The sequence below is a fragment of the Artibeus jamaicensis genome, unplaced genomic scaffold (assembly GCF_021234435.1).
Source record: "Artibeus jamaicensis isolate MK-2021 breed Jamaican fruit bat unplaced genomic scaffold, CSHL_Jam_final contig_1696, whole genome shotgun sequence".
NCBI classification, from domain to species: domain Eukaryota; kingdom Metazoa; phylum Chordata; class Mammalia; order Chiroptera; family Phyllostomidae; genus Artibeus; species Artibeus jamaicensis.
This window is the reverse complement of record NW_026521330.1, coordinates 59521-195936: the sequence shown is the minus strand read 5'-3', so window position 1 is coordinate 195936 and position 136416 is coordinate 59521. Positions and strand designations below refer to the sequence as shown.

The window sequence follows — 136416 nt, the reverse complement described above, 5'->3', positions numbered from 1 at the left end:
GCTCATTTGGTTGGGCATCGTCCCTCAAAGTGAAAGGTCACGGGTTCGATTCCCAGTCAGGGCATATGTCTGGATGGTGGGTTTGGTCCCTGGTCGGGGCACATGCAAGAGGCCACCAAATGAATTTCTCTTTCACATCGCTGTTTCTCTTTCACATTGATGTTTTTCTCCCTCTCTTTCTCCCCCTCTTCCCCTCTTTTTGAAGATAAAAGAAATAATGTCAAAGGCAAGCTCTGGCCATAAAGTGATTGAGGTACGAGGAGGGAAGGCCTTGTGACTGCCGGTCTCTGGCTCCGGTGAGTCTGAGCCCACCTGACAATACTCCTGAGAATCAGAGCCCACACGACCTCAGTGACTAAACCCCGAAGTCCAAGCGGCTTCCAGGGATATGGCCCAGGGGGCTGCTGCCAAGGCTGCCCAAGGCAGCCTTCAGACAAAAGAGAAACATGCGCTGCCACATCAGAGGACCCAAGCTCATCCTCCTGTCGCTGAAACCCTTAGCCCAGAACCTCATTTACAGCGCAGCAAAACAAATGCCAAGCAGACTCAATCATTGATTAATTAAGATCAACAAGATGAGCAAATAGTAAAATCACCTAGTTGGGAGTATAGGAAGTCAGCTGTGTTTACGGGCTTTTTTAATTGATCGATTTCAGAGAGAGGAAGGGAGAGATGGGTGGTGGGGTGGGCGGCTGTTGTTCCACTTACCAAAGCTCCATTGGTTGCTTCTTGTATGTGTCCTGACCGAGGATTGAAGGGCAACCTTGGCATGTGGGGATGACATGCTAACCAACTGAGCTACCCCGCCAGGGCCTCTTTATGTTTTATATTCCTATCTTTGACTAAGATTTGTTCAACTTTATATTTGATTTATCTTAATAAAATTATCAACAATTAATAAAAATTAATGATCTGCAAATGCTGCAAGAGATTGCTTTCATCTCTCTGTGAACTAACCATATTGCTAAATTCAGGCAGACTCTGCCCTGTGGGGTCTGTGTGTTGTGGCTGCAACAGACAAGTTCACATGGACTACAGAAGTCCTGTGGAGAAAAGGGGACAGCATGGCCACTCTCTAAGTGAGAGAGAGGGCCCCAGCCCCTGCCTGGACAGGCTTTATTGCTTTCCTGGGCATGTTACATTGAGGATGGTCCTCATTTACTATGTACAGATTCACCATAGGTGATTACCTTTTACAGAAAACAAAGGAAAAATGCTGCTAATTACTTCAAAGAGAAGGATATTGCAGATCAAGGGGAAGGTGGTTGGTCCAGTTACACTCCATACTTGGGAGGTTTAGCACAGATTTGAGGAAGTTACTTTAAAGGTATGCAGTAAACATTTCCTGCCTCAATTCAGGGTGAGAGAGTTTTAGCAAGAGCAAGCCTCAAAGCAGCCTAGGTACAATGCAGGCCTGATTCCCCCTGAGAAAACCGATTCCTGGGCTCAGCTCTGTCAGTTTTCAGAATCAGGAGCTGGGCTACATTTGCCATGCCACACAGAATGGATCCCTGTGCTAAATGATTACAATGCCTTTGCCTTCGCAGTTCATCCATGAGTTACGAATTAATTCCTGTATCTCTATTCTATTTTCTAAAAGCACTGACACGATTTCAGCTTTTAGCACTGATTCTATTAAGTGGCACCCGATGGCCAAAGTTTAGTTTTGATTTTTGCTTTCCAAGCCTACATAATTGAAGACAGGACTGGTCAGTCCCAATCTCAGGAAGTCACTTCAAAAAAACCCAACTCTCGGGAGTGAGGAAGATGGCGTTGGAGTAGGGAGGAGTGGATTCTAGCTCCCGCACTCGTGGATGAAAATCCTGGCAGATCTATAGAAAAGCAGCACACTAATACATCAGTTATCCAGCATTTGTGAAATCAAAAGAACAGAGACTGTGTTGGACGCTGAAACACCAGAAAGCAGCAGGATAAAAGGAGTAGGTGGAAATGGAGAACATCAAGATACCTGAAGGAGTCTGCACCACTGAAATTCACAGGCATGATACCACAGAGGTTCACAGCATAAACCCAGGGAGTCAGAACAGATCAATTTTAGAAGCTGAGGCCAACAAGAAGAGTCTCACAAACAATGGAAAGACAAAGAAACAATCCCCAAATAAAAGAAAAAGCAGAGGCTTCAGAAAGAATGTTAGATGAAGTAGAGGCTAATCAACTAACAGATAGTGAATTCAAAGCACTGGTAGTCACGAAGTTCAAAGAGCTCACAATGAGCTACCGAAAACTACAGGGGAGCTATAATGATCTCAGCGTAAACTATATCAACATGAAAAAGGAAATACAAACTATCAGCAAGGGACAAGAGGAAATGAAGAATACAAGTTCTGAATTGAAGAACACAGTAGATAGCTTCAAAAGTAGGATAGATGAGGCAAAGGATAGGATTAGCAAGCTGGAGGACAAAGTAGAAAGCATCTCACAGAAAGAGCAGGAAAATGAAAAGAAACTTAGAAAGAATGAAGAGGGATTAAGAGAAATACAAGACAATATGAAACGTAATAATACCCGAATAATAGGGATACCAGAAGGAGAAGAAGAAGAACAAGGGATAGAAAACATATTTGAAAGAGTAATGAGAGAAAATTTTCCTAATTTGATGAGAGAAAAGGTCACACAAATCCAGGAATCACAGAGAGTTCCAATCAAGAGGAACCCAAGGAGGCCCACTTCAAGAGACATCATCATTAAAATGGCAAAATTCCAAGACAAAGAGAGAATCTTAAAGGCAGCAAGGGAGAAAAAAGAAGGAACATACAAGGGAGCCCCAATAAGGTTAGCTACTGACTTCTCAATGGAAACACTCCAAGCAAGAAGAGATTGGCAAGAAATATTCCAAGTAATGAGAACCAGAGGCCTACAACCAAGGCTACTTTACCCAGCAAGGCTCTCAATCAAGGTAGAAGGCCAAATAAAGAGCTTCCAAGACAAAAGAAGTCTAAAAGATTATGCCTCCACCAAACCAGCCCTACAAGAAATACTAAAAGGACTGCTTTAAGGGAAGGAAGGATAAGAGGGAGACAGAGAGGAACACAGGTACAAAAATGGCAATGAATAAGTACCTATCAATAATAACCTTAAATGTAAATAGATTAAATGCTCCAATCAAAAGACACAGAATAGCTGAATGGATAAGAAAACATGACCCATGGGAGGGAGGGGGGAGACCGGGCGGGGGGGTGGGGTGGGATGGGAGAAATAAATACAAAAAAAATGTACTTGAAAAGTAACTAAATAAAATTTAATATTAAAAAAAAAAAGAAAACATGACCCACACATATGCTGCCTACAAGAGACCCACCTCAGCACAAAAGATCACCGTAGACTAAAAGTCAAAGTCTGGAAACAAATTTTCCAAGCAAAGGGACAAGAAAAAAAAGGCTGGGGGTAGCAATTCTCATATCAGACAAAATACACTTCAAAAAAAAGGCCATAAAGAGAGACCCAGAAGGTCACTTCATAATACTCAAGGGAAGAATCCACCAAGAAGACATTAACATCATAAATATATATGCATCTAACAAAGGAGCACCCAAATATATCAAGAAAATCTTAGAGGACTTCAACAAAGATATTAACAGCAACACAATTATAGTAGGGGATTTTAACACCCCACTATCAAAAATTGACAGATCTTCCAAACAAAATATCAACAAAGATATTGCACCATTAAACTACACCCTAGATGAAATGGACTTAACTGATATATATAGAGCCCTTCATCCCAAAGAAGCTAAATACGCATTCTTTTCAAATGCACATGGAACATTTTCAAAGATAGACCATGTGATAGGACACAAAACGAGCCTCAACAAATTCAAGAAAATTGAAACCATACCAAGCATTTTCTCTGACCACAAGGGACTGAAATTGGAAACCAACCCCAATGGAAAAAACCCAAAAACCCAAAATCATGGAGACTGAATGGTATGCTATTAAACAACGAATGGGTCAAGAATGAAATTAGGGAAGATATCAGAAAGTTCCTGGAAACAAATGAAAATTATCTCACAACAAACCAAAACTTATGGGACACAGCAAAAGCAGTCCTGAGAGGGAAGTTTATAGCAATACAGGCCTACCTAAAGAAGATAGAAACATTTCAAACAAACAAACTTATTCTATGCCTGCAAGAACTCGAGGAACAACAACAAAGACAGCCCAGAGCAAGTAGAAGGAAGGAAATAACCAAGATCAGAGCAGAATTAAATGACATCGAAACTAAAAGCATGATTCGAAGGATCAATGAATCCAGGAGTTGGTTCTTTGAAAAGATAAACAAAATAGACAAGCCTTTAAGTAGGCTCATCAAGAAAAGAAGAGAGAGGACACAAATAAACACAATCAGAAATGAAAGAGGAGAGATTACAACTGATACCACAGAAATAGAAGGGATAGTAAGAAATTACTACGAAGAACTGTATACCAAGAAATTTGAGAACCTAGGGGAAATGGACACATTTCTAGAAAAATATAATCTTCCAAAACTCAATGAAGAAGCAGAAAACCTGAACAAACCAATAATAGCAAAAGAAATTGAAGCAGTAATCAAAAAACTTCCACCACACAAAAGCCCTGGACCAGATGGTTTCACAGGAGAATTCTACAAAGCATTTAAGGAAGAGCTAACCCCTATTCACAGACTATTCCAAAAAATCCAAAAGGATGGAAAACTCCCAAACTCCTTTTATGAAGCCAGCATCATCCTAATTCCAAAACCAGATAAAGACACTACAAAGAAAGAAAACTTCAGGCCGATATCACTGATGAACATAGATGCTAAAATCCTCAACAAAATATTGGCAAATCGCATCCAACAATATATCAATAAGATCATACACCATGACCAAGTGGGATTCATCCCAGGGATGCAAGGATGGTTCAATATTCACAAATCAGTAAATGTAATACATCACATAAATAAAAGCAAAGATAAAAACCACAGGATCATATCAATAGATGTGGAAAAAGCTTTTGATAAGGTACAACAGCCATTTATGATAAAAACACTCAGCAAAGTGGGAATAGAGGGAGCATTCCTCAATATAATAAAAGCCATATGTGAAAGATCTACAGCCAACATCATACTCAACAGGCAAAAACTAAAAGCTTTTCCACTAAGATCAGGAACAAGACAAGGGTGTCCACTTTTACCACTTCTATTCAATATAGTTTTGGAAGTTTTGGCCACAGCGATCAGGCAAGAAAAGGAAACAAAAGGCATCCAAATCGGAAAAGAGAAAACAAAATTGTCAGTCTGCAGATGACATGATAGTGTACATGGAAAATCCTATAGACTCTACCTAAAAACTGCTCGAACTAATTAATGAATTTGGCAAAACAACAGGATATAAAGTCAATATCCAGAAATCAAAGGCATTTTTGTATACTAACAATGAATCGGCAGAAGCAGAAACCAAGAAAAAAATCCCATTCGATATAGCAAAAAGAAAAATAAAATATCTGGGAATAAACCTAACCAAAGAGGTAAAAGACCTGTATGCAGAAAACTACACAGCCCTGAAGAAAGAAATCAGGGAAGACACAAATAAATGGAAACATATACCTTGTTCATGGCTTGGAAGAATTAACATCATCAAAATGTCCATACTACCCAAAGCAATATACAGATTCAATGCAATACCTATTAAAGTACCAATGGCATATTTCACAGACATAGAACAAACACTACAAAAATTTATATGGAACCATAAACGAGCCCGAATAGCAGCTGTACTTTTGAGAAAAAAGAACAAAGTAGGAGGGTCACAATACCTGATATCAAACTGTATTACAAGGCCACTCTAATCAAAACAGCCTGGTACTGGCATAAAAACAGGCACATAGACCAATGGAACAGAACAGAGAGCCCAGAAATCAACCCAACTCTCTACAGTCAATTAATATTTGACAAAGGGGGCAGTAACATAAAATGGAGTAAAGATAGCCTCTTCAACAAATGGTGTTGGGAGAACTGGACAGCTACATGCAAAAAAATGAAACTTCAGTACAAACTTACACCATACACCAAAATAAATTCAAAGTAGATAAAAGACTTAAATATAAGCCGTGACACTATTAAAGTTCTAGAGGAAAACATCGGCAAGAAAATCTCAGATATTTCATGCAGCAACATTTTTACTGATATGTCCCCTAGAGCAAGGAATATAAAGGAAAGAATAAACAAATGGGATCTCATCAAAATAAAAAGCTTCTGTGTGGCTAAAGAAAACAGTATTAAATTAAAAAGACAACCAACTGTATGGGAAAATATATTTGCCAATGATACCTCAGACAAAGGTTTAATCTCCAAAATATATAAAGAACTTACACGGCTCCACTCTAAAAAGACATCTAACCCTATTGAAAAATGGGAAAAGGACTTGAACAGACACTTCCCCAAGGAGGACATACAGAATATTCAGAGACACATGAAGAGATGCTCAATATCAGAGCTATCAGAGAGATGCAAATTAAAACCACAGTGAGATACCACTTTACACCAGTCAGGATGGCCATCATAAACAAAGCAACAAACAACAAATGTTGGAGAGGTTGTGGAGAAAAGGTGTCCTTAGTTCACTGTTGGTGGGATTGTAGACTGGTACAGCCATTATGGAAAACAGTATGGATTTTTCTCAGAAAAATAAAAATCGACCTGCCTTTTGACCCAGCAATTCCACTGCTAGGATTATATCGTAAGAATCCTGAAACATCATTTCAAAGGACCTATGCACCACAGTGTTCATAGCAGCACAATTTACAATAGCCAAGAGTTGGAAGCGACCTAGGTACCCGACAGTAAATGAATGGATCAAAAAATTGTGGTACATATACACAATGGAATTCTCTGCAGCAGAGAGAAAGAAGGAGCTACTACCCTTTGCAACAACATGCATGGAACTGGAAAGCATTATGCTGAGTGAAATAGGCCAGGCATTGAAGGACAAATACCATATGATCTCACCTTTGACAGGAAGCTAAAGAATAAAACAAACAAGCAAACAGAATAAAAACAAAGACACTGAAATAGACAACAAGTGGGCAGCGACCAGAGGGGAGAGGGAAGGGAATTTAAGGGGAAAAAGGGGGAGGGATTTTGAGGAACAAGTATGAAAGATACAGGGATGAGGACTGGGGGGGGGGGAATGGGAGGGAGGGGGGAGACCGGGCGGGGGGGGGGGGGGGATGGGAGAAATAGATTAAAAAAATGTACTTGAAAAGTAACTTAATAAAATTTAATTTAAAAAAATTGTGGTACATATACACAATGGAATTCTATGCAACAGAGAGAAAGAAGGAGCTACTACCCTTTGCAACAACATGGATGGAACTGGAAAGCATTATCCTGAGTGAAATAGGCCAGGTATTGAAGGACAAATACCATATGATCTCACCTTTAACAGGAAGCTAAATAATAAAATGAACAAGCAAGCAGAATAAAAACAAAGACACTGAAATAGAGAACAAGGGGACAGTGACCAGAGGGGAGAGGGAAGGAAATTTAAGGGGGAAGGGGGGAGGGATTTGGGGGAACAAATGAGAAGGACACAGGTAGGACGGCTGAGGGGTGGGGGAGGGGGCAGGAGGAGCGCGGGACAGGGGCATGGGCATGGATGGAAGAAATAGATAAAAAACTGTACTTGAAAAATAACTAACTAAATTTAAAAAATGTGAAAAAAAACCCAACTCTCCAGCCTGAGGCCCTGTCCTCTTTACTCTCCGGTGGCCGGACGCAGACCTGACCACCCTCTCCACCACTGGCTCCTGCATCTGTTCGGTGTATCTGTTCCGGTTTTTCTCCTGTTTTGTTACCCACCAAACACCTTTCAAACACAGAACTCACTCACAATTTGTACACTTTGTCCGTTGCCACGGCTCAGGTGGCCAGCCGTCCAGGACTGAAAATCCTGCAGTTCAGAAAACCCCCGGTCCTGGGCAAACTGGAATAGTCAGTCACCTGAGTGCCACCAAAATGATTAAAACTATATTCGGATCGCAAGCGTTAGCATTACCTTTCAACCACGTCCGTGATACTGACTCCGGGTCCATTCCTTGATGAGCAGACATACTTACACTTGGACTTCACACACAGGCACACCTGCACCTGCTTAAAATCCTCCCGCGGCGTCCACTTACCCACGCACCTGCAGCTGCTCAGGCAAGGCCCTCCACACGGCCCCACGGGCCTGCGTTTTCCAACAGATCTTGAACCTTTACTGTATTCATTTTACTGAATATAGCCACTTAAAGAGCCCAGTGGCTTGGTTCTCTTTGAAATGTTAATGACGGAAAACGTTCAGCACACAGAAGAGTGGGAAATCAGTACACAGATCCCCTGTGCATCACAGCCTCCGCTACAATCAGCACCTTGCCAAGGCTGTCTGTTAAAGGCTCTGAGGAGAGTTCAAATACAGGGTGGGGCAGACACTGGTTTAGAGTTGCTCACCTAGAAAATAATACAATAATGAACAAATAACGGTACAAGAATAAACTCTGTGTTTCGCGTACTCACAACTGTAAACCTGCTTCTGCCCCACCCCATATTTCCAGCAGTTTTAGCCTAAAATATATCGTGGGTTCAAACTCAGGAGCTCACAGCGACTCTGTGACTTCCTCCTAAATGCCGCGGCCAATCTCGGGGTGGGATGGGACCCCCTTCAAATCCTCGCATGTGTGTCTCGTCTGCAAGCTGCAGCTCTTCCCGCTCTGCGCATTGCAACAATGTTTAAGCAGGTCCTGCTGGATTTAGCAAAGTCTCCTCTGAAAATGGTGCGGCTTGTTTTCCTGACCCATCTGTCTCATTTGACCATTTTTCACGTGCCTTGCAAAATAGACCCCGCCACTGTGTGGTTTCCCCTCCTCCTGCGGCGGTTGATCCGTTTTACCTCACTCTCCAACAAGCCTTTATTGTAAGAAGTCCTGTAATAGTCATAGACTACCTGCTTCTGTTCTAATCTGAAACATCACGAAGAAAAAAGCCTTACGATCTATCTTATCCCCCCCCCCCCACCAAAACGAGTTTTAATTACTTTCCGAAGCTCTGTTCCAGCCCGGGGTGTGTGGGGAAGAGTCGCCCCCCATCCCTGCTCTCTGGCTGGCGTTACCGACTCCCGCGCACCACCCGCTCTTGCTCTCGCGCCAAACAGCAAAGAGGTTCGAGGGCCACAGAGCCTGGATTTCAACACAGCATTAGCTCTGTGACTCTTGAGCAAGTTGCTCGACTCCTCTAGGCTTCAATGCCCTTGCCTTTAAAAGAGGGGCGACAAACATCTGGTGGGGTTATTGTTGTAATGCGCAAAATCCTTAGAGCAGTGCCTAACAAATCGCAAGCACCCTGTTTGTTACCTTTTGGGACTTTGGAGTGAAGTTCAAACGGTGTTGTTTGAATATACGGCCACTAGATGGCAGCCTCCTCATTTCTGCCGCACGAACCTTTTCCCGCAGAGGTATTTGAGACTCAGTATTCAACACACCATTCATTTGATTGTGTTAACTGACATTTCTCCCCAGTTTCACCTCTTGGTTTACGCCCCATATTTTCCTTTGGAATTCCAGGAACACAGCTATTGATCCACGTATGTAGCCACCTCTAAAACTCTAGGCTGAAGCTATTCTTAATCCGGAGCTGCTAATCTTATCTAGTAATTACAAGCATTAAAACCCAAGCACCTTTGGTTATGGAAGGGGTCAACGGCCCACAACCAAAGTTGTGCCAACGGCCTGATCTTTGCTCTCGTTTCTCTCCTCTGGCTCAAAAGAAGACCAGATGGCTTCAGATGTGGCCTCCCTTGTCACGTCACGTGTTTCCCTGCCCACGGCCCGAAGAGAGGACCATAAATCTGTTGAACAACAAACAGTTCAGGGTTATCAATATTGACTGAGACACTGCTGTGCCAGGTGGTAAGACTATAAAGGTAAACAAGAATCATATAGATGCAAAAAAAAGTATTTATTAGCAAATCTACTAGATCTTTCTAGAAATAAAATATTAATGTTTTAAGACACTCAACAACTTACTCTAAAACTTATACAGGAGAATAAAGGTCCTTAAATGATTCATCTCAGCCATATATTATGGCATACTACTAAGTTGTAGTCAGACTAATAGAACAGGAGAATAACCATGAAAAAAAATTCACCGGAAGTTCAGATATGCTAAGAAGTGAACCATATGTAAGTGGACAAAGGATAGATTGTTTATGGATTTGGGGAGTGAGGCTCACTGGAGAAAAATGAAGTTGGGTGCCTTTCTCTTGCATACAAAGGGAGATCGTCCTCATACCATGGCCAATCTAAATGGATAAAAGGCCTAAATGGGGAAGGTAAAATTATGAAGTTCACAGAAGAAAATATGAAATAATTTTGTGACTAAGGGGTAGAGAATGGCTTATTACACAAGATCCCAAAACTCAAAAACTGATTGGCGCTCCATTCCATGAAAGGCGCAGATGACAGTCAGAGAGACATTTACAACATGTACACGCGACCAGAGACCAGGAGCCAGACGGTACACGAAAAACCGGTGTGAGCGTGTGCGCACACACCGGAGAAAACGCAAACGGCCAACAAACAGGACAGGGCTCATCCCCGTTCTAACCAGGAATACACAAATTAAAACCACAAGAACATACCATCTTCACATTCCTCAGAATAGCCAAAAACCACCGCGTGTTGGTGAGGCTCTGAAGAGAGGAAAACCGCGGTACTCCTGGCGGGGTTGGGAAATCATTCCCTCCTCCTGGCGCGCAGTCCGCCAGCACTGGGCGAAATGGGATATTTACATGTGTTGTGACCCGGAAGATCCACCCTGGGCACGTCCCCACCAAACCCTAGCTCAGCTTCATGCAGGGACGTGGAGAAAGCAGGGCCCTGCCGCACTGTCTGCAGAGGCAGCGAGTGGGAGGCCCCGCAAACAGGGCCCGTGGGTCGGGAAAGTGTGACGCATGCGGGGCAGCAGGAATATCGCGCTGCATTCGGAATCGGTGAACTAGAAGCACAGACGGCACTTACGTGTACGAAAACACACACAGCACAGCCCTGCACATTTCAGGAGGAGATATTCATGTCCGTGGTAATTATTAACCACAACAGCACACGTGTCTGAGAGCCATGCCACAGAGTGGTAAAGCCTGGACCCGTCTCTGAATCTCTCTGTTTAATCAGCTTCTTCATCGGAAAAATGGGAAATGGTAGTGATAACTATTCCCTGGGGCTGTTGTGAAGATTAGCTGAGTTAATACAAAGTGCTTACACAACGCTTGGCCGTAAGTACTCACTAAATAGTGTTATTATTATTATTGTCCATAATAATGAGTGGGAAGTTCAGGAAAAATAAAATTAAAAAACAACAGTGGGGCTCTGCTCAGGTGGCTCAGCGGGTTGGAGAGTCCTCCCGTACACCGAAAGGTTGCGGGTTGATCCCCAATCTGGGTGCATATGGGAGGCAACCGATCGATGTCTCTCTCAAATCGATGTTTCCCTCTCTCTCTCCCTTCCTCTCTCTCAAAAAAATCAGTAAACATATCCTCAAGTGAGGATTAAAAAAAAGAACAAGGGTGGGGACTTGTACGTTTAACAGTGAGCTAGGAATTGAAGGGACTGATTAACTCAACCCTCTCTGTCCCTGAGGTTAAAACACACACACACACACACTTCCTCCCTGCAGTTTACACTAGAGTGGGAGGTATGAAAAAGTTCACTGTGCTGTGACAAAGGCCGTGACAAGAGAACGCACAGGTGACACTACAGAGGGACACTTAGCTTAGCCTGCAGCTTTGTGAAAGGACTCTGGGGGGTAGGAGTCTGTGGGGACAGGATGACTTAGGGCTTACGATTCGGGACCAGAGTTTGGGTCACAGTTGTGCCTCTTCCTAGTGGGTAAGATTTCTGGCATCGTATCTCAGAGCAGTGATGTGTAGAAAACACTCCCAAAGGACAAATGGCTAGAACTCCAAGACCGCAGCAGAATTTCCCTCTAACTTTGCCTATAATTAGGCCTGTCTCAGGCTAGTTCATGTCTCTTTAGAGACAATCACCAAAATTGCCCATTGATATTTACCTCAACCTAAGGCCTCAAAACGCCTCTCCACCCTGGTTTGTTCCAGGGGTGGCCGACCTGTGGTCCACAGGCCAAGTGCAGCCCAGGATGGCTACGAATTCGGCCCAACACAAGATCGTAAATTTACTTAAAACGTGTGAGTTTTTTTTTTCTGATTGCACGTTGCAATATATTTAACATGTGGCCCAAGACAGCCCCTCCTCTCTCAGTGTGGCCCAGAGATGCCAAAAGGTTGGACGCCCTGGCAGAGCATGTTGGAGAGCAGGCAGGCTTGTTCTTTCACAATCCTCTGGAAGGTCAAGGTGCAGAGGGTGGTGGTTGCATCAGACCTTGGAAGGAGAAGGCACTGAGGACCGTGCTGGCCCTTAGAACCGGAGGAAGTAGTTGCCAGTCAGAGAAAAGGGTTTTCTAAGCAGCTGGCTGCAGATGCCTGCAAGTCAGCCCACACGCCATCACTGGCAGGCACACTGTGCGCCACCAGCCGCTGCATGAAAAGGGACTCACCGGGCACGCGTGTTGGATCAGTAGCTAGAATGTTGTTTTGTCCTGGGAAGGTGGCAGCTGGTCCAAGAAAAGGGACTTGGTCACAGGAGAGTTTACAAATCCCGAGGGCACTCACGAGGTTTGTTCATTTTTTCCCACAGAAGGAACATGAAAAATAACAAGGCCGGAGTGGGCTGAACTTTGCTTAGGGAACGACCTTGGACGTGAAGAAGGACAGGGACAAAACAGAAGTCCTCTCAGCCCAGTTCCCACGGGCAGAGCAGAATAACATGGTCTCCAGCAGCTTGAAACCAAAACCCAGTAGACAAGGTTCGTCCTTTGAAGCTGAGCAGAAAGTGGCTGCCAAAGTTCGCTGCTGAGACCCCAGAGGCCAGCTGCAGACTGCACAGGTTCAGTTCCCCCTTCCACCACTTACAGGCTTTATGTACCACCTTGCACAGGCTCCTGAATCTCTCTGTGCCTGGTTTTCCCCATCAATGAAATCAGGACAGTGATGATCATAGTTCCCACCCGAACAGCCACTTGAGAAAGGGTTTGTCAGGCCCTTAAGAAAGTGAGTGAAGCACAGCCCTGGCTGGTGTGGCCCAGTGGATTGAGCGCTGGCCTGTAAACTAAAAGGTCACGGGTTCGATTCCCAGTCAGGGCACTGCCTGGGCTGTGGGCCAGATCCCCAGTTGGGGGCATGTGAAAGGCAATCCCATGTTTATCTCTCTCTCTCTCTCTCTTTCCCCCTGCCTTCCCCTCTCTCTAAAAGCAAATAAAATCTTTGGGGGGGGGGGAGTGAAGCACAAACTTACCATTAGGCCCAAGTATCCACCCCCCAAAAAGGAAAACATACATCCACATCGAAATGTATATGCAAGTATTCACAGCAGCATCGTTTTCATAATGGCCAAGAACTGGAAATGATCCAAACACCCATCAGCTGGATAGTGCAGCAACTTCAACCCGTTTCATGTCATGGCACACAAAAACTAATTACCAAAACTGTGCAGCATATATATATATAAATCTGACAAAAATAGGTATAATTTTGATCCATTCACACTGAACAGCTATTGTTGAGTTGGCTGTAATCATTTTTTTATTTGACAACCTAAAGAAAAGGAGGTCAGTGCCCCCGACTAACTAGGCGGGTATCGTGCGCTGACCGGTGTGGCTCGGCTGGTTGGGCACCGTCCTGCAAAGTGCAAAGGCACCAGTTCAATTCCTGGTCAGAGCACATGCGTGGGTTGCAGGTTGTCCCCTGGTTGGGTCACGTAGAAGCGGCAACCGGTCGATGTTTCTCTCCCTCTGTTTCTCCCTCCCTTCCCCTCCCTCTAAAAAAATGAATAAATAATTTTTAGAAATAGTCAGGGACGGCACGCTTGAAAAACTCTTGTGGCACGCTGGTTGAAAATCGCTGGGTTGGTGGATAAACCAAGCGTGGTGCACGCGTGCAGCGGACCCTGCCCCGCGATACAAAGCAAGAACCTGCGGATGCTGCTCCACGCGTGAGCCCCGAAGACACCGCGCTACGTGACAGAAACCAGATGCTGTGTATACATATGTGCGCATCACATTTTGAAGTTTCCTGAAAAGGCAAATCCGTGGAGACAGAAAGCAAGTTGGTGGTTTCCGGTGACTAAGGTGGGAATAGAATTGGTTGCAAACTGGGGTCAGGGAACTTTCTGAGCTGATGGCAATATTCAAAGGCAGGATCGTGTCAATGACTGCACAGCTCTACAAATTCAGTAAAAATTGCTGCATGGTACATACAATAGGAACATTTTATGATACATAAATTAAGCCTAATGCATAAAGCTGCTAAAGAAAACAGTACTTTATCTTGAAGGGTTGTCATGAGGATTAAATGAGGGTTTTTTAAAAAGATTTTATTTATTTTTAGAGAGGGGAAGGGAAGGAGAAAGAGAGGGAGAGAAACATCAGTGTGTGGTTGATTCTCACGCGCCTCCTACTGGGGACCTGGCCTGCAGCCCAGGCCTGTGCCCTGACTCGGAATGGAAAGAACGACCCTTTGGTTCTCAGGCGGATGCTCAATCCACTGAGCCACATCAGCCAGGGCTAAATGAGTTAAAACATTTAGAACAGCATCTCACAGGTACTCGTCTCTAAGCGCTCTGTGTATGGACTAAATAATGAAGATACATGTTTGTGGCTATGTGACTGAACACACGATTAAATCACTAACAGTTCTCGTGCGTTTTTCTACACCACAGGAAGCGCTCAAGCCATGGAGTGACCGCTCTTCCATAAAGTGCATTTTAAAGTTTCGTCCTACACTTGAGATCGTTCAAGCGGAGGCGTTAAGAGGTGTCACGTGATCTAGCCGCAAACCACCACGTCTGGAACCTTACCTCCTGCCCTGCCCACTGCCAAACCCTTCAGCAGAAGTGAACTTCTCTCGGTTTCTCAGACTCGAGACTCGGGACAGCAGCACTTGCACACGTCGCTGGCTCTCGCTGGGGGGGGCGGTTGGCGGGCGGGAGAGGGGGCGGGGATCCATTTCCTCTCCCTCCCGTTGTTCAAATGCCCACCTAACTCTTACTGACTCGTTCAGTCTTCACTTAGGGCCACTTTTGATAGAAAGTTTTCCCTGATTCTTTCTCATTTCCCCAGCATCCCCCCTAACACACACACTACACACTACACACTACACACTTTACATTGAGTTTGCCAACCAATTTGACCCCCACATAGGGATGAACCGAGTCCTGGTACCCTGGGCACTCAGAATCCACAGGGACGGGCAGGGCACTGAATAAACCCTGGTGCAGTGACTCTGGGGGGGGGGGTTCTGACCCCTCAGGAGACACCTGTCAGTCCCACCACCACACAAAGTGCCCCCTCCCACTCCCAGCGGGAAAAACCACTCATCTGCTGTCTGTCCTGTCTGGAAATTCAACTCGAATCACAGGATACGGAGTCCCTGGCGTCTTTTTTCCTCTACTTGGTGTATTTTATGGTCACAGTAGGCATGGAGGGTGCTGCTGGTGTCTAGTGGGCAGAGGCCAGGGATGCCCCTAAACGTCCGCCCACGCACAGGACGGCCCCCCAGAACCGGGAATGACCCAGGCCGGTGTCAACAGTGCTGAGGTGGAGAAATCCTGCCTAGGAAATGAAAGCATGAATTAGTGAGTAAATGAATCACTTTTGAAGCTGAATTTAAGGATTGTCCTCCCTGTCCTTCCAAATTCCAAAAGGAAAAAAACCTCAAAATATGTCAATGCCCCCATTCCTTTCCACAATTTGAAATTTGTTTCTCTAATGCTATCATTTCAGGATGGGAGAAATGTCAGGATTATTATATCAGGGGCACCATGGCGTCTGCACAGATGCCCTTTCAAACATGACCCCCGCCCCAGACAGCCGGCCGCTGACAGACACCTTAACCAAGGTCAGCCCTCTGCCCAGGGCAGCCCGCACCCTGCGACTGGCACATGAGGGGGTGTCCCAACTTGGGGTGGCTCTGCAGGGCCATCCCAGCTCCAGAGTTCCCTGCGGGGCTGGCTGAGGCCTGGGTGCAGAGGGCACCGCAGCCCAGCGTCTGCTTCAGCCCCACCCATGCTCTCTCCTCCCCTGGCCGCTCCTTGTCCCTTCCTCCCCTTCCCCCAGGCGCCCGTCCCAAACCAACCCTGATGAAGGGCCTCCTCTCCAACCTCCAGGTGTCTGCCTCCCAACCGTGACGTCAGGAAACACGGGCTCAGGCTTCTAACATTTATTCTGGGGTGTGAAGATTTTTATTATATAAAAAATATCACCTAATAGTGATGGAAAGATTGGTGCAAAGGAACCTCTAGTGACAGAGAAGAGACCCCTGGTCGTCAGGGCATGGATGGAGGGCAGGGAGGGTGGGACAGATTGCCAGGGGACAGACAGCGGGAAACTTTGGGGGTGACGGGTAAGTTCACAACCTTCCCGGTGTGACGGTTTCACAGGTGTCTGCCTATGTGAGAACTCACTAAAGTGCACACTTTAATTATGTGCAGTTAATTGCATGTCATGATACCTCCACACAGCTACTTGATTTTTTTAAGAAAAGGAACAAAAACAACGATCAAAGCCTGAAAGGGAGTCTGAAAAACTAACAAAAAAAATTGTGTCTAAATCCCTAATACAGCTACTTGCATTTTTCCTTTTCTTTTGTCCACATTTTACCAGGGTAGAGGGACAGGACATGTGAGCTGTTCCAGCTGCAGTGTTGTCTCACCGGTACGTTGTGATGAACTGTGAGATGCTCCCACTAAATTTATGAATCCCATTTACCCTGGTTGGCCAAGGCTGGCCCCTTTTAACATAGCACAGCATATCCAAGATTGCGTCCGTGATACTGTCAACCCCTCCCCCACGTTTTGGTCCGGTGTCTTAACTGTGGGAGCTGGCACACAGGATCTCCCACGAACCTTGGTAAATCCCTAAGAAAATGTCAGGTGTTTAGAACCAGTGATGTAAATGCTCGGTTATATCTTGACAAATATTATATCTTAAAACTGCATCGCATGTGTTCCTACATGGCCACTCATCAGGGACATTTTCCTTAAAGCTAAGTGAAATAAATCGTGGAAATAAATCACATAAATAAGCCTCCTTGCACTCCTCTCCCCGTTCTGCCAGAACAAGTTCCTAAGCACAACCTCCTCCCTGTCTCAGTTTTCCTTCCCGCCTTCCTCCCTCCCTCCTTCCTGCCTGCCTGTCTGTCTGGACAGAGAAGATAGGCCCACATAGGTCAAGAGGTCACAAAGTGTTAAACATTATGCACAACAGAACTCTCATTACTCTTTCAGAAGGGGCTTCCATCAGAGAGACCCCTTGCTACAAATCACTACAAACCTTTTGCATTCCTCACCCTGCTGGATGATTGCATTCTTCTCTCCTGCTCTGCCCCCAGTCACGTAGCTTCCCTCCTCAAAAGCAACCAATTTTAAGCAACTTTCAGTCTTGCCATTCAGCATATCAACCAGCACACAGGTCACGTGTATACCCACACACTTAGAGAGCATTTCAATCCCTAAAAAAGGATAGCAAAAATATGAACTGTTGTGCACCTTGTTTTTCACTTAATATTCAATGTATAGGATATCATTCAATATTAATATATAGTGAGCTTCCAGATTCTTTTTAAAGTTGAACAAACAGGACGGGCTGTTCCCCATGGTCGCTGCAATTATCCTTGCCGCAAGGTCTGAGACCCTCCCCCGCTCACTCACAGATTACGAGCTCGTGGTCCAACATGTTCCAGGTGTCGCGCTAAGCTCTGAGAAATACAAATATAAGCATAAATATAAACATAAACAAATATATACAGGTTCTGACACAAGTAACGCCCCCTTTTTTAATTATAAAATCTTTTATTACAAAACCGTAAGCATGTAATTCTGTGGCATAACGTCACACTCAAGCTCACCAGATGACATTTTAGGTGAAATGCTCGAATTAAAACTATAAATTATTACACCCATATTATTACCCTACCGATTGCACTCAAGCAGGCGTTACTTCTGCCTGATCCTGTGGGGGTGTGTGCCTATACCTATATCCATATCCATTTATATCCATCACTTCTTCCGCTGCCCCAGTGCAAAGAAGTTCATGCAGCTACCAGTCTGAGTCCCTTCATTCCTCCCAAGGCTGAAGGAGGTAGGGGATATCAAGAAGCATCCCCATTTTCACTACGAGCAGGAAACGGAGGTTCAGAGAGGTCGAGTGGCTTTCGCAGGGCGCACAGCTCCGGGACAGGGGCTGAGAGCATCTGAAACCACTCCCCTTTCCCCAGACTCCACCCCAGGGGCGGGCGGCGACCTGGAGGTGCGCACGTCACCCAGCCAGCGCGCCCATCTAAGGACACCACACCCACGCGGGCACCGGCCCCGGACCAGCCTCTGGGCTCTAGGAGGCGGGTCCCCTCTGGGAGGCTGCGCAGTGAAGGCGGGAGGCGGTCCTCGGCCCGGCCCGGAACGGGGACCGTGTCTCCGCGCTCGGGAGGAAAGCAAACGAGCGAACGTGCGCCGCCTGGCTTCTGGCGTTCCCGCGGCTTCTCTGCGCGGCAGTATGGGGCCGGGGCCGCGGACCGTGGAGCTCTTCTACGACGTGCTGTCCCCTTATTCCTGGCTGGGGTTCGAGGTGACGCCGAGGCCGGGACGACGAGGGCAGAGGGAAGGGCGAACGCAAGAGGCAGGGCCCACGGTCTCGTGCAGTTCCTGGCGTTGTCGAAAGGGCCTTTAGGACAGGCAGGTAGAGAGCCAGGGCTGAAGGTCACTTCGTGTTTGTAAGATGGAAACAGTCGCCGGCTCCAGGCCGAACTCTTAGATCCTAACACAGCGGTTTTCCACCAATGGTTTGGAAAGGTGGCAACTCTGAAGAATCAAGGAGAAAGCCGCTGGGCACGGCCACCTCTTAGCCCTTTCATGTCAGTTGGTGGGGGCGGCCGGGGGGGAGGAGTGCAGAACAGGATGGCAACTGTCCACAGGAGCGACGATGGAGTTCTAGGAGTGAGCGAGTCTAGCCATTTCAAGCCAAGCAATTCCGGGGGTCCGCCCAACCCCTCCTTTGCGCTTCGAGCCGCTGTCTAATCAGTTATCCTGAACCGCCCTTCCCTGTCCCTCTGCCACGCGCGCGCCTTCCCTCTGCACACTGGCTGCGATCCCTGCCTCCGCTCCTGCAGATCCTGTGCCGATACAAGAACATCTGGAACATCCACCTGCAGTTGCGCCCGAGCCTCATTGCAGGGATCATGAAAGACAGTGGTATGAAGGCAACAGCGCCCGGGGCGGGGACTGGACGAAGTGCAGATTTCAAAGGCCCAGGAGGCCTGCCCTCCAGTGGGTCTTCATGTGGGCACCAGCAGCTGGTAATTGGCCCTCTACCCCAAACCCGGGAGGGGCCCCCCAAGCCTGAGATCCTTAGGTCGCTTCTCAGAAGCAAGTACAACTTTCCACTTGCAGGAAACAAGCCGCCAGCTCTGCTTCCCCGCAAGGCCCAATACCTGACAACTGACATTAAGCTCCTGAGTGAACATATGCAGGTTCCTCTGCAGTTCCCCAAGGATTTCTTCTCTGTGATCCTTGAAAAAGGTGAAGAGCGTGGGGTACAGATGGGACAGCAAAGGGAAGGCGGCGGTCTGGGAGACTGTGGGGCCAAGGAGGAGGGGCGGGGCTGCCAAGTGCAATGAAACAAACCCTGCGAAAACTCGGCGTCCGAGTGGAGCAAACAGAAGGTTGGGGCAGGAGGGTGTGGGGGGAGGACACAAGAGGAGAAGGAGCAGGACAAGTCAGGAGACACTTGGGTGGGAGGCTGAAGGCACCTGAGCTCTGGGGGATGTCACAAGCAGGAAAGGGCAGGCAGGTCATCCAACGGGAAGCAAGCTAGGGGAGCCCTACCTGGCAGTGCCTGTGTCCCACAGGAAGTCTGTCGGCCATGCGCTTCCTCACCGCTGTCGACATGGAGCACCCGGAGATGCTGGAGAGAGTGTCCAGGGAACTGTGGATGCGTGTCTGGTCACGGGTGAGGGCAAGGCTCTGGGAGCCCTCCTGGGAGACCCTGGGTGACATGGTGGCCCTCCCCCAGGCCTGCTTCCAGACCGCTGTTCCTGCCCTTCCCTCTTGTCCACTGACCTACTGTCCATCCCGCTCCTCACCTGGCCACCCCCTTCCTGGCTGAGTGTTCTCTTCTTCCCAGGACGAAGACATCACGGATCCTCAGAGCATCCTGGCAGTGAGTGTCCCGGCCCTGCGTGCGCCCAGCCCACCCCCTCCTCTGCAGGGAATCTGACAGTAGTGGGCATTTGGGGGCGGAGAGGGCTTAGTCTCACTTCCAGACGGAAGAGGTCATTGTTACTTGGGCAGAAAGCGTATCTGTGTGGGAGAGTCCAGATTACTGAAAAGCTGGAACTGAGAGGACTCACAAGTATATCTCACAGTTGAAAGAGGAAGGGCAAAATTCTCCATTTGAATTTATTTGATGGAGGAAGTCAGTGGGAGAGAGAGGACTAACGTTAGCGACCCTTCCTCCATCAGGAGGGCTGAAGTATTAGCAAACAGCCCAACAGAAATCCCACCAGGGAATTCCATGGGAATCAGAGCCCAGCCTTATTAAAAAAAAAAAAATCCCACAAGATATTCAGGGAATCCGAGAAGTGGGAAGGCAAGAGCCCCAGACTTAGCATCAAGGGCTCAGACTTTCACTTTGGCTCTGCTCCTGACAAGCTCTGTAAGGGTGGCCCAGCCGGGTACCACCTGGACTTGTCTCCTCATAGGTTCCAGAAGAGGTCAGGAGCCATCCGTAGGGCGCCCTCTGGTGTTAGATTTATGCAACTGTAAGTCTTTGCCACCTGCTTTTTCCATCAAACTCAAGATTTGAGGAGGAAACTAGCCCTCTTGGCAAGGATAGTCCTCCGCTTGTGGGAAGGTAAAGGCCTTGCCAGGAAAACTTGGGGACAGAAAGCAGAAAGACCCGCGTTTTCTCCTGAGATCCCCTCTCCCGCTAATAGAGCCATGGTCTCGTTCCCTGTCACGTCCCCTCAGGCCGCAGAGAAGGCCGGCATGTCAACACAGCAAGGCCAGGGGCTTCTGGAGAAGACCTCGACACCACAGGTGAAGAACAAGCTCAGGGAGACCACCGAGGCCGCCTGCAAGTACGGGGTGAGCCACGCTTGATGAGTGTCCCCAGCCCCGGTGCGGAGCAGCGTCTGAGGGTCTCTGCTGGGTCCCCACGCTCCTGTCCAAAAGCCGCTCCCCACATGAGCCCTCCCTAGCTCTCCCGACGACCTTCCTCTCCCTCCCTGCCCCTGAGCCCAGGGAAAGGAAAAGGGGGAGAGAGATGGTGATAGAGGACAGGGCATCTGAGGGTCGGAAGACTCCTTAGAGCCGTGGCGTCTCTTATCCAACAGCCCTGGCCCATTTGCTTCTGGGACCTCAGACAAGTGTTGGCTCATAACCTTCAACCCCAGCCTAGTAAACTAAACACCCTCCTCCCTGCACTTGCTCTGCTTTCTCTAGGCCTTTGGGCTGCCTGTCACTGTGACCCACTTGGGTGGCCAAACCCACATGCTCTTTGGCTCTGACCGGATGGAGTTGCTGGCGCACCTGCTGGGTAAGTGACAGGCTCACACTGAGCCGCCCTTGACCCCAGTCCCACTGATATTATATCACTGACCAGAAGGACAGGTTCAGAGCAAAAAACGTTCCTGGCATTTCCAACAGGGAAGCCTTATACAGACACTGGAGCTTGAGGTCAGGTGGGGAGGGGTCACCTTCCCCAACACAGGAGGGAAGGAAGCTTCTGTACCTGGCAGCCCAGCACAGCTCTTCTGAGGGAGCCCCTGGGGGCTTGTGCCGTCCACCTCTGATGTGCGTGGTTTTCTCCATCCAGGGGAGAAGTGGATGGGCCCTGTGCCCCCAGCCGTGAATGCCAAACTTTAAGGATGCCCAGAGGAAGCAAAGCCTTGCACTCACCCCTGCTCCACCGAGGGGTGCCGGGATGGGGACCCCTCTGTGGCCCTGGCTGGGGTGCATCGTCTGCGTGACTCTCACAGCTGCTCCTCAGTGCCTTGCAAGAGCCCCAGACTCTGCCTCCCCCGGAATAAACCAAATGCCCCTGATGCAGCAGCTCTGGGTCTGGGTCTTCTGTGGCGTTTGTGTGTTCTTGTCCCCGTGGTCACGTGCTGTCTACTCCAGCTGTGGCAGAGGAGCAGCTCTGGCTGGGTCCCCAGCTCCCAGCCCACCTCGGGGGGCCCCTCTTTTTCTTCTACAGAAACTCCCCAGGGCTCTCTGCCGGGGACACCAGACTAAGGCGGATGGATTTTGCAGTTATGCAGTTGGGCACTTAGTGTCTTCCAACCAGCCACGGTGTCCGAGATGGGGCCGAAACCTAGGCCTGGTGGGCCCCGAAGGCTGGAGGGACCCAGAGTGTGGCTGAGACTGCGCCCAGATATTTGAACCGGGTCCAGCTGCGCTGACCAGTAGAACCAGAGCAAGGCCGCGCAGGGAGACCGCCTGGCATGGCCTTGGCCTGGGGAAGTGGCTCATCTCCTCAGTTCCCTCCTCTCACCCAAGTGCAGGTCCTGAGAAGGACCCAGGCCTCTCCCTGCCTATGAGAGCCTGCCGCTCTCCCACAAACCTGTAGCTTTGCTGCTCCCCCAGTGATTTGTCCAAAGCCCCTGCTCTGTCTGTGCCCTCGGTGCAACCATCAGAATGCCTTGTTTCAACAGTATTTGGACTTCTCTGCAGACACCCTCTGTTCAAAAGCCGAAGCCACCCGTGGGCGCCTGGTGGGAAGCAGGTTCGGAGCCCACGACAGCGTGGCTCCATCATCTTCCCTCTTGGCCGCTTCCCCGCCTCATGTTCTCTCTCCCTCCTCTCTCCCCCTTTTCCATTATTCCAGCATGTTCCAGGATTCCGGGTCATCCTTGACAGGCTTATCTGAAGTGATGCCAGAGGTACATCTGCAAATAAGCCTTCCCTCCTTCGAGCAGATTTCATGAGATGCTTGCCTCAGACTTATTTGTGACGTCCGATAACTTAAAAATAACAGTAGGAGGGGACTTGAATAGATCATTGTATATCTAACATGTAATGTTTCATAGCGATCAAAAACTGTATGTCTGAGGGATTACAAAGAACATTGGAAATCTTAGGATATGATATTGACTGGGAAAAACAATGAAACTATGTATTCCATAGCATGATGGCAGCCCTGGCTGGTATGGTGCAGTGGATTGAGCCCGGGCCTGAGAACTAAATGGTTGCAGGTTCAATGCCCAGTCAGGGCACATGCCTGGGTTTCAGGCCAGGTCCCCTGTGGGGGCGGGGAGGGGGGTGGCACTCGAGAGGCAACCACACATTGCCATTTCTCTCCCTGTCTTTCTCCCTCCCTTCTTCTCTCTCTAAAAAGAAATAAAATCTTTAAAAAAATAGTACTATCTCAGTTAAGTCTTTTTTTTTAATTTAAGTTATTTTATTGTTGTTCGGTTGCATTTGTCCGTATTTTCTCCCCACCTCCTCCAAACCCACCTCCCTCCCTTGCTTCCACCCTCCCCCTTGGTTCAATTATGTCTTGATACATTAAAATATATTACATTCCAGAGGACGTTAACATACTAACCCTAGAATGAAATATGTCAAAGTGTTCCCATTTTATTTGTCTACCTTTTTAAATGATCATTTATTGTGGTAAACAAATGTACATTTAAAGGAGTGAAAAACCAGAATTTGTAGATTCACCTTTGGGTACAGTTGTGCGTTCTTCCCGTTGTTTTCTAAACCTCTCCGTTGCTTAACTTAACCCTGAATCTTATCACAGGCGAATGTGGGGTAACCTCTTGTCCCAGCTGCACTCTCCCCAGATCTGCCCAGTCACCTGTGCCCCTGACCCCAGAGCAGAGCTCCGTGTTCTCTGGAGGAAGGAGACCATTTAGACTTATCCTTACATTCATATCTAGATAATGATTTCTGGAAATGTCAGCCAAATGGAGTCCAACATGAGTGTTTTGGTCAGAGTTTTCCCAAGACACAGGTTAAGTAGGATACGTATCCATATGCAGAGAAATCAGAAGAGACCGTGGTGCAAGGGGCTGAGGACTCCCACGGTCCCCCATCTGCAGTTCCCATGGAGTCCACAGCCCAACACCCAGGAGCACTGACGTCCGAGGGCGGGAGGGATGGATGTCTCAGCTCAAGCCGAGAGCACACTCACCCGTCGTCTGCCTTTGTGTTCTGCCCAGGCCCTCAGGGGACGGGGTGACGCCCACCCACGTGGGTCAGGACCATCTGTGCTGTCTGTGCATTCGAACACTAACCTCTTCCGGGAGCACCCTCCCAGCCACCCAGACACCATGTTTTATCAGCTGCCCGGGCATTGCTGGGCCCATCAGGTGGACCCATAAAATTAACCAACGAGGGGAGAGAGGGGAAAGCCCCCAAAAGAAGCTGTATTTCTTTAAGTAAAGGAGTATTCTGTTCTTCTAATGCAAAGAGAGGTTTATACTTAGGCTTCCTTCCTTCCTCTCCTCCCCTTCTGACAGAAAACTATAATATCATACAAAATCTGTGATTGTGTCCATACCCAGCATTCAACAGTGACCACTTTCTTGCATTGCGATTTCAATTCCAAGCTTACAAGAGCACAACTTCTTAGGTAAAATTCCTAGACGTGACATTTTTCTACAGAGCCAAAGTGCAAGTCGTGGTTGACAACAACCAGAAGCTGTGCAGTGCCTGTGGTTAGCGAAACAAAACAAAGCCACGTGTCGAGTGAAAACACGTTTCCGCTCCGATTCCTAGTCTTCTGTGTGTGTGCGTATCCTCCCAGAAATGTCCAAATTCTTCAACGTGCAAATGTCAGATGTAACAAGAGAGACGCTACACCCCCTTCATCGGTCTCCCCAGGGTAACATCCTGCGTAGCTACAGGACAGTGACACAGCCAGGAAACCAACTCGGAAGGGACCGTCAGCCTTCCTCAGATTTTATACCCGGTGCCACATGGACTACTTGTGTGTCTGCATTTTAGTTCCTCATAATCTTATCACCTGAACACCACGTGACCACAACCACAGCCCAGATGCAGAGCATTCCCAGCACCAGAGCTTCTCGTGCTGCTCTCTCATAGCCACGGCCACCTCCCTCCCTCCCCGCCTCCCTCACCCCTGGCAAGCGCTAAATTCTCCGTAGAATTTTGTCTTCCAAGGGTGCTGTAGAAGTGGGATCCGATCGGCTTGCTTACATTCAGCACAATGCCCTCCAGGTCCATCCAAGGTGTGGCCTAGGTTGTACTTTGTTCCCATTTATTGCTGAGTGTCTTTCCCGGTATGAAAATGCCAGTCTGTTTCATTTGCTGCATGAAAAGCCACATGTGGGTTGTTTCCAGTTTGGGGCTATTAACAAACAAAGCTGCTATGAACATTCACGTCCAGGGTTTTGTGTGCACGGAAGTTTTCGCTTCTCTGGGGTAAGAGCCCACGTGTACAATTGCTGGGTCACGTGGTGAGCGCATGTCTCGCTTTGTAAGAAACCGCCCTGCTTTCCCAGAGCGGCTGTGCCATGTTACTCCCCACCAGCACTGCCCGAGTGACCCGGGTTCTCCGCATCCTCACCAGCATTTGGTGTTATTACTATTCTTTCATTTTTGCCTTTCTGATAGGTTTGCTCTGATATCTCATTGTGATTTTAATTTGCACTTCCCTAAGGACTAATGACATTGAACATCTTTTCATGTGGTTATTTGCCATCTGTGTGTCCTCTTCAGTGAAATGTCTATTAATGTCTTTTGCTGATTTTCTAACTGGGTTGTTTCGATAAATGTCCATATTGGTTTTAATAATAAGTTTAAAAAATAGATATATACAAACTGTAAGAACACATTTTGGGGACGACTGGGGGAAAATAACATGGGCTTGGGTATTAAGTGATAGTAAGGAATTAATGTGAATTTCATTAAGTGTGATAATGGCAGGGAAGCTGTACACAAAAAACATTCTCATTCGTTGGAACTACATTTTGAAATATTTAGGGCACAGGACACCTTTTAAAAGATGGGAGACCCTTGGCTGGTGTAGCTCAGTGGACTGAGCACTGGCCTGTGAACCAAAGGGTGGCTGGTTCCATTCACAGGCAGGGCACATGCCTGGGTTGTGGGCCAGGTCCCCAGTAGGGGGCGTGTGGGAGGCAACCACACATTAATGTTTCTCTTCCCCTCTTCCTCCCTTCCCCTCTATCTAAAATTTTTTTAAGTAAAAAAAAAAGATGGGAGACGTGGAAGGAAGAGACAAAACAAGAATGGCAAAATGTTAGTGATTGTCGGTGTGGGGTGCCCAGAGAGTTCGTTTTACTATCCTTTCCTCTTTTATGTGCCTCAGCATATTTCCAGAATAAAAGTGTTTTAAAAGGTGATGTGATAAAATGTGATTCTGCAGCAGTACCTATTTCCACTCTGTCCCCAAGTGCCATGCACACAAGGTCAGCTTCAAGGACCTGGAACCCACGCGCCCACGTGAGGCTTCACAACCAGTCTAAGGCCCTGCTGCCGCTGTGCTGAAATCCTTCGTGCCTGGGAACAAGGGACCCCGTGTTTTCATGCTGGACCCCACAAATTACGTAGCTGCAGCTGATGCTGTGGGCACGTAACACATGCTGAGTAAGTGCTTATCACGTGAACAGAAGAGGAAAAGGTGAGAGGAGGGGAAAGGGACAGAGACAGCAGAACAGCAGATGACCAGGGAAGGAGAGACAGACAAAGTGCCAAGTAGAAGGGCCGAGTGGGTGTTCCAGGGCAGGGTGCTGCCGGGGAGGCAGGGCGGTTCAGAGAAGAGGAGGAGTCCAAGTAGGCGAGTTTGGGGCCATTGTCCATCACTCCCCTTCTCGGGGGAGTCGCCTCTGCAAGTCCCGGTACAAGCACAGGTGGAAACAGAAAGAGGTGGCCACTTAGACTCCAGGGTAAAAGGACTGGAGGCCGGGGGCCCCGCTGCACCACTGCTCCTTGCCTGTCCTGTGCCCTTAACCCAAGCCTACACTGTCCCTTCAGTGTCCTTACAGAGGGGCTGGGGAAGGATAAAACCCTCGGCTTGGAGCAGACACTCTTCCGCCAAGCCAAGTTCAAGGGTGTGGCTGGCTCAAGCCGATGTCAGATTAGAAAAGACTGGGAGAGGCAGGGGGCAAGGGTAGAAGTGGCAACTGAGGGGAGGATCAAGGGATCAGAAGATCATGACTCATTAAATCAATAAGCATTCACTAATTGCCAATAAATGGCAGAACAAGTATTCATTGCCTTCCCCCTGCCCAGTACCGAGAGGACGTGCAGGAATGCACACACTGCCCGCTCCTTGCCCAGGATGCCTTCATGACCCCACCCTTCTCAGCGCACAGTCTCTCCTGGGACCCCCAGCACCCCTTTGCCCCTTTGCTCACAGCACTGGACCCTGCGTACCTTGTCTTACAGTTAGTTCTACACATGTGTTTACTTCTCCCGGACAGTAAGCTCCTCGGGAGTGAGATTCCCATGGGATCTACTGTATACACCTCAGAGATCCTCCAAGTATCCACACACAGCCAGTGTGCAATAAAACAGTATCGGTCCGCGGGTAAGCTCAGGCTGAACGACGGTCAGCCAAGGCTGCTTCTGCAGAGGACAGTCAGCCCACTCCCCGCCCAGCTTTTGTATTCGGGAATTCAGACAACACACCCTGAGGCAAGGTGTGGAATGTCTCCTTCCTGCAGACTGGATTTGTCACACACGTGCCAGGTCAGGAATTCCAGATCAAGTGTTTCAACCTCCACCTGCAGGTCATGCAACATACGGTGGGAATCCACAGCACCCCCAGAAACTGCCAATCGTTATCAGAATAAAAAGTACAAGAAGACGTCCAGGTGGGCGAAAGACGTAACGGAGATGCTTGGATTAGAAAAAGCTCGTAGTCCCCAAGTTCACAAGATCATTCTTTGGGCGACTGCACAGTGGAAAGTGGTTAAGCCTTTGGTAAGAATCAGGCCCTGGAGGCTGCCACAAGCACTTCCCACGGAGGGGGACACACCCGGTCTGTCTCCGGAGCACTGGGGACTCAGTGGTCAGTGCTGTGGCACCTGAGCCCCTCGCACCAAGAAGCAATTAAGTCCCAGGGCCAGAGCAGTTTCGGGTGAAAAGGTGCAATGGTTTTTATGTGAAGACAGTGAGGAAGTGTTCTCATTTCTCGCTCCCGCTCCAACCAATGGAGCCACACCGGCCAGGGCATCAACACCCTTTTGGAAGAAGTCGCCTGCACATTGGGCTTCCAGAGCCATTCAGCGAAAAGTACTGCCTTTGACAATCAGTCTTAATGAGCTCACGAAAGATAAGCCTGGGCATACAGAGCCTGAGATCTTAATTTCCTATTCTTGCCTTGTGGCTCTAGAATCTTATTTCATTTTCCAACATTTCCTTCTGTGGCCTTTACTTTCTGAAGATCGGCCTTTTTGTAAGACTCCAAACCATGGGAAAAATCACATCTGTCCACTTCTCCAGGGAAGGCCAGAATAACGATCTGACAACATCACAGGCATGCTGTTGAATGTATCACTATGAAGGCAGCCTAAAGGGTGTTCAGAGTGGGCTTACAACGTGGTGAAGAGCCAGGGTTTCTGGACTAGGATGGCAGGTTCAAATCTTGACCCAACCCTCCATTTTTCTCAAGTTTCTGACCTCCCCCATAAAATGGATGCAATAACAGTGACTCTGATTCCATTATACAGCTATTGTTCCTTAATTTGTGCCAGTATAATGTCCAACACTGTGAGCAGGGCACACAGAATACTGCACACATGTTGGCTACAAGTGTAAAGCAGGTTCACGTTCAGAAACAGGAAAGCGGAGAAACAAAGTCTCAGAGACGCCAGCGCGGGCAGACCTCCGTTCCCTCGAGGGCAGTCTGTTGATTTTCTCCGCCTCTCCCCTCCCCCTGTCTGCCTGCTTCCCGTCACCACCCTCCCCACAAAGGAGGTAGGCAAGTAGACATCGGCCTGGCCATTGAATTAGGTGGTGCATTCATATTTTGCTAAGGACACTAAACAGGTAAAGAGAAGAGAGAAGGAAGAACTTGGGGGAGCAATTTGGCCACAAGTATTCAGGGCAATCAACACATTTCCCATTGCTCGTCTCAACAATGACGTTTCTTAGCATTCAGCAGGAGGAAATAATAAAAAAAAAAAAAAAGGAGGAAAAACTACATGTTACAAGATGGATTAAAAAGATGGTTCAGTGGAAAGGAACCTCCCAGGGTGACCTGATCACAAATTCGTAACTGGGCAGGTCACAGGGGGTAGTCCTGAGCCAGGCCTGTAACTGCTCCAGGGAAGGAGTTGAAGCTCTGGGTGCATCCAGGTTAAATGCGCCTTTGAAACACCGGAAGTAATGCCCCTGGGAGACGTCACCACCCTCGAAAGAGCACAGAAACTTAAGTATCCTGTACCCCAATTCCTGCCAGCTTTGCTTTCTCCCACCCGCACGGAATCTTCCTTATGTCCCCTCCTTAACTTCCAAAGGCGCAAAAGAAAATGCAAGACTCTCATTCTCCCGAGAATTTTAGTTCTTGCTTCTAGGCAATTGTCAATTTTGGCTCAAATAAACTACAAAAACTTTCTACAGGTTTAGACGTTCTTACGTCTACACTTGTTATACACACCAACGACTGTGGGCCGATTTCCTTCTATCAGTATATTAACTGCAGGTTGAAGTTCTTCTGATCCCAGCTGCATGTTTCCCATGTGAGCTGAATAGTCAGGAAACTGGTGGAAATGAAATAACCAGCTGTCCTCCCATGCTCCACTCCTACTTCCTACACAGACACACCTTGTTTACACAACCTCAGGCTTCCCGTGTGCCTCCTGCCTGGCCTCTCAGTCAGTCGGGGGCACAGTTGCATCCTCATCATCCTCAACACCCGCATCCCATCTCTAAACACGCAGGCGTACCTCTCTAGAAACACTTCTTCTCCCTCCTCCCCCTCTTCCTCCTTCTGCCTCTCTCTCTCTCACACACACACATTGTCTGCTGCAACAGCACGGGCTATGCCCCCCAACTGTCCTTGGGATCCGATTTGTGCCCCGTTATCTGCTAACCACCCCCCCTTGTCCAGTGGTAACTCCCTGAAGGCAGAGCGTCCAGCCTTGTCTATCTTTCTCTGAGTGCCAAGGTCAAAGTGTCCCTCTAGCCACTTTGCGCCTGCCGGCACCCGCCTCACGGATTTACTGCCTGACTCACAAGCAAAAAGAGTGGGTCCCGGACCTCTAGTGTGTGTGGTGGGACCAGGCAGCCCAGCAGCCTTCCAATAAAGTCATTCAACTATGTTTAGTGAGCACCCGCCTTGTGTCAGGACAGGCGTCACTTGCAGGGATTCAGAGATGATGGGAATTAATCGCTCTCCAGGAGAAACGCACCTTACCGTAGTGGTAAGGCGTGAAAACAGAAAATTACCATGTAAACAGGGAAGGGCCAGGGCAGGGGTAGGAAGGAATTCTGTGGTTACAAAGTGGAGACAGCCTCCCTGGAAGGCATCCTCTCGGAGGTGGCTTTTGAAGAATCAACCGGAGGTGGCTTTTGAAGAATCAACCGTTAACCGTGCCCAGAGGCAAACCCACGAACTCCTCTTACAGGCCTGTGGAAAACCAGGAGTTCACAGCTACTGCAGCGGTGGAAGCAGAACACGCCATTCCAGGCCCACAACAGTGCTTAGTCTGCAAAGCACCGTGTGATCACAGAGACTGAACAGACCGTGAACTCTGCCCCCCGCCCCACCCCCGGGGCTCAATGTGTATTCTCTAAATATGAGGCGAGGTGCTCTTAGTATAATGCGCACCAAGAAGAGGGGTAAGGACAGGCGAATTTAACTCTGGTTAAATTCACAAAGATCCCTGAGGTGGGGAGGAGGAGAACACTCCTTAAGGTGCTGTGTGGGGGGCGGTAGGGAATGGAGTGAGAAGAAATTAAAGTGGGGCTGTAGGAGGTCAGCCCTTCGGAGAAAAAGGGTAAGTGAAGCCTGGGCAGGAACTGAAGGACTGGGGCCAAAGAGAGGGCGGGGCCAGTGCGCTCCGCCTCCTCCCCCGCCTCCCACTTCCCCCACAACTACTTTCTTTGGCGTCTGGTCCAGACAGGTGAGGTAGGAACGCCTAAGGCTGCTGAGAGGTCTCGGGAGGGTCCTGGGATTGGGTGTCAGGAGCGGGTCTGGCCCCTTTTGTAGGGTCTGTGAGTCCCTGCCGTGCAGAGAGCAGGGGACGCCTGAGGGCTGGCTCTGGGACACTGCCGCCTCTGCCTTGCTGCCCTGTTCCAAAGGAAAGGAGCCTTCTGCCCACCAACCTCCCAGCCCCTGCGGTAATAACTCCAGGCCAGAAACTCGAAATCTGAGTCAGAGTCCGCAGAGGGTGGAGGACCCTTGCGGACGCCGGGTGTAGAGTGCCGGGAGTTATCAGGCTTCTGTGCGTGGCCCTAGACCTTCGTCTGTAAGATTCTCTCTTACGTAGCTGTGGCCCTGGGGCTATGTTGTGTCTACCTGCATTTTTTTTCCCTCCAACCGGAGCATAGACTGACTGGAGGAGTTGGGAAGGTGGGGTCAGACTTGGGGTAAGTGGTGCTCCCTCCCCCTACTCGCCCCAACAGGGTCTTACTGAGGGCCCCTCACTGGGAAGCTAGAGGGCTGGGGGAGAGGTCCAGTGCAAGCAATAACAGAGAAAGGGCAGGGTCTGCCCCATCACCTGGATTCCAGAGATGCCACTGAACCCCAAGGTCCCAGGGGCCCACCCAGGCCTGGATCCTGGGGGTGGAATGGCAGAACTGGAAGGGAGAAGCCAGGGAATAAGAAAGAAGGAAGGCAGGCAGAGCCATGACACAGTAAACTGGCATGATGGCCCGGAGTCAGCACTCTTGGACAGGTTTCCTGCTTTATTCCACACACACAATGCCTTGGGACAACAGCATGATCCTATAGAGAGTTGCAGAACTGGGGTGTTCACTGCTGCTCACTTATTTTGGCCATTTATTTGATTTGAGATGGAAGAACCTGAACACCCCCCCCCCCAAAGGTGTCTAATACGGTTACTTTGGTATCTGAGCCGGCCAGGATGCCAAATGCTCGTTTAGACACAACAGCTGTGTATCTTTTTGCAGGAGCCTGGGGAGGGGCCATGGTGCCAAGCCAGTCATGGGGGAGACTGGAGAAGCCACTACTCTACCTGTGCTGCGCCGCCTTCCTCCTGGGGCTGGCTTTGCTGGGCATATGGCCAGACATTGTCCCTGTTGCTTCTTTCTTTCTGACCTCGGGTGGCTTCTTCCTGTTTGCCTGCCTCCTGGCCTGCTTTCTGGAATGGGCAATCCAGTCTGGGCAGCCGGAGAGCCCAGGGTCCTCAGGCAGTGCTCGGTGAGTCAAGGGTGGGGGCAAACGGAAGGAATGCACTACCCACTCTCCATGTGCCTCTAGTCTCTCAGGTATAAAGGCTCTGCTTTCTACCTCTGTCACTGGTATCAGTGACGGGAGGTGTCTTTTCTCAGTAGAAAATAGAAAGGGGAAAGGGGCTCCTTTCAGGCAGCCACCAATGACCTTATTTCTCCTCCCCCAGAGACAATGAAGCCTTCCAAGTGCCAACCTATGGAGAAGCTATGGTGTTGGAGTCACAGGGCCACCTCCAAGAGTTGGATCAGCCGCCTCCCTACAGCAGCATCATAATTCCCCCAGGACTTGTAGAGGGACAGCCTTGCCATCCACAGGGGCCCAGGAGAGCCCAGGCGGAAAGACGAGTGGGCTCAGAGGGGTCTATGGCCCCAGGAAACCCTGGAAGAGCTCCGGTCAGCCTCCGGCTTCGGGGACCACGAGCCATGTCCGTGGCTCCTGATCTGCAGGGTGTGGTCACCCTCCCCAAACTGGAGCCTCTTACTCCACCCCCTGACTATGACGTCAGTTTTGGTCACCCTGATGATGACAATGTTTTCTATGAAGATGACTGGACACCCCCCTAACAGACTTCCCCAGGATATATCATTTCTCTGCCAGACCCACTGGTTCATTTGAGCACATTTCCCAGTGCCTTCAGAAACATCATGAACGGAGACTTTAACCCAGCAGGGAGTCAGGCTAAGGTAAGCCCTTCCCAGTTGAGATGTAGGTGGTACAATTTGAATTTTCAGGCAACATTCAGAAACCTCACCCATATTCCCTATTTCCAGAGTTAGACTGAGGGTGAAAGGAGGCGGTGACCCAGAGAACCTGGGGAATGAAGAAAGGAATCAGCATCTGAGTGACAATTATGTTGCTTCTGTTTCTGGTGCTTTGCTTCTATTAGATCACTTGTGCCTCCCAGCCTCGTGAGGTATTATTATCATTTGAAAAATGGGGATTCCAAGGATCTGAAAAATTTTATTTGCACAGGGGCACAGTGCTAGTAAATAGCATAGAAATAACTTAAACTCTGCTGTTCATATCCCAAAGCCTATTACGTTTCTGCTCAAAACAAGGTAGCCAGGCCATCCGCACACCTCTCTTCTGCCTTGGACAACTGCTGGTGAGGGGTGGGAGACTTCGTGTAGTCAGAATGGGGGGCCGCCGCGTGTCTGCAGACTGGGTGGGCTGAGTGTGCCCAGCCCACGGAGCAAAGCTCCGATGGCCCCTGCTCCACTTGTAAAGCAGTTCTGGCCCAGGGGCTAAGAGAGTAGTGCCCAATGAAGGGTCCCCATCCTGTGGGGAAGCAGTGGAGTAAAACTGCCACACGGTTAGGGTCGGTCTTCCTGTTTTGAGAATGGTGGATAGGTAGGTCAGCAGGGATAAAGCCTGAGCTTCTTGGCAGGGGTGGCGGAGCACCTAAGGATACTGTCACCCGATGTGACGACCGGAATCACTTGCCCTGCTGTAATCGCTTCAGTCTCAGCCCTTTACGCTGACCGCTAGGGTTTAACCCCAGCCCCCGGCCTGCTTCCTCAGATCCCAGCAAAAGACCAGATTGTCTGGAATCCCGTTCTGCGGCTGTGCTGTAGCTTTTAACCAGTGGGAGGGGCTCAGTCACGGCCGACCCACCCCCCTCTGGGGTGCGCTCGCCACTCAGGGCTTCACTCACAGCTCGGGTATCCGTCGGGCGACTCCTAGTGCTCCACGCCTCCTTACCCAAGCCCCAACATTTCAATAAAGTAAAAAGTCGGCCACTCGCGTCTCCGAAAAGTTTTTGCAATAGGCCAGGAAGGCGGAATGGGAGGTCGGGGGCGGGAGCCAAGATTTCCGCGGGAACCCACGACCAATCGCGAGCCCCCGTGCGTGGGGGGCGGCTCCTCGCTTTGTCCCCGCCCCTTCCCTTTCCACCCAGCCCGCTTTCCATTGGACCGCGCGTCCACGACGAGGTTCTGCGCCTGCGCACGCACAGGCTGCGCGCAGGGAGAGGGGCGTAGCGTAGGGGTGATGCCGGGAGAAGTAGGGCGCAGGCGCGTTGTCCGCTGCCAGTCGTAGGAGGGATGCTGAGGCCGCGAAGGCTTTCGGTTTGTTGGGGTTGTGGGCGGTGCACTCCCAGCCCGGGAAAAGCGAGAAATGGCGACCCCAATCGCGAATTCCCGGCCAGCCCTGCCCCTAAAGGGGCTAATGACCGCTGACAGGAGATGCAGGTGAGTCAGGGAAGATCCCAGGGCTCCTCACTGGGGCCCAGGGAAGGGGATCCCGTGTCCCAAGCGTATGGCCTTGGTGCCTTTCCCACCTTGGAAAGGTGGGAAAGCAGCCTGTCCGCACTGCCTGCCAAGGATGGAAGCCGGGCTGCTCCTCCAGGGGCGCACGTCTCGGCCTTTCCCCTCCATGCTCCAACCTCGATTCGTCCATCCTTAGGAGGGCTTTGAACAGGGGGAGCGCTTTCCATTCCTACTAAATCTCGGCTTCTGTTCAAGATTCTCCATCTTTAAGTCTTTAAAAGGCTTTTTCTTTCCCCTGCTTCCCTTCTGAAGAACTGTACTCTGTCCCTTTAACCGATGAGACCTGCAGATCCCGGCATCCTACCTAATGTGCATTTGGGTTGGATTGACTATATCATGAGCTGTATTGCTTTGGGTGTAATGACCAGATTTTCAAAGCAATCAGCACAAACTTTGGCTTTTGAGTACCTCGAAAGGACAAGGAGGTTTCGGAGGCTCCCAGTGTGTCTCCTCCGCCTGTACCCCAATTATATCCTTTAGTGGCGTGCATCACCCAGAACATTTTAAATGCCTTCTGGCCCAGACCCAGAAGATTTAGGACTTCAGAACTGGAACCTGCAGGAGCACACAGAATCAGTACTGAAGGACTCCTTTTGTGTCCTTTTCCGCACTCCTTCCTCCCCGTGCCGATGTGTTCTAAAGTTCTACGTGGTGGTGGTGGTGGTTACTTTTGGAAAGTCCACCTTTGAGTTTCCCCACGTGATATGGAATGCAGAGAGGTGTGGGGAGAACAGATGATGCTTCAAATTAAACCCGTGGAGTTTGGGGTTAAAAATTCAAGTCTGGAACTTGAAAGAGTTAAGGACCAGGAGTCTGGATGAGACAGACTGAGGACAGGTTCTTTCAGGGGGTTTCTTAGTAACCGTCAACATTTAAGGACAGGTCAGAGGTCCTCTGGAGGAAACAGGAACCCCGTGGGCAGAGAGGGGATGTGGAAACAGTGGTGTAATGGGCCCCAAGGGAGGGGAATGTTGTATTTTGTTGTTCGTTTTAGGTGTTTGTTCATCAAAGGTTAACAGCAACAGGCACACACTAAAATGAGTATGGCAGAGCCTTTTATGAATGGCATTAACACCCAAACTTCCTCCCAAGAAGAGGGCTGTTGAAACAAACTGTGAACAAGCGGTCTTTTACAATCACATGGAAAATACAATAGAGCTAAAAGAAAGCACTGGTTTCTCCTAAAACTAGATTACAGCTGTGCTTACTGTACATAACACAATTTAAAACAGATTGCAGATGTGGAATATGGTAAATTTAAAATTCATCCTTAGATTTTTATCCTGGAAAATTTCTGTTCACAAAGGCCCAGCGTAAGGGTAAGGTTTCACCGAGGAGTGGGACCAGAACATCGTACTTTTTCCATTCGAAACAAGTCTGGTCACTTAGCTTTGGGCGAAGTTTAAGGCAGCTGGGGAAGCCTGTTAGCGGCTGCCTACAGGGAGGAGAAAGTTTTAAGGAGGAAATGCTGCAGATAAGCCGAGGGAAACCTGGGGAAACCTGCTCCGTCATTGGTCTGTGTCCTGAGGAAATAGCAAGAGGGCCCCTGCAGTCAATGTTGTTATCTTGTGGTTGATACCTAATTATACTTATTCTTATCAGCGTTCACATTGGCCATTGTTACTGCTTTGATGTCTTTAAAGTGATTCTTAAATGAAGTTTTTGATCCAGAGGTGTCCAATCTTTTAGTGTCTTGGGGGCCACACATTAAATATAATCTACACATATAATCACACACACACACACACACACACACACACAGAAAGTCTCGTAATGTTTTTAAGTAGGTTGACGATTTTGTGTTGGGCCGCCTTGGTAGCCATCCTGAGCCCCATGCAGCCTGAGGGCTGCAGGCTAGACACCCCTGCTTGACCGTGTTGTTGGCAGGTTTTTACTGAACGTTTGGGGTAATGGGAGTATTTCAAGAAACGAGAAGTTAAAATGGAATTCCAGATATCGCTGTTCCCAACCCAAACTTTCACCTGAGTTGGCTAGACATTAATCTGCTTAGGCTAACCATTCCCAACCCTGGGAGTGTTTCCCTGACCACTGCCCCTGCCTTAGAGCCCACGTGCCATCTTCCTGGGTCCCTCTCAGTTCTTCCAAGACCATGCTTTTCTCTCCTCTAACTATAAATCTCTAGCGTAGAGTTAAGCCAAGTACATGCTATAAATGTGGGATATTTCACTGATGCTATGATGCACATTTTAACATCTTCGAAATGAGGATGGATCTTTAAATAGGATTTTGAGTTGTAAACCGAAGCTATTACCATATTCCTCTCTCACTGCCATGAGGCCCATTCTGTTGTCATATGTTTGGAAACTGAATAAACAGGCTGGCGAGCTCCAGGTTTATACAAACTAGGCACATGGATGATACACATTGAAATGGGATTCTTTTTAGTTCATAAACAGAAACCGCTCTCTTTCCAAACCAACAGCAAAACTGAGGAAACCTTGAAACGAAGACATCCCTAGTAAATGCAATTACCAGAATAATTTAGCCTTTATGTGCTTTAACTCTTAAAGTGATTTCAGATTATGGTGATCATGTCCGTTGTTGGTATTTATCTACTGTGACTTTCTCTCATTCTTTCTCCTTACTCAGTTCTTAGAGGATCCCGATCACTTTTCAGCAGCCTGAATAAGTAATGTGAAGTGTTTTCTGGAATAATCTCTTGATTACAGTTGGTCTGTCGGAGGAATACTCCTTCTCAGGAATACGTGTGTGCCTGTGTATGTTTCTGTGAAGGTAGCTGTGTCCCTCCCCTAGACACACTGTCTCAGAGGATGCTTTCGGTTGAACACACTCCATAAAGAATCATGTACATCATTTTCTATGCTTAATACTTCCTTGACTTCAACCAGTTTCCATAAAATATGCCTAGGTTATTGTAGGCATATTGTACCTACAGTACAGTTGGTTGTTATAAGTCCGGTCCCTGTTGATCTTCTTCCCTCCGCCTCGTGCACACCCCCCTTCCGTGCCATCTCTTCCGTTCTCGACAGCCTTTCTCTCTGCCTCTTACCGGTAGGGCACCGGGTGTGTTCGGCATGCATCCTGACCATCAGGAAGCCCTGAAAAAGAACCGAGTGGTGCTGGCCAAGCAACTGTTGCTGAGTGAACTGTTAGAACATCTCCTGGAGAAAGACATCATCACCTTGGAAATGAGGGAGCACATTCAGGTATGGAGGTGAAAGGGGAAAGCTGCGTAAATTGATCGTAGAAGTAGGAACAGAGCTTGATGCTGTGTGCAAACCAGGCAGCGCCCGAGGAAGGAGAAGACAGTGCTCCTCTACCCCAGAGCATGTACCAGAAAAGATACGTGAATCAGGAATAGTGGGAAGGACTGCACCTGTACTGTTTTTTTATGAAAGGGATTCTTGAGCTGGGTGATGACATCCTTAGGAAGCTCATCTGGAGAAATGGAATTACAGCCAGATAAGTGAACAGGCTTTTATGTTTTATTCTTGTATTGTAGGCCCAAGTGGGCAGTTTCAGCCAGAATGTGGAGCTCCTCACCTTGCTGCCCAAGAGGGGTCCCCAGGCTTTTGAAGCCTTCTGTGTGGCCCTGAGGGAGACCAAGCAGGGTCACCTGGAGGACCTGTTGCTTTCCACCCTCTCTGGTCTTCAGCACGTACTCCCACCGGTACGGAGCCCTAGACATGTGGTGTGTTAAGAAGGGTTAGTTTGGTGGGAAAGGAATTTCTGAAACGGGAGACAAGATCTGGGTTTTATTTGGACCGGACGGTCTCCCTAAGACCTGCCTTGGGGGTCCTGATTTCTTACAGCTGAGCCGGGACTACGACTTGGGTCTGTCTTTGCCGGTGTCTGAGTCCTGTCCCCCCCACAAGCAGCTCCGCCTGTCTGCAGGTGAGAATGGATGGGATAGAACAGGTCCCACAAACTGACTGCCCTTAACTGGCGTCTGGCTGCCCTAGTGTGTGATACCTGTTTCCATTCACCTTGGGAACAGTTTCCTGGCGGAATTTGTTCGGGACTGGCAGAGCAGTTTGGGGGGGGGGGGGTTAGGCAGATTTCCCTTCCATCACAGATGGTGTTTTCATGGCGGTTGGCCCTGGAGCAACTGGTAGAGGTAGGAAGTTCCTGTGTACGGTTGGCCTGTCTCCTCTATAAAGCTGAGCTGTTACGAAAATGAGAATAGACTACATTATGGGCCACTAGCCTGCTGATTGAGTTACTGCGTGATTAGAACAAGGCTTTTAGCACATCTCATGCAGTCATTCAGTGAGTTGAGCACCCACTGTATGCAGGCTGAGTCAACAGGTCTCTGCCCTCCGTGGATCTTACAAATTTGGGGACTGAGCAAGACCAGTAATGATTAAAACCCCAGTTCGAAGGGTGCCTGAAGTTACCAAGTACTAGGGTTGGTGTGTAGTTTGTGTGCTAGTTTTTGGCTTCCTATGCCACAGACGCCGTGGAACTCTCCCTAGACAACGGGGATGGCCCGCCCTGCCTTCAGGTGAAGCCTTGCTCTCCTGAGTTTTATCAAGCACACTCCCAGCTGGTGAGTCTGGCAAGATGGCCACAGGAAAAGAGTTGCGGAATGAGACGCCCTTCTTGGGCGTCTGGACTTGGTCTGCATGTACCTTCTCTCCCTGCTTTATTTATTGGTCAGAAAGGCTTTGCTGATGGGCTGTCTTCCATGGGCCTGTTTCTGTCCTGACCTGGGGGAGTTCAGAAGAGTATGATGTCTTCGTTTTCTCAAAATGTCTCATGAGGGGGCGGGCGGGCTGGGGTTTGTGTCCTTAAGGTCATAGTCTTAATTGGCCTCCCCTCCCTCCCCAGGCCTACAAGCTGAGGTCTCGGCCACGTGGCCTGGCCCTGGTCCTGAGCAACGTGCACTTCACCGGAGAGAAAGACCTGGAATTCCGCTCCGGAGGGGACGTGGACCACAGCACCCTGGTCGCCCTCTTCAAGCTCTTGGGCTACCAGGTCCACGTTCTACTGGACCAGACCGCGCAGGTACCCGACGTGACCCTCGGGGCCAGAAACGCCCACTGCTGCTCCTCCGCCCGCTGGGCTGGTGACCTAGTTACTTCCTCTGCTCACTTTTTTGCTCACTCTTTTCTGCCTCCCCCCTTGCAGCCTAGTAAAAGAAAAAGAATTAGCGTTAGCCAGCCGCCTTGCTGTTGACTTCTCGGGGTAGCTGTGCTGTCCCCAAGTAGAAGTCCTCGGCTGGGTTCTCCGTTTTCCATGTCCGGCAGATTAATTCCCAGTCCCTCAGGAAGTGGGGGGACAGCGAGAGTCACCCAGCCGACTCCGAAAGACCCTTCTAAGCCAGGGGTGCACAGTCTAGTTATTGGCGTAAAGGTGACTTGGGCAGCTGAAATTCTTAGAAATGAAAGCTGGCTGGAATTGCCCTTATAAATACCGTGTTGTGGCAGTTTAATGCATTGGCCTGTGGAAAAGTTCCTTTCTATCAGTTGTGTGGCCACGAGGCAGATCTTAGGGTGGTTGCTTCTGGACTAGATTCCTGCCCATCATAAGCATTTTCGTTATGGGTTTTTCTTCATTAACCTCCATTATCCAGCGGCACATTGGGCTTTATTACTCTTGGCTGTTGCTGTTTTGACATTGACGATAGCCTCTTGGTGGATTAATACTGAGTCTTCACTTTGATTCCAGAATAACAGTACTTTCCTGCACTTGCCTTTGGGAGTGTCCGTGGTAAGGTTAATGTTTCTGGGAGCTCTGATCTGTCCAGGTCAGGGACCTCCGTTTTGCCTTCAGCGTTGTCTGCGGTCCCGTTCCTGGTTTTCCAGCTGTCTCGCTTCTCTGGGAAAAGTTAGGTATTTGCTCCACTCCCGGCGATGAGGCCGCTTCCATCAGGAGACACTCAGGTGTTCTCCTTCCCCGCAGCAGCCCATGCAGCGCAGCGAGGGCCTCAGAGCCACGGCTGGGACTGCTGCTTCAGACCGGTCTGCCGGGCGTGGAGGGAGCGAGGCTGGGGCATCGGCCCCGATGCCGGCACAGGGGATCCTGTTGAAAGTCAGTGAACGACACAGATGTTTCCCACGCTCCCTCGCAGGTTTTGCTCTGCAGGTTTTGCTCCCGTCATTCCTTTCACTAGGAACTGATGTTCTGGTTTTCCAAATTGTGTCTTGTCATTAGGGACCTCACATGCGTGGCAGTGTGAAATGCAGCCCTAAACAGCCCTGAGTCACCACGCAGCTGTAGGCTGTTGTTTTCAGAGACAGTCACTAGAATTGAGGGACCCATGAGCCCACTCTACAAGCACCGTTCCTGCTGGTGCCAACCCTGACGCAGACTCCGGGACCCCAGGGGTTCTCCTTCTCCGGTCACATCGTTCCGTAACTGCAGTTGCAGCAGCATCTGATTTGGGGTGCCTCAGGGTGGGGCAGACTGTGTCGGGAACCAGGGATGTCAAATGTGGGCCTTGGGTTCTAGGGAACTTCGGTTAGATGAGGAACTCTCGACATCAGCAGAAAGCAAAGCACGTCCCAGGTGAGATTAGAGACGGAGTCTTCTACAGAAGATAAGAGAAAGAAACAGTCCCCAGGGTAGATAGGGCCTGAAGGCTAAATGGAGACCTGAATTGGCCTGGAAGGGCAGCTACGAAAGAGGGGCGTGGTGCAGGGAGCCAGGGCAGGGAGGACCCCTGGTGGACCGGTGGGTAAGTCAAATAGATGCCTAGGGCAGAGGAGTGCCGAAGATGAGATTGGAGTTGAGGGGGGCAGATGCAGGGGGCCTTGAAAGTCTTCCCCAAGGAATTGGACGTCCTTGTTTTGGCATTAGAACATCATTAGCGATTCTTGAATGGAAAGTGATGCATTATTCACGCGACGGTTCAGGAAGACTAATAAGACTGCATCGCGGTGAATGGAGTAGAGGCTGGTGGCAGGACATCCATCTCGGAGTGGGAATCGTCGTGCCGGTACGAGAGGGTGAGGGAGAGGGTGAGGGCTGGACGACGCAGTGAGCTGAAGGGAGGGTGTGAGGAGCAAAATGCCGTGGTTGTGCTTCCAGTGCCTGGTGGTTGAATAACCACATATAGAGGGGGTGGAGAAGCTAAGGAGGAATCGAAGGCCTCAGAGGAGGTCAAGACCAAAGCTGTGAATTTGGCAGTTGTGCAGGAAAAATATTCAGTGAGAGAGTATGAGATCTTTGAGAAAGAGATTAGAGGAACGAGAGCAAAAGGCTCAGGACCGAGCCGTGGGAGCCGGCCCTGCAGGCAGCCTGACCACCAGCTCCGGAGACTCAGAGCCACGAGGGGGACACCGCGGAGCCCGTTTGTGGTGGGGGCGGGACTCTCGGGCCCCTCTGAAGTCCCGTGGTCACAGAGGGGTGGTGATGTGGGCCACTGGGCCCCCGCACAGCATTCATTCTGGAAGGGCCTCTCAGGAAACTCCACTCTTGTTTTATAATTACTTGATGAGCAAAGAAACAACCAAAAAATTAAGAGCCTTTCTTTTTTTCTTTGGACTCCAGAGAAAATTCCATTTACAGTTGCAGACGGTGTGTCCTTGTAGAGAACCCTGCCCATCCCTGACGGGCGCTCACTGGCGTCCTCGCTGCTCCTGCTGGTTCTCAGTTTTTCTCTGTCCTCGGTCTGTTCTCACTGCGTCTCCTCCGTGAGGCTGCTAGTTCTAGAATTACAGATCATCATATGTGAGGAAATGGGACGCATTTTAAGTGACAGGTATTCTTACCCCGTGGCATTGGTTTTTAACTTGCATTTGGGTCACAGGCTGCTTTGACGACATAGGGGCAAGCTGTGGGTCCTTCCAGGAAAGGCTGCCCACAGAACCATGCACAGAATGTCAGAGGGCTCAGGGGCTATTCCCTTCTGCTGCCCCCACCCGCAGCCAGACCACAGGCACGGGAAGACTGCTGTTTAGATAAGGGCTGTGATTTGACCGGAAATAAAGCTACAGATCCTACCTGAAGCTGTGCTGCCTTTGGAAAAAATCCCCCCAGGTGATTCATTCCCGTTTGTTGAGTGGTTTAGTCCTGTCGATTCGGGTACAAAGTGTGCGTTCATTCTTTGGGCTTTTCTGTCCTCCGCCTGCTGACCTGATCGTCTCACTGGAGTTCTGAGGCCTCGTGAGTGGGGCCACACGTAGATTTGTGTTCCCTTCCACGAGCAAACGTAACCAGCACACGTCAAATTCTGTTGCGGTCGACTCGAGAGGAGCCTTCCTACGTACGGATTCCCTCGAGGTTACGTGTTCTAGAAATAAATTAATTTTGAATGTCTTTTACTACCTTCAGATTTCCAACATTATGGGTGGCTTCCGTGTGTCCAGAAAACATACGTACTGTGTCGGCGAAGCCCATTTCTCCGTTTCCTGTTATGTTGAAGAGGTTCAAGTCTTGTGTAATGAAGCCTCAGTCGTGTGCAGGCGATTCAGTTGGCCCTTGAACAACACGGGGTTCAACTGCGCAGGTCCACTTACAGGCAGATTTATTTAATTTTTTTTTCAGTAAATACATAGTCAGCCCATTGTATCTCTGGGCTTCACATCCCTGGATTCAGCCAACCTCAGATCAAAAACTATTTTTGGTTCACTGTTGGGGATCTGAGGATGTGGAATGCTAACTTATGCCTTGGTCTGCACCATTGTATCTAAGGGACTTGAGTATCTGCAGATTTTGGTATCCTTGGGGGGTCCTGGAACCAATCCCCTACGGACACCCAAGGACAACTGGTTAAGTTCTGGGGGAATCAAAAATATGTGTGGATTTGTGACTGGGGTGTTGGTGCCCCAATTCCAATAGTGTTCGAGGGTCAACTGCATTGCAGACAAACCGATTGGTAGTTCTTGGACTTTGCGTATTGATTTCGGAATCGCTGAAGTCTTGTTAAACGCAATTGCCGAGGCCCAAGACTTTGCATTTCTTACGAGTGCCCAGGTGATGCCCGTTCTGCTGTGTTGGGGACCACGCCGTGAGAACCACCACAGTGCATTCCAGAAGGGCGTGCTTTTTTGTCGAGGGCTGTGTGGTGTAACTCTTCTGCCCGGGTAGCATGTTTGTCTTCACTGTGGTTCATTCAAGTTCATAATTGTGGTTCGTTCAAGTTCGTAATAAAGTGGCTTCTCTGAGCTACGAGAGACAGCCGAGACAAAAGTTCAGCAGTTAATGTCAGATTATTATAACATAGCTTCCCATGGATGGGCGAAATGCTTAAGTTCGGGAGGTACGCCTATGGCGGCTCAGGGCTAGATAAGCAAGATTCTTAATTTGGACTGCAAGGTTGACCAGTAATAGGTTTCTTTCGTGAAAAAAATGGTAATCGTGTTACCATTCATTAGACCTGCACATAACATTAGTGCAGATCATTGCAGTGTGTGCCAGACACAGCTATAAGTCCTTTCTTTTCTCACAAAATGGGTAGTAGAGCCTTGAGGGGCTTCATAACTTGTACCAGCTTTGAACCCAGGGATCAGACCTCAGTCTGCCTGAACCTGTAGCCACTGCACGTAGTCCTGGCCCTGACAGAATCTTCTAGAACAGCGTGCTCCTCCCTGAACAGGTGTTTTCTGTAGACACGATCACTGTCTCTGCGCACGTCAGCTCTGTCATCATGGTCCTATTAGTCCTTTGTCACTGAGCAGTGTGTTTTCTCACAGCCCCATAGGGGACCCTCATTCACAGCTCAGTAGGTGGTCCCCCCCCCCCGCCGTTTGTGTGCAAGGGCATTGGCTCTGAAGAAAGGCCTGGTTGGTGATTGGGAAATGGACAGAGTTAGCTGGCTCTTGGTTGTCTTCATTGACTTGCTCTGATCCAGGAGTCAGCATATCTCAGTCAGTGAATTTTGTGCCGTTGCATGCAGAATTCTGTGTCTCGGGTTGTGCTTTCTTTAGCCTCTCAGAGGGTCTCTGACTTCCCTTACCGTGGACCGCAGAAAAGTGGTGCTGACTACAGCGAACAACACTAAAAGGTATCTTTCTTCCAGGAAATGCAAGAGAAACTCCAGAATTTTGCCCAGATGCCTGCTCACCGTGTCACCGACTCCTGCATAGTGGCCCTCCTCTCTCATGGCGTGGAGGGCGGCGTCTACGGTGTGGACGGCAAGGTGCTTCAGGTGTGTGCAGTTTGCAGACCGACGATGTTCTTAAGGCCGGCCCTTGTCGCACAGTGCTGGCTGCTGCGGGGGGCAAGGACTCAGGAGGCCCTACTGACTGCTTAACCTCCCTTCTCCCCTGCTTCCGCCTGGCAGCTGCAAGAGGTGTTTCGGCTCTTTGACAACGCCAGTTGCCCGAGCCTCCAGAACAAGCCGAAGATGTTCTTCATCCAGGCCTGCCGCGGAGGTGAGTGCCTGGAGGGCCGGCCCGGGGAGGGGGCTCCTGGGCAGCCCCCCCAGCTCTCACTTTCCTGTTTGCTCCTCTCAGGTGCTATTGGACCCCTTGGGCACCTCCTTCTGTTCACTGCTGCCACCGCCTCTCTTGCTCTGTAAGTGTCCCCGATGCATGGGGTGTGCTGGGACCTGGCAGTCCCTGGCTCTCAGGCCGCCAGCTCTCCGTGCACCGCCACGCCCTGTCCTCAAGACTCTTGTGGACGTCTTTGCCTCCTGTTCTGAGGACTCTGACTCTTTTCCGTGCTTATCAATAACCCTGATGTGCTTTTTTGGTTACTCCTTCCGGTTAGGGACTTTCTGTCTGTCCTTCCTGTCCCTCTCGCTTTACCCCCTTCCTCTTTTCCTTCCTCCCTCTTTGGTCTCTTTTTACTTTCTCTTCTCTTTTCACCTGCCTTGCCATCCTTTCCTCCCTGCTTCTCTTCATCATCCACGTGCCGTGCACGTCAGCGGGGGCCCCGTTCCTCAGCTGCTGCCTCCCTCTACTCTCGCCCGCAGCCTTCTGCCCCAGGACTCCGTGACGGGGCTCAGCAGACACGTGGGTGCGCCTCTCACCGGGAGGGAGCCCGTAAGAATGAAAGTTCTCACTGCAGTCAGATTCTGCCTCTGCCACTAGCCAGTCAGGTCGCATTAGAGAAGTCACTTGATGTCCCTCTGTCTTTGTTTCCTTCATACAAAATGTAGAGAGTCATCAGGCCTACTTCATTGGGTTGTTTCGACGACTGAGTGAAGTACTACAGTACTACGTAGGAAGGGCTTGCTTAGCGCAGTCGCTGGCTCTTAGTAAATCCATGAGAAATGCCGGCTACGATGGTTGTAACGTGACCAGCGCCTTCAGGGGCTTGTGGTTGGAGCAGAGGTCACTCTGTCCAAATACTCAAATAATTTTTTAATCTGTTGCCTGTTCAACACTTGTAAATGGTTAATACTGCTTCTATTCTCCTACTATCACCAAAGAAGGTAACTGATTAAGGTCCTGCACCGTAACTAGAGCCACTCCAGGTACTATCACAAAGCGAACGACATCGTGGTCGCTCCCAGGCGCCTGCTAGTGACTCGGAAGATAGAGCAGACACACACGAAGTTCCTGTAGGCTCGTTCAGAGGCCTCAGGTCAGCAAGGGTGGAATTGGTGAGCTACAGACCATACACAGGAAGACGCAAGCCGTGAGGAATGGGCCACTTTAAGTCAGCTCAGCTTGAAGAGATTTTCCTGGGCAGGTTGAGGCTTAATTTGGACCCATAGGCGTGGCTAGCAGGAGGAGCCTTTCGAGAGTAAAGGGGGAAATACAATATAGGGCAAGCATGGTGAGGTTAAGAGAACGGCCCAACCCCCCGAAATGGGGTGTCGAGTCAGAAGCAAGCCCGGATCTCATTTAAAAACCAAGCATCTGTGTGATATATCATGTGCGTTTTTCAGACTGTAAGACGCACCCCCCACCCCCGCCCGGAGGAATAATGGTTGTTAATGCTGCTGCTGAGTTCTGTTTACATGGACATTGATGCAGTATTACGTTGTTTATCTTACTAAATATTTCACCACATTTTTTCTTCGATGTTTTTTTCCTATTTTCCTCTAAAGCCTGGTGCATCTTATGGTCTGAAAAGTACAGTATATAGTGAGGTGTGGCCGACCACATGAGGTCAGCCAGCTGATTATAAACATTTAGCCGCAGCTGAGAGTTTGGGGCCTCAGCAGATAAGAGTATCGAGCTTTGGGGAGCGTATATAAGAAAGGAGTGGTGATTTTTTTCCTGGCATCAGCATGGCAGGAAGCTGCATTAAGAAAAGAGTGCTGGGGGCAGGAACTGACTTTCATTCACCTGCTGTCTTCCCAGGCCCAAAGCATTGCCTGATAGACACGTGGTGGCCTCAATAAATAGTGGATGACGGGATGAAGGTTCTCCCAGTAACAGAAAACAGATGTGGGGATATGGTAGAGAAGGAACCGGTAACATTTATTAATTAATAGATCTGAAGGCAAGAAAGGAGTCTCCTTCCTTTGAGGGACACATGCAACTTGTCCTAGTTCCTTCAGGAGGTGTCACCAGCAAAATACAGTGAAGTAAAGACACAAAGCACTGTGTCCTGTATTCAGAGACACACAGAACCCCTACGTCTGGGTAGGGAGAAGTTGCTCTTTCCTGGGGCGACCCGAGTCTTCCTTCTAAAATCAAGTTCTTCAGTGGATGACCAGGGGCTTGCTGCTCCTTGGAAATGAGCCCACCCGTCTTCAGCCATATTTCGTTAATATGACAGGTCTGTAGAAAGTGCTGCCCCGCCCCAGTTGACCGCCTCCTAAGCTGGAGCGGAAGCTCTAGGAGGGGGAAGTCTTCACTCGATCCCCAGGGCTTAACACCAAAGTAGCACTTGGCACGTGGCCGCTGCCCAACACATTCTCAGAGGACCCGTGAGTCTTGGCCGTTTCCCGCACAGGTCTTCACGCTTCCCTGTCCGTCTGGGCTCTCGAACGTTCCGTCGTGGAGCAGCAGTGTTGCAAAAGAGCGTACTTTTCGTCTTGGGTGTGACGAGCTGCGTGTCCTGCCTGTCTCTTTCCTGTCAACATGCCCTGCCCCCCCTCCACTCCCCGAAACGAAACATCAAAAAAGGGGTCGTGTGCGGGTAGATCAGGCCTCGGTCAGGAGGCTGGGCGCGTGCTCAGGGCAGGTTGAGGAACTACTGCAGAAACTGAATAATAGTGTACTTCAAGTTTTTCCTCTGAAATTGCTCTTTCAAACCTTGGGTGCCTGGTACAATTTGGTTTGTGAAATTAATAGACAAGTGGTAAGTGCTTTTAAAAAACACAAAAAATGCTTTGGAAATGACTGGTCGTGCTTAGTTTTATAACCTTTTTATTGATGCAGATTTCAGGTGTTTGACTTTTACATGGCACACACATAGTGATCATATTTTTGGTTTATTAACTTGCTTTTTCTTTTATAATAAAACTGAATACGTCTGCCCCAGCTGATGTGCCTCAGTGGGTTGAGCGCCAGACTCAGTGAATTGGTTGAATTCCTAGTCAAGGCACATGCCTATGTTGCGGGCCAGGTCCCCAGTAGGGGGTGCTCAAGAGGCAACCACACACTGACGTTTCTCTTCCTCTCTTTCTCCCTCCCTTCCCTCTAAAAATAAATAAAATGTTTTTAAAAATCTAAATATATTAGGTATTCTATTGTGTATTGCAATAAAGAAGCACTGTGACTTCCAGGTGCGTTGCTCAGTGAGCAACTGAAACCATTTTAGTTCTGTTCACCAGGAGCTTGGGATTCGGCGCCTTCCCCCCACAGACCGGCCAGCTCAGACCAGGGGCTTGTGCGCCCCTCGACAGATGCATGCGGGGAAAGGAATGGGGATAATGGGTTTCTGTGTCTTAACTCCCAGGTTGGAGGCGGCAGCCGGAAATGACTCTTCCCAGTCAGTGTTGTAGGGACCTTGGCCTTGCCCGTGTCGGGCCCAGGAGAGATGGGAGGGGGTAACATCCTCGTCCACTCTGTGCCTTCCTGCAGATGAAACCGACCGCGGGGTGGACCAGCAGGACGGCAAGAGCCACGCCCCGCCCCCCGGCTGCGAGGAGAGCGATGCTGGTCGGCAGGAGCTGCCGCGGATGCGACTGCCCACTCGCTCGGACATGATCTGTGGCTACGCCTGCCTCAAAGGTAGCGCCGAACGATTACACTCTCTTCCACACTCGCATTTTCTCGTGTGAGGCTCTCTGACGGGTGGGTGGTGGAACGAGGGGCCGCAGATGGCGAGTTTGGGACATCCAGCTCTGTGGGTGAGGGTGTCCCGGGTGACCTTCACACTGGTGGCTCCTGTCCTGGCTGCAGGGACTGCCGCCATGCGCAACACCAAACGGGGCTCCTGGTACATCGAGGCCCTCGCTCAAGTCTTCTCTGAGAGGGCTTGTGACACCCACGTGGCCGACATGCTCGTCAAGGTGAGTCGGCTGCACCTGGCGCCCTGACCCTCCTGCACCCCCGCAGTCTGCCCCCGCCCCCCGCCTGCTTCGCCCAGTCTCTGCATCCTCCCTGTGGTACTGACACCATGGAAACGCCAGGCTCTCAGACTCTGGACCCTGCGTGTTTTCCTTGCCTTCCCAGGTGAACGGACTTATCAAGGAGCGGGAGGGCTACGCCCCCGGCACAGAGTTCCACCGGTGCAAGGAGATGTCGGAGTACTGCAGCACCCTGTGCCGGCGCCTCTACCTGTTCCCGGGACACCCTCCCGTGTGAGGCCACCTCCGTCACCCGGGACCGCGGGAGGCGCGGTGGAGCCTCTTCGGGACTGGGGTTTCCGTCCTCCCCCTCAGGGACTCGGAGTCCCCAGGCTGGTTTCATGCCCGTCATCTTTGCCGTGGCGTCTGGGACTGCAGGCTGGCTCCCGCCGTGGGAGGCTTGCTCCCCGGGGGCCGGCGGCCCTGGCAGGACTGGTTGCCAGGAGCTCGGCTTCGGCTTCGAGAGAGGAGCCCAGCGGCGGGGTTGGGAAGCGCCCTGTTGGCTGGAGAGGTCTCCTCCATGGGGGTGCACCCTTCCTGTGCCCCGCTCCTGTAGGTGGCACTTTGGTCGTTGCTTTTATCACATCAGGACATCTCAGAGGTCACCTCCTGCCCTTCATATCCCAGCCTACTTTTCTGAAAGAGAATTTGGAAGGCGTCTTATTTAACGTAGGCATTTGAAGGAACAGACGGGACCAGAGACACGCTCTGCTGCTGTGTGTGTGGAGGTGACCTGTGCGTTCCTTCAGGGCAGCAGGGCCACCCTGGGAGGGACAGTCTTCCCGTTGCCACTGTGGGCTCTGGACTTCAGGAATCCAAGCTGTCACAGAGGTGGGGCTGGGGCGCACCTGGGACCTGTCACTCAGCAGTCGTTGCCCGGGAAAGTCCCAGAGATCTTTCCTCTGCGCTCTTACTGAAAGGGCCCGGCGGGCAGTGCATCTGAGGCAGGTCACGGTGGTACCTGTAACCTGTCGCCTTGCCTTTCTTACCTGGCTGTCACCTCCCTGCTTCCTGTCTCTCCCCTGTTCGTTTCATCCTGTTCACTGCTGCCTCCAAATCTGTCTAAACTCCTGCTTGCTGGTGTCATTTGGTTGTTCAAGGATGCAATGTAGTACCTTGTTCCTGCTTTCTGTTCCGGTGCTGAATCCCCTTTTGATTTTCCAGGGCCGATTTCCCCGCCCTCGCAAGTCTCCCCACCTCGGGGAGCCCTTGGCCGTATTGGCATACGTGTTGTTTGCCCCGGGAGCCCTGTTCCTCGGTGCTGAAAGGGTACTCCTGCTCCTGAAGGCCTCCTTGACTTCCACTCTAGTGTCTGTGTGACAGATTTGGGTTTTAAATAGAAGTCTGCTCATCTCACTCCCCTGCTGGGAACGCGTTGCTTTCTTCTCAAACCTCAGATGACGTCCAGACTCCTTCCCTGGGCCTGCAGAGCCCCTGCCTGCCCCGTAGTTGCATCACGCGTGGCTCTCTCTCTAAGGGAACAGCTGCAGTGGCTTTGTCCATGTCGGTCCTGCCCTGAGCCGTCGCGGACACTCCCGGGCCCACGGAGCGCCACCCTCACCACACGTGGCTTTGGTGGTTTTGCCCCTCGACCTCAGTTCAAATCCACTCTCTTGTGGAGGCCTCCTCAGGCCATTGTCTCTCTCAGCGTGACTGTGTTGATTACTGGCTCCTGTGTTCTGTTTAATCCCTTCGCTGCGCTTTTCCTAACCTATAATGATACACCGACCTGCTTCCCTGTCCGTCTGTCTCCCCTACTAGGCCGTAAGCTCCATGGGAGCCCAGACTTTGTCTTGTTCACCAACATCTACCCCGCTTCTGGCACGTAATCGGGGCTCCAGTAAATGTTCGTTGAAGGAAGCAGCCCTCGCTGGAACCCTGCCTTTTGACTGTACACAGTTTGGTGTTTTACTCTGAATTGTTTGGTGTGTTTTGTCTCATGCGCCGGCATTACAAATTCCTGAGGCTGTGTCACCTGTGAGACAGCTTCCTCCACTGTGTCGTAGTTGAGGTGCTCAGTAGATGCCCGTCCGTGAGCCAGGTGGTTTGGAGACTTGGGGCCCCGTCCTGCTCTCCCTGGGCTCAGGGCTGTCGGGAAGCATTTGGGTGATGAAACCTTTCCAGTTCCCACTGCCAGGATGTCGCGTTGCCATCAGGTGCCAAATAAATGCTCATATTTATTACCGATGTGCGTCTGCCGTCTCTGTCTGCGGATAATCACGTGGTGCCTACTTACTCTTAGCCCCTTGCAGCGTTCTCACCCCTCCCAGGGCCTACCCCTTCTCACTTTGCTGCCCGATTTTTAGTAGGAACAGATCCATGCCTGAGATGAGCCCATCTTAGTTGCACGACCGCGGGCAGTGTGGCCAGCACTGGGCCGTCTCAGGGCCAGAAGAGCCGGAAGTCGTTACCAACCAGTATCGGGTCTGGATTATTTCAAGTAGGTGGGGAAGGCTGGCGTGGGAGGGTAATCAGGCTGGTAGAATCCCTTACCTCACATGGTCCAGTTTGGGTGGAAGGTCTTCTAGGGTGGGCACTGGGCAGAGAATTGTCAGGCAGCCAGGAGCAACCTAGGCAGCGGGCTGCGTGCGCCTGGGGGAATGAGGGAGCCACGCCTAAAGGGGAGACCTGGAGAGGCCAGTGTCTCCGTGCAGGTGGGGCGGGGAGGTTTAGCGGGAGGGGAAATTCCCTGGGACCACTGTGGCAGGAAGAGCCCTGGGACCTGGGAGGAAGGTGAGTGCAGAGGAGGAAGAGCGGGAAGGGACTGCGGGACTAGGACCTCCCTGAGTCCCGTAGTGCCCAAGTTCACCACCAGGGGGAGATGGAGAACTGGCTGGAGGGGGGGCCCTGGGGGCAAAGGGCTTGAGAAGGGGCAGGTGGTCGGCTGTGCTGTGAGAAACCTGGGGGGATCTCCTCGGGAGAGGGAGGGACGTGAAGTCTAGGAGAGGTTTACAAAAGTACTGGAGTGGCAGGAACAAGGTAAGCCCCCGTTTGGGGAGTAGGAAGGCGCAAGGAGGTGTGGTAAACGCGGGAATCACAGAGCAGCATCCGCCTCTGAGCTGGAGTCCGCGTCCTCCCCACCCCCGCCCTTGACTGAGGGTGTCAGGTCGAATTGCACCGTCTCTGCCCCCCTCCCCCAGAGGCTCACCTCTGCCAGGGGATTCTCTTCTAAAATTACCTCCCTGAGCTGGGGGCTGCCCCGTGCCGCCGCCTCCAGCCTGCTTCCTGCACAGGGAAGGGAATGGGAAGAAAGGAAACAAGTCTTGGCGAAGGAGGAAGGCAGGCCTCCAGTGGGGGGAGGAAGTCCCCAGTAGCTGCAGCTGACAACTGGTGGGCATGTCCGAGGCGCGGTGCTCGGAGCCTCCCCACCCTCCCCACCGTCACATACAGCAGTCACTTTCCCATTTTAGAGCTGAGGGAAATGAGGCTCAGAGACCTGCAATTGTACAGAGGAGAAAATGACCCTGTTGGTTAGAGCGTCACCCTGATATGCCAAGGTTGCATGTTCAATCCCTGGTCAGGGCACGTACAAGAATCAACCAATGGATGCATAACTAAATGGAACAACAAATTGATGTTCCTCTCTCTCTCTCTCTGTCCAACATCAATTTAAAAGTTCTTTTTTTTTTTTTATTTGAAAAGGGAAAAATGTTACTTTAAGGGCATGAACTTGGAATCAAATAGACTGAATCCTGGCTCAGGCTTTGAAGATACTGGAGACCTTAGCTACGGTACCTAACCTCACGGAACATCAGTCTCCCGTATCGAAAAGTGAGGAAAATTATTTGTACCTTCAAAGGTCCCCACGAGGACTGAAGGTGATGCCGTACAGCAAATTGCATGGTGTTAACACATTAACTATCTCAGAAAATGAGCTCCAGTTTAATGACCCTAGTTCACATGCACTGCGGGAGCGAACACTGTGCTCACTTTTTTGCATGTGTTCTTTTATCTCCGTGTCCGTGACCCTCTGAGTCACTGCCTTTCCGAGGACATGGAAAGCAGCATGGGGAGTAATCTGTCACCTTGACTGTGCCCTTTTTGCTTACAGGACTTTTCTCCTGGCAGGAGACTGTTCTCCTTCCTTACCTTTGGGAGCTATAGATTTTTCCCACTGAGCTGGGAAAATAAACCTGAGACCAAAGACTTTATTATTATTCCATCTCAGCCCTAGTTAGGGAGAGAAGGGGGTGGGGTGGGAAGTGTGTCATGCTTGGAAAACCAGAAGAGGGAGAAAGAGACCCGTCCTGTGCTATCAGCAGGGCCTCCCAGGGCACGGGAAGAGACCAAGGGTGTTTCAAGGATCTGGAAGGTGCGGTCCTAGAAATGACTGCCACTTGGTCACTTGGACAACCTTCCTTCCCATAGCACGTCCATAAGCCTGTAGGTTTTAACTGTTTAGTATCCTGGACCCCAGAAGAATATGTATGATATACAACATTTGTATCTAATAGAATACATGCATGCTTATGAATTTGTTTCCAAATTGAGCTTTCCACAGAACTCCCTGGAAATCCAGCTTTGTCTATCCATATAAGAACCCAAGGACTGTACCCACCAGAGGATGGGTAGGGGAGGCTGGGCAGAGTCTAAATTTGATTCTCTTGTTCTCTTACAGGGTGATAACCCATGAGGTCTCAACTATAATCGCACAGTCCAGGTAATGCCCCTCGCACCCTGCACTAGCAGCTGTCGACTTCCTTGACCTTCCTCATTTCCGAATCTGGGTCTCGGAACTGCAGCTGCTGCTTCTGCTTGGCTCGGTCCAGTGTGAGGGCCACCCCAGCCCCACGGCGCTAGCCTCCACATCTTGGAGTTCATAACCAGGACCTGACTTTCTCTGGAAGAGTGAAGAAATAGTGCCTTAGATACTTGTTTCTTGGGATTATCAAGACCCTCCAGAAACTGGCTGCCTTCGGGAGAGCTGTACTCCACAAACAGCTGAAAATCTTCCCAATTTCTGAAGCTCCCTCCCCGCCCACCCCCAAATATAAGTTCACTTAGCACTGCATTTTCTTAAAGACAGTATTCGTTTCCTCTCACACTGACCCCTTAGAACTCTTGTTTTCTGCCTGCAGAGCTAGCAGAACCCTTGGTCCCTTGACAGGGCACATGGTCATCTTTGTGGGTGGACCGTAAACCTTCAGGTGCGGAGGATTCATCTTACAAAAGGTGCTTCTGATGATTTCCACCTTCCCACCTGCTGTGCACAGGGCTTAGATCCAAATTTACCTGCGGACCACATATTCAGTGTCCCTGCCCTACTGTGCCTGAACTTGGACCGTCCTGGGACAGACCCCACTTGGTGATGGACCCTAAATGACCCCCTCGATTATGTCTCTCACTTCTATTGTGAGGAGTTCACAGGAGAAAGAATGTCCTAGGAAAATTGGCAAAAGGAGATAAAAATGTGATGCCAGATCGTTTGTCGTTGGCTAAAAATGATTTACTGACCTGAAGAAGAGAAGAATGGCAAAGTACTTCCCCATCATCCTTTGTATTTGTCGTGAGAAGTGCCCCTGTCTGCGGCCCCTGGCCCATTTCCCCTTTCCCGTTATGCAACCCAACTAGACAGACCCGCTCCTCAGTCCACACAGAAGCTCAGTCCCTCCCCGTGAATGCAGGCTGCTGGTGCGGCGGACACTTACTGGTCTGGGAAGTGGGAGAAATGCCAGAAGCCTGGGCTCTGCCCCCCTTGCTTCCCACAGCACCCCCCACCCAGTGGGTGCGAGATCAGGGGCGACAAGGAGTGGCACTGAAGCATGATGAGCAGCGCCCCGCAGACAGAAAAGGCAGAGCTGGAGGAGAAAACAGAACATTGGATGGGTGGGGAGAGATGCCCAGCAGGCGAGGACCACACCGTGGTTGGAGATGCAGTGGGAACAGCCCAGCAGGGAGAGATGGCAGAGCAGCCTCAGCTACTCCACGAGGTGAGTCACACTCCAGTGTTTCGGGGCCTTGGAGTCACCGTCCAGCAGGCAGGGAAGCCTCACCTTTCACTTACTGGGGGAGAGATGGGACATTTTTTTTTTATTTGAGAGAGAGGGGACACTTCACTGGTGCAGGTTTAACATGCTCTGGGCACACACAGGTTTGAGAGCATGCTAAGCAGTTTTCCTTCCTGGCCTGAGCGATATTTATAGAGGGACCAGGGCCTTGGGGCTGGAAGCCTCCTAGTGACGCAGAAGGGGGACAGCGCTGCTGCCCAGCCGAGGGAATTCCCTGTGGGGCTGTCCCTCAGGTCGTCACCCTGACCTCCTCCCCACCCACACTGCTGTCACACCTGCTTCGACCCCGAGCAGATCAGATGTGGCTGTGGGGGGTCATGTGATGGAGAAAGAGCTATAAATAGCTGGGGGTGGGCATGCTGCCCCAGACGCCTTGGGGACAGGCAAGAGGACAGGCTTAAGGAGCTGTACTGGGGGGAGGACGGGGGCAAGCAGGCCAAGGCCTGGCCGGGGGCGGGAGCATGGAGCCATCTGGGTCCCAGCGCCGTCAGGGCGAACAAAGCTGGTGGGGCAGTGCCCCCCAGTACCAGTACATGCCCTTCGAACACTGCACCAGCTACGGACTGCCCTCGGAGAACGGGGCCCCCCAGCACAGGCACCGGAAGCACGCGGGCCCCTTTCCCAACTCCCACCCCCACCAGGTAAAGTCCTGAGGGGAGGGGGCGCGGGGGTGCAGGCGCCAGTGGGGTGATGGGCTGGGGGAAATTCGGCATTGAGTGAAAAGAAGGAGCAGTGTTCCTTTTCCTTTTTAACTTAAGTGCATGGCAATGTGTTCAAAACATGGCGACTGTTAGCAGGACTGGGCCGAGCTCAGTACCCACGCGTCTGTCCTTTTATATAACCTTCGCCGGCGGGTCTCCCCAATCCTACGGGGACGGCAGAGCCACGCATGCAGCCGGAGCTCGTGCCTATTACATAAGCCACACGGGTGGTTGGCCGAGGAGCCCACGTCTCCGCGCGTGCGAGCTCCCTCACACCCTCTCCCACACGCAGCACCCTCCACAGGGCGCCACGTTCTTGTCAGCCAGGCCCACGCGCTGCTCCCTGTTCAGACTGGGTGCCTCCCTCCCCTCCCCAGCCCTGCTCTGCAGCGGTGCTTAGCCCTGACCCAGCCCGCATGGATTTGGGGGGATGGAGCACCCCTCCTCCTCACGGGGCCCTGGGACCCCAGGGAGAGAGGCGGCCTGTGGCAGGGCGTGCCCTGAGCGCCGCTGGCAGGTAGTGTCTGCTCGCGGTGTCCCAGGTGGGGCGTGGACGGAAACACTACCTCCCTGGATCACTAACCTCGTTCCAGGAGGTGAAACAGCGCGAGCAGGGCAGTTAGTGTGTGTGTGCCTGTCCACTGCTCAGGCTTCAGCTCGGCTGTGCACGTTGTGAAATCAGATCTCTCCTCCCCGGGCTCTCCCAGGACCAGCGGCAGCAAGGCCCGGCCTGACCCTGGCCCCAGGGGAGGGAGTTGGTGCCGTGCGGGTGGGGCACTGAACGCAGGTAGAGCCCTGGCTCCCTGGCCCCGCCCTCCACACACCTGCTCCACCTGGGGATGGGAGCAGGCAGCTACCAGGTCCGAGAGCCACTCCTCTGCCCTCTTCACATTTGGGGGAGCATCTAATTACCCTGGTCTGGAAAGAGCTGGATTCCCTTGCCTTCTCAGGACTGGTTCCTGTTTGGGCACACACATCCAGGGAGCGAGAGGTGGGCTTTTTCTACGTTTGGCAGAGCATCTGAGGGGGCTCTACTAAGGCCAGGCACACGAAGGCACAGAGCCACCAAGAGCCACCTTGTCAGCATTCCTAGGGGGAGGTTGGGGTGGGCGTGGTCTCGGGATCTTAGAGAGAAAGGCAGAGACACGGAGCAGAGTGGCAAAGAAAACGTCTCATGGACACAGAGGCACAGGTCCTCTATCTCCACTTCAGAGTAGGAACTGGCCTCCTTGATGAAGGCTGCCATGGGCGGAGATGAGTACGGACGGAGAGAGGGTGAGGATGGGCAGACGGAGGTAGAGAGAGGGGAGTGTGCGGACGGGTGGAGAGGGGGCAGTGGAGGGCAGGAAGGGCCACAGAGAGACCCTCCTCAAAGCCCTTGACACCCGGGATTTTAGGAGGCTGTTTGTTTGTTTCTGTGAGTCTGCGTGCTTCCTTCTGTCTATTCCTTTGGACCCTTTCGTAAGGCACATTTCCCACCCTCCCTCTCTCCAGGTCTATGGCCATGACAAGGAGCAGTTCTCGGACAAGGAGCAGGACACGGCGACACCCAAGCGGATGGGCTCCAGTGCTACCATGGACAGCACAGATGAGGACCACTGTTCTAAATGCCAAGGTGATGGACAGAGCGGCAAAGGAATGCGGACCAGGAGGAGGGACAGGGCTCTGGAGAATGACTTGGGGGTCCCATTGCATTTCCCCCACCCTCCCCTCTGCACATGCACCCCAACGCCCTCCTGCCAGGGTTAAGGAGGGGCGTGTCTCCCCAGTTCCTCGTTCCCCACTTTCCCTCCCACCCAGCCCCGAGAGATGAGTTTTGGAAAGGAAGTCAAGGATCCAGCAGGGAACTGGCCTTCGGTGCCCCTTCGGCAGGGGCAGCACCTGGCAGGGGAGGGAAGAGAAACTCGGTGAATGAGACACACAGACAAGATCCTTTGTTACCGAGACATAGACCGAGACCTGCCTTCCAGTCCTCAGTCGTGTACCTGAGCACTGACTGGCTACCCTCTTCCTTACCGCCCTCTCTTCCTAGACTGCCTCTGCCGCCTGGGACGCGTGGTGAGGAGGAAACTGGGGGAAGACTGGATCTTTCTGGTGCTCCTGGGACTGCTTATGGCTCTGGTTAGCTGGAGCATGGATTACGTTAGCGCCAAAACCCTTCAGGGTAGGTTCCACCTGGCCCTGTCCCCTCGGCCTCTCCCCACACGGGGACTGTGTCTACAGATTCTGCCTAGGACGAGCTGGGAGTGTTCTGGGGGCGGGGACATTGCACAGAGGGGATCAGGCCCAGAACAAGACCAGAGTGGACCAGACCCAGCTCCACTGCTCCTGCCCCGTCCACCTGCCACCAGTCAAGCTGTGGCTGCCCCTCTATCACTCACCCCAGTTTTCTCAGGACTTGCCTGGTTTGGGCACCGAACATCCTGGGACGCAGCAGCACCTCAGTTCCGGGCAAACTGGGGCGGCTGGTCACCGGTGTGGCCCCTAAAATCGTGGCCAGAGCCCCAGCCCAACTGTGGTTTGTGGCAGGGCCCCCACCTCCTCCGCATGCGGGGAACTGGAATGGGTCAGAGCATCCCCAGTAACTCAGGTTTCCCACACACGTGTCCCGGGAGAATAGTACCATCTCTCGAGATGCAGTGAGAGCGTCCCGGTGAGGGCATGCTCCTGTGTGTGTGTGTGGGGGGGGGTGCGGTGGGGTAGAAGGGGGCGGAACTGGGGGGTGGCGGCGACCTGTCACCCACGCTGCCCTGAGCCAGGCGCGTGTCTCCGCAGCCTACAAGTGGACCTACCACCGGGTGCAGCCCAGCCTGCCGCTGCAGTACCTGGTCTGGGTCGCCTTCCCACTGATTCTCATCCTGTTCAGCGCCCTCTTTTGCCACCTCATCTCGCCCCAGGCTGTCGGTGAGAACTGAGCCGGGGAGCCTCCCCAGTCCCGTCATCAGCACCATCTCACCGCCCTGTGGACCCCTCACCCCACCTCCTCCCTCCCCCGGCCCTACCCTGACCGCTGCTCCGTCTCCGCCCTCCCCACCAGAGCCCCCTGCCTGCCCCCCAACCCCACATCCACTGTCTGGGCGGTCGTCTCCCTTTTCACCTCCAGCCTGAACCTGCACACAATCACCTTGTAACCCCGTTAGGCTCTGGGATCCCCGAAATGAAGACGATCCTTCGTGGGGTCATCCTGAAGGAGTACCTCACCCTCAAGGCCTTCATGGCGAAGGTTGTGGCACTGACGGCAGGGCTGGGCAGTGGCATTCCCGTGGGGAAGGAGGTAGGTGGCCGTGCCCAGGTGGGAGCTGGGCCCAGGGTGGCCCTGGGAGCAGACGTGGGCCCAGGCACAGGGTCCAAAGCCAGGGCCAAGGGCACACGGGAGACCAGGGAGGGGAAGCGCCTGGGAGGCCCTCGTCCCGGGCGGAGCAGCAGGGCCGTGGAGCAGCCTCCCGACCCGGCACCGCTGACGTTTTGGGTGACATTGGCTCGGGTGTGCGGGCCTGCGCACCACAGGCTGTTTGGCAGCATCCCTGGCCCATCCCTCGTCCATGCCAGTAGCAGCCCCCAGGTGTGGCAGCCAGAGTGTCTCCAGACATTGCCAGATGTCCCCTGGGGTGGAGGTGGGACCTGCTCCAATTGAAGAGAACTGCTTTAGAGACACTCCAGACGGATGCTGTTGTGTGTGTGTGTGTGTTTTTTTTTAAGATTTTCTTTATTTAATTTTTAGAGAGAGGGGAAAGAGAGGGAGAGAAATAACAATATGTGAGAGAAAATTGACTGGTTGCTTTTCACAGTCCTCCAACCGGGGACCCGGCCTGCAACCCAGACATGTGCCCTGACTGGGAATTGAACCAGTGACCTTTCAGTGCACAGGCCAGTGCCCAACCCACTGAGCACACCAGCCAGGGCCCAGGCCCTTGTTTTAACATGTGACAGACAACTGAGACCTAGAAAGAGGCTCATGTGCACTCCCATCCATTTCCCACTGGCGGGGGTCCGCGTAGCAGCCAGGGTCTTCTTTTCAGAGTGGAGTCAGCAACATCTGACCTCTGTGCGGCTTTCCCTGACGGCTTTCCACCCCTAAAGTAAAATCCAGAGCTCTCTCTGGGGCTCAGAGGCCCGTGGGCACCCGCCCCCTCTGTCCCTCTTCTGTCCTCCCAGGCCGCTCCTCGCTCACTGTACTGGGGTATCAAGGCCTTCTTCCTGTCCCTCCACCGCGCACGCTTGCTCCCCTCTCAGGGCTCCTGCACTTGCTGTGCTCTCGGCGAGAACCGTCTTCCTCCTGATTCCCACGTGGCTCACGCCTTTGTTTCAACACGACACGACTCACTTGTGACCTCCGGGCACCTTCTCTGAACACTGCCCCGTCCCGCCTCCTCTGTTCTGTCTGTCTCTGTCCTTCGGCCCTCCCTCAATGTCTTCCCAGCCCTTGGAATTTTCTGGAATAGTAGAATGCCCAGCTAGCACCTCCCTTTCTCTCTGGGGTGAAGTCCTGTGAGGGCAGAACGCCTGTATTTCTCACTTCTGTGTTGCCAGCACCCAGTGCGGTGCCAGGGGCAGCGCGTGTTAGCACAGCGAGTGCCCCAGGCTTCCCATCCGGACCCCGCTGCTGACCCCGCCCCTCCGCCTCTCTCCCAGGGCCCCTTTGTCCACATTGCCAGCATCTGCGCGGCCGTCCTCAGCCAGTTCATGTCTGTGCTTTCTGGGGTCCACGAGGTAAGGCTGGGGAAGTAAAATGAGGTGGGGCTGTGCGTGTTCAGGGTGTCGGGAGGGCTGCCTCGGCTCTGGGCTGGCCACGCCGCTGAAGCGGAGCATGGCGCCTGCCCGTGCTCCCCTGGTCTCCACCCCGTCCCCCGCCTGCCTTCGCCACCTGACGCCTCTGTGCAGCCCTCGTCTGTCCAGCAACGTCCCCTCCTTCCTGCTCTGCACCCCCGCGTCGGAGCCTGCACGCGGCCCGCGGCTCCGCTAGCCCGCCAGTCCACGCTGCCCCCACGTCAGTTCCTGTCCGCGAGCCCCTCCTGTGCTGCCCCGTCCCTTTCTCGCTCCCAGTCCCTCACCCTGTGTCTCTGACCACGGCCCCTGCGCCCCGGCCCTCCGCCCTCCTGGTCCTGCGCGCTTCTCTGTTGCAGACCGTGCCTGGGCAGCTTGACCTCCTGGCGTCGGCCTGCGCAGTGGGCGTGGGATGCTGCCGGGCAGCGCCTGTTCGGAGGCAAGTCCCACTTCCGCCCACCCGTTCCCGGAGCATGGCATGGAAGGGGGTCTGGGTGGCCGCCACAGCTTTGGGGTGGCAAGGGTCGCTCGTTGAAGGGACTGGCGGGTGGGCCTTCAGCCCATGGGCTCCAGGCACCCACACCTTTCCAGCAGAGGGCCGTATGTTCTTTTGAGGCTGGTGGCTCTTTCATGCAGGCTTTATTGATAGTGCGGTTTGTCTGAAGTCCCTTCCTGGCTCTCTTGCTGTTGACACTCCTCTCCCTGATTGTCCCCACCTCCAGCCTCACTCTGGTGATCATTTCTTGGCTTACCTGCCCACCATTTATTTCCCTCACTTTTATTTCATTTTCTGTGTTTGGCCTTGCGCTATGAGGTCACTTCCTGTCTTGGCCTGGGAATTGCAGGGGGCGAGGGGACCACCACGATGCCCTGTGACTTAAGCCTCTCCTTCTGCCTCATCCCCCACCCTTGCTTGTTCTCCTCTCCTCTCCTCTCCGTGCCCCCCTTCCTTCCTCTCCCCTCCCTTCTCTCTCCCCTAGTAGCAGCCGTACTATTACACCGACATGCTGACGGTGGGCTGCGCTGTGGGAGTCGGCTGTTGCTTTGGGACCCCCCTTGGAGGCAAGTGATTTACCCCTCCTACCTGTCTGCTCACCCGCCTCGCTCCCCAAACTATGGTCAGCACCCCCAAGTGCAAGTATTACCAGGTGAAGCCCCGGCGTAAGGAGAATAGCTAAGGTTCAGCGAGCGCTTAGTATGTGCAGGCAACGTTCTGAGCACTTTGCCTGCCTTCCTGCCAAGAGGCGCGTGAGGCTGAGGTGGCAGAGGAGCGGGGAGAGAACAGTGCCCTCCTTGTCCTGGACGACCCACCAGGAGGCACGGCCAGGGAACGGGTGGCATGTGTTTCTTTACTCATCATTATCTGTTGTAACCAGACTAACAGCAGAGATTCTATCGACCGGGCGTTGGGTTCGTTGGTGACAGAAAGGACACCCTGTTGACAAATAGACAAAATTCCAGGAAGAGCATATGTTTCTGAAAGGCACCAGTTGTCCGAGGTGTCTTTTCGACTACGAAAATGTGATCAGTGCTTTTGTAGAGGAGGCTTCTGGTGGCTGAGATGGCTTGGTCCTGGGAATGACGAGGGGAAGCACTCAGAGTTCATGACAGTGAGCCACGTCCCCTCGTCCTGACACGGTGCCAGTGTGCGTCCCGTTGAGGAGATGAGGTCAGCAGACGCCTCAGTGGGCACCCTGCTTGTCCCTCTCTTGTCGGCTCTTGGCATTGGAATCATTGGTGCCGCTGCAGAAGGGTAGTAGGTTGGAACTTTTACAAATGTTAAATTTCACAATGTCTATAGCTACTTTTACCTTTATTCACTCTTTCACCTTAGAAATCCAGAATATCTAAAGGACCTTTTTAGACAGGTGAAAAAAAAATTTGGTTTTGTTTGTAGTTAGATTCTTTAACAGTGAAGAGAATCAGAATTTTCTGCCTAAGACTGGAATTTCTGGGATGAATGAGGAAGGTTTTTCTTGGTCCCGTGTATGTAAAGTACAGGAAAGACCACACACAGGAAAAATACAGATAAAACACGGCTGTAAAACCTGCAAAAACAAACAAACAAAATGTGACTCTTGATGTGAGAAAATGTTAAGCATTGGAAAGTTAATTAAGAGGCCATTTCCAGAATGTTTGCATTAAGTGGCAGATATTAAATGGACGTGCAGATAACATTACTTGACTGGTATCATTTCATGAACATGGTTTACAAAAGAAAAAATCAGTCTTAAAATCATTTATTCACTATCTAGTCAACCCTTAATTCCTTACACAGTTGAAAGAAATAGACTTCAACGTTCCACCAAAATGCCAAACGCCTTTTTGCTTCTGTTGCCTGCGCTCAGTGCTGCCCACGGGGCACCGTGCTGGGTGGGTCCCGTGCTCCCCCGGGGGGCTCACCTTGAAAGACAAGCAGGCAAGCAGTCCTCCACTCACGGAAGTGTCTTCACGGCAGCCGGGTCAAGTGCAGTGGGAGCTTTCTGCTAGGCTGCCTGGGTGCAGGGAGTGAGGGGGTAAGGGACTGGCACTGGACCTTTACTAAAGAGATGGTGTTTTCCCCGGCCAGCTGGCTTGGTTAGAGCACCGTCCCCATAGGCCAAGGTTGCAGGTTCGATCCCTGGTCAAGGCACATGCATAAATAGGTGGTACAAAGAAGCAAGTTTTCTGCCTCTCTCTCCCTTCCCTTCCCCCTCTCCCCATGCCCCACTTCGAATCAATAAAGAAAAAGAGAAATAAAGAGATAGTGTTCGATCTGACACTCAAGGAAGACTGTGAAGGTGGGGTATTCTGGACAGAAGAGACAGCATTGCAAGGTCAAGATTTGGGGGCTATGCCTTGGCCAGGTGGCTCAGTTGGCTGGAACATCATCCCATACGCCAAAAGGTAGTGGGTTCGATTCCAGTCCAGGGCACATACCCGGGTTGTGGGTTGATCCCTGGACAGGGTGCAACAGGAGGCAACTGATCGATGTTTCTCTCTCACATCAATATTTCTCTCTCTCTTTCTCATCATTTACAAAAACGTATCCTCCAGTGAGGATTAAAAAAAAAGACCCGGAGGCTATAATTATAGTTGGTGAGTATTGCTGAAAGATGCAGAGGGAAGAGTAACAGGAAATGAGTCTAGACAGGTAAATGGGACGAGCTCAGGAAGGTTCTCGTAGACTCGCACAAGAAAGTAGATTTCATTTATTCTCTAGGCTGCGTGCCCAAATGTGTTTTTAAATTTACTTCTTTAACTTCTTATTTTTCACAGTTGAAATTCAATATTATATTCATTTCAGGTGTACAGCATAGTGGCTAGACATTTATATAACTTACAAAGTGATTCCCCTCCCAATAAGTCTAGTATCCGCCCGACACCATACATAGTTATTACAATTATTTTTAACTCCATTCCCTATGCTGTAATTTACATCCTCATGACTATTCTGTAACTGCCGATTTGTACTTTTTAGCCCCTTCCCCTTTTTACCCAGTCCCCCACTGCCCACTGCTTCCTGGCAACCCCACAGAATCCCTTTTGCAAGGACCTTCTCAAGAGACTCATAGCATCTCCTGGACTTGACTTTGGAAAATGCTGTCAGAGTGCAGGGGAGTCATGGGAGAATTTTGAACAAGGAAGTGACTTGGCCAGCTTTGTACGGTGATCCAGTCCGTTTGACATGTCTGTGCAGGATAGAACTGGCCTGCGGATTAACAGGTTTAACCCAAGATTAAGGAGAAGACTACTCTCATTGTCCTGACGCTAGATGACAAGGGACTGGACTGGGCAGAGGCAGAAGAGCCAGAGAAGAGGATGGCATATATGGGCGATAAAAAGTAAAATCTGTGCGACCTGGTGATGGGTCAGTGTGAGGGTGTGAAGGATAAGAGAGGAGGAGGAACCTTGGCTAACTCTCAAGTTCCTAACAAGGAAACCAGCGGCCAGTGGTAATAACCAGAATAGGGAATCTAGGAAGTAAAACAGGTTTGGGGAGTTGATAGGTTTCACTTTGCATGTGTGGAATTTGAAGTTCCTGTGGCATATCCAAGGGATATCAAATAGGCAGCCGGGCTGGTCAATCTCAAGTTCAGGAACTGAGCTGAACACATAGCCTTGTTAATTAAGTAGCCTGTAGGTGGTAGTTGAATCTATGGGCAGAAATGAACTTGAGAGAAAGAGTGTATCTGTGAGTAGCAAGAACAGGAAACCCAGAACAAGGCTCCGGGGTGGACGGAGGCAAAAGAGGCAGAGGACAAGCAAGAAGAGCCCCCAGGGTGGGAGAAGAGCGAGACCTTGCAGAGCTGACACGGTCAGAGCGTTTGTGTTGTTGCTGCCGTGTCTCCTCGGCAGCACATTTTCTGTCTGGCTCTGGCTAATATTAAAATTAGTTTTCATTCCTGAGGTTTCAGTGACAGACTGTGAGGGGAAGTGTCCCGGAGCCACATCCTGGGAAAGGGAATCTGGCCTAGGGTTTCAAAAAAATGGTTGTAAAGTGCTCGTAAGTTGGATGGTTTGTACCCAGATAAAACAAAGCCGACTTGGGTTCTGTTACTGGTAAAAGACAGAGACTCTCCCCCCTTGAGTCTCTACCGTGTCGAATCCTCCTCTGAGAGCGAGAAGGCACTGCCTTTACCTGGTGTGATTCGAAAAGCAGGGGCCGAAGGTGGTTGGCAGAGCTTCGTCTGCCCCAGATTCCTCATTCCCTCATTCCGTTTTCTGAAATTCCACCTGTTCTCCTCTGTTCTCTTCCTTCCTTCTCTCCTCCCCCTCCCTCCCCTCCTCGCCTCTCTTTTTCTGTTCCTCCATAGAACAGGCGTTGAGCCCTGATTATGTACCAGGCACTGTACTGAGTGCTTGGGTCCAGGGTCCTTTTCATCCTTAGGGGAAACTCAGAGCTATAAACTAATAACTCCATCTGAACGTGGTGAGTGCTCTGCTAGTTCAAAACTCCAAGAGAACAAGGTGAGGGAGGGACTATTTCTACCCGAGGACAGGGATTGGGGATGGCTTCCCAAACAAGGTGACGCCTAGGAGTCCTCTGCCAAAATGCTATGGCCACTCCGTGAGGGAGTAACCGTCAGGCCACCTTCCTCTTGTTGCAAGTGACTAGTTTAACTATGGACCGTCACCTGTGGAAGAGAGGGGCAGGGTTCCTGAGGGACTCAGGAGATGGGACTCGGAATGTAGAACAGGCAGAAGAAAGGGGCTAGGATGTGAGATGGCACCTGCAGAGGGAAGCAGGTTGAGGGGGCTGGGTTACAGGGCAGCAGTCGGTCACCGTGGAGAGCAAGGAGGGGACGAGCCTTACCTAGTTCCTGGTCTTTCTTGGCGTCAGGCCTCTTCTGCTTCCATCGAACTATGGGCTGTATTTCCCTGGTTTCCTTTCCTTGTTTTTGATCAAGGTGAGCCGCACCTAGGTTTTGGGTGATTTTCTCGTTGAATTTTTATTTCGCATCTAACATGTTTGTAGATGATTTTCTTCCCAACTCCTGAATCTTGCTTTCTGTGCCCTTGTTTGTGTTTCTAACTTTATCCCCACCAACCCTTGCTGTTTGTCTGTACTTCCGCCTCCTAACTTTCTGTGCCAGCATCTACTCCCACAAACAGCACTACTTAGGACTGTTAATTAGCTTTCCCTCTACCTCACCCACCCTTTGCAAGCACAATTATTTTTAACTTCTAGCTTCTTAGTTTTTCCCCTTGTTTTGGTCCTTCGAAGTCAAGTTATTAATTTTTTTAAAATGTGGAGGAATGCTCTACTTTCTTTTCTGGGACTATTGAGTACTGTCAGCTTTTAGGAAGAACTTTCCTGTTCATTTTTCTTATTTCTTCCTTAGAAAGTTGCCCTGGCCACACGGTACATGGGAGGAAGGAGAAGGGGTTGGGGGCGTTGTTCAGGAGCGCCCCTGTAATCTCGAGTTCAGCTCCCCAGCTCTGACGAGCACCTGCTCTGGGTGATTTCTCTCTCATAACTCGTATGCAGAAAATTGGCAGTGACCCTTCAATCCCTGTGCAGAACCGACATTGTGGATCTCACCCAGCCCTACTGTGGATGGGATGGAAAGAGCATGAGCACCGATCCTCACATTCTGTGGGCCGAGGGCTGCCCATTTCCCCATTTCTCCATCCTCTGTATCTTGTCGAACCACATCCCTGGCCCACAAAACGCTGCCACCGTGATGAGGGACGTGGTTCAGAGCATGGGTTTGAAGAGGTCCCCAGGGCTGGGGTGTGGGAGAGAGGCTGTCTCCGTGCTCCTCACCCGACCCTACGTTTCTGCCTCAGCAGGAGTGCTCTTCAGCATCGAGGTCACGTCCACGTACTTTGCTGTGCACAACTACTGGCGAGGCTTCTTTGCAGCCACGTTCAGCGCCTTTGTTTTCCGCGTTCTGGCCGTGTGGAACAAGGATGCCGGTAACAGGGAGCCCTAGGGAGGAGGCCCAGGAGCAGGGAGGCAGACCGTGGGGCGTGGAGGGAGGCTCTGCGGTGCAGTGCGGGGAAGGACCAGACGGCTTGATTTGGGAAGCAGGCGGGGCAAGGATACAGGATGGGGAGATGGGCCGTGGAGCAGGGGGGCACGTGTCGTGCGTGCAAAGAAGACGTGAAACAGAAGAGGAGACGCTGGGCTTGGTGGAAGAAAGGAGTGGATTCTTAAGGCTGATCGCCTCGGGTTCCCTCTCTGGGGGTGTCCGTGACGCTCCCGCCTTGATGCGTGGCCTTTCCCTCCTGTAGACACCATCACCGCTCTCTTCAGAACCAATTTCCGGATGGATTTCCCCTTTGACCTGCAGGAACTCCCAGCCTTTGCTGTCATCGGGTCAGTGAGGTCACCTGCCCTGGGCGTGCGAGGGGGGTGGGTGTGGCCTGGGGTGGAAGGGACCCAAGCTGGGAAGAAGGCGAGGCCCACATGGATGAATTGTAAATTGTTGGGGGGAGGTAGGTCCGCAGGGAAGGCAGATCCCTGGTGTCTATTTCTCCCATGGCCAGGTCGGAGGGACGGGGGTTCCATTCCTGTGTAACTTGCACCCTCAGGATTTGCTGTGGGTTCCTGGGAGCTGTGTTTGTGTATCTGCACCGTCAAGTCATGCTGGGTGTCCGAAAGAACAAGGCCCTCAGCCGGTTTCTTGCTAAGCAGTGAGTCACGGCCCTTCCTTATCCCTTCCCACTTACTTTCTGGTTTCTCAGCCAGTTCCCTTTTTTTAATCTTTACAAAAAGCATTGAATGCCTTTCAGTGGCTTATGACACAACACAGAAGCCCAGATGCTGTACATAGGGGGCGAGTGGTGTGGTTTCTTTCACTCGTGAAGACAGCACTTTGGGGGAGAGAATACTCTGGGTTTAAAGAACTGAAACTACTGTGGGCCACAGGAAACTTCAGCTTGCCAGGGTTTGGTGTGGTGTCCACTGTGCGGGGGTTAAATTCAGGGGGTCATTCACTGCATCTCTTTTTCAGCCGCCTGCTGTATCCCGGAATCGTCACCTTTGTCATCGCCTCGTTCACCTTTCCACCAGGAGTGGGTCAATTCATGGCTGGAGAGGTCAGCCTCCAGGGAGCCTGAGGGTGGGGTCAGGTCACAAAGCACATTAACCTCAGGGACTAAGCCAGGATTGGGCCACGTGGAGAATGGGAAGCAGCACAGATGTCCCTGGGGCTTCCGAGCCATGTGACCTTTTGGCCGGGAATAGAATCTATCCCTGAGAAAAGAGCCGAAGGGACCCCTGGAAAGTGAGACTGGGAATCAGTTCTCTACACAGAGGAAGCACTGAGCGTCCTGGGAGAACCACCGTTTTTCGCTCCCTCATCTCACAGTTGATGCCTCGCGAAGCCATCAGCACCCTGTTTGACAACAACACGTGGGTAAAACACATAGGTGACCCCGAAAGCCTGGGCCGGGCGGCTGTGTGGATCCACCCACAGGTCCACGTCGTCATCATCGTTCTCCTCTTCTTCATCATGAAGGTACCTCTCCCTCCACTCTCAAAGCTTCTGTTCGTTTTCCGCCTAGGAACCCAGGGTTTGCACCAGGTGAGAGAGGGTGAAACTCCATCTGTTGTTCATCCAACCCAAAGTGAAATAGCTGGGAAACCATAGCACAGATGCTCGTGTATGAGAGTGAATCAATATCTAGGATAATCACCCCATTCATGTCACTTTAGTGATGTTGTTGCCATAATTCTTGTAACGTTCCCAAAGGTTCCTCTTGCTAAATTACTAAGACACCACAACAGCCAAATAAACAAGAACAAGATGGAGTTCGGCAGACTAGATAGCTTTGTAGAAACCTCAGGTAAATTAACCGAATCCCCCCACATTTTAGATAATTAGGTACTCTGTTCTCCGTGTATCCATCTTTAGCTGATTTGCACGTCCATGTCCCACCGGTCTAGCATGTAATCTCATTTCTGGAATTGCAAAGGAGATAAAATACTCAAATCAGTTTTATTAGTGACTATAAACAATTTTTATAAATGTTATTACTCTGTTAGCTAGTGAGGGTTCACTTTCTTCTGAATCCATTTAGGAAACAAAAGCTGATTTCTGTTCATATCAGTTTATTTTCATTCCTGCCTGTCAAGGATCATGTAGAGGTTTCTCAATTACTGCCTTACACAAAGATATTTTTATTTCCAGCCCTCGTTCTGACATCTCTTACTATTGCCAATTGCATATTCTTCTTTCTTGATGATTGTCTTATTATTTCTAGTATGTCTTGCCCAAATAACCCAACATTTTCCTCTGAATATTAGGGCTGTTATTCAAAAGTCTGTCCACTCTGAACTTTGATGCTTTTGAATACCGTGCTATTAACTTTTTCATGATATTTTTTGTGAATGTGTTTCCCCAGGATATGAGTCACTTAGTAATATATATGTGTGTGTGCGTGTGTCTGTGTGCATGCACATATATACACTCATATATATTACTATATATTATACACATGTATATGACTGTGTATAGAGTAATAGCTGCAGTGGGTTTATTTACCCATTCAGTCAATAAATGTTATTATATACTTTCTGTGTGCCAAGTATATATATAATAATTGATTGCTGATCTTTGGCAAATCTTATGTTTATGGTCAAAACAATTATTTTTATTGCCTTCTTTGCTTGCTGCTGCTGCTCATTTGATGTACTTGTCAATGATCTTATGATTAGAGGAACCAGGGACCTGACACACCAGGTTCCAACCCAGTAACTCACATTCCTAGGATTCACTGTGGGTTCCTCTGTTCTCCCCTAGTTCACTCCAGGGGGACTGATTGGGTCTACCAGCTTCCACATTTTGCATATCTACCTTATTAATTTGTTTTGTTTTTTCTTTCCAAAGAGTTGGTATTTTTATCATAAAGCAGTTCTCAGTATCTTATAAGGGATTTTTTTGGGGGGGGACTTTCATTATAGACTTCATATTCTCTAATTTATAAATCTCAACTTCCTCTAATTGTCGAGTATACCAAGTCCAAGTTTTGATGGGATCTCAGAATTTATTGCTCAATGATAATAATTGTGATTTTCTAGTATTCCTCTAGGTTGAGCTATATGGTAACTTTGGGGACACCTATACTTTTAAAGTGTCAAGCTTTTGAACATTTTTAGAAAAACAAAATACTGTATATTTTCAACTCTTTCCCCGTATCTCATCTCACCTCCCAGGATTCCTGAGTATGTATCTGGATACTACTTCATGGATTAAAGCTTATCCTGGGAAATGTACTAGATTATAAAGAAAGACTCAACTGTATGTCACTATTATTCATTTCTCACTGAATTACATCTTTGAAAATGTTTGTATCATAAGTGTATCAGGAAGAGAAATTCACTCATTTCTTGGACTCGATTTCAAGCCCAACAGTTTGCATCAGGCCTATGATTTTTTAAGATAATATTTATAAACACAAAACCATTCATGGCTATAAATCCGTGATCTTACTTAATTACAATGGCATTTTTCAATGCCCTGTCATTGGACACATAAACATACCTTTATTATTTCCAGGGTATGAGCCATTGGCTGCATAGCCAAATCAAAATATAAAAATGGCTGGAACTGTTTTTCCACAGTCTGATTTCAAATTTATGTGGTCTCTGCCAGCACCAGTGCAGGCTGGTGAGATTCTCAGTTCAGAACTTTTATTATGTTGATACAGGGAGCATCTGTCTTCCTCAATCTTAGAACAGGGAAAGTATCATTATGTTGTAAGCCAGGAGCTTTTACAATGAGTGTGAATATAATTACAACTCTGGTTCCCCTTTCAATAAGTCTAATGGGATTGCTGAGGGTCTCGGGGAAGTTCTCAGCATGGCCCAAGGCTTTGCCGAATTCTTCTTTGCCTGAGCTCCACATGGCTGCTTCTTGTGAAGGGTCTAAATACAGTGGAATCTGTGATCACGGCGCCCTAATTTCCCAGGTGTCTGGAATTTAAAATCTTGCGGTTTTTCTGTGTTCCACATCACTTACATTGCTTCTGGAGCTTTCCTTTCATCTTCTACTAGCTCTAATTCTTGGCTCATCTTGCCTGTCATTCTTCATGCTGTAGGACTTGGTACTTCAGTGTCCTCTGATCCTGACACTGTCCTGACGCACCTGTTGGAGGCGAATCTCAAGTTCATCCCCTGGAATCACACCTACTGGCGACCCGTTATCTGTATGACAGAAACTTCCAGATTGACCTGAGCCTACAAATCTCTATGGCTTTGCAAAATCCCTTGTGTACTCATTCCAAAGATGTGATACAGAATAGTTCAAGGGGGTCTCAGAGTCACTTAAGAAGCTTAAACTACAAGGGCCTAGAGCTCTGTCTGCAGGCAGTCTGCCATGGTGGCTCCCAGGGGTGCCTGCACGCCTGTGGTTTAACGTCAAGTTCCCCTTGAGCCTGAGGTTACTGTTGGGTGTTTTAACAAATAAGAGTTCTGAGAAGTTTTCTTGTGTTTTAAGTGAATAGTATTTGACCGAGCTCTCGTCCTTCTTTCCTTCCTGCTGACCTACCGACATCCTGCCCACACTTACTGAGCACTGTACCAGTACAGACTGAAAGCAGAGATAACAAGATGCACTCAAGGACTTCTCAGTGTCTATATTCTCTTCATTTGTACATTTAATGATTCAGTTTTCACCTGTTTTAAATAGCCAGATTCTGGCATGAAGATGTATTTTGCCTTATCTCAGAGTTTCTGGGATGAACCTTCTCAGATCCCTTGTAACTTTCTCTTCAGGTCAGCCCTGGCTCAAGAGAATTCTTTCTAAGGTTCAGGAAATCAAGAGTTTATTTCTCATTAGTTTACAATGCAATAGGTACCATTTTTTATTATAAAAACATTGATCCTGGCAATTTGTTCTAATCTTCAGCTGCTACTATCATTCATCAAGTCAGCTTGAAATCCTTTTTCCAAGATCGGCTTACTTATTTTGGAAGAGATATGTAAATCTATTGTTTAATTTACCCACTATGTCTCATCGAAGTTCAAGCCCTACTTCATATTTCACTGTATATCTAAATTCTTTTGCATTCTTTGCCTCAAAATGCATGTATTGCTTTTTCTAAAATTATCCCAGTTTCTATGTCAATACTACCTGAAAAAGTTGGCCTTGAAGATTTTTTTTTGTTACACTGGCTGACTCACCTGGCTTTCTCCAGGTGCCCAGCCTAGCACAGATCCTTTGTTTAAAATGATTTGCCGTCACAGGAAATGGCTCAGGCAGGGACGCTCTCACCAGTTTCCCTTGTGAGGTTCACCATAAAAATGGCTTTGTAAGTAACTGCATTAAAAATCAATTAGTCACGCAGTAAGTCACTAAGACTTTAAGGTGTCTGCCATTTCCATCTGGGGATCTTTTGCAGAAACATAATCTGACCAAGAAAAGAGATCTTTCAGCTTCAAGAGTTTCATGCTCTTCCACGGAGGTGACCCTTCGAAGCGAAGAGGCTGCAGGGGGCTAGGGTCCTTCGGGGACAGTGACAGGGGATCTCTGAGGCCCCACTCCATGTTCTAGATTGCCTACAGGCAGAGTCGCTCCAGGCAGGAGCGACTTATAGTGTTGTCTTATAGTGTTGTCTTTGGTGATCTCTCAGCCTGAGAACTCCATGCTTTTTAGTTCTGGATAAAGGGGAGCAGGCATGATGCTTTCAGAAGGATGAGCCATCTCAGTGTTTCTGCGACTCTTGAAGCAGGGAGGAAGAGGACAGCGGGAAGGGGGTTGAGTGTGCACGTGTGTGTGTGTGTGTGTGTGTGTGTGTGTGTGTGTGTGTGCTGGGCAGAGCTGAGAGGGTGTCCTGATGCCTCTTTTTACCCCAGTTCTGGATGTCCATCGTGGCCACCACTATGCCCATACCCTGCGGAGGCTTCATGCCTGTGTTTGTGCTTGGTAAGTCCTGATGGGGCACCTGGGACCATACTGAGAGCTGCAGTCTAGGGTACTGGGAAAATAAGGAGAGGCCTGCAATGCTAGGGGCTTGTATTTGGTCTTAGCACCCAAGGAGGGTTTGGCTCTGAAAACGCAGAGGATAAGGAACTTGGTCCTCTCAGCACCTTCCTTCCTGTTGTCTTTGCTTAGGAGCTGCATTTGGAAGGCTGGTGGGAGAGATCATGGCCATGATATTTCCCGATGGTATCTTATTTGATGGCATCCTCTACAAGATCCTACCTGGGGGCTACGCAGTAATTGGTGAGACCCATTCCACCCTCCTGAAACCAAGTATTGAATCCCGCAGATGTCTACACTCCAACTCTCCCACGACATCTTCACTCCACACTACGGCTTTAATTTAATGCTATTTAATTCAACTCCTACTCGAATAATCAACCCTTGCTTCTGACTCTCAATACCATTTATCGAATGTCTACGAGACTTAGTTTCTTCATGTATAAAAGGGATTATGGCTATTAAATGAGATAGGGACACCTGGCTGGTGTAGCTCAGTGGATTGAGCATGGGCCAGTGAGCCAAAGTGTTGCTGGTTCGATTCCCAGCCAGGATACATGCCTGGGTTGCAGGCAGGTCCCCAAATGGGGGCGCGCAAGGGGCAACCACACATTGATGTTTCTCTCCCTCTCTTTTTCCTTCCCTTCCCCTCTCTCTGAAAAATAAATAAATAAATAAATAATTTTTTTAAAAGAAGAGAGAGAGAGGGACAAAAGCATGTAGGATTGTGGCTGAATGTTTGGTAAGGTTTTTTTTCCCCCTTCCAAAGAATCATGGGAACCACGATGCAGGTGACTGGCTCAGCTACTCTCACCCTGTAGATGTGTCAATACTGATGGGACTTAAAAGCACAGGACTAAGCTGAGAAGCCTGTGCTCTGGACCCATCCCGGCCACTTGTCACCTAGATGAGCATGGGAAAGTTAGCTGCCTTTCTGGCCCTTAGTGATTTCTGAGATAGCTTACAGCTCCAACATTCTGTGAATCTCGGATTTATGTCATTGTATCTATTATCCCATCCAACGAAACCCATGTTGAACCCAGTGATCAGTGTAAATCCCCAGAATTATTGTGCCTTCTCCCTCCTTTCTCTCTTCACTGAGATCCTAGAACATCTAGATGGAGGAGCACTAACCAGCTTTATTACTCACATGATGACCTTGCTGTCTCATAAAGGGTTGGCTCAAAACCTGTGGCCCCAAGTAGAATGCCATAAGTAGGTTTTCAAATGCTCAGTTAAGAGTGATACCGATTTTCTGCCCTAGCTGATGTGGCTCGATGGTTTAAGCACCAGCCTGTGAGGTGAACGATTGCTGGTTCAATTCCTCGTCAGGGCAGATGCCTGGGTTGTGGACCAGGCCCTGAGGTGGCGCGTGAGAGGCAACCAATCAATATATTTCCCCCGCATCGATGTTTCTCTCCCTCTCTTTCTCCTTTCCTCCCCCTCTCTAAAAATAAATAAAGAAAATCTTTTTTAAAAAAGAACAATACAAATTTTCAAAAACCAGGAATAGATAGGACACCATCTTCATCGTACAAATGAAAATGCGGGCACACACAAGGATTTCGTGTCTTGTCAAAGGCCACGGGCTGAGATCAGAATGATGATTTTGCAACAGTTCATCATTCTAGTCCCTTCTCTGGACACACGGTCGTCTCGGGAGTGTTGGCACTGACCCAGACTGTCACCGTCCTCACACCCCCCTGTGCCCCTTGTGCCCCGTGCGCCAGGAACCGCAGTGCTCATCCAGCGCATCCCTGTGTCTCGTTCCAGGAGCAGCAGCGCTGACGGGGGCGGTGTCCCACACAGTGTCCACGGCTGTCATCTGCTTTGAATTAACGGGTCAGATCGCCCACATCCTGCCCATGATGGTGGCTGTGATCTTGGCCAACATGGTGGCTCAGAGCCTGCAGCCCTCCCTCTATGACAGCATCATCCAGGTCAAGAAGCTACCCTACTTGCCTGACCTTGGTTGGAACCAGCTCAGGTCAGGGGCACCAGCTGGAATTAGTTCAGCTCTGATGGGGTGGGGATGGGAGAGTCTGAGGCTGAGACTGACGTTAGGGCCAGTGTTTGCAAGCACCGCTTTCGACTGACTTGCATTCCCGTGTACCTGATAACTGTTGTGAGTGACCCAATGGCAAACCTCATGGGAGGAACGGGAGGGCCAGCAAATGGACAGGCACGTGGTGGGGCTAACTGCCCCCCCTGCCATGCTTTCTCCCTCCATAGCAAATTTACAATCTTTGTTGAAGACATTATGGTACGTGATGTGAAGTTTGTTTCCGCCTCTTGCACATACGGGGAGTTGCAAACCCTGCTGCAGACCAGCACAGCCAAGACTTTACCACTGGTTGATTCAAAAGGTCAGTGGGAAGAAAGGGAGCCAACTGCTAAATTAGTGACCGGAACTTAGCCTCCACAAGGAGGGGGAGGCACTGTGGTGCGGCCTTGTCCGTAGGGACCACCCAGTCTGCTGCAGGAGACCCAGCATGTGCTCCGTAGGGAACAGGACTGTCCTGAGGAAGGTAAAATGCAGCTGTAACACAAGCACTGCAAGACAATTAAAAACCAAGGAAAGAAATACCGTCAGTTCTCATTACTCACGGTGGTTATGTTCTATAACTACTGTGAACAGAGTTAAGGATACTACCCTGAATTGTTGCTCCCAGAGGACATACAGGATTAGGTTCCTACAAGCCCCTGGTCACAACAGCTTGTTCCAATCAATGCATTGACTTGTGTTGTGTGTGTTTCTCTTTAAAGGTACCTCATTGAGTATATATTGTTGATTCATTAACACTGAACTTACAGCCAGCAGCAAGCTCTATAGCTCACGCCTAGACAAAGCTAATCTATCTCACTTATCTTCTCCATAAGGCACATCACAGGCTTTATGATTGGGGCAGTGTGAAACAGCAAAATAAGCAACACAAATCACAAAAATGTGAAAAACGTGGCAGTAAAGGAACCACACGAAGAGCACTTGTCAGCTGGAGGGAAGAAAAGGGAAACAAAGATACAGCATCACTCTGTTCCCCCTCAGCTAGGGATATGCATGGAGGGCCGGTTTGGTTTGCAGCTGCTGTGAGCATGTCCGCTCAGGACAGCGGAAGCATCGCGGGCACTGATGTGAGGTTACAACAAACGGGTGGATTCGCAAATAAGGAACCCGCGAGTAATAAGGCTCAGTTGCAAGTCTTCCAGACCCTTAAGTGGTTCTCTTTCCTACTTAGTTAACTAATAGCCATTCTTTAACATCTAACTTGAGCTGGCGGGTTCCATATGAAGGAGTGAACGGTTTTAGGGAGCTTTGATTGCACATCTCTCTTCCTTCCCATTCTCTGCCCACTGTTGGCACTAATTTGGTTTCTTACGCTGGTGTATGTGTTTCTGTCTGATCTGCCTTATTCCTTGAGGGGAGAGACTGTGACTTCCGTCCCGGTCAGACTGCCTCCTCACTAGATATTAAATAAATGCTTGTCTACGGTTTGAACTGGTATAATTGAGAAGAATCACAGCCGTTCGGGGCCATTCAAATTGTTAGTTCTGATTTTAGATCATCAGAGTGCCCAATCGCTCAGGTGAGGTTAGTTTTAATATTTCCTAAGATCTCAAATACCCTCTAAGTGGCTTCTGCAGCAGGACCTCTTCACTGGAGCAGGGCTTGCATGCTAATGACTGAGACTCAAGGGTAAGATGGGTCCCAATAACACGGCCCCAACTTTAGGGCCTTAGAACTTAATGAAAATGTTAATTATAGTAGCAGAATTTTGACCTTCCCAGAAAAAGTAAGCATTTCATTTCTATCCCCGAAGGACCCAGACTCTTGAAATAATTAAACGTTGGATATCCCTGTAGATGTCTTTCAAAGTATACTCACATCCCAGCTTATATGAATGGCTTGTAATGTTTTGTTTTGTTTTTGAGACAGGCTCGATTAGCCTATTTTAATACCAAGTTCACCTATTTGCAAACAAGCAATCTCAAAATAAGTACAAATTAGAACCAATTAGTGTACTATCAACTGGGTCTCTAAGTGCTAAATGGGTGAAACAAAAGGTATTGAATGAGGTCAATCCTGTAAGAATTGAAATGAGTTTTGAGGAAGAGAAGATAAAGGGGGGGGGGAGGTGGAGGAAAGCAAGTGAGGGCACCAGGGATTCTGTCCTCGCCTCCATCCTGCAAAGTGGGGTGAAGTTGGTGGGGGGGGCAAGGCTGGTCCTCAGGCTGAGCTAGGATCCCACCTGCCCTCCCACCAGATTCAATGATCCTGTTGGGCTCCGTGGAGCGGTCAGAGCTTCAGGCCCTCCTGCAGCGCCACCTGTGCCCAGAGCGGAGGCTGCGGGAAGCCCAGGACCTGGCCAGGAAGCTGTCCGAGCTGCCCTTTGACGGGAAGGCACGGCAGGCTGGGGAGGGGCACCGGGGCACCTCACCCCCCGGCCGGCCAGAGTCCTTCGCCTTTGTGGATGAGGATGAAGATGAAGAAATCTCTGGGAAACCTGAGGTGACAGGGCCGGGACGGGCCCAGCAAGCAGGAGAGATTGGGAGAAAGGGAAAGTAGGAAGAGGGAGTGGAGATGGGGTCATTGAGAAAATCAAAGGTCCAAAGGGCTAACGGAGATAAGGATATGAATGACTGTACCCATGAGCATCCAAAGGGATGTAGGAATTCTTTTTTAAAAGATTTTATTTACTTATTTACTTTTAGAGAGATGGGAAGGGAGGAAAGAAGAGAGTAAGAAAAACATCAATGTGTGGTTGCCTGTCACAGGTCCCCGACCAGGGACTTCGCCCACAACCCAGGCATGTGTCCTGACTGGGAATCGAACCAGCAACCCCTTGGTTTGCAGGCTGGCGCTCAGTCCACTGAGCCACCCCATCCCAGGGCTGGATATAGGAATTCTGAACTAGAGAGGAAGAATAGAGTTAGATGGATTTCCTAGGACACCAGCTGGCGAAGACAGGGAAGTACTAGACAGCCCCTTCTCTGGGGCTGAGGAGTTTTACTGTTCCTTACAGCTGCCTGCCCTTCCTCCTCCTCAGCCCTTTCCTCTGGCTCCGCTGGCCCCTGAAGAGCCCAATGGGCCCCTGCCCGGCCTCAAGCAGCAGGCGGAGGCACCGGAACCTGCAGGTAAAGACTCCCCCGTGGTGCCCCTTCACTCAGCCTACAGGCCGCCACTATGCGGAGAGGAGACTAAGGTGGTGGGAGAGGGTTCCTATTCACTGAGCCTCCGTATTGCTGCCCCCAGTCGGTGGGGCAAGGGCTGATTTGAGAGGACAGAAGAGAGGGCGTCTGCAGCGGTGGCAGAGTGTCACGGGGCCACACGGGGGCCCCTGGCCATTGCCTCCTACAGAGGGTAGGAATGGCTTTGCTTCCATCTCCCCCTGCTCCGCATTCCTCTCAGGTCAAAGGCGCTCCATCTTTCAGTCTCTGCTGTGCTGTTTGCTGGGCAAAACTCGACCCACAAAGAAGAAAACCAGCCAGGTGAGAGAGGAAGGGCAGGGGCAGGGGGACGGGGGCTTGTCTTTGAAGAGTGAGAAATCCACGGTCCTTAGGTCAGGGGGGCAGGGGGCCTTCACCACATGCAGGGGATGGGGACTCGGAGAGCAGGTGTCTGTGGCCCTGGCCCGGGAACCGTGGCCGCGTGCCATTAGGAAAGAACTTGGACCCGTGTCTTTCTCCTCCAGGATTCAACAGACTTAGTGGACAACATGTCGCCTGAAGAGGTGAGTGAGGGAATTGGGAACCCGGGGTAGATCTTTCTGTCACCTGAAGATACGACTCACCTTTTTTTCTATCTTCTTTGTTGTGTTTGAAGAATAAGGTGTGAGTCTGGGTGGGAAAGCATTTGAGAGACTGGAAAGGAAGTGTGACTGTGGAGACAGTGACGGGCTCAGGTGGGGTTTGTCTGGTGGCGTTCTCAGAGGGACCATCATCATCTCAGAAGAGGGCTGTCTGGGGTCTCCATGCGTAGGTGGGACCACGGCGCCAGGATGCGCCTCAGGTCTCTTAGACATTAGGCCCGTTGTGCACAGGCAGAGGCTATGAAGGCCGTGCAGTAACTCGGCACCAGACACCAGTGTGCAAAAACAGCACCGCAGCTCTACAAGTGAAATCCACACCGGCGGACGTTCCTCTGCTGATGGACCAGAGCCCTGAGGCAGCGGGCAACTATGAAATACCGGGAAGCAAGGCCAGGAAGGAGCGCAACCCGAGGACGAGTATTCATAGTGCTGGTGCTGTCTCTCTGGACAAAAGTCTATTTTCCGAAAGAGCTGGTTGCCGAGTCCCCGAGGGAGAAACCCGAGAGTGCCGAATGGGCTCGGTGTGAGCAGTGAGAGGACGGGGGGCAGTGGCTGGGAGTGGTGTGGGGGCATCGCACACCCTGGGAGGTGTGCAGGCACGACTCCCCTCAGCAGCAGCCGCTCGCATCAGGAAAGGAGCAGGCAGACTTGAGCTCTGTGGCTGGCAAACCATCATGCATACTGCTGTTCTACAGTAAACATGGGACATCCGGAATAAATATGTGCAGAAAAGCAAAAGTGCTCCAGGGTTGGAGGAAGGGGTGGGAGTGACAAGAGAGAAAGGAGCCCTCCCTCTCCCCTTGGTCCCCCCGAAACTCCCGCACTTCTGCTAAATGACTTCTGGAGATTCAGATAGGTGCTCACAGGAGAAGAAGAAGAAAACCCGTTCCTTCTGCCCCCCGCAGGAATCAGATGGTCGTAGCTGCAAGTGAGCAGTGCCTTGCCAGGGTGCTGACACCGGTAATGATGCTTTCTGTTGTTGCCGCCGATCCACCAAAAAGAGAAAGCCAGTTAGTTGAGCAGGGAGGCTATTTAATGGCCGCTGAAAATAAAGTGCCGCCAGGGATAAAAAAGATGAGAGATCTACATTTTTAGTCTATATCTTTCCCAAAGAAGACTTTATTTTAGGCAGCTCCCAGCTCCCATGTGACTCAAGGACATTTTGGAGGGATAAGATCCAATAGGAGTCAGGATTCAGATAATTTTGAACATGGTTTTCAAACTAGATCAAGGTGACACTCTTGGCACAATCAAGATGATACCCACGGAAATGCTGGAAGAATTCACTTATAGGTCAGCAGGAGTCCCTGCGTTGGCTTAATTCTGCTACACTTAGTTCGTACACATAGTTAAAGCTCTGGTTTGTAACGGGCTGGGCTTTTTCAAGTTCAGACCCGAGAGCAGACAACCCTTGCTCCTTTGGAGAAGAGGTGGGGGTACCTGGAACATGACCAGCAGTCAAGGTCAGAAGCCCACCTCCACCTCCATGCAATTTGAATAAAGCTGTTGCTCTTTAAGGGAAAGCAAAAACGAAACTAGGGAAAGCTACAAAGGTCCAGGAGGTAAAACAAGCCAAACCGGGGTTGGCAAGGTAGCCGCTTGCCATAAATAGTCTCTATGACATACCTGCTAAGTAGTCACCATCCTGTGCTTCGGAAGCTGGTCAAACCCCACGTGAATCTTTAGTCAGGGAAGAGGAGAGTTCCAGAAAATTTTAGATTCATTTATGAAAGCCAGAGCCATACTGGATTCTTGGGAAGCTTGGGGATTTGGGCGTCACATCTAAAATCAAGAGGAGAGTCGATCTCCTTGTTTTAACACCTCTGTTACACACACACACAAAGAAGATGGCTTTGCTCAAATCCACTAAGCGTCATGCAAGCCAGCGCAGCTCTTCAAATCCAGTGAATATCCGGCCATGACGTAGGGTGTAAGAGGGAAGTGTGCTAATCTCATCACAACAAGGGGCCATCCCTACTCTCCAGGAGTAACACTCTCCAGGAGTTCATGTCCAGCGGGCAGAGGTGAGACAAACCCAATGCCAGAGTCAGAGTGCCCGCAGTCCACGCCATTTCTGAAAAGGAGAGAGCAGCAGGGTGCCACGGGGATGGAGAAAGGGCCACAGCACTGCGGCCTGGGAGCCTCGAGAGTGCAGAGTGGGTGCAGGGTGGGCGGGTAAGGGACACGCAGCCCAGCCAGTGCAGAAGCCAGAAGACGTGTGTGAGGAATGGTAAGGAGTGGGCTTCCACTGGAGCAGGGGCTGTGCCGGGAATAGGGCAGTACTGCAACGGCAGGTGGGCAGTAACATGGTGTTTGGGAGACTGGGGGTGTGGGTGAGGCAGGAGGTTGTACCAGTGCCTGAGGACGAAGGCTGGCTGGGGACCTGATGGGGGAGGGAGAGCAGGGGCTGGCCCCCGGGAAGAGGGGAGGGGCTCAGCGCTCTGGAAGTTCTGTGTTAGTTCGTCGCATATTTCAGTTGTGTACTTCAGGACTGGGGGCCAGGAGGGCTGCTTGCGGTCAAGGCCTTGCACCTGAGGTTGACGGGGGCTCTGTGGTGTTGGATGACCGCCCTGCTCTGCCCGACAGGTTGAGGCCTGGGAACAGGAGCAGCTGAGCCAGCCTGTCTGCTTCGACTGCTGTTGCATCGACCAGTCCCCTTTCCAGCTGGTGGAGCAGACGTCCCTGCACAAGGCTAGTCCTTGCCCACCGCTCCGGGCTGCCGAGAGGGCAGGGGTGGTGAGGGCCCATGGTGCGCTGACCTGAGGCTCTTTCCACGCAGACGCACACGCTGTTCTCACTCCTCGGCCTCCATCTTGCCTATGTGACCAGCATGGGGAAGCTGCGGGGCGTCCTGGCACTGGAGGAGGTAACAGTGGTCGGTCCCTTTCGAGCAGCAGGAGGAGTGAGGGGAGTGGTGGGGGAGGGATGGTGCTAACCACACCCCCATTTGCCTCTCTATCTCTCATGAATAAATCGGAGGAGGAACAAGGGGGTCAGCAGTCTGGCGGTGCCAGTAGAGAGGCCTGCAAAGTCCTACAGCGTTCATAGATCACCTCGGATTAGCCCTTGTGATCGTCCATAGCTGGCATGGGTTTGGGCTGGAGTTCAGGGCATGACTCATAGTTTCATACCATGGAAAGCGAGAAGAGATAGGATGTGGCTGAAGGGAGCCTGAAGGTCACAGGGAACGGGCCACAGGAGCACCTGGGTCAGGAGCCTTGAGATCCACTGCTCTGCAGGGGGTCTGCTGGCCGTGGCCTTCTTGGGTCTTCTTCGGTCCTTCCAGGTGGTCCCTCTCTCTTGCCGCTCTACGGCGTTTCTGTTCCTTTTCCCTCTCGTTGTATCTGTTCTTCTCGTGTCTGTTCCTCTCGCTCTGCCCCATCTTCTTTCTCTTCCCAATTCTCTGCCGTCTTCCCTCTTTCCTCTGCCCCCCAGCTGCAGAAAGCCATCGAAGGGCACACCAAGTCAGGGGTGCAGCTCCGCCCTCCCCTGGCCAGCTTCCGGAGCACGACGTCAACTCCAAAGACTCCTGGGGGCCCGCTCCCTCCCACAGAGGCGTGGAGCCTGCCTGAGGATGGAACTGGGGCGGCGGAGCCAGAGGACGTGGTCCCTATCCCTCCGGAGTGCCCAGTGCCCTTGGCTCCTCCCAGAGCAGAAAGTGAGTTGGAGGAGCTGGAGCTGGTGGACAGCCCGGGGCCAGAGGAGGAGCTGGCCGACATCTTGCAGGGCCCCAGTCTGCGGTCCACTGATGAGGAGGATGAGGACGAACTGATCCTTTGACTGCCCCCAGGACCGCCCCATCAGACTGTCAAGAGGCTGAGGCCCAAGGGTGGGTTTCGGTGGGAGAGGGTATGTCCCTAAGTTGGAGCCATCACGCCAATACCCTGGCCCCTGCTTGGAATTTTAAAATGTGACGGTGGCAGTCTTAGAGGAGGAGGGCAGATTTGGGCAGGGACTAGCTCTGATCAGTGATGTCGGCCATTTCCCCCATTCCCAGACATCTCAGTGAAGGGCCTGCATATTCCTGAGCTGCCTGAGTTTTTCCCCAGTGTAGGTGGGGAACTCCCTGCCTCTGCCCCCCCCTCAGTCCCCTCGACTCCTGGTGTTCTTGTCCCAGCACCTTCCTGGCCCTGCACATCTGTCCTTCAGTTTGCACGGGAGTGGGTGAAGGGAGACCCTGGATGGCTGTGGCCCTGGAAGTGTCACACTGGAGGAGGAGAGGGGACCACCTCATGGCCTTGCGGACTGGCAGCCCCAGAATACACCGCAGATCATCCACGCCCTTCTCCCCGAGTCCCCCACTGCATGGTCTCCTGCTCCCTGAAATTTGCCTCTAGACCCCAACTGGCTCCCACTACCTGTCCCTAAGCAAGGGCCATTACCAGGACAGCAAAAAGCCAGTTCCGGCACCCTCTCCTATGTCCTGAATTTAAGCAGTGAAACGTGGAGAAAGATGCTATCAAGGAGCAGCCTGAAAGAGAAAACGTCACCGAAGGCTCTGTGTGGAAGGGGCACCCCGGGCCAAGCGGTCATGGAGCCCCCATGGCCCTGACCTCCCTGTAGCAGGCATTTTCCATGTCTTCTCGTCACAGATTCCTCGCCCTTGTTTCCAGGTCACTTCCTAGAGAACCCACCCCCTCTCTTTCCCGGGGTGGTCACTGATCTGTCCTTCGCAAGGGTCAGCTCCGCCCTCAGGCTGCACTGGCTGGGGCCTCTCCTGCCCAGAACTAAGGCTCAGGCCAGCCAGGCCCCTCAGACACCAGCCCTTGGGCTAGTTCTTTGTGTTCTTCCTCTTGGGGTGGACGGCCGGGGGGTCAGTGTCAAGAAGGCAGACCTCTTTGATGCATCCACACTTGGGAAGTCCGACCCACATCCTCCCCAAATCAGCTACGGGAGCCTGCTTTTCTGTGAGTGGTCCCAGGGGCTCTAAGCATCCAAGACCCCTGCTCCCGCCTCCCAGGTCCCCCCCCCTTCACCCACCCTGGACCCGGTCTCCGTCATCCCCCAAATAAGACGCACATAGTCAGAGGATGCCACCACATTCTGTTTAGTGCCAGTGAACACAGTCTGGAGCCCTCTCCGGCGTTACACCCCTCCCCCTCCCCAGGCCAAGAGAGAGGCTGTAGCCTGGGGAGGAGGTTGGCAGTGGGCATCCGAGCCCACTGCCCATGCGTGTATATATAATCTATAATATTTATATATATTTATATAATTCTCTCTAATATATGCCATAGACTCTCTCTCGGGCCTGGGAGGGGGAAATGTCACATTAAGAAAACATGCTGAGACTGGCCGTAGAAGTGGATCTTCCCAGACCTGGAAGACGGGCGCGCGCAGACGCACGGGCTGTGTGGACGGGGGCGGGGCAAAGGTCAACACATTCACCACGTTTCCCTCCTTCACACAAGGATGAGGAGGAAGGGGGCGGGGCCAGGCGGAAGGGGAGGAATGGGAGATTCGGGTTTTCCTTAATCAAGTGAATTAAAAATAAAAGTGCACCCCTCCCCCCCAAGAAAAATCATTTAGCAAGAGCAGTTTCATTCACAATAATACAAACACAGCCCTGTCCCGGGGCTGTTGTAAATCGTGCTGCACAGCCTTTAACCCCAAAGGAAAAGCAACCCTCCCTCACCCCCGACAGCCTGTTCCAGCACATGCCCCTTCCCTCCCCCCAAATAGGCTAGAAGCAAACCCCATGCACCCTGCCCCCAGCACCCAGGAGGCAGCTTCTCCCTCCAGAGCCCTAACAGGGTCCCGGGCCAGCTCCCTGGTCTTCCCCCTCTTCAGAGTGGGAGGGGAGCTCCTTGCAAATGCAAACCCCCAGCTGACCGTGGTCTGCGCACGTGCCAGCCGCCAGCACTGGGGATGTGGACCCCCACTGCTGTCTGCAGTCACCCAGATTCCTTGACAATTCAGTCATCTTTCAGCAGGGCCTGCCTGAAAACGGGCTTCCTCCAGTGGGGAGGGAGGAAAGCGCGCTAATTCCCTCTACCTGCCCCAACCCCTCAGGGCCCTGAGCAACACCGACATGAAAGAGCCCACTTGCTGGAGTGGACGTCCACTGCGGGCTGGGGCAGAATAAGGGGCAGGAAGGGGAAGAGACTAAGAGGAAAAGGTGGCATATCCAGAGAGCAGGTTGCCCAAGGTGCGGAGACGGGCTCCCCGGGCGCAGGGAGCTGGGAGCATGCAAAACCCCAAGTCCCGCGGCAGGAGCGCAGGCTGAGGGTACAAGGCCACTTCTCAGAGCTTCTGGTGCCCAACGCAGGTCACATGATGAAACACAAGGGACAGCTCTGGATGAGGTAAGCCACTCTTCACCGCCTGTGCGTGCCACGCTAACCCGTGTTTCCTCCAAGACCCGACCTCCCCTCCCCCGAAGACGCGGGACCCCGGCCTGGGTTGCATTTCAGGACCACGTTGCATCATCACATGAGCATGTGAACTTGATGTGGGGCGGGGAAACGGGGGCCACAGATGGACAGAAACGCCACCATTCTACCTCCTCCTTCCAAAGAAATAGACATGTGGGGACGGGTAGGGATAAGGTAGTTTGCGCCCAGGGTCTGGGAGAGATGATGTGCACCCTTCCTGGCAGAGGACAAAAGCAACAGAACCCCCGCCAACCTTTGGGGTAGAACACGGGACCCTGACCTACAGCCTTAGATGAGGCAAGAGGAAAGGCAGGCATGGACGTCTCAGTGTCTCTCTCCTACCCGGATTCTCCGAGGGCCAGGAGCCAGGGCCCAGGGCCCCACTGTGTGCTCCACAGCTGCCACTTCTTTGCTCTGGCCCGTCCCTGCCGTCAGGATCATTTACACAACTGTGGGGGCTTTGTGTGCTGCAGACAGACGTCCCCACCGAAATGGACACTGGGTGTGGGAGGGCGAGCAGTTTCAGGGGCTTCTGCCTCCCTGTAAACCCATCCTAGAAGGAAGAAGACTGATCCCCTCTCTGTAGGAGGCCCAGGAAGGGGCCTGGGAGGAGCTGAAGGAGGAGAAAAAGGGCCGAGTGTCCCCCGGGCGGGGGCCTCACAGCACCAGACTCCCCCCTCCACCCCACTCAACCTGAGTCCCCAAGAAGTTATAAAAATGTAGAAAAGGCAAAGAGAAAAGTGTAAACAGCTCCAGAGAATTTGGGGGCGGATGGAGGGAGGCACAGACTTCACGCTTCCCTGCCTGGCAGGCCACCTGCGTTCTGTGCTCCCCCCTCTGGGTGGGAGCTCCTGGAGCAGGGGATGGAAGAAGGCAGACAAAGGAAGCAAGAGCTGGAGCAGCCAGCCCGCTGGGTCCTTCCCCAGACCCCTCGGACCCACCTTTCAGTCACGGGATATTCAAGATCCCAGAACAGGTGGCCAGGTTTGTCCTTGGTCCCATCCGCAACTCTCCAGTCTCTGGGTGGGCCACATAAAAGACCCCCGTTTGTGCCCATGTGCACTCCAGCTTCACGTCCACCTTCCCCGGGACTCCTGAGCTCAGAAGCCGAGCTACCCACCGAGGGCAGACTCTCCATCATCCAAGAAGACGTGGTTTCCCCTGCGCGCGTCAGGCCATGTCCAGCCCCTGAGGTTTGGTCTTCACAGGAGGGTGGAGCTGGGACCACAGCCAGAGAACACACAGAGTCAGGAAAAGCAGGAGTGACATGAAGAAGGGAGGCGTTCAGACAGCCACAGTCAAAGCTCCTGGAAGACGAAATCAGGGTGTGGAAAACTGAGGCCTAGTCGACGGCCACCAGCCGCGCTGCACTCCTGTCCCCAGGATACAAACTGGAGCTTCTGCATCACAGACCCGGGAGCCCGAGGCCAAGCCAAGTTCACAGCCATCTGGTGGCCTGGGCCTCAGTCCCCGGACCTGTGGTTTCCACAGCACAAGCCTGGATGGAATCCCATCCTGGCCCTCCATTTTCCTGGCGAGGACTGGCGGCTCCCGCATTCCTCGCCATCTTCCGCCCGGGCTTTGGCTGTACTGCTGGGGGAAGGGAGGACAGTGTTGCAGCCGTGCCCCTCAGGAGGGAGTGGAAGGTAGGGCATCGAGTGGGAAGAAGCTAGTTGTTGGCCTCGCCCTCCTCCTCATCAAACGACTGCACCCCTGAGGAGGTCACATCGGACACCTTCCGACTGAGAGCGGTGGCCATCTCGGGGTCTTCCCGTGGGGAAAGTGACTCCAGGTCCCTGCATCCCGCATCCTCTTCCTCCTCGGGGGCCAGCGGCCTCTTCTCCTCCTCTGCAGGGCCCCCTACCAGGTCCACCCTGCCCGTCCCTGGAGCCCAGTCGCTGTCTCCCCGCAGCAGAGGCGGAGGCTCCGGAGCAGAGTATCCCGAGGCAGGCTGGGAAGCCCCCATCTCATGCAGGCTTGGCTGGGAGTCATCAAATGCAGGGCCGAGATAGGAGCCTGTGGCCGGAGAGGCAATGAGGGACTGGTCACTTGCTTCCCAGGCATCCGATGACCCCAGACAGTACATGCCCTGAGACACGTAGGAGTGAGGCCATCCATCCAAGGGGGCTTGAGTGAGCGCATCTGTGAAGAGAATCATGGTTGTTGGCCGGGCGCACACAACCATCCAAGGCAGTAACAGCAGCACAGAGAACCAAGGGTGAGACATTAGGGAAGGAGGGGACGAGAAGGCTGAGATGAACAGAAAGTCTTAGAACAGATGAGCCCTGGCTGATGTGGCTCAGAGGCTTGAACACCGGACAGCGAACCAAAGGGTCACCGGTTCGATTCCCAGTCAAAGCACATGCCTGGGTTATGGGCCAGATCCCCAGCAGGGGGAGTGCAAGAGGCAACCACACAATGTTTCTCTCCCTTCTCTTCCCCTCTCTAAAAATAATAGATAAATAAATAAATACTTCCAAAAAAAGAGAAAGAATGGAGATACAAAGATGAATACAGGTAGCCTCAATAATCGAGGAGGCCTCTGAGGCCTCAGGGGCTGGATTCTGGAACCACCCTTCCCTCACCTTGACTCTCCATCAACTCCTGGTAGTTGTCACTGTAGTTGCAGCCCAATGGCTCCTGGGCAGAGTTGACGCTCATGTCCTCACCGTCCATGGAGGACCAGGCCATGAGTGTGGCCTCGGAGATGGCGAACTGTTCCATGACGCCTGGGAGAAGAAACGTAGTCAGCACCAGATGGTCCTCCTATGGGCCGACCTTGGCACAGGGGGTGGGGTTGGAGGGTCAGTCTCTGGCCATCCCGAAATGTGCCTCCCGAGGCTTCGGGGCACGAGTACCTGCGAGGAAACGCGCCTCCTTCTCGCCATCGCTGAGGTCAGAGTAGGCATCGGTGTCCCTGCGCACGGCCTCGTGGCTGTGCTGGGGCTGGATGGCGGGTGCCTTCCCCCAGCCCTGCCATTCGATCATGTGGGCCACCCGGCCTTGCCCCATGGCTGTGGGCTTCGTCACATGGTCCTTCATGCTCCTCGAAATCCCTAGGGGGCCAGACATTGTCCACATCCCCAGAACATCACATAGTACTGTAACTCCCTGCCCCCCACCCCAGTTCCTGGGGACTCCACCCCTGGGGGCGGGACAGGCTCCCCTAGGTCTCCTGGTGTGAGGGCAGCCTGGAGGATGGGAGAGGCTGGACAGAAAGGACAAACAGCTCAGGGATAGGGAGGGGCAGGGAGACTGAGACCAGGAGCGGGAAGCAGCCCCTGTCTGGACGGTCCCCGGGCAGGCAGTCTCACCTGAGAACGAGGACTTGGCCAGGGCGCCAATGCCATAGGCGTTGGAGTTTCGCTTAAGCTTCGGCAGGATGGAAGTGGTGTCCTCCATGGAGAGCTGGAATGGGGAACGTGGGAGGAGGGACAGAGGAATAAGAGGGCACGGGGTGCCGCCTTCTACGTGGGGAGAAGTTCATGGTTTCTGGGAGCAAGGACCTGAGCTCGGGCAGGTGATAGGGAAAACCATCGTAGCCAGAGGTGTCAAGGAGGCCTATCCTCCAACCCCTCTTGAGAAAGTGAGGGTAAGCAGAGCCTGGGAGTGACCACAGTGCCTGCTGAGGAGCGGGAGTACTGTATTACCAGAGAACAGAAGACAGAGGAGTTAGGCTGGGCTGGGGGAGCTGGGGCGGCTGGGGGAGCCTGCACTCACATTGATGCCGTCCCAGGAGAAGTCGGTTCGGGTTTGCTGTGAGGAGAGAGAAAAGGGAGTGGGTATCCCAGGTACTTCGAGGAATACAGCAACGCCCTCCCCCTTCCTCAGAGGGATTTCCAGAAGTGTGTGAAGAAGGGAGGGCTTTCTTGAGATCAGCATAGGAAATTAGCATTTATTTGGCCTGTATTTGGAGGAATGTAGGAGACAGGTTCTCTCAGGGTGTCCATCTGAAGGAGGGCTTGGGGAGTTAGGAAGAGATTGCAAGGCTCAGCCTGCTTGGAAGCTTTGTTCATGATGGTTGTGGGGTTTTTGGGGGGTCTGCGGGAGAGGGGGCGGCTGGACCAGGCCTCACCTCCGCGGACGGCCGGTGGAGGCTGCTTCCGTGCAGCGAGCTGGTGCTGTCCATGTTAATTTGGTCGACATCCTTCAGACCCTTCCAGTCCACGGCAATCACCTCATTCCCTGAAGTGGCCAGAGAGTTAGGCGCTCCACCTCACTGCCCCCCACACCCAAAAGGCCCCCTCCTGGTCTCAGATGCTGAGGCTGCCCTTCCAGACTTCTCCCTGCCCTGGGCTACCGCTCCCTCCCATTGCCCATTCCTTTTACATTCCTGCTCTCCCCACATCTTTGGTAGAAGAAATCATAACACTGAACCAAAATACTCAGTTTGAGCTCAACCAGGAGTAGCACACTCAGGAAAAGTGGCGTGTGGCCTTCCTTATTGTTGCTGTGTTGTAAATGGAAGGGTCGGCGCTTGGGTTTTGGCAGGAAAACTGTTGCCCATCCTGTCCTGACCAGTCCTCGCGGGTTTCCACGTACAAGTCCACGGGAGCTATGCGTTTTACCTATTATGTTTCTACAGTCAGGGGTGGGACTGCTCTGGGGCTAGCTTCTCTGTGCCTGGCTTTCTTGTTTGCGAGTTGGAAGGCGTAGAGGGAACCCTCGTGGGAGTTGGTGAACTTGACTGACAGGAAGGACGTGGAGAGAACAGAGGCAGGAGATGGGTGCGTTTACCCAGAAACAGCAAGAGCAGAGAAAGCAAAGCGGGAGATGGAATCATCTTACCCGACTGTTGGAAGGTAAGTGATGGGTTAAAGAGGAGTGGAGAAGGGACCAAGGGCAGAGAGAAGGGCCCTTTTTAAAATAGGAACCAAAAGAACAGGACTGGGAGGGGTTTGAGGGTCTCAGGAACTGGAGGGCCCAGAAGAGTGGCAATCTCCTCCTGGTGAAGGAGGACGGAGCCAGGGCAGGGGGTGCCTCTGGGAGGCTTGGGGAAGAAGCACTTGTGGCCTTGCAGAGAGACCCACGTCAGATGGCTGTGGAGCATCCGGCTGGTCGGACCCCTTCTATGAAGGAAGTTTCATGACTCCAAATTTTGGGTTAGGGACCCACTCTTGAGAAGAGGTGACTTGACTGGGGTCTCAGGCCTGAGGAGGCATTCGGTTCACGTCAACGTAGCTGGTGCTACAGGCAGGGCTCCTGCTTAAGGGATCCGAGGGACACAGGACCCCTTGGAGGAGGCCGTAGTCCCTCTGGGCTGCAGGGAAGGGGTGAGATGGGCGGTACCAGAGGCTATGGCCTGGGGGGAAGAGGAAAGATGGACGTCTGGGCAGAAAGAGCTGGAAAGGGGCAGGCAGAAAACAATCTCTGAGGAGGAATATGGGGCCGGCAAAGTGCCCGGGGGGGGGGGGGGGCCTTTGTAGAAGAGGGAGAGCTGAGTCAGAGCAGTGGGGGGCAGGAAGGGGAGGGAGAGGAGGAGGAGAGGTGAAGGCAGAGGAGGAGGGGGTATCCATGGAAATAAATCAAGTCTCAGAGAAATCAGGCTTCCGTTGAGTGAGTTTGTCTGTGATAATAATACGAACTATTCTCTCTGCCTGAGGTCACTGGGGCGTGTAGGCGGGAGAAATGGGGAGTTGAAATGTGAAAAAATTGGGGGTTTGGGGAGAGGGCTGGATTAATTAATTTGCTGAGCGTCGAGAGAGGAGTGCGCAGGTGGTGGGGGACCAGGGGGCAGGAGCAAGGCAAAGGTGGAAGGTCTTAGACGAATTAGGAGGCGTCTGTCTTCCCTCCCCAGTCAAAGGTAAATAAAGGGCTAGCTCCGCCCCCATCACCCCCGCTGACAGGTGCTGTCCTGTCCCTGATCCTCCCAGGCCGGGCCCCACCCTTCTGGGACCTGGCTCCCGACCCCTCTGAGTCCCCCTCGGACCTCTGCCTCCTGCCCCGCGCCCACGGGCTGTCACCCCCCAGCCCGTCCCCATTCCCTCCCCCAGGCGCATCCCGCCCCCGCCCCAGAGGGAATATGCACGTGAACAAAGCAAATCCGGGGAGGCTGGAACGACAAAAAAAGACAACGGAGAGGGAAAGAGATGGGGGCAAAACGCCCAAGCAGATGGAGGCGGGGGTGGGGGGTGCGTAGGGAAAACAACTCGGGGCTGAGACGTGCGGGGAGGATTCTTCGAAGAGGGGCGCTCCGGGAAGGGAGATGGAGGTGCGGGGCCGCCGAGGCGGGCACAGTCGGGGCGGAGGGCCTGGAGGCGGCGGCCGAGGAGCGGACAGCGGCGGGGGAGAGAGCGGAGGCCGATGGAGAGATGATGGGGAGAGACCGCGCCTGGGGGAGGGCCACGGAAGGAAGCCGGAGGGAGCCGGAGAGCCCGCGGGGATGCTCGCCCGGGGGGTGCGGGAGGAGAGCGGGGAGCGGAGGCACAGGGGGAAGGTGAGGCAGCCGGGCGGGGCGGGTGGCGCGGAGCGCGGTCCCCGGGGGGCGCGCGGAGGGTGGGGGAGGGGCCGCGGCCGCGGACCCGGCGAGCCCAGCCCACGCCCGCCGCGCCGCGGTACCCACCCACGGTCCGGGAGCCGATGCAGCCCATGGCGCGGGGCCTCCGGGGCCGGACCCTCGCCGACGCGCGGCGGGCGCGGGGGGAGCACCGGGAGCCGCGCCGCCGCCCCAGCCTCTCTGCAGCGCCGCGGCCGTCTCCGCTCGGCTCCGCTCCCCCCGCCCCTCTCCATCCCTCCCCGCGCCTGCCGCCGTCGCCGCCGCCGCCGCCGCCGCCTGGCTCCCCCGCCCGGGCTCCTCCGGCGGCCCGGGAGGGGGCGGCCCGGCGATTGGCTGCGCACGGCACCGCCCCCAGACCCGAACTTGCGGCCGCGCGGCCGGCGCACCTCTCCGCGATCCCTGCGCCTGCCCTTCCCCAGCCCCGCCCGCGGCTCCTCCGGGGTCAGGGCTGGGGTCACGCCTGGGGGCGCAGCGGAGTCCCCCGGGGTGCCCGCCCGGGGTCCCAGGAACCGGGTAAAGGTCCCCGGCGCCGCCCTTCCGCTCTGGTGGATTAATTTCCAGGGTCTGGGTTGGGGACGCTCAGAGAGAAAGTGAGGTCCGCGGAGGAGAGTAAAGCCTTGGTGGCCGCCCAATTCCGCAAACACTTGTTTTCTTCCCGGGGGGGGGGGGTGGCGTGATTGGATACAGTTTAGGATGCTCTGCGTTTCCTGTGCACGGTTTGTCCACCCAAACGGAACGCGAAGTCTTTGGGAGGGCGTCCTGGGTGGGACTTCCCTGGGCTCGGCGCCCGTGCAAATTGTGGGACCGTGCCTGATGAGGAAGGAGAATGAAGCTAATTCAGTGCCTCCTGAAGTGAAAAAATGCCAGGACCCAAGACTGGCTGGAAGCCATAGTTTGAAATCCAGTTTAACTTTTCCTGAACCTTGGTCCTCTCTGACGAATGAAAGTATGGATGCCAGGAAGCGGTCAAGATCAACAGAGCGAGGATGCCCTCTGGCTAGTGGGGAGGGTCAGGTGGGTACCAAAGGCCTCCTGGGTACCGAGAAAGAGATCTAAGTAGCAAGGGCCAAGTGGGCAGATGGTGACAGCAGACTAGAAGTGGAGTCCAGAAAAGCCACATGAGAAAGGGTAAGGAGACTTGTCCAAGCCGCAACCAGAAAACCCAAAGTGTGAGAAGGCGGAGTCAAGTGTGAGAAGGCGGAGTCAAGTGTGAGAAGGCGGAGTCTCAGCCCCAGTGACCTCAGCCAGAGTCTGTTTGCCGCCTACATGCTTTCAGGTCCCTCCGGAGGTTGAAAGGGGAGTGAGGCAGTGGGCTAGGGGTCCCTGGTGTGGGCGTGCAACCGAGAGAGACCAGGTCTTGTGAATGCAGCTTGTAACCTTTAGATTACAGATGGAGAGCTAAACTTTAGGGTGAAAACCATTACGTTTGGTGGAACCCCACATGAGAGAGAGGGGAGATGATGCTAATCTAATTGAAGACCTGGGAGATAGGATTATGGAGACAAGTGACCTTTGGTCTCTGTGCATGAAGAAATTAGCCAAATGTACATCTATAAAACCATGAGCAAGAAGACAGAATAGTCTGTTGTAGAGCTGCTTAGATTTTAACTGTCCGGTATACTTTGTGGCAGCATTTGGACAGTGGAATTTTTTGGACAGTGGAATTTTTTGGACAGTGGAAAGAATTAGAAGGTATTTCCCCCATATCCGCTACTGTGTATTTTACGAAAAGAACTACCAGGAATCTGCTGTCCTGGAATACAGTGTCTCAGTACCAAGGAGAGGAAATAGAAAGATGGGAAAGGAAAAGAAGGAATAAATCCATCACTACAGCAACGCCCCCCAAACCCTTACAGCTGGAGCCAAGAAAGCGCTGTGGGGGGAATTCCAGGTACCGAGTAAGGGGCCAAGCGACCAGTTCTGCTCACACCTTCTCACCGGCTATTGCTCTCCCCTCAGGGTGCTGTCATTCCACTAATCCCGCTATTACTCTGATCCAAATATGGATACGAACCCCTCCCACAATCCCTTTAGCACAGCCGTGTAAGACTGGATTTAGCCAAAAGATTTAAATCAAGATCAGCACAAGGGATTCCAGGTCTTGAAGCCTCAGTCCCAGTCCCACGTTCTGTCTTAAAGGTATTTTCTTGGCACCCTAGAGAAATAGACTATCCTAGAAACAGTGTGTGCCGGCTTCCTCCCTGCTTCTTGTGCGGGATCTTACTCCTCACCATTGGGAGGCATCCTCCTGGTCTCTTTGCCATTTTCTGAGTCAAGGTCAAAGATTCCGGTTCTGATGTGAACAGGAACAACCTTCCCGGAGGACAGTTCGATGGCACTGATGAAAAATGATCTTTAAAATATGCATTGAAGTTGTCGTACATAAGTTGTGACGCAGCCGTTCCATTTATAGAAATACTCTAAGGAGACAAAAAGAAAAGGGGACAAAGATTTCATCGACAGCAGCCATCAGAGCGCTATTCACACAACAGGGAAAGCTTCTACCCAAGCCCCATGGTCCAACCCGGGGAGTAGTTAAATAAATTATGGTCGATGCCTATAAATAGAATTCTGCGGAGCCATTCATAATATCTCATGGCTGTATTTGTTGACAGAAAAATTATTCATGATACATGGTGACATTACTTAACGAGCAGGTTATAAGAATAATGTATCGATCTTTGTTTAGAAATCACACACGCACACACATGTTCTTCTAGCAGAAAAGGATGAAGCAGATGTCAGTGGGTGGCAGGTTTGGTGTCGGGAAGACGGGATTCCCGTCTGATGGTGTCTATTTTCTTGGAGACATAGGAGCTGAGACCATCTAAGAGTCTGGGACTGGGGAAGATAGGGGTACAACCATAGGAAATAACACGCCAACATCCCTTTACAGCGGACAAAGGGATTGCAGCCTCCCGGTCTCCCACCCCGATAAGGAAGTCATTAGCTTTGCATTGCAGTTGAGGAAATCTGGATTCACAGCAGGCTGACATTCCTTTCGCCTCAGTTAACCAGCTCAAAACAGAAGCAGCTAGCAGCGGTGTCAAACTCATTTTCATGGGGGGGAGGGGGACGGGCACATCAGCCTCGAGTTGGCCTTCAAAGGCCCAAATATAATACTAGGACTGTGTAAGTGTAACCACTCCCTAACTGTTAAGCGAGAATTCTGGCGTTGCCATGGGGTAGAAACAAGGGGCCTGGCCGGATAAAACAAGGTAGAGGGTGGGGTTCGGCCCGTGGGCCTTGTGTTTGCCGCCTGTGAGCTAGCAGTTCACTTCAGCCCCACAAATGGAAAATTCATCCTGGATGCTTAGGCAAAAGCCTCATTTGTGTGTTTGTTCATTTATTTTTATTTATTATTATTATTTTAGATTTTATTTATTTATCTTTAGAGGGGAAGGGAAGGAGAGGGAGCGAAATATCAATGTATGGTTGCCTCTCGTGCATCCCCTGCTGGGAACTGGCCTGCAACCCAGGCATGTGCCCTGACTGGGAATTGAACCATCATCCTTTGGTTCGCAGGCCTGTGCTCAATCCGCTGAGCCACACCAGCCAGGGCTGTTCATTTATTTTTAATTATTAGAATGACTTGGTTCGGGTAATTTTGTGGGATACACATTCTTTCACTCTTGCCTTTTAGGGTGAGACCATGAACTGAAGACAGGCATAGATCTGTCTGCATTCCTAAATTTTGAAATGGAAAAGTGATGTTCTCCCCTCAGGGGGACTTCCAGCCCTGCTCCTGGTCCTTGGTGCTATCGTAAAGTACTGGTGACAAGAGTGTCTCGGTTCCACCTTGTCGAAGTCTGTGCATTGTATCAGAATCTCTGTCTTGGGGACACGGGGAGGTGACTCAGGCTGCTCCTGAGTTTAGTCAGCTTCGGGGCAGGTCTTTGGGTCTCACAGGAGGCACTGTTTGCTTAGGCACTGGAAGCGGGGATGCTGACTCTGGGGACCTCGGGAAAAGGGCTGCAGGCACACCTGGATTAGGGTGGGGTTGGGGGGTGGAGAGATCAGAAGACTCTGAGAACAAGCAGGGAACTTCCTTCCATGGGGTCATTTCCTTAATAGTCCATAAACAAGAAGACAAAGAATGGAGCCTGCGAGCCAGGTTGCTGCCCCTTGGGGTGGGGGGAGACTCAGAGCAGCACCGGGGGTGTGGTCGGTAGTGTGTGGACTGTATTTCCACACAGTAGGAAGTGCCAGAGTCTGCGCCGGTCTGTCTGTGGAATGAGTGATCGGGAGACCGGCTCCCGCTGCTGTGCTGGGGCAGGGCCTTTCCCGGGCGGGAGCGGGTCTGCTGAGGAAGAAAGGACATCTCGGGGCGGTTAGTTATTACGCAGGAAGACACTGACCACAGCAGTTCCCTGGTCCCAGGGTTGGTGGTGGGGACAAAGAGGCCTCATGGAACCAATCTCTCATCTGCTGGACTCTGGAAGATAAAACTTTGTATTTCATTTTATTCGTTTATTCCTTATTTTTAGAGAGGGGAAGGAAGAGAGAAAGGGAAACATCGATGTGAAAGAGAAACATGGATCTGTTGCCTTCTCGTATGGGTCCTGACTGGGGTACACACCCCAGTCGGGGATCTGAGCCACAGCCTGGGTTTGGGCCCAGACAGGGAATTGAACCTGCAACCTTTCGGTCTAGGAGATGACGCTGCAACCAACGGAACCACGCAGGCCAGGGCGATAAAACCTTTTAGGTCAATATAGGTCAATGCCCGCTCGCCCTTTAGATGATACTTGAAACCTTTGCCAAATATTATGGAGTTAAGGGGAGCTCATCGCAATGCACAGTGAGATAAGGACAGTTAGCAGCAGCGTGGCCGGTGGTGGTGACCTCTCCCCCCAGCCCCGCCCCTGTGGTGCTGTCTCCTGGGACACAGGGGCAGGTCAGCATCACTGAGTCCGTAGAATCCTGTGGCTCCATGCAACGGAGGGGAGCTAGTAGGGTCTGTGGTTTAGATTTTCGGGGGAAGGCACTTGCTCTGTCTTTTCTTTGAAAAGCAGGTCTATGGGCAAGCCTGGAAGAGAACCACTTCAGATTTGGGGGTCCCATCCAAACGTCTGATGCAGAGGGCCAGGCCAGGGGGTTCTGGGCTAATGGGCTCCCACATGCTTCTCAGAGAAGGGACAGGTTGGGTCCTGAGGGCATGGAACACAGGCCCCGAAGTGTCCTCAGGGCCTCGGGAGGCCACCCTCAAGTCCAGGTCACAGGCAGCAGCAGACTAGACAGGAAGCCAGGACCCGGAAAGCAGGCTTGGGCCTCCACGAACCAGAGGCCAAGTAAGCAATGAAAGTGGAGCTCATCAATCCCAGAGAGCCCACACGGATGCATCCGCCAGAGGTCAAGTGACTACTCAGCACTCCCAAATCCCAGGGCACAAATCCCTGAGAAAGAAAGGCAAGAATCAAGTAGGTAGTAGCAGGCATTTGCTTTTTCCAGCTTCAATGTCCCTACCTGTCAATTTTATATTCTCCAGGAGGACCCGTGAGAACCTGGACCTAGAAGGCTTGTTCCTGAGCGTCACAGGTAGCTACCTGGCTAGTATTTACGGATTCAGGGTTGAGCAGCTGGTGTCACATCATGCCCCTGGAGCCCTCTTACTTCCCCTGCTGGGACTCCTAAGTCCCATCTTTAAGCCCAGCTGCTCCAGGAGAGATACCCTGCCTTGTGCTTACAAGGCACCCCCTCCTGTTCCTGCCTCTGAATCCCAGCCTGGTGGCGGGTGCTCTCCTACGACTCTGCTGCCAGGCATAGCTGACGGCCGACCTCTCAAGTTCCTGAACAGACCTCCATTCTGGGACCCCCGTCCTTGTGTCTTCCTTAGCTTTTAGATATCCTGCCACCTCAGCTTGGATGCCTCTGGCAGATGTCTTCTTGGACGAGGATCTGTTTTTGCTGCCAAGTCTAACTGCCTGGGCCCCTCTCTCCTTTCCTGCAATTGCTCCGATGCTAAACAGCGTCGCCTGCCTAACGGGTGGGTGGAGCCCAGGTCTCCGCCCTTGCCAGTCTGCCATCCTTAAGCAAGCGGACCAAGTCCACAGAGGGGCAGCAGAGGCTGTAGGGACACTAAGCACCGATCATACGAACTGGAGGAAAGCTTAGAAGTCAAGTCCATTGCTGTACTTTCACAGACAAGCACCACTTGCCTCTCAGATTTTCGTAGTCACACAACTAGTAAGCGGTCACACTGCCATCAGGATTCAGGTCTCCCAACTCTTTTCTAGTGTTCTTTTCCCGACCCTGGGATGCTTCCCTAAATTTAGGTTGGGCTGTCTTTCTGATTTTTATGATGATGCTAAATACCGTTGAAAAATGCTCATTAGTCCCCATACTCCTTTTGCTCATATTGATGGGTCAGCTCCTTTTGGATAAAATGAGGCAAAAAGAACATTGTTCTACGTGGGTACGTGTTCTCACTGCAATAAAATTAAACATAAAAGACCATTGTTCTAGCTTAGGCGTTCCAGAGGTAACTGTTTTCTTGTTCTTTGTGCTTAAGAATGAGCGGGCAATGCTAATCTCGGCGTGCATGTTCAGGTCATTCTTTGGTGAAGGTATTTTCACGGTGATAAGCAGACCGGGGACAAAGCTTGTACTCTCTTGGGTGGCGGTGAGCCAGCCCCTGAGGGCTGTGGCTCACTGAGTCAGTCCTGGCTGTTCTGCTGGTCGGCCACAGACCCACCCAGATGGCAGCGCCCAAAGGGACTGGAAACTTTGAACTTCAGGTGGTGTGTTTGGGTTGCTCTCAAGTAATAAAACCCATTTTAGAGAAATTTTGAACGGAGACAAACAAAAATTCAGGTACCTACAGTGAGGTGGCTAGAGGTGGCCGAGTTGAATTTTATTTCTGCTGGTGGAAAGCTGCGTTGAGGAGGGGGTGCAAGCAATTTCTGCATTCTCCAGTGGGCGCTGGAATTTGCCACTCGAGCCTTTGCGATGCTGATTACATGCTGAAATGATAGTATTTTCGATGTAGTGGATTACGGCGTATTAAAATTAATGGCACCTGTTTCTCTTGGAATTTCTTTGAAGATGAGCTACGTGGCTTAACATCAACTCTCTTTTTGTCATTGTTGGTGTAGGATGTCGTCCTAGGGACACAGGTTGAGGACAAGCAAAGTCACGAGAGGTGAGAAGTTCAAGGAATGGAGAGATGGGGGAAGGGAGGATCATCTATGAGGTACTAAGATCACTAAAAATTAATAGCAAAGACATTTGGGAGACAGAGCCAGTGAGCTCCGACGTCATAATGTTCTGGAAATGAGGGTGAATGACCAAGGGCGATAGATGGCGATACAGGGGCTCCAGTTTGCTGCCGCAGAGTTCGACGCTGGAGGATTTGGGGAGGAGAGAAGGAGGATAGTGTGGATGTGGTAACGCGGTCAGAGAAGGACACCTGCTCTTCATCCAGGGTTGTGGGGGGGAAATGTGCTGCCACGTGAGAAGGCTACAGAGGGAGGCGCGTCCTCAGAGGATCCGGGTGAGAGAAGCAGGAGAGAGAGAGGCAGGAAGAAGAGGAACATTGGCTGGCAGCGGTCGCTGAGCTCGGAGAGCACCCTGCACGGGTTTCCGGAGCTGGGCATCTGCGGTTTCTTAGGGTGAATGACACCTTATTGAGGTTAAAGGGCTTCATGCAGTTAGTTCTGGCAGTCTGACGGCAGAGCAAGGCTGCCAGGGTAGGAGGTTTAGGGGGAGGAGTGACGGGGGCCTGGGGTCTCCTTACTCTCAGAGAGTCCCACCTCCCTCTTTCACCCCTCCCTCAACCATCAAAGCCCAGGGTAGGCCCTCTCAACTTCCCAAGCACTGCTCACTAGGTGATTTTTTTTCAGCCAATAATTGACTCAATTTACTACTTGGAAGCAGGTAACTCACACGCAGGGATCTTCAGCACAGTTCTTCTCTGCTCCACACCTGGAATCCCACTGCCCACCGAATGCCTTTTCATTCTTGGCATGTCCAGAACGGAGCACAGTCTCTCTAACTCCCAGATCTGCACCTCTCCGCCGACGGGCTGTACTCCAGGTGGGTGCCAGCAGGAAGCCGAGCCGGGTCCGTGGTGTCTCCCCCACACCCCCGACTCCCACTCCAAGCTCAGTCCCACACCAGGCTCTGCCCGTCTCCACGCCCCTCTGCACCTAGAGCCCTGACGCAGTCTCTTCCCAGGTCTGCCCGCCTCTGTACCGGCGCCACCTGTTAGTCTCCACATTGCCGCTACGGTGAGGTGTTTCAAAATTCCCCAAGTATTCTCCTGCTAACCTATCCACCCTAAAACTCCGCGGTGGCTCCCCACTGCTCTCAGGACAAAGTTGAAACTTGTTCACAGGGTCCGCCTCTCCGCACAGCCACCTCCCCAGCTCTGTGGCGGCCCCGGGCGGGCACCGCCCTCTCAGGCGCCCGGCCATGCCTGCCTCGCCTTGTGGTCACACGGGATGATGGCCATGTTCACGGCCGCCCCAGGGCTTCGCACAGGCTGTTCCCTCTGCATGCAATGCTCTCCCCTCCCACTTTGCCCAGTTAACTCCTGTGCGTCTTTCAGGTCTCAGCTTGGATGCCCACCCCTTCCTTGACCTCCATAACCAGTTCCCATCTCAGTATGCACTTCATCACAGGCGGTCCTTGTAACATGCAGTTTTACACTTGTGTGAGATTGATTAAAGTTTATGTCCCTTTGAAGATTCCCCAAGGTCATGGACGCTCCGAGAGGGCTGGGATCATGCGTGGTTTTGCTCAATATTATATCCCAAGCACCAAACAAAATGCCCTGCACATAGTAGGTGCTCAATAAAGACTCAGTGACTAGTCCTGGCTGGTGTGGCTCAGTGGATTGAGTGCGGGCCTGTGAACTAAAGGATCGCAGTTCAATTCTCAGTCAGGGCACATGCCTGGGTTGCAGGCCCGTTCCCAGCGGGGGACACATGAGAAGCAACCATACATTGGTATTTCTCTCCCTCTCTTCCTCCCATCTCCTCTAAAGATAAATATTTAAATAAATAAAAAGAATGTTAAGCTGTCAAACATCATGCAGCTTATTTAAAATAAAAAAAGACTTAGTGAATAAACAAATGAACTGATTCAAAGGCCCATACGCTTTCCAGAAACGCAGGGCCTCCCTTGATCTTGCACGAGATGTCAGTGACCCTGGAACTCAGTCACTGTGTCCAGGGCCCTGGCCGTGGGGCAGGCACTGCCTCCCGGGCTGCGCTACTCCTGAGCACACAAGAATAACTCTGCCGGGCCTGGGTAGGTGGTTCCGAGTTACTGATGTCCTCGGGTAGCATCTCACCCTTGGGTACGAAAGGCTGTCTCCCAGCGTGAGCCCGTTGAGAAGTCTCAGGAGGAAGACGTGCTCTTCTGTGTAGCGCCTCATCCCTCGTTCTGGGCAGGTGCCCGTTTGCCACATTCGTCACCCCCCCCCCCGGGCGGCGGCAGGAAGGGGTGCCTGAGGCGTTCCGAGGGTTTGCTCAGAAGCACCCACTTCCTGTGTCTGGCGGCCCCAGTGGGTGTCTTCGTAGTAAACCCACTTTGGTCAAGGGTGTGGAGGTGAGTGGGAGACTCTAGAAAAATGCAAGTGCTTCTCATCTCAAGCAGCTTGGTTATCTACTGAACTTTAACCCCCCCACTGCTTGAAATGTTTACTTTCCCTGGTGACTGAGTCAGCTATTTTCAGGGACAAACGTTGGCGTTTCTAGGCCAGTCTCTCTCTGGTTTTGGCTTCCCCTGGGTTCAGGGAGAAGGCAGGCAAAGGCGGCAGCAGATGCTTCTCTAGTGGCCGTGGCGGTGCCAGCAACCTGCCTGTGCTGCTGCCGGTGCCGAGTCTCTCTTCCTCTGCCCTTCCCCAGTCCCCAGCCGCCACTGACTCTCTGCCATCTGACCATCTGCCTTGCTCTGCCCCCTGAGGCCACCACACAGACACGTGCAGTGCCTTTGGGTGCCCCTCTGGTTCAGACCCTCGGACGTGTGGACTCCTGGCTCCTGCTGCTCCTCTGGGCCCTGCCCCCTAGATGCCCGGTGCGGGCTCTGCTCACCGCTGCCGGGGCCTGGACCCGGTGGGGCAAGAATAATGAGTCTAAATGGTGAGGAGGCTGCCCAGAGTGCAGCCACCTGAGCCAGCACTGCTGGGTGGGTGAAACCTTTTCCTAATGTTAACCCCTTACTATACTGAAATACCTACTGAAGTGCTTTTTTGACTCTAGATGGAGAGTGTCTTGAAAGGCATGTTATATCCAGAGTGCCTCAAATATAGCAGTTACTGGTAAATACTGGTGGGATGGAGGCTGGGGAATGGAAAAGTGCACAGAGGATGAGGCCCGGATGTCAGCCCACCTGGCAGAAAGGAGGAAAGGGGGTCCATGTGAGGTTGTCAGACCACCCCTTCCGGGGGGTTGGGGTGGGTTGGGGGTGGTCCCTCGGGCAGAGGAGGAATCTGCTGTTCCTGGGCTTTGCCAAAAAGATCCCTGAGTCTAGCGGGGTGCTGCACCCTCCACCACGCCCATTGCCATCCAGCCCCTCCACTGTGTCTGTCCTTTGTCGTGTCAAGCAAGTGGGACTAGGAGGGTGTCACTCTGGGGGAAAGTGGAAAAAAAAAACACTCTGATGTCAGGAGCAAGAGATGATGGCTCTGTCATTTGTCTTCTCCTTTTTTAAAACTATAAAAGTTCTACCTGTTTATGGGGGAAAAGTCAAGTTACAAAATGTTTCTGGCCCTAACCAGTGTGGCTCCGTTGGTTGGCGTGTCATCTGGTAACCGAAAGGTCGTGGGTTTGATTCCCAGTTAGGGCATGTGCCTGGGTGGCAGGTCTGGTCCCTGGTGGTCTGGGAGCGTAGGAGAGGCACCAATCAATGTTTCTTCTTCACATCAGTGTTCCTCTCCCCCTTCTTCCCTTTCTAAAAGCAATGAAAAAAGAATGTCCTTGGGTGAGGATAAAAAAAAAAGGAAAAAAGAAAAAGGTTTTGCCTTGCTCTAATTCTGTACCCTAACAGCAACCACTTTTAACAATTCTTGGAGAAGTCTTCTGGGAAAGTTCTAGTATACAAAACGGTCTCCCTCCCTAAGCCCCATGGCTGTCTCTGTGTGGGACAGAGATAGAGATAGATAGAAAGATAGATAGGTAGATAGATAGATAGATAGATAGATAGATAGATAGATAGATAGAGTAGAGGGGGGGGAGGAGGGGCGGGGGAAGGGGAGGGGGAGAATTCGATGGCCCCATGTGATGGAAAAGGAAAATGGTGGCCCAAAGTGGGGCCTGGATCAGACCCTGACCTGGAGAGGTTGTTGATACACGGAACCACGGCTCCTGGAGGGAGGAAGTGAGGACCTCAGGGATGTCAGTGGAGGGCAGAGGTGTCTTCAAATAATAAAATATTTGCATTACAATTTTTTTTTGCAGTTTCACAGGTGAAAAATGCAACAGCTACTTGGCCTTGGTTTCCTTAACGGAAGAACGGGATCATAATGTACATTTCCCACAGGTTTGTTGTGAGGATTCAATGCAGGCTATATGTTCATTTTTTTAAAGAAGATTTCATTTATTTATTTTTAGATGCAGGGGCAGGGGAGAAAGAGAGGAAGAGAAACATTAGTGTGTGGTTGACTCTCCCACACCCCCTACCAGGGACTGGCAACCCAGGCATCTGCTGGGACTCAAACTGGCGACCCTTTGGTTTGTAGGCTGGCACTCAGTCCATACCAGCCAGGGCTGGAGGATGTGTGTGTAAAGTGTTTAGTAGCGGACCTGCACCACGTACTAAGCTTTATCGGTGTGTTACTATTATTGCTGATGTTGTTGTTTTGGGTGGTTGCTGTTCTTGCAGTTGTCACTCAGAGTGCCCAGCACAGCGCCTGGCACAGAAGTGGCCCTCTGTCCATCTGCAACCAGAATATGAAAAGAACCCTGGGATGGCATTTCTTTTCTTTTCAGAAAATTCTTTTTTTTTTTGCCACTGCCTTTGTTCCTTTTATTTATTTATTTAGTTAGTTATCTTTTCTTGGCTGCTTCTAACTGCCTACTTCATGTTGTGTGACCTTGAAGGAAACGTTTCTGGTACCTGGTGGACATGAGTTCTGGGAGGTGTGCAGAGATGTTTTAAATAGCCAAAGTCCGTGCCCGTTTTTTTTTTTTTTTTACTTCCTCTCTCTTGCCTGGTCCTAAGCTGTGGGAAATGATCAGGTGGGAACATCTGTGTACTTGCTACTTTTTACACATCCTGCCTGAGGAGATCAATTAGAATTGCTTACTTGAGAAAAATACCTATAGCCTTGACTGGTGTGGCTCAGTGGGTCGAGTGCCGTCCTGCTAATCAGAAAGGTCGCAGGTTCACTTCCTGGTCACGGCACATGGCTGGGTTTCAGACCAGGTCCATGGTGGGGAATGTGTGAGAGGCAACTAATCACCAATTGATGTTTCTCTCCCTCTCTTTCTCCCTCCATTCCTCTCTCCCTGAAAAGAAATAAATAAAATCTTAAAAAAAAAAAAAGAATACCTAAAAATCATTAGGGCTGCTCCTGTTCACTGCATGCATTGTAACACCCACTGGCCCTCAGCTCCTCTAGGGGCATCCCGGCCCAGCGAGCCTGTGCTCCTGGGGTAGCCCGTGTGTCTCCGCTTGTCCTCAGATTGGCTGGCTGGAAACTCTGAGCTTTAATATTCTGCATCCCAAATGCTTTCAGTTGTCAGTAAAGCCAAGCCTGCCTACGCACTATTCTATTCTTGATTTATAAATAGGTTCAGCTGCCTAACAATTAAATGTACTATATTTTGAACTTGCACATTCCTTAAGGAGGTGTTTAGACTGCAAATGGCTTTTTGTCTGTGACACTATCTGGAAACCATCTCCCTCATTTCCAACCCCCACTCCCCCCCCCCAACAAGTGGGTGTAATTTTGAAGGACTGGCAGAGACTTTGGGTCTGTAAAACCCAAGACACAATCTCCAACAGGCACGGTATCAAATTTCTAGCTGATCATCACAGGGACAGGCCCAGGACCGGCTTATACCTGTCTGAGGTCTGTCTGCACAGCATGCTTCATTTCATGCGTGGCACACAGGCTACGGCAGTGTGAAACACCCACGACAAAGACAATGCGACACCGGAGAGAAGAAAGAACAGTGGGGACCGAGAAGGACATGAACATGTAGTAGTAGCCACAATTAAGTGTTTGATAAGGTTGATGGAAGACGCAGACATTGCGTACCCCAGGGCCCATGAGAGACCAGCTTGGCAGTTCAGGGAGGACATTCGGAATAACGGCCTTAGGTTAACCCGTCAGAATTTCCATTCTGCGCAGAACTGGGACTTGAATAATAATACCAAGTATTATATAACACTTCAGATATTGAATTTCGTTTATGTCTCCATATCATGCAATAAGGTAAGTGGATTAAGTGTCATCGCTCTTTTTACACACCCAGGAAAGGAAGCGGAGAGAATGAAGAGACTTGGGCACTCAAGCGCGTCTCTGCACCCTGACCTCATTCTGCGTCCTGGTCTCCAGCGTTGCTGCACCGCACCCCGGGGTTAGGAGAGGGAGCCCTGACGTTAGAGCTCTCAAGGCAGCCAGCTCTAACCTAGACCTTGGGGCTAACTGGGTGTGATGCTCTTAAGCCCCCAGTCTGTTTTCTCCTGCTAAATGTCAGGGGAAGGTCTGGATGGTCTCTAGACGGTAGCGCGCAGGTGCTCACTGGCAGTAGGCTGCTGCGGATTTGAAGCGGCTGGACCCGAGACAGTAGGGTGTGTTGAAGGAAACTGCTTTAGATGGCAGAAAAAGGGCGGCATCGGAGGGTGAGATATTGGATCTACAGGCCGAAAGGCCATCTGACTCCATAGTTTGTAAGTGGTGAGTGTGGAAGAATTCGACCGGCACTTTGGTGCGTTTCCGTGTTCAGTTACCCCAGGTCTGTCCCTTTTGCGTAGCCTGGGGCAGAGTTCAAGGCCGGGCAGTCCGGTCGGACCAGTGGGGGGCGCCACAGAGCGCAGTCTTCTCCGAATCCCGCAAGGGCCGCCCAAAGGTTCCGAGGGACCACGGCGCGCGCCGCAGAACGTGTCGCCCGCGTCCGCGCCCTTCCTCCCGGAGCCCCAGTCCACCGGACGCCCACCCCTCCTCGGCCCGCCCCCGCACCTTCCCTCGCGGGCTCCGCGGTCCTCGCCTCTCCTTCCCGCAAATATTCACAGATCCGCAGGCGGGGGCGCGGATGGTGCGAATTCCTAGAAGCCGGAAGGGGCTGCCCAGGATTTCCAGTTAGGATCCCCTGAGGACCCTTGAGGTTCGTACTCACACACACCCCCTTCCAGGTCACAGAAAGGCCTGCGGGGGCGTGAGCAGGGAGGGCGCCCAGCCACCATGGTGGTCCACCCTGGAGCCCAGGTCTACCCCAGTGTTGCCAATCGCGGTCGGCGCGCAGGGGACTCGGGACTCGCGGCTGGCAGCTGGGTGGGAAGGTGGCAGGGGCAGGTAACCGCAGGCCCGGAGAGGAGGGGACTGGCTCCGGGCAGAGTCGCCCAGGGCTGCTTCGGTACCTCCAGGGCACCCGCCAGAGCTCCGCCGGCTTATCCCGTAGTGGGGACGGTGAATCAGACCTTGGGCACCGCGGGTCGGGCGTGGAGGGGGGCAAGTCAGGAAATGACATCAGAGGCCTGTGCTCGGGGAGGGGTGGTCCGTGGCGGGCGGGCCGGGGCGGCGGGGGCGGGGTCGGGGGGACCTCGGCTGAGCCTCCAGCCCTCGGGCAGGACCTGGGCCCCTTCCTGGGGGAGTTTCCTGCCTGGTCCCCCCTCCCTGCCTCTCCCCGCCCCCTCTCCGGGCCGCTCCTTGTATGGTCTGGGCGCCGCACTCTCCCCGCCTCCTCCCTCCTCCCACGGCCCCACGTCCCTCCCCCGTTGGGCTAAAGGCGGCGCTGGACCCGGACGCAGAGTCCGCGGACCCGGCGCCCAAGCAGCCACCCGGAACGCGGCGCGCACGCTCCGGCCCGCGGTGAGGCGAGGGGAGCCGCCCACGGGGAGGGGACGCCGGGACGCCGAGGGGTGCTGGGCCCGCCAGGGGGGTCCCCTGCCCGGCTCAGCGCCGCGTAACCCGGCCACCCACTCCCAGCAGCCCGGCCTGGCCATGGCGGCCCCCCGCCCGTCTCCCGCGATCTCCGTCTCTGTTTCGGCTCCGGCTTTTTACGCCCCGCAAAAGAAGTTCGGCCCGGTGGTGGCCCCAAAGCCCAAAGTGAATCCCTTTCGGCCCGGGGACAGCGAGCCTCTCCCGACCGCCGGGGCCCAGCGCGCACAGATCGGCCGGGTGGGCGAGATCCCCCCGTCGCCCCCAGAAGGTATGCGGTGGGGCGGGAGGCTGGACTACGGCGGGCGCCGGGCGGGGGGGTCAGTGGCGTCGGGGTTGGGGGTGTCTTGGAAAGGTTGCAGCGGAGGGGGCTGGGCGCAGCCACCCTGTCCCGAGCAGATGTTCTTACCTCATCCTGGAGCTCGTGGCTGGGAGCCAGGGCTCCTGGGACCGGTCCAAGTCCTCCGCCTGGGGGTGGGAGGTGGGAATGTGGGGCACGAATCTTCCCTCCGGGTCCGTTTTCCGAAGTGTAACGGGAGCTGCACCACTCCTGCGCCAAACCCCCGGCCGTTCCTGACCCAGTGCTCCCAGGGTGTCCTGCGCCCTCGTTTCCTTCCCACTCGCCCCAGGACCGTTGAGAGAGTTTTGGGGGTGAGGGGTTACAGCTGTAGGAGAAAGGAAACTCAGGGAAGGGGGCAGAGGAGCCCCTGCTGACTTCCCTCTTTCTTCTTCCTACCCTAGACTTTCCCTTACCGCCCCCTCCCGTCCTGGGGGATGTCGAAGATGCAGAGGGCACCCTGGGAGGCGCCTTCCCCCCTCCCCCTCCCCCGATCGAGGAACCATTTCCCCCTGCACCTCTGGAGGAGGAGATCTTCCCTTCCCCACCGCCTCCTCTGGAGGAGGGAGGGCCTGAAGCCCACGTCCCGCGCCCACCACAGGTACGGAGGCCTGGGAGGGGCAGCCACGCAGGAACACCCCTGAGGGAAGGAAAGGAGGGTCCTTCCCTCTGACCTCCCCTGCGCCCCTGCCCTGATATGCAGGGGAGGGTGGTGGTGGGAATGGGGGACTGGGATGGCTGCTCTGACCCTTGACCCTGTAGCCCAGGGAGAAGGTGAGCAGTATCGACCTGGAGATAGACTCTTTGTCCTCACTGCTGGATGACATGACCAGGAACGATCCCTTCAAAGCTCGGGTGAGGAACAGGAGAGGAGGAAAGGAGTGGGCACAGAACTGGGGAGGCAGTAATTTCCCTCAACCACACGTCTCTACCCCTCTTTCTCTCCTTGCAGGTGTCATCTGGATATGTACCCCCACCAGTCGCCACCCCATTCATTCCCAAAACCAGTACTAAGCCTGCAGCTGGGGGCACGGCACCCCTGCCTCCTTGGAAGGCTCCTTCTAGCTCGCAGCCTGTGCCCCAGGCTCCAGCGCAGCCTCAGCCTCCGAGCCCAGTGCATCCCCAACCCCAGGCCAAACCTCAGGTCCAGCTCCAGGTCCAGTCCCAGCCCCAGCCTCAGCCTGTGCCTCTGGCTAACAGTCAGCCTCGAGGTCCCTCAGCCCCATCTCCAGCCCTTAAGTATTCTCCAGTGACTCCCAAGTTCACTCCCGTGGCTTCCAAGTTCAGCCCCGGAGCCCCAGGCGGACCTGGGGTGCAACCCAATCAAAAGCTGGGGTCCCCGCAAGCTCCCTCTTCCACTGGCACAGGCTCCCCTCAGCCCCCAAGCTTCACCTACGCTCAGCAGAGAGAGAAGCCCCGAGTGCAGGAGAAGCAGCGCCCACTGCCTCCCCCAGCTCAGAACCCAGACCAGGTGAGGGGGGCGGGAGGGCCAGGCTGAGACCTGGGGGCTGGGGGCAAGGGGTTAATTCTGGAGCCAGATAATGAGGGCAAAGATGGGAGAGTGGGGTTGGTGGGACGGGCGTTTCCAGCCTCTAGGGTGGGCTGTGGTAAGAAACGGCTCTTCTGGAGGAACGGGGGTCCTGGCTGGGAGTGGGGAGCAGCCCAGGCTGTGAATTAGGCGGAGGGTTCGGTGGACCATCCCTTTCACCTGTCCCAGAATGTTAAAAGGGAGGATGAGCTTCTTGAGTTTACCTCTCTGTTGCTCTGAGCGCTCGGATCTGTCTGCCCGAGGGCCCGTCTGGTGATAAGAGTTGTGGCTTGCGCTCTGTGCCCAGGGCGGAATCAGGGCGGAAGAGATCTCTCAAAGCGGTTAAGCCTGAGGGAGTCAGCGGGACCTGGGATAGAATTCCCAGCCCCCCCTCTGACCAGAACCTCGGCCAGTGAGGTGAACTTGGAGCCTCACATTCCCATCTTGGAACTAAGGCTCTCCATCCCAGACAAGGGCCGTGGTGCTTAAGTTACCTAGCACGTAGAAAGGGCTGGCATTTTTTATCTTGCACGTGAGCACCCCGAATTGAAAAGTTCTCATTCCTGCCTTCTGATTCCGGAGACTTAGGAGTTGAATGGAACCTGCTGGGCATCTAGTTCAACCAGCTGCCCAGTAAGCAGACAGCAGGAGTGTCGGTGTCTGTGTGTGCAGCCCCGGACGGGGTGGGAAGAGATGCCAGGTACCCATGAGTGGTGCAGAACCCTGTGTTGTGGGACCTCTGGGCAGGGAGTCAGCCTGAGTCTGGCACATTCAGCAAGACAGCATGGCGCGAGTGTGCTCTGAAGGACGGTCAGACTTCAGAACCCAGGGGGAAAGTGAAGGACACTGGGCTGGGAGTAGCGTGAGCAAAAACCCCAGGGCACTCAGATGCCCCCGAGTGTCTGGAGACTGGAAAGTGGGAGGTTCCTCCAAGCAGTGATGGCGCTGTAGAGAGGTAGGCAGGAGCTCCTGGCAGCTCTGGCAAGTCCTTAACTTTCCTCAAGGTGTGTGGCTGGGTCAGAGGTCTGGTGACGCCTGCCCGTGGAGGCTTTTGGGAGACTTTCCAGCAGAAGTGTGGGCTAGGGGTAGGGGGTCCGTGACTTTTGTTGGGATTCACTCCTGGGCCTAGATAAGAGCTCTTGGCAAAGGAAATGCCTCCAGGACCTTGTAACTGATAAGCAGTTGGGAGAGGAGGGGCAGGGGAAAAAAAAAAAAAAAGCCTGGGTGTGTTGTGGAATGAATGTCGGTATTTTGATGAAATAGAGAAGTCCAGAAGGGGAAATGCTTTGGGCCGGAAAGGTGCGGGGGCGGGCAGGGGGTGGTCCAGCTGTCAGCGTGTTGAGCAACAGGTTCCAGGACGACTCTCCTTCAGCTGGGACTGTCACTCAGTTAGAAATGGAGGCCCGGGTTTTGGGAGAGGCCCGGGGCTCAGGGCTGTCCTTGGGGACAGTGGTACTGAAGCGGCCCAGCCTGGGGTGCTTACACAGATGGAGCCGGGGGCCTGGGGGGACCCTTGAGAGGGGTGCTGGTTTGTCCCGTGGCAGGAGGAGGAGGAGCACAAGCCAGGGTGGGATCTCGGGGACAGAATGTGATGGCGAGAAATTCTTCAGTGGGGGTTTGAGGAGGATGAGGGCCCCAGGAAGGCCACAGACGTGACTGCCTGAAAGTCACCGATGGTGGCAGGGTGGTCCATCGGTGGGCATAGGGAAGGGAGTTGAGGGCTGTGCGGACAGTTAGAAACCGAGGTTCGACCAGGCCAGGGCCTGTGTGTGTGGTTCTTTGCAGTTAGGGGAGGGGGCTCAGGTGTGTGGGTGAACCAGGAGGAAGAAGCCCATGGAGGAGGGGCTGGAGCTGCCTGAGAGCAGGGCCTGTGGCCGGGATGGAGTCCGGAGGAGCCGTGGTGAGGCCGTCCCCGTCCCCTCCACCGGGGCCTTTCCGGGAGAGCAAGGACACTGTCACCAACAGTGTTTTCTGTGGAGAGGAGGGACGCCGAGTCAGCCTGAGCTGGCCGCCTTCCATCCTCTCGGTCACGTAGGAGGTGAGGTCATCCATGAGAACGAGGGGCTGGAGGAGATGGAGGAGATGGAAAAGGTTCAGAACAGCTGCTGCGGGGAACCCACAGGAGCCAAAAGCCAGACAGAGGCGCTGGGGCCGAGGCCGCCCAGGCCCTCCGGGGTTCTGTGAGCTCACTCTGCAGCCTGTAGGGCTCTCTCTGCCGACTTTCTGAGCCCAGAGGCAGAAGCAGGAAGTGGGCCCTGTGGCGGGGGCTGAGGTGGGGCAGATGAGCCACAGGGGACCAAGAGGGGCTGAGAGAGCCCCATAAAAATAGGTGGTCAAGGGGCCAGGTTTGGGGGGAGGTCTGCAGGGAGGGCTGGGAGGCAGGAAATCAGAGCCCTTCTGAGTAGGTTCCTTCAGTGGGTACACAAGGAGGAGTAGGAGGTCAAGTCCAAGGTCTTGGAGGTAAAGAGCATCATGACTCAGGTCCAGTGTGTCCCATGGTGGAAGGTGCCTGAGATGGAGGGCTGTTTGGAGCCATTGGGGTTGAGGAGTTAGAGGACTGAGTGCTGAGTGCCGAGGGTGCTGCAGCTGGGGCCCCAGTGCTGGCAGGCAGGCAGGGAAAGCTGGCTGCTAGGTGAGCTCAGAGCTGGGGCTTCTCTGTGCCTGCCTTTCCGGGCAGGGGTGGTTCATCTGCACACAGACACGGTGGGGGAGATGGCGCCCAGGCCTCGGGGAAGGCGGCTGTGGGGCGAGGTAGTCCGGAGGCTGAGGCTCCAGGTGTTGTGGGAACGGAGGCAAGGGCAGGAAGGATGTTCAGTGGCCGCAGCCCTGGGCAGACTTACCATTGGGGTGTCTCCTGGCCATGCTGCTGCAGGTCAGACAACCCCTGTGGCGCCCCCTCCTAGTGCTTCTGAGGGTCCCACACTACCCCCTAACCTCACCCATGCCCACCCCCAGCTCTCAAGATCCCCTAAGTAGACAGGGGCTGGAGGCCCTTCCCTGAGGCCTCCAGGGGAGGATGTGAGGTCAAGAAGACCAGGCACTCTCTCTTGGGGGGCTCCCCGGACCTCTGCGTGGGGGGCTGGGGGCCTGGCTGCAGAAGACAGCCCTGGGGGGGTAACCTGTGATTCCCACCTGTATTGCCTCCTCACGCAGACAGGGCTGCTCAGCAGCCGGGGGGATGGGTAGGTGTGTGCACCTGGGTGCACAGCCCCCCCCCCCCCCCCCCCGCGCCGCACCGACCTCTTCCCTGGGGGGCCATGTCTGAGCATGCTCTGTGGAGTTGATGCGTGGCCTGGGGTGTTCAGTGCTTCCGTGACCTGAGCTGCTGTGTGCGTGGCCTCCGTCCGCTCAGTCCTTCTGGCCTGTCTGTGGCTGTCCAGTGGGGGTTCGGGCAAAGTGGGTGGAAGGACCATCCCCTTCCCCTCATTCGTGTGGTGCTGGGGTCTGGAACAGGGAGTGAGGAGCTTTCCGGGTCATTGCTTTCCCTGAGCATTCGGGAAATGGGAGGGGAGTTAGCCCGTCTTGGAAGAAAGTGGGTCAGCTTGTTGGGGAATGTTCTGGAGGGGGCGACCCCTGAGAGGGTGTGACGAGAGTGTTGGGGTTTCAGGTGCGCTCCCCGGGGGCCCCAGGGCCTCTGACCCTGAAGGAGGTGGAGGAGCTGGAGCAGCTGACCCAGCAGCTCATGCAGGACATGGAGCATCCTCAGAGGCAGAATGTGGCCGTCAATGGTGAGCCCACCGCCCCCTCAATGGGACGTCTGTCTACCCCTCTGTGACTTCAGCTCCTGTTGGAGCCAGCCGGTCCTTTGCAAGCTTCCTCCTGTTTATTCCATCTCCTCTGGCTTTTCCAGAGTCCTGTGGCCGGTGTCACCAGCCCCTGGCACGGGCCCAGCCCGCCGTTCGCGCTCTGGGACAGCTGTTCCACGTCGCCTGCTTTACCTGCCACCAGTGTGAGCAGCAGCTACAGGGACAGCAGTTCTACAGCCTGGAGGGGGCTCCGTACTGTGAGCGCTGTTACACTGTGAGTCGGGGTTGGGGCCGAGGGCTGCCCCCGGGTTCAGCCAGGGGGTGGCACAGACATGGGGCCCACCCACCTCCTCCTGCTGCCTCCTCAGGACACCCTGGAGAAGTGCAACACCTGTGGGCAGCCCATCACTGACCGCATGCTGAGGGCCACGGGCAAGGCCTACCACCCGCAGTGCTTCACCTGTGTGGTCTGTGCCTGCGCCCTGGAGGGCACCTCCTTCATCGTGGACCAGGCCAACCGGCCCCACTGCGTCCCTGACTACCACAAGTGAGGACCCCGCACCCACCACGAGCTCTGGGCTCGTCTCTGGGGCCAGCCATGGCTGGTCTGGGAGCCAGGCTGCTCCGCTGACCCCCAGAGAGCTCCACGCCTCTGGTCTTGCTTTCTGGCCCTACGCCCTGTTTGTAAATGGCAGAGGCCAGTTCATCTGGACTTTCGTTGTCCAGATGCCTTAAGGCCTGGGCAGCAGGTCCTGCTCCTGGCCAGTCCCCTGGCTCATGGAGGCTTCTTTGGGTTGTGGTCTCGGGTTCAGCAGTGTGTGCTGGAGTGACTTCGTTTCACACACAGGCCAGGTTCTAAAGTTCCTTTGGAGACCAGTTGTTGGGAACTCTGGTGTCCCCCGAGAAAGTGTGTACAAGGTGGCTGCTTTCTCGGGCCAGCGGCAGAATCCTGGAAGGTTGCTTAAAGGCCAGCGCAGGGACCCTGCAGAACCCGACTGGTGCCTGAGTTTGAGGCACTCGTTCCCCGGATTCCACCACGGGTGGCCGGCACCTCATGTCCCTCTGTACCCTGAGCCATTGGGCAGAGGCACCTGCGTGGTGCGGGGTGTACTAGGGCCAGGGGTCCAGGAATGGGGCCAGAGGGGCACCTCTGGGTGAGCTTCCTGCAGGGTGGATGTGAAGAGGTTGAGGACCTGGTGGTAGCTGTTCGGGGCTGAGGGGGTTTTGGGAAGGTGAGTGGAGAGGCGGGAAGTTCCCCTGGATGAGGGCAGTTATGGTGGCAGGTCTTAGGCCTCTCTGTTGGCCGTTCCCCGCCTTGAGGTGTGGGGCAAGATGGGCAGAGAGGTCTGCCTGTTGCCATGCCGCCGGCCACTCCTCTCCCTGAGCCCTGGCGGCAGCTGAGCGCCCCGCCCCCCACCCTGACTCGCGCCTCCCCGCTGCCCTCCAGGCAGTACGCGCCCCGTTGCTCCGTCTGCGCCGAGCCCATCATGCCTGAGCCCGGCCGCGAGGAGACCGTGCGCGTGGTCGCCCTGGACAAGAACTTCCACATGAAGTGCTACAAGTGTGAGGTGCGTGTCCCCTGAGGGCTGGGCGGCATAGGGGGCGCTGCTCGCCAGCCAGGGGGTGGACAGGACCAGCCAGCAGTTTTGAGGGTGGTCATGGGCAGGGCCCAGGCCCGCCCGGCCCTGATGCTTTGGTCGCTGCAGGAGGCGGGTGTGAGCTTTCTGTGGGCTCCCTGAGTTGCGGGTGGACCGAGACAGGAGACTGCGCAATGGAGGGGACTGGGCTTTGTCGCAGCAGGGTTGGGGTCTCAGGGAGGGTCAGAGGAGTTGAGACAAGGGGGGCAGCCCCACGTCCTTTATTGGGGTGGGCATAGCTCTACCCACCGCCCATCCCGGTACGGGAGGAACGGGGGCTACCAGACCAAAGTGAGAGTGGAGGCGGGGTGCGGTGGGTGCGGCCGGAGCAGGGCACAGACAACGAGGACACCAGCTCTGAGCCAGGGGCACTCGGTCCTCCTAATGCCCACGAGCGGGTGCGGGGGAGGCACGGGGGCCTTCCCACCAGTGCGCTCCCCTCCCACCCAGGACTGTGGGAAGGCCCTGTCCATCGAGGCGGACGACAATGGCTGCTTCCCCCTGGAAGGCCACGTGCTCTGCCGGAAGTGCCACACCGCCAGAGCCCAGACCTGAGTGCGGACTGGCCCCTCCTCCCCGGGAGGCCGTTCTCCATCGGCGGACCACCCACGCTGAGACCACCCTGCCCTGCCACTGGCCCTGCCCCCTCGGTTATTTTTTTATGTCTAGCCCCTCCCTCCATTGCAAGCCCCACCCAGCCTCCCAAGGGCCCCGATCCAGGGGCCTGAACCAGGACCCAGGCTGCAGAGGCCCCGCCCTGGGTTTCCTGTCCTCCATCCGGCAGGGACCTCCCACCACCCTCCCGGTGCCCACCAGAGGCCGCAGGGGTGAGCGCTGCTGCTTTCACTGCTGCACCGATGCCCGCAGCTGGCCCCCCAGCAGCCTGTGCTCTGCTTGCTGGTGGCCAGGAGCCTCCCTGAGCCCCCCGGGAGGCCGAGCTGGGCCGGGCTCACTGGCCTGGACACTCCCACCTGCCTACATGCTGCCAGGTTGTGCCTACAGCTACAAATAAACTTCTTTTCCAGAATTCTTAGCAGTTGACTCTTTTGTGCTGCAGATGGAGGAGGTGGCAGGATAAAAAAAAAGCCAGGGGTCAAGGTGAAAACTCAGCTCCTGTTTATTTATAAAAATATATATATGTATATGTGTATGTATATGTATATATATATATATATTAAACCCTCCCTCCCTCAGCTCCCTCCCAGCGCTACTGGTTCACAGAGGCTCCCAGCCTCCAGAGGCGAGTTGCTCAGGGAAGGGCGGGCGGGCGCAGCACCAAGGCCTGGTCAGCTGGGGAAGGGGCACGAGTGACCCTGGCCCCTGGTGCTTCTTGAGGACAGAGGTAGGGGGAGGGGCGGGGCGGACTCAGTCCTTGAACCCCTGAATACTGCAAAGAATGCGCTTCTGGTGTCCGGGCAGCGTGATCCCCATCTGCACCAGGTCCCTGTGGTCAAGAAGGTCGGTGAGTGGGCGGGCGGGCTCCCACCCCGCAGCCCTCCCTGCCGGGCCCCCAGGGTCCTCACTCCGCAGTCAGATCCAGCACACACTCCATGGTGTCCAGCCCGGCTGAGCGGAAGTGCAGGATGTAGCGTTTCATGCGGATGGACTCCAGCCACTCAGGGATGCTGCGATAGGGGATCCCGTCGGAGCCACTCAGGCTGGGCAGGCGCAGGGTCACCCTACGGGACACGGGCCGCTTCAGTCAGGCGGGGAGGAGGGGCCGTCCTCGGCTTTCCTGAAACCCCTCGGGCTCCGCCTGTGAGCCTCTGGGCCAGCATTCTAGCTGCTGTCTGGGCGCAGAGATTATTGAGACTTTGCGGATTAGCCAGGCCATTGTCTGTGAACCCACTTCCTGGCCTGCTTCCTGGTGCGCTCACAGCAGTGGGCAGCAGATGGACAGCCTGGGGGGAGGTGGCAGACCTGCAAGTCCCCAGTGCACAGTTACTACCAGCCCGTCTCCGCTGGAGTGGCCAGTGCTGGGCAATGGGTGGGGTGCTGCTTAAGACACGGATGTACCAACTATCGCCGATGAGCCAAAGCGGAGGCCTGGAACCCCCCAGCGCGGTCCTGCCGGTTTGCAGGGTGGCCGCTGAGTGCCGGGCGCAGCCCCCGATGGCCACCTCCAAGCTTGGCTGTTATTCTTGCCCTCGGACACTCACAATACAATGAGTGTTCCTGTGCTAACGCCAGCCAGAGCCAAAAACCATTAGCAAAGTAAATCTACTGGGGGAAAAAACGTCCAGCATTCCAGAAAGATTAGCACATGCAGTCTCCAGTGTATGAGGGAGTTGTGCTCCAAAAGATACTTTCAAAACTCAGAGAGCATTCTCTCCCAGAGAGAAGGTTATATATGGTGGTTTGATACAGGGGCCGGCGTGCCAGGGCTGGTTTGCCCGATAAAGTGTTGGACGTCCAGCCTTGCCCGTCTCCGCCGCCTCCCCGCACCCCTCCTGCCGGTTCCTTCTCCACATCCTGCCAATGTTTTTGGTGAAATGTGGTTCTGACCACCTCCCTCCCATGGGCAGTTTTTAAAAAAACGGTTCAATAGTTCCCCATGCTCAGGATAGAGTCCAAACTTCTCAGCAGAGTTGGTCCTCCTTGCAGTGACCTCACTGCCTCTCCAGCTTTGTCTCTTGCCACCGTCCCTGGACGGGGCACTGCCAGCTGCTGTCACCTGCACTGCTTGCAATCAGCCTGCCCCCAGCTCCCCACACACACGCTGGGCAGCTGATCTGAGAGCCTCCCCAGACCCTGCAAGGCTGCCTCTCACGGTCATGACATCCCGCTGCCTGTCCCTTGCCACTCAGTCTGTCGTCCCCACTCCAATCTAAGTGACCGAGCTCCCCAGAGCTGGTATCGGTTTGCAAGCTCTGCTTGTATCTGCTTCCCATCTCACTGTTCGCTTCCTGTCTCCCATCAGACTACAGCTGTCAAGGGTGGGACCGCATCTCCTCCACAGAGGTAGATGCTCCCTGAGGGCACAGACTGTGGTCACGCCCTGTGTCCGGAGCTGTGCGGGCCCAGCACTTGGTGGCTGTGGCCGAAAGCCCATTCCCGTTCTCCCAGATGTGCCCTCCGCATCCTGTGGCCCTTCCCAGCATGGTTACTTGGGGTCGAAGTTGGCCACGGTCCGGAGGGTGTGGGGGGTGTCCAGCAGTTGCTCCAGGTGTGTCTTCAGCTGGTGGAAGGAGGGCCGACGGCCACAGTCGTAGGCCCAGCAGTTCTTCATGAGCTCATAGAGAGCGGCGGGGCAGTCCACGGGAGGAGGCAGCCGGTAGCCATCCTCGATGCTCTTCATGACCTGCCTCGGGGGACAGGGGGTTGAGGCCCGAGGCAGGAAGCTAATGATCATGCATGATCGTGCAAAGGAGCCTCTACCTTCCCCTCCATCCCCACCCCCTGGCCAATAGTAAGGAGAGCAGGGTGTAAAATGAAGGGGACCAGAGGTGCAGAAAAACTATGAGTGCAGAAAAACTGTGAGAGGTGCAGAAAAACTGTGAGTGCAGAAAAACTATGGGTCAAAAAGAAGAAATAAAGAGTATGTGCACGGAGAGCCATGGAAGGATTTGGGGAGGAGACTGGCGTGGGGAGTAGCCAGGCTCACCTCCTGATTGCTCATCTCCCCGTAGGGCTTGTCCCCGAAGCTGAGCACCTCCCACATCACAATGCCAAAGCTCCACACGTCACTGGCCGTGGTGAAGATCCGATGCGCGATGGCTTCAGGTGCTGTCCAGCGGATGGGGATCTTTCCTCCCTAATAAAGCACGGAGGACAGAGGCCAATGCACTGCAGGGCCCAGAGGAGGGGAGAAGCCCCTCTCCTCCATGAAGTCAGTGCGTCCACAGGAGCACGGGCCCGTGTCTGTCGCACACGTGGGCCTGTGTGCGTGACATGAAACTGCGTGCGTGTCTGCGTGTGCAGTGAGTACAGGGCTCTCACCTGGGTTTCGTAGGTACCATCGAAGTTGTCCAGGAGACGGGTGAGGCCAAAGTCAGACACCTTGCAGCACAGGTTCTGACTCACTAAGATGTTTCTGGCGGCCAGGTCCCGGTGCACGTAACTGTGGTCACTGAGGTAGGTCATACCAGACGCGATGCCCAGCAGCATGGCCACCAGCTGCCCAGGGACCAGCTGGTCCTCCCGCTCCTGCAGCAGGGTGAGTGGAGGGTGAGGGGTGGGCAGGGTGGCCTCCCCCCCAAACCAGGAACCGATCCCCAGGGCTTCATGGTATATCCAGCTTCCCAGCTGGTCCTCTGCCCTGCTCACCCTCAGGAAGGCATCCAGGGCTCCATTCTCCATAAACTCCGTGATGATCATGATGGGCTTTCCTGAGACATGAAGCACGTCACCATGGCAACCTCCACCCCATCTCCACCCAAAACCACCAGAAACAGATTTCCTGCCCTTGGCAAAACATCTTCCCTCCCCTGCCAGTGGTCTCACACCCTCCTTCCCCCCCTGCACCCCGACACACGGAGACCAGTCCTCATACTCTTTGTGACCACGCCTTCCAGGTGCAGGATGTGCGGGTGGTTGAACTGGCCCATGATGGTTGCCTCTCGAAGGAAGTTCCACCATTGGCCGTCTGGAGACGTGTCCTTCAAGGTCTTAATGGCCACGGTCTTGCATTCCTGGCTGGGGATCTTCAGGGTCCCCTGATACACTTCCCCAAACTCTCCTGAGCAGAAAGAAAACCGGGTCCTGACCCCACGCACTGTCAGGCTCCCCGTGGGGGACCGATGACATCCTCTAGTCCACAGGTGGCAAACACAAGGCCCTGGGGCCAAACCCGGCCCTCTGCCTTGTTTTATCCAGCCCGGCACCTTGTTTCTACCCTGCGGCAGTGCTAAGCTTTTGCTTAACTGTTAAGGAGCAGTTACATTCACACAGTCCTAAAATTACATTCGGCCCTTTGAAGGCAACCGCGAAGCTGATGTGCCCCCGGTGAAAATGCATTTGACACCCTGCTATAGTCCCTCAGCTCTCTTTCTTTCTCTGGATCAGAAACCTGGAGCGCCCTTTCTGGGACAGGAGCGCGGCCGCAGGTCCAGGGGAGGGGGATGGGAGTCTGAGACAGGCGTGCGCTTCTGCCACCTGGTCAGTGTGGTCTCCCGGGTGAGCACCGTTTGTGGCCAGCAGTAGGTGCTCAGGAAGCACGGCGCGTGGTGCACTGGTACTGGGCTGTGTTCACGAGGGCCCGGCGTGCTCAGGGCCAGCAGCGCAGGCGGCCGGGCAGGCTGACCACTGCCACTCTCCTCTGCGAGTTCCTCTGGTCGCAGCGTGGCCAGCCCGGCCGCACAATCAGCAAAGATGCTGACCGCCAAACTTTGTTCTCTGCTCAGATCCACTTTCCCTGGTGACCCAAGAGATCAGGGCAGCCCAAGGACACTGGGCCCTGGTGGGGCAGGATGCGAGGTGCGGGAGGCTCTGAACCGCCCCCACATGCGGGAACCATCTGAGAAGAGTCCCAGCCTGGGCACCCTGACCCCGCCCCCGTTGATAAGGAAGATGTGTCTAATGCTCTTTATCAGAAATGCCATAACCCCAGGAGCACGAGGTGGGGGCTGTTCCAGGACATTCGATAAGGGGGCAACAACAGCAGTTCAAGGATACGGGGTCGAGCAGGGAGGGAACTCAGTTGGGAGCTCTTGGACCAGAGGGGAGGCCAGCTGGGCTCCACAGGGAAAGGCGGAAGGAAACGGCTCAGTGCTGCCACCCAGAGGGCACAGCGGGGCTCACCTTCCCCTATGACTGTGTCCACGATCAGCCAGGCTGGGTCGAGTTCCTGGGTGAAGTTCAGGGCTCCCTGGGCAGGGTCCTCATATGCCTGCAAGTCCACGTAAGGCTTCAGCCACAGCTTGTCCTCTGCAGGGAAAACCGGGAGGGCTGGACCACAGGAGCGCCAGCTTCAGGGCTCCAGAGTGATGGGGGGAGGAGCCGGCAGTGACCTTGATCCTCTCATTCTTCTGTTCCCTGAGGAGTCCTGTTTTGGCTGAAGTGGGAGAAAGTCTTTCTCCTTGGCAACGAAGCCTCCACAACCAGCTTTTCTGTGCACAGACCTCCTGTGTCCTCATCCCCGAGGTCCAGAGCGGTGGGTCGGAAACCAGACCCAGAGTGTTCGTGGCCTCAAGTTACCCAGTCTTCCCACGGCTCGTTGACCCCTCAAATGCCTCACCCTTCTGCCTCACCCCTGCCCACCAGGCTCCTCAAATCACTCACACCTCGTTCCCCGTCCCAGACAACCCTCACTCCTGCCCCACTGCCGGGATGCACTGCTGACTCCCCTGTTTGTGGTACCTAATGAAGTGACCAGCAGGAAGCCCACATGCCTCGGAGGACTTCAGGGAGCCTGCCAGGACCCTCCAGCCCAGCCTCAGCCCAGGGACCTGGCCAGGCAGGATGGGGGAGGCGGCCGGGAGCCCGGGTGTTGGTCCAGCGGCACCGGCAGCTAATCGGTAATTGCACAGAGCCTCTTGGGCACCATCAGTACAGAGTTAATTAACCAAAGTTAATTAGGTAGCAAAACACGAAGATCCTAAAGACAATAGAGCCCACTTGTGCCCCCAACATTGGGCCAGGAAAGGTGGGTCCTTTGGTCTCACCCCCAGAGGTACCTCCCAACACCCATGCACACACATATACATGCACATGTGTGCACACACATGTGCACAGGTGCTTCTAGCTCACCTCCATCCACGTTGTCAACTCGATCGCGTTTCCTCTGCTGCCGGCGTCGCTGACCTCTCCTGGCGGGGGAGGGTAAGGGACAGCTTCCTCAGGGTCCCGGGATCACCTCAGGGGCTCTGGCGAGGTTTTCCCAGGGTGCAGGGTGAAGGTGTGGGCACCGCGGAGGATGGGAGGGTGGCTGGGACTGCTCTCAGGGGCTTCTGACCAGACGAAGGGGCCCAGGATGGTGTCTGGGGACGGGCAGCAGCGGTACCTGGACCGGCAGACGAGGATCCCGAGCAGCAGCCCCACGCCCAGGAGCATCCCAAACACGAGGGCCACGATCTCGCCTCCAGTGAGATGCCTAGAACCTGTGGCACACAAGTGAGGGAGGCTGAGGCGCCCAGAGTCCAAGGGGCTGAGGGAGGCCCGCGGGGCAAGCTCAGGGGCGGGGCTCGCTGTCGGCCGCAGGTGTGTCCGGTGACAGGGAGACAGGTGCGTGGGAGAGAGAGCAGGTGGGAAGGGCTGCCCGTAGGAACTGCAGCTCGGCGCTCAGTGAGCGGTCAGGAGATTTGATTAGGATGCTGATTGGCTGCACGGGAGGGTCGGAAGGCGTGCCTGAGGTCACCGTGGGGAGACTTGGTGGGACTCTGCGTGGGGCTGGGCGTGTAGACAGGGAGGACGGGTCGCTGGCTGAAACAGGGTCCGAGAAGCTTCAGTGGAACAACAGGGGCCTGCATGTCTGGGCAGAGCAAAGGGTAAGCCACCCACCTGGTGGGCTAGTCCGAAACTCATGGTCGGGGGAGAAAGGGCCGGGGCCCTGCGGGGTCAGCATCCGGACCCTGACGGTGTACGTGGTGTCTGGCTGCAGTTCGGTCAGCAAGACTCTGGCTTCGGGCACCATCCTGTGCCATTCTTCATCCTGTGGGGGCGGGGGGGGCTGGTGTTGACTGGGCCGGGCGGAGCCGGACCTGGCGGAGGTGACAGGCAGTCTTGGGAGCACAGAGGCAGGAGTTTGGGTCGGGGAATAGCCATAGCAGAGCTCTGCGTAGGTTTTTGTCCCAAGAGAGCCATCCTGCAGCCCAGAGGCTAGCTGTTGGGGTGGGCCAAGAGCAGACGTGGAGACTGCCTCAGCTGTGCCCTCACCTGGTTCAGCACGTGGAGCTCATAGGTCAGGTTGCCGCTGGGGCTTCGGGGCTGGGACCCCTCCCAGGTCAGCTCCAGCTGCCGCGGCTCCTTCTTCACCAGCCTCAGCGACAGGCCTGCCGGTGACTCTGTGAGTCCAGGGGGTCCCAATGGATTCGGAAGAGGAAATAACCGAGTAGCTTTCCGATTGCTCCCTGCCCATCACTTTGTCCCCGTGGTTCCCCGCAGGGCCAGCCCCCCACCACCAGGCCCCTCACCTGTGTGCCCCAGGCTGACGCTGAGCGAGGCGCCCGTAGTCTTGGAGGTGGCCAGCCCCGACACGCCATTTTGGGCTTGGACGTTGAAGGTGTAATTGGTGTAGGGTTCAAGGCCGTGGACACGCACCGCAAGCAGGTCGAGCCCGCGGGCCCCCGGGGAGAAGCGCACATTCTCCCCGCAGGACTGGCAGAGGCCTTCGCCCGGTGCTGCTCCCTGACCCCGACAGCACTCCACGCTGTATCTCACATCCTGGCGTCCCCCCGTATCGGCCGGGGGTACCCAACGCAGGGAGAGCTGAGTCCCCACAACAGAGAAGCTCAGGTTTTGAGGGGCTGAGGGGGGACCTGTGGGAAAAGAGGGGCCGTGAGTAGCAGCCTAACCTGCTGGCCCCTCACCACCCCAGTTCTTGAGGTCCCCCGAAGGCCGCCAGGGAATCGGACTCCTACTGAGGAAAAGCTTCATCTGGGCTCTGCATTTCGGTGGGGGGGCAGGGGAGGAACTTTAAGTGTTGGACACCCCAGACAGTCAGTGCTCAATACCTGATAAGCCCCGGGCGATTCGAGTCCTAACAGGGGCTCAGCAGGGGCCCGGACTCCTCGCCGGCAGCCGGGCCCTGCTGGGGACTCACGTGTGCATGCCGCCTGGGGACCCTCTCCGGGGGCTCGGTAGTGTCCGCTCTCACAGGCGCAGAGGGTGGCTCCCTCAGACTCAGCCGTGCTGTGCTGGGGGCACTTGAGACAGTGGGACGAGTCCATGTCTGCCCGGTAGGAGCCGCTTGGACAGGCTGCGGAGGGTGTATAGCACCGTGGTTGTTCGGTGTTTTTATGGGTGAAATCACACCCTCCCCCCACCGCATCCCTGTACTGGAAACACCCCCCCATATGTGACCCTGGGGTCCTCAGACACTCACTCAGTTTAATAATCTCTAACACAGAGCCTTGGTTTCCCTCCCTCCCTCCCTCCCCCCCTCGGCACCCTGGACACTGTCCCCTCCCCCGGGGTGGCCCCTGCCGGTTGTCACCACCTCCTTGAGCACCCTTACCAAGGCATGCCTCTCCGCCGTCCTCATAGCCAGGCTCACAGTGGCACCACCCCATGGGCACCAACCACTCGCCATTGGAGCTGCAGTGCATTCGGGGGGCTCCCAGGGGGCCAGGGCTCGTCCGGGCGTGGGGCACGCAGGCGCCCGCCACTTCCACCAGCCCGCCAGGTCTGGGGAGCGTGTCAGGGAACCAGGCCAAGGCGTGCACAGCCTCAGGGCAGCGCTGGTAGAACACACGCACGGACACCAGGGCCACACAGGCCCCCGGGTTGTGGAAAGCGAGGTAGAGGCCGCGGCGCGTCAGGTGGCCCAAGGAGCAGCGCTCCAGGTTCATTTTCATCTCGCCGGCCGCGAGGTCCCGGATGGTGAAGCTCTGGTCTGCAGCCACCGTGGTGACCTGGGGGGGCAGGGGTGGGAGAGGGGAGCAACCACACGACAGAAACCATGGCTCGCTTAATACTTTACAATCCCACAAACAGTAAGCATTTAGACACATTATGCTACTCAGTCCATGCAACGGACTCAGAGAGGTGGTGTGAATAACTGTCCCCATCCAGGCGACAAGGAGACTGAGGCTACGAGAGGTGAGAGACCTTGTCTGAGGTCACACCGCTAGGTTTGGGACCCGGGCAGTGGCGGGACCCCAGCTCATATAATTTCTGCCATTTGAAGCTGTGGCCCCGCCTCCGTGCCAATGGGATGAGCGGTTATAAAGTGTGTCACAATTCATTTATTACTAATAACAAACTTTGCAGTATCATGTCTTTGGGAAAAAAGGTGAGAACATCCTATCATCATATGCTTTTAACTCTTCCACATTCCAGTGGCTTTTTTTTTTTTTTGAGTGGGAAAGAAAGGAGTGACAGGAGAGACACCTGCCGAAAACTATCTTCCTACAGGACTGTGGCAGTGCTCATGCGGATGGAGCAAGAACGCCACGGGTCCCGATGAGAGATGTTGAAGCACCTCTCAGTGGAGGCTGGCAAAAGGCGAGGCTGGCTCTACTATCCCTATGTTAAGACGCGGAACCTTAAGCTCAGAGAGGTGAAGGGATGCGCCCAGAGTCCGGACGCAGCCGAAAAGGTACTCAAATCCAGTTCTTCTGAACTCCAGGCCCACTGCCTTTTCATTATCAGACCCCTAGGTCCTTTTCTTGTTTCCGGTGCCTTGTCTTTGTCTTAGCTGAGTGGGAACATGGGAAGCAGTGAGGCAGGGATCAAAATGGCACTGAGGGGTGAAAGTACCTTCTGGAACATGGGCCTACGGAGCTGAATGCCCACATCCTGGTCGCTCTCCATGTACAGAAGGTTGAAGGTTTCTTTGCAGCCGAGAGTCCCCGCCTCCCCGGGGAAGCTCTTACAGTCTCGCACGGTAAACTTAAGCTCCACGTGGACGCTCGATGCCTCCTCCCCTCGGTAGATCCAGTTGGAACGAAGCCAGTGGTCAGTGTCTCCGCCTCCTTGGACGGGGCAGTCCTGGTACATGTATAGGGGTGTCCCGTTCAGCATCTGCTGCATCCCACTCCACTGCCAGAGGAAAGTCAAAGTCAGTCTCCCAGTCTTCATTTTTCAGAGCTCACGGCACGGAAGCCAGCATCAGAACTCCCAGGGTCAAGCTATGTGTCCTGCCTTCTCCCCACCCCCTCAGCCCCAGAGTAGTAGGTTAAGTGTTAGGGTGAGAGATCTATGTGGATACTGAATGGGCGAGAAGACAGCCCCTTTACCTCCCTGGCCAGCTCTGGCCCCTTCAGGTAGCCCACCCCAAGTACAAATGTCTAGGCATCAATTTTGACTTATTTCATCAGTAAAGCTTGTCAAGGACTCTGAGGGCGGACTTTCGTAGCAAAAGCTTTCATTGTGAAAGCAACATTCACAAAATTTTCTGCCCATTTGTCCTGACACGAGATGACCATGTTAAATATTGAGGTCCGTCAGCTTTTGGAGAGCAAGTGGCAACACCAAATGCTTCTGTGTATAAGTGAATCTCGACGCCCCTCCCCCCGCCCTTGTCCAGCAATGGCCCCTGTCAAAACCAACAACTCCTAGACTCCCTCCAGTCCACCCCTCCTTAATTTCTCTTACTTTAAAAAGAATGCTTAAGCTCAGTTAATCGTGGCTAGCACTTCCCATGAAGCAACTGAGTCACGCCAGCTTACATTACCCGCCCAAGGCGAACTCAGCGATAAAGAGGAAAGCACTGGGAGGTGAGCCCAGGCTCTCGGGGCCCCTGAGTTTGTGCTGATAATCATTACATCTTGGTGTGCTTATTACAAAATCCAAGGGCCAACATTTACATGTATTAAAAAGTGAAAGTCCTCCCACCCATCCAGCCCACTGCCGGAGGAAGCTACTCTCATCGATTTGGAGTAAAGCTTTACAGACCATTTTCAGCACCTCTGGAGCAATGTTTGAATGTTTTTCTCTGTGCGTGTGTGTTCAACATAAATGAACAAAAAGCATGCAAGTATTATTCTGTAAGATATTGTTTGCTTTTAGCCAAAAGTCTTTGAGAGATAACCACAAGCATGTATATAGATCTACCTACTTCTTTTTCACAATCCAGAAAACAGTCATCCATTGGGTCGATGTACCAAAATTTATCTCATCATTCACCTATTGTCGGGCATTTAGGGAGCTTCCAGTTTATTTTTTTTTAAGTAAACATATACAGACTTCTATAGAACTGCTGTATCAATGGGTAAACATATTACACATTTTAAAAGAAGATTTTGCCAAATTGTCCTCCAGAAAGACTTTCTCAGTTTATAACTCTACCAACAATGCCTCAGAGCTCATTTTCTGTAAAGCTTGTCAACACTGGATACTAAAATTTTCTTATTTTTGGCTGGCTTTATAGACAGAACACAGCTTCTTGCCATTTCAATCTACACTTCTTTGAGAGGAGGTTGTATGTTTCTCTTGTTTACTGGCTATTTGTATTTTTATACAATTATCTCCTATCTGATATTCTATTGTTTTCTTTTTTTCTTGAGTGTTATTTACTTATGTTTAATGAAATTGGGGGGGCTGATCTATTGCTATCTTTTGATTGTTCACTTGGATGAGTTTTTTAAATATTATAGACATTAATCATTTCCTTGAAATGCATGTTTCAAATACTTTCTTCTTGTCATGCCCCTTTACTTGGCTAATAATGTCTTTGATGTTGACATAGATTTAAAATGTTTATATAATAACATTTTAGAGTCTTTTCCTTTATGATTTTGGGGTTGTGTGTTTTGTTTGAGAAGTTGTCCCATCCCAGACTTATAAAGATCTGTATTTTCTGCTACTATTTTTGGTTTTTAGGTTTAAATTCTAATCTCCCTAGAATATATTTTTTCTGGTATAGTGTAAAGATGCAGTTTTGCCTTTTATAATAAATTATAGGCATTCAATTGTTAACTTATTGACAAGCTTGTACTTTTCCACACCGATTTACAATGCGCAGTTATCACATACTAAACTCTCATACATGTGGGCTTGTTTTGAGCTTTTTCTATTCTATTCCATTGACCTGACTGAGTATTCTTGCATCTGGGCACGTCTCCCATTTCATTATTCTTCCTTTTCAAAAAATATTAGCTGTTCGGAAGTATTTTCCCTGCCAGATGAACTTAAGAAACTCCAAAATTCGTCAAAAAGTCCCTTGATATTTGGGTTGCAGTCCCCTTAGTTTATAGAGAAGAGACTAGGTGGCCCTTGCCTCAGAAAGTTCACGTCCCCAAGCCTCTCGCTCCCCTCATGCGAGGGCATTCTTGGCTCCTCTCTGCCCCGGGAAAAGGCAAGAAGCTGCCCATTTGGAGCGGCAGCTTTCTGCATTCCATCAGGGAGTTCACAGACTGGGCGAGGGTTGTCAAGGCACTGAAGTTGGGGTGACAGAGGGCACCCGGAGCCAAGCGGAGGGCAGGTGGGGTGGTTAATGTGCAGCTCCTTAGCCAGACGGCAGCTGGAGCCCGGAGAAGCAGATGTTCCCAGCTGTAACTCTCCTCTCCGGGTCCCAGTGGTGAGCGAAGGGGAGGACCAGCTGCCCAGGATCAGCAAGAAGGATCCTTTCACTTATCACTCAGGCGTCGCTGGCTGCTATGTGGGTGTACTCTGGGGAGCCTGGGCCTGAGTGTGTGTTTTGAAAAGACGAGGAGGAGAGAGGATAAGGAGGACAGCGGGAGTGCGTAACCGTTGCTGTCTTCTTGCCTGCCTTCTGCTGTGTAGCCTGAGCTGCAAAGGGCGCCTGCCCGGCTTCCACTCTGGCCCAGTTAGGGAAGAGTTACTGGGGAGGAGGTGGCAGGGGCACAGTGCAGGCCCGTGGGAGCCGGCAGGTGGGCCCGGAGCCCTCACTGTGGAATGATTAGCTGGTTTATGAGATGAGGCGCCTATTAGGGCCGGCCTAATGCGGGATTTTCCAAGCAGCCCCTCCTGTAGGGTACATTATGGTTTAGTCTATTAATTCTAATTACAGGCTACTACTCTTCGGGAGAGCTGAGATCGATCCAGGACCCCAGGGCACAGAGGGAAGGAAAGCAAGTCACCCCAACCCCAGACACAGAGGCTGATAGGAAAGGGAAAAGGGGACCCCAGAAAAAGGGGTTTAGGACCAGAGGGAAGACAGACCAGGCTGCAGGACTCCAAGGCCAGAGTCCTGGAGGCTGCGGCAGCTGGGCCAGCCTCCCTCCCGTGTTCCCTGGGCAGCTTTGCAGAGTGGCCAGAAGGTGTTCTCTGGGACTCACAAGGGCCAACCTCTGCTCCTCGGTTTTTAGGAATGTCCAAGGGTCTTGGGGAAGACTTCAACAGCTGGGAGGATGCATGGTGTGCCTGCTCGGGGGAGGGTGGAGGAGAGGCCAAGGGCTCGGGGACCTCTACTGAGGCGGCTTCTAACGTTGGGGGTGTCACACTGCCTATGTGACGAATGTGACAAAAACTCTGGCTATCCAGAAAAGAAAAAAAAGTCCACATACATATCCACAACTCTGAACATACTTCTGTGGGATTCCCTGACGCCCTGGAACTTATCTGGGCAACTCCACTGGGATGAGGGGACCTCAGAATGAGGATGCTTTCCTGTTTTGGTCTTTGCCCTCTACCATCCGGAGGTGGTCCCTTCTCTCCCCAGAAGGTCCTCAGCTGTATTTCAGCCGCGCTGCCCTGGGGCAGGCAGGGGAGGAGCCAGGCATTGCAGCTTTCCCCATGGGGTGAAGCCTGACCCCCGTCATGTCCCATTCAGGAGGTTCTGAGTCACCTCCCCTCCCCCCCAGAGGAGGCACTTCCAGTTTTTCCTGCTCTTTTCTCTGTTCCTCCACCCACCTCTCCACCCCATTTCCCACTGGCCCTCAGCCTTGAGCCATCCTGAGTCCTGCCCTCCCCTGACACTTACCCCATCCTGGGGATCCAGCAGCCAGCCCAACTCTCCCTGAGCGGTGCTCGTGTCCATCAGAGTGACTGAAGGTGGGGAGGAAAGGGGCCTGTCACCTCTGGGGGATGAGGCCCCCACAGGCTGCCCACATTCCTCATTCTGGGCCCCCAGCCCCCAGCATCCTGTTCCTGAGAGCTGGGACTTCCTGAGGCTCAGGGGAGGACAGTGGCCCAGGAAGGACTGAACTGCTCCAGGGACTAATAGCCCGCTGTCCTCTGGAGTGTGACAGGAGGAGAGCAAAGTGGGGCAAGGGTTGGAGGGCTGGATCTTTGACCCAAGTAAACGTAGGGAGCATTCGGAAGCGCTGCTGCAGGGGCGACGTGCACCCTCTCACTCAGCGGGGGGCCCATCCGCTGCAGAATGCAAGGGTGTGTGGGTGAGACAGTTGCTCAGCTTCAGGGGGTCATGAATGGGTAGAATGTGGACAGGGGACCTCAGAGTGATTTCTGAGTGGCAGGCTCCCACCACTGGCAAAGAGCCTGCTCTGCCTGTGATTGGCCGGGTGGAGTGGGGTACAATGCACAGCTCTGGGTCTGGGAAGGCGGGGGAGCAGAGCGGGAGAGGCTGGGCAAGCCTGCCCAGGGAAGGCTTGACCTCTACATCCAGAAACCCCTGCACCTTGAGTTCCAACCCTTCCCCAGCAGCAGGTCTCTCTGTCGCCTGCCTTAGGTTGACAATAAGGCGACTTCCACCTCCCACAGCAGAGGGTTCAGATCTCTGGACTGGGCACTTGAGGCAGAGACGGCCCAGTCGCGAGGACCACCCCCCCCCCCTGCCCGCCCGCCATTGCTGGGGTGGGGGGTCTGGACGCTGCTCCTCGCACCCCACCCCCAGTCACAAACTGCTGCCCAGCAGGGGCGGGGGTGGCTGGCCCGTGAAAGCAGCTGTTCGGGTTCAAAGAGCAAAGATTGGCCTGGCCAGTCGATGCCCTGGCGCCGATAAAACAAGAGCGCGGGAGAGGGGCGCCAGGAGAGGCCTCCTCAGGAATGCCGGCTCCTGGAGGAGGGTGCCAGCAGGACCAGGGGAGGGGGTGGGCTGGGGGTGGGGGTCTGTACCTTCCTTGGCGCGCGCCCCTGGGGGCAGCGGGGCGCAGAGCAGCAGCAGCAGCCCGAGCCCCAGGAGCCAGCGCCGCTCCATGGCGCGGGGCCGGGACCTGGGACAGTGGCCCGGACTGCTGAGCCAGGTGGCGAGGACTGGGGGGAGCCAGGCAGGCCGAGTGGGGGTGGGGGGCGGGGCTGGCTCCTGGGGGGCGGAGTCCTGGCCTCACCTGGATCACCTTCTTAAAGGGACAGTGGGGCAGGAAGGAAACTTGTTAGACAGGTAATAAACTTCTAAAACCGGAGGCGTCTTGACCGGAATGAGACTGTCGGCGCCGCCTAGTGGGTGGGATTAGGAATGGACTAACCCAGTCCTAATTCTAACCCTGCCAACCCAGTGTTGATCCAGCCTTTAGCCTAATTCTGCCTTGGATTTAAACTACACCTTGGGTTTAAACTTCACCTTGTATTTCTCTCCCTGCCTTTCTTCAGGGCCCAGCACTGTAACAGATACCGAGGAAGGCAGGGGCTTAGCTTACACTCCAGTAGGGGAAGGCTTAGATAACCCCAGTGTAGGGCAGGGTCCGCCCTTGGAGAAGCACCTGGAAGGCTGGAAGTGGAGCAAACTCAGCCGGCAGGGCACTTTAGGTGAGCCTTCTGGAAGTAGGCGTTGTGAGTTGGGTTTTGCGTGGCAGAGATTGGGAAAGACATGAGCCAGGGCCCGAAGGCAGGGAGCCGCAAGGTGCGTCCTGGGAGTGGTGAATGGGCCAGCTTGACTGCTGGAACGCAGGATTTATGTTGGGAGCCGGGCGGAAAGGTAGGTGCAGGTGTGGACCAGAACGGGGAAGGTCTCTGTGAACACAGTAGGGCGTTTGAACTTACCTTGCACTTCACAGAGCAGACACGAGGAGCTGGGGGATTCTGGGACCGAAGGGGTCCAGCCTGCTTCAGCCCCACCTAGTGGTGTCAATCCACAGGCCTCCCAACTTCTCAGGGATGGCCTTCTATTATATTTAATAGCTGCTTATTTTGTTTTTACTTTCCATGCGTTAAGCCTGGAAACATCAAAGAGGAAGTAGTCCTTGCCTTGCCCTAAACAAACCATTCCTCGGAGGAGTGTTGGGAGCCAGGGCATAAAGCAAGCACACAGGGGACTGAAATGTCAGTGGGGATGGCCCCCAGTGGAGACGCAGAACAGGGGTGCGGAGGCTCAGAGGGGAGTGACGCGTTCACCGAGCAGGGGCAGCGACCCCCGCTCCGGGAGCCCTGCTTCCTACACCCCCTCCCTCGCCTCATCTCATGTGGGTGAATCATGCATCGTTCTTCTGTTGTTGAGGTTGTTGTATGTTTTGGTCACTGTGGAGGAAGGGAGGCGGTGCATTCCAGGAGCTTATTTTAGTTTCAAAAATTAATACTTCTCTGAGTGTGTGTGTGTGTTCTATTTATACATATATAAAGACAAGGGCTTGTAATGTCCCAACCCACACTATCCTCACTGGTGTAAATAAGTGAATATAGTGCATGTACGTTGGTTGGAAAGTGGACGCAGAACAGAAAAGAAACAGGAGGGAAAGTCGAATTCTCCCTCTTCCAACCCTCCAATTCCTGTTCCCCAAATTTACCCCCACCAGCCGTACCTTGTGATTCTCCCAGGATCTCCCCCCAGTGTACATGGCATCAGTTCCCCCCTTCGACTTGCACATGTACACATGCTTTTGGAACATACACACAGAGGGGCCACGGAATCCACCCGCTCGGCACCAGGGGCCTCTTTCTAATGGAAGGCCTTTGGGGAAGAGGCGGAGGCCCCCCACAAGCTCACTGGGGTCAGAGCTTGGTGATTTCAGCAGGGAGGAATGGGCGAAGGGTGCACAGCCAACAGGAGGGGGGAAATGGAGCAAGCTTTGGACAATTGCTGCTAGGAAATCGGCCAGACTGTGGTGAGGTAATGCATGTGTGCGTTGCTGTAGTTTGTTAAAGTTACAAGGCTCTGGGGACTCAAGGGGGGTGGGGTGGGGGCTGCTGGGGCAGGCGGAGATGGAGTCACAGGAGCCTTGCTTTTGTTTAAGGTTGCTTCTCAGTCCCCGGGTCAGTGAGGGTTGCGGCGGGGGCGTGAAAGCCCACCTTCCAGCTGCGTTCAACAGGATCCCAGTTGACAGTTCCTCATTCCCTTTGCTGTGGGAGGAGGCACGCCTTCCATTTGGCCTCTGTCCTCAACTAGCTGTGCAGCTTTTGTCAAGTTATTTACACGCTCTGGACCTGAGTTTCCTTAGGCCTGGCTAATCTCGGAGGCCATTTCCAGGAAAGGAGGCGGGGTTCAGACTCAGAGGACCTGGGCCAGCTCCTGCAGCCATGCCGTGTCTCCGTTTCCTTAGCCGTAGCGTGGGATCCTTGGTGCCCACCTCCTAGGACGGGTGTGATGAGTCAAAGAGGAGAAAGTGCTTTGCTAAGCGGAAGTCCTGGCCTGCTGTTAATGTGCTGGAACGATGAAGGGGCTAAGGGAGAGCAATGTGTCACCGTCCCCCCCAAACCTACCTTTTGGGATATTGATTTTAAGCTGGTTATTAAGAAATAAAAGACTCAGAAAGTATCTTTGACTTTCCCCTCTTACCTGCCTCAACAAATTCTGGTAGAAAAAATCTACTTAAAGGAAAGGAGCTTTACCTTAACTTCACAACACCAGTCAGCTGAATGTGGCAGACAGGGAGAAAGAAACCTGGCAGAGACTGCTTGTTGAACTTGCCTCTCTGTCCCTGTGTTTTGGGTGGGCCTGCAAGGATTCATTGGCCACATGTCTGTTCTTTCCTGTCTACCTGTCAATCGCCTGCTTTCAGTTTAAAATCTCAAATCTCCACTCCTCTGCTCTGTCCAAAATGGCATAGAAACCTCACCTGCCCAGTGGGTTTTGGGGGCTCACGTCTCCTGGCACACCTTCCCCCAAGGGAACTGTAATGAATTTTGGACATGTTGTCCTGTTACTACCAGACTGGAGCAAAATCTGTGACTAGGCATCTATTTTTTTTTTTGTTTGTTTAAAAGCAATTATACCACAGGACAATTTGCATATAGTACATTGTACCCATTCCAAGTGCACAGTTCAATGGGTCCTGACAAATGCGGACGCCCCGGTAACCACCACCTCCGTCAATTACGGAACACTTTCATCACCCAAAAAAGTTCCCTGGTGCCTTTTGCCACCAATCCCACCTCCAGCCCCAGGCTTCCTGACAAAATGTGTCCTGGCCCAAAATTTCACGTAGTCTCCTGAGTCTGGCTCTGTCCCTGCAGCGTGAGCCCTAAGGCCCATCCGCTCTGTGGACCTCCGCAGGTTGCTCCTTCCGCTTGCTAACCAGTGTTCCCTGTGTGGGTGCCCTAGACATGCCCGGCTCGTTGCTGGCCTGCGGTAAGATGAATTCCACCCAGCCTGGGTCAAGGCCTTCTGTTTAAAGGCCTGGGTCAAGGCTCTGCTTAAAACCCTGCTGAACCTGGAAGGTAACCCAGTAAGCTGCCAGCAACTACAGTGAGAGCGTCAGCGCACATTAGTTTATCAGGCTAGTAGGTATTGCATGCCCTAGCCAGGGGCATGCGTGGGCCCCAAACAGCTTTGTTTGGGCTGCGTGGAGCTGGCCTGCACTTGTAGACGACATGAACTGGGAGACCCAGCCCGGTGGGGAGGGGAGAAACGGCCTTTTCTGTACGGAACCCGTGGCCTCTGCCCATCTTTGATCATCGGGCTACTTGGATCCTCCTCTTTGCTTCTGCCTCACTCTTTTCTGTCTGCTCTGTGGCCCTCCTCTGCCACGGGCAGCAGGGGCGGCGTGGCCACAGCCACCATTCATGGCAGGCCTACGCAGGCTGCCAGGCGGGGCACATGCATTGTTTCACCGACTTCTCACACCGACACTTTGCGGAAGGTTATCATTAGCCCCATTTTATAGATGTGCAAACTCGAGGCACCGGGAGCTGAAGGTACTTGCTCAAAGTCAGTTAGTTGCAGAATCAGGATTTCACCCCAGTTCTATCTGACTCTGTGGTCGGTGGCCCCTACTCAGGGTTTCCGGAAGCAAAAAGAAAGAAAGTAGTGAATACCTATCTTTTGTTTTTCTCCCTGCCTCCACAGTTCCATCTGCTCCACCCAAGGGTAAACAAAATCCTGCTTTAAAGTGTAAACAATAAAATACAAAAAGAAAAAAAAACCCTCGGGGATCAGGTCTGCCTGTTTTTGAACTGTATAAAACAGAATCATCTGATCCGCATTCTTTGGTGTCTGAGTTCTTTCACTTACTTATGTCTGGGAGATTTGTTCATGTGGTTGGTACTGATTTATTCTCATTGCTATATGCTCTTCCATTGTGTGAAGAACACCTTCTGCTTAAGGACCTCTTGACGTGGGGTGAAACGTTCTACACTTGAATTGCTGCCCTGGTGGACGACTCCCCTGGTTTATCTGGCTAGTCGGGGTGTCTCTCAAACAGGCTTCACCTTCCCAGAAGGCACTTCCGTTTTTCATGGGAGACGTTCTATTAGCCTCATGTCTCCTTACTTGCTTAAATATATGAAGAGCTGGCTCTGAGCAATGCCACCCATCCCAGTGATCCATCCCTCTTGGTCTCCCTCCCTCCCTCCCTCCACATTGTCTCTCTGCCAAGAGGAAGATGCCTAATCTTGTTTAGGTAGCCGCAACTCTTCATACCAGAAACAGGGCTGTTTTGAGACAGAGGCAGTTTAAAGTTTTCTCTGAGATGTCGGGGGCTCGGGTTCTCATACTGTTCCACTTGATAGTGGTGTGATGTTGGGCCAATCACCTAGCCTTTTTGAGCCTCAGCCTCCTCATCTACTACTTGGGGGAAATGGTGATCAACACCTATCTCACAGTATAGGAGGTGACTAGCATTCGATGAGGTATCACCGAACAACCTGTGTCCTCCAGAACAGGCTTATTTGCGAGCTAGATCTGAAGAATCAAAGGAAATGTCTGCTGAACTGAAGAAGGAGGCTGAGCAACATCAACTCTGACTTAAAAGGGATGCTCGGTTGAAACTTGGATCTCAAGAAGAGGCAAAAGAAGAATAAAGAAAGAGCTAAGAGAAATCGCTCAGTCCATCTGGATGATGAGGCATTATGGGAATAAATGCCGCTGTAATACTTTGAGACACGTGGCGATTCTTTCTGCATTTGCTTTTGGAAGAATTTGTCTCTGTATTCGCCGTATTAACATCTCCAAAGCATTCTGTTTGTGTTAGGGGCAAGAAGCTGGTGGAGAGGCTGTGAGCCCGCATGGCATTGTAGCCTGGACCTCGGGGAGGGGGAGGCCCGAGGTGAAGAGTGGACAGTGGCAGCCACAAAGGAGGAGACAAGATTGTTCCTGGTGCTAATGAGCGAGACTAAGGGGGCGCCGTGGGAATTTGCTTGGGATGATGCATCACTTCCAAGCGTGTATTTCGGTACAGCCTTTACCTCAACACCTTCTGCACCTGCATCCTTAACTGGTCTTACTCGCTACAGAGTAAAAAACGAAACCAGTTCACAATCCTGTGATTTCATTTGACTTCTGGAGAGAGGACTTGAAAACACGGAGAGGGGCCCGTCACCTGAAGGAGCCGGGACTCAGAATTCCTCATCCTAACATCTGTGTGTGTCTCTCGGGAGAAACCATGGCGTTGCCACCTCGGGCAGTTTGTTCAACTGCCTGAGAAGTTCGTGTGGCTAACCTGAGAAATTCAAGCGCTGCCCTAATGGGCAGGTAGGAGGGAGGCAGAGAAAGGATGAGAACAAATGTGGCTCAGTGAACTGGGGCACGTCAGAAATTTAACAGGAACAAGTTGAGACAGGTGTTAAACACCAGATCCTCTGGGAGAAGAACGTGAACTTGGTCCTTGTCAAAACGTTTACTGGTTAGACCGCAGGAGGAGGATGAGTGGAAAACCAGCCACGTTTTAAAGTCCATTTCAGTGTGGCTGGTATGAGAGACGAGAGGGCTTTGCCTGCCGGACTAGGCTAAGTTTACTTGAAAAGTGTACAATGTTATTCCTAGTCCAGGCTGGGAGTTCTGGGAAATGAACGGCTACCAAAGGCTGGGATGTACACAGGCATAGTCCACGCTCACAGCTTTGAGTGACGGGTCTGGTGGTCTGGAGGTGATATTACATTGTTGTCTTATAAAAGAAGTATTTGGTAAGTATTAGCTCTATTAATTGGGCATAAACTTGATTCTTTATATGCTTTGAAGAGGTTTTTTTGTTATTTTTTTAAAAAATAAAGTGATTCTATTAGGGCCATCTGCAATTTCTTGGAACAACTCCCAGTTATAAAGTTACTGTTATAAATGTAAACACACACACACACACGTTTGAACATACAGATATCAGCTACCTCTTTGAAGGAATCAATGTGTATCTCTCTAAACATATCCCTGAGTTAGGAAGGGACCCAGGCCCTAGGTCATACATCTCAGCTCCACCTGGCGAGGAAAGTAGGTAACTGCATCTGTAACTTCAAATTCCAGGGGAGTGATATATCAAATAGATATAATTGCTGTTTATAAAATCTTAGAATAGCACGAGACTATTTATCCACATGATATCAAAGTGGCAGGCATTCTCATTGCTAGGAACATGGCTAGGCTTTAGGCTAGAAAGAGGCTTTCTTAGCTTGCCTTCCCACTAACGGGGCCTTTGACCGGAAGGCAGGGAAGGTCCAAGCGGGAACCGGGTGGGGAGGGAGGGGCTCCTCCTACCTCCAGTCTTCAGTATCAGACACATTAAAAGGCAGAAACCAAGCCGTGTAGGAGGGGCTGTCCGGGAGGAAACGCTTATTTGCAAGGTACCCGTTCGGTGAGAGAGAGAGAGAGAGAGAGAGAGAGAGAGAGAGAGAGAGAGAGAGAGAGAGAGAGAGAGAGAGGGGATTGA

The 136416-nt window shown here is 53.0% G+C and overlaps 7 protein-coding genes across 16 annotated transcripts; 5 read left to right on the top strand and 2 right to left on the bottom strand.

Annotated features, from left to right (window-relative positions):
• The first annotated feature begins 18490 nt into the window (after nt 1-18490).
• GSTK1 (glutathione S-transferase kappa 1) lies at nt 18491-22185 on the top strand. Of its 2 annotated transcripts, none has more exons than XM_053669915.1 (8): nt 18491-18703; nt 19245-19326; nt 19525-19653; nt 20258-20293; nt 20835-20894; nt 21103-21219; nt 21577-21670; nt 21950-22185. In XM_053669915.1, exons 1-7 carry the CDS (start codon nt 18632-18634, stop codon nt 21639-21641), a joined length of 561 nt encoding a protein of 186 aa, XP_053525890.1. In that variant the 5' UTR covers nt 18491-18631; the 3' UTR covers nt 21642-21670; nt 21950-22185. The 2 variants fall into 2 exon arrangements, with proteins under 2 accessions (XP_053525890.1, XP_053525886.1); XM_053669911.1 differs by lacking the exon at nt 20835-20894 and adding an exon at nt 19983-20083 and having other exon boundaries at nt 18494-18703.
• An 8665-nt stretch (nt 22186-30850) lies between these two features.
• On the top strand, nt 30851-34254 carry TMEM139 (transmembrane protein 139). 3 transcript variants are annotated; one of them, XM_037160835.2, is made up of 3 exons: nt 30851-31067; nt 32203-32452; nt 32652-34254. In XM_037160835.2, the coding sequence occupies exons 2-3, from the start codon at nt 32220-32222 to the stop codon at nt 33046-33048; spliced, it is 630 nt and encodes a 209-aa protein (XP_037016730.2). In that variant the 5' UTR covers nt 30851-31067; nt 32203-32219; the 3' UTR covers nt 33049-34254. The 3 variants fall into 3 exon arrangements, with proteins under 3 accessions (XP_037016730.2, XP_037016731.2, XP_037016729.2); XM_037160836.2 differs by lacking the exon at nt 30851-31067 and adding an exon at nt 31180-31198; XM_037160834.2 differs by lacking the exon at nt 30851-31067 and adding an exon at nt 31263-31659.
• Nucleotides 34255-34469: 215 nt separating this feature from the next.
• On the top strand, nt 34470-51274 carry CASP2 (caspase 2). Of its 3 annotated transcripts, XM_037160812.2 has the most exons (11): nt 34470-34674; nt 37790-37940; nt 38237-38404; nt 38547-38628; nt 39189-39283; nt 39565-39741; nt 44699-44827; nt 44963-45053; nt 48606-48755; nt 48927-49036; nt 49200-51274. In XM_037160812.2, exons 1-11 carry the CDS (start codon nt 34601-34603, stop codon nt 49329-49331), a joined length of 1359 nt encoding a protein of 452 aa, XP_037016707.2. In that variant the 5' UTR covers nt 34470-34600; the 3' UTR covers nt 49332-51274. The 3 variants fall into 3 exon arrangements, with proteins under 3 accessions (XP_037016707.2, XP_053525875.1, XP_037016716.2); XM_053669900.1 differs by lacking the exon at nt 38237-38404; XM_037160821.2 differs by lacking the exons at nt 48606-48755; nt 48927-49036; nt 49200-51274 and adding an exon at nt 45135-45199.
• Nucleotides 51275-55512: 4238 nt separating this feature from the next.
• Nucleotides 55513-83291, top strand: CLCN1 (chloride voltage-gated channel 1). The gene is made up of 23 exons (XM_037160780.2): nt 55513-55742; nt 57297-57417; nt 57835-57966; nt 58578-58706; nt 58943-59076; nt 60435-60512; nt 61550-61628; nt 66843-66968; nt 67287-67371; nt 67587-67688; nt 68009-68093; nt 68366-68515; nt 72853-72922; nt 73112-73222; nt 74753-74966; nt 75212-75345; nt 77242-77486; nt 78001-78112; nt 78387-78466; nt 78670-78708; nt 81373-81477; nt 81566-81652; nt 82222-83291. Exons 1-23 carry the CDS (start codon nt 55563-55565, stop codon nt 82564-82566), a joined length of 2943 nt encoding a protein of 980 aa, XP_037016675.2. The 5' UTR covers nt 55513-55562; the 3' UTR covers nt 82567-83291.
• A 481-nt stretch (nt 83292-83772) lies between these two features.
• Nucleotides 83773-101279, bottom strand: FAM131B (family with sequence similarity 131 member B). 3 transcript variants are annotated; one of them, XM_053669884.1, is made up of 10 exons: nt 99538-101279; nt 98475-98615; nt 96012-96088; nt 93885-94073; nt 89233-89342; nt 88878-88913; nt 88472-88565; nt 88016-88213; nt 87743-87886; nt 83773-87299 (listed from the first exon to the last, which is right to left on the bottom strand). In XM_053669884.1, exons 4-10 carry the CDS (start codon nt 93895-93897, stop codon nt 86827-86829), a joined length of 1068 nt encoding a protein of 355 aa, XP_053525859.1. In that variant the 5' UTR covers nt 93898-94073; nt 96012-96088; nt 98475-98615; nt 99538-101279; the 3' UTR covers nt 83773-86826. The 3 variants fall into 3 exon arrangements, with proteins under 3 accessions (XP_053525859.1, XP_053525856.1, XP_037016688.2); XM_053669881.1 differs by lacking the exon at nt 96012-96088; XM_037160793.2 differs by lacking the exons at nt 93885-94073; nt 96012-96088; nt 98475-98615; nt 99538-101279 and adding an exon at nt 91720-91926.
• Nucleotides 101280-106376: 5097 nt separating this feature from the next.
• Nucleotides 106377-114977, top strand: ZYX (zyxin). 2 transcript variants are annotated; one of them, XM_037160761.2, is made up of 10 exons: nt 106377-106633; nt 106754-106973; nt 107444-107640; nt 107802-107894; nt 107992-108510; nt 112175-112295; nt 112418-112587; nt 112682-112860; nt 113761-113881; nt 114401-114977. In XM_037160761.2, exons 2-10 carry the CDS (start codon nt 106766-106768, stop codon nt 114503-114505), a joined length of 1713 nt encoding a protein of 570 aa, XP_037016656.2. In that variant the 5' UTR covers nt 106377-106633; nt 106754-106765; the 3' UTR covers nt 114506-114977. The 2 variants fall into 2 exon arrangements, with proteins under 2 accessions (XP_037016656.2, XP_037016662.2); XM_037160767.2 differs by having other exon boundaries at nt 106751-106973.
• Nucleotides 114978-115061: 84 nt separating this feature from the next.
• EPHA1 (EPH receptor A1) lies at nt 115062-129677 on the bottom strand. Of its 2 annotated transcripts, none has more exons than XM_037160747.2 (18): nt 129527-129677; nt 128433-128497; nt 124307-124588; nt 123063-123459; nt 122649-122804; nt 122020-122364; nt 121763-121890; nt 121388-121538; nt 120891-120987; nt 120638-120696; nt 119690-119815; nt 118443-118628; nt 118217-118278; nt 117890-118096; nt 117555-117704; nt 117058-117251; nt 115474-115629; nt 115062-115394 (listed from the first exon to the last, which is right to left on the bottom strand). In XM_037160747.2, exons 1-18 carry the CDS (start codon nt 129606-129608, stop codon nt 115316-115318), a joined length of 2922 nt encoding a protein of 973 aa, XP_037016642.2. In that variant the 5' UTR covers nt 129609-129677; the 3' UTR covers nt 115062-115315. The 2 variants fall into 2 exon arrangements, with proteins under 2 accessions (XP_037016642.2, XP_037016648.2); XM_037160753.2 differs by having other exon boundaries at nt 121763-121878.
• Between the last annotated feature and the right edge of the window lie 6739 nt (nt 129678-136416).

Bases quoted from the DNA above. Each gene is read 5' to 3' on its own strand.
- GSTK1 (XM_053669911.1), top strand. From the start codon at position 18,632: ATGGGGCCGGGGCCGCGGACCGTGGAGCTCTTCTACGACGTGCTGTCC. The intron at 18,704-19,244 runs GTGACGCCGAGG...CCGCTCCTGCAG, and splicing joins ATTCCTGGCTGGGGTTCGAG to ATCCTGTGCCGATACAAGAA. The intron at 21,220-21,576 runs GTGAGCCACGCT...TGCTTTCTCTAG, and splicing joins AGGCCGCCTGCAAGTACGGG to GCCTTTGGGCTGCCTGTCAC.
- TMEM139 (XM_037160835.2), top strand. From the start codon at position 32,220: ATGGTGCCAAGCCAGTCATGGGGGAGACTGGAGAAGCCACTACTCTAC. The intron at 32,453-32,651 runs GTGAGTCAAGGG...CTCCTCCCCCAG, and splicing joins GGGTCCTCAGGCAGTGCTCG to AGACAATGAAGCCTTCCAAG.
- CASP2 (XM_037160812.2), top strand. From the start codon at position 34,601: ATGGCGACCCCAATCGCGAATTCCCGGCCAGCCCTGCCCCTAAAGGGG. The intron at 39,284-39,564 runs GTGAGTCTGGCA...CTCCCTCCCCAG, and splicing joins ATCAAGCACACTCCCAGCTG to GCCTACAAGCTGAGGTCTCG. The intron at 48,756-48,926 runs GTAGCGCCGAAC...TCCTGGCTGCAG, and splicing joins TGGCTACGCCTGCCTCAAAG to GGACTGCCGCCATGCGCAAC.
- CLCN1 (XM_037160780.2), top strand. From the start codon at position 55,563: ATGGAGCCATCTGGGTCCCAGCGCCGTCAGGGCGAACAAAGCTGGTGG. The intron at 57,967-58,577 runs GTAGGTTCCACC...GTGTCTCCGCAG, and splicing joins TAGCGCCAAAACCCTTCAGG to CCTACAAGTGGACCTACCAC. The intron at 78,113-78,386 runs GTAAAGACTCCC...CATTCCTCTCAG, and splicing joins GGAGGCACCGGAACCTGCAG to GTCAAAGGCGCTCCATCTTT.
- FAM131B (XM_037160793.2), bottom strand. From the start codon at position 91,747: ATGGGCTGCATCGGCTCCCGGACCGTGG. The intron at 87,887-88,015 runs GTACTCGTGCCC...TTCTTCTCCCAG, and splicing joins GGAGGCGCGTTTCCTCGCAG to GCGTCATGGAACAGTTCGCC. The intron at 87,300-87,742 runs GTGAGGGAAGGG...TTCTCTTCACAG, and splicing joins GGAGTTGATGGAGAGTCAAG to ATGCGCTCACTCAAGCCCCC.
- ZYX (XM_037160761.2), top strand. From the start codon at position 106,766: ATGGCGGCCCCCCGCCCGTCTCCCGCGATCTCCGTCTCTGTTTCGGCT. The intron at 107,895-107,991 runs GTGAGGAACAGG...CTCTCCTTGCAG, and splicing joins ACGATCCCTTCAAAGCTCGG to GTGTCATCTGGATATGTACC. The intron at 113,882-114,400 runs GTGCGTGTCCCC...CCTCCCACCCAG, and splicing joins TGAAGTGCTACAAGTGTGAG to GACTGTGGGAAGGCCCTGTC.
- EPHA1 (XM_037160747.2), bottom strand. From the start codon at position 129,608: ATGGAGCGGCGCTGGCTCCTGGGGCTCGGGCTGCTGCTGCTGCTCTGC. The intron at 122,365-122,648 runs GTGAGTCCCCAG...CTTTTCCCACAG, and splicing joins TCCCCAGGCGGCATGCACAC to GTCCCCCCTCAGCCCCTCAA. The intron at 120,697-120,890 runs GTACCGCTGCTG...CTCCCCCGCCAG, and splicing joins ATCCTCGTCTGCCGGTCCAG to GAGAGGTCAGCGACGCCGGC.